Consider the following 144,179-nt stretch of genomic DNA (forward strand, 5'->3'; position numbering starts at 1 on the left):
CTTTAATTGGTGAAAAAAATGTTTGAAATTTTACATTCAGCCTTTGTATAGCACAAAGGAAAGACATGGCTGCGGGGGCGGGGCACACAATGCTTGCTTTACAAGAGTCAGAGTCTAGGAAAGACTATTTGTAAAGACCTGCAGCTTTTCACAAAGGTGGCTCTTGTTGAAGAAAAAACATGTTAGAGCAAAGTATTCAACAGAATTTGTATCGGTAATTTCACAGAATCATTCATGGAATTGCCCTTCAAGTGATGCCAAAATCACTTCTGGAAGGCTATGATAGAGAATATTAGACAATAAGGCTGAAAATCAAATTGAGGGTCCGTACTTGTCAAGACTCTTACAAGTCTGTAATTTGGTGAGTCTACACTGTATTTGTGGAACAGTAGATTCTTTTTTAAAAAACAAAACAAAACTCCTGTAAATAGCCAGTTTGGTGTGGTGGTTAAAGGCATTGAGTTAAAAGCCAGGAGATCATGAGTTCTGATCCTGCCTCAGGCATGAAGTCAGCTGGGTGACTTTGAGACAGTCCCTCCCTCTCAGCATTAGGAAGAAAGTAATGGCAACCCTCTTCTGAAAATGTGGCCAAAACTCTATGGACCTGTCCATGCAGTCATCAGGAGTCAAAACTGACTTAAAGACATTCTATTACATATCAGCCCTTCTGATTCCACTGCCGTTGTTCAGCAGAGAAACCAACAACACTCTTACTGTTCTGAAGCAGAAAAACTTATTAAAACTGCTGCATAATACATAGAAATGGGTTTAACTCAATGGAAATAAAAACAAAGGAGCCTCATTCTGCCAAAATCCAATCTTGTAAAACTGGGCTGCATATGAGCATATTATGGCCTGCCCACTTTTGTATAATACTTCCCACTCATTGCAACCTTCCCCACTGTCTCTTCCCCAGCACCTTAAAGTCAAACATATGTACCCAAATGAAATTGACTCTTGCCTATAAACTCATATTTCATTTTTTTTAATTTTATGTAAATGATCACTTGAAAAATGAAAATGCTTTTCAGATGTTTTAATAAAACCTTTTTAAAAAACTGAATATTCAAACTAGTCTTAGCAATAAATACTGAAAAATACAGAACAAAATATACTGTATAAAAGGATATTGATTAGGTGATGAAAACCTACTTGTAAATTTGGCATGGTCACCTTTATCAGCCAAAGGAAAACCATACTGTGCATTCAAAGCCCTAATACCTGGTTACTCAGAACCAGGTGTTGCCAACATCAATAAAAACATTATAAAAATATGCTTAAGGTTACCACTAGAGACCATTTAAAACTAGTTCTTTGTTGTTGCTTTGAGCCTTGGAAAGAAAATGGGAGGAGATGATTTTTCTTTAGTATCACATGGCACTACTTATTGTATACAGCCATTTTTAAACTTCATTGACAGAGACAAAGAAATCTTATAATTTCAATTTATCTATTCAAATCTTTGGGGGACAATAAAATGTTTCCAAAACTATTTCTTGGGATATATCTTTCCCTCTGGGTGAGTGAAAATATCCCCAAATAGGTGCAGCCATGGGGGGAGGGAGGGAGGGAGCTGTCAAAAAAAACCAAGATGGCAATATTCATCTTAAATGGAAGCCAAGTAGGGATGCCCAACAACTGTTTGAAAAGCTCCAATCTCAGTCCTCAAATTCAAGCATTTTGTGTTTTGAATTTCACTCTATGTCAGTGTTTCTCAACCTTGGCCGCTTTAAGCTGTGTGGACTTCAACTCCCAGAATTCTGGCTGGCTGGGGAATTCTGGGAGTTGAAGTCCACACAGCTTAAAGCAGCCAAGGTTAAGGAACACTGCTCTATGTACAATCAAAGCCCTGCTCACTTTTTCACATGTATTGTACATACGATACAAATAAAAAACAGGACAAGGCTTCAATAACCCAGTTGCAGCCACCATTCTGATTTTTTTTTTTTTTTTACTTCCCTTGCAGAAGTCCCTGTCCCCAAATCAAAGAACAAGAGTCAACTGGGGGCAGGGTCGATGTGTTTGCCCTAGGATATTTTATGTAAAAAGTGACTAAAATTTGAAATGATCCTCCTGGTGCTTTCTTCAGCTTTTGCCCTTTGTGTAGGCTAAGGCCTCTGCAAGGTTTGTTGCAAACTAGACGATGACCACAGGTTAATTTGCTGCAATGAGCTAATAATTTTAGAACTTTACATTTGAAAATCTTGGTCTACAAGAATTAAATGAATAAATATATAAAACAGTCTGCCTCCTCTTGTGTCCAGAGAAGATAAATATTTGTCTTGAATGGAAAGCGAAGGAGGATGCCCAACAGTTAAAAAAAAGAAGTTTCTCAATTCACATTCCTCAAATCCAAAAATGGTGTTTTGGGTTTCACTATACATCTTCAGCATCCAGATATAGTGCAAGCATAATATTAGTTATTATATTGAAGACTGTAGAATGGGGATGCTTAAAAGACTTTCTAGTTATGATTTGTTGTTACATTTGCCAATGGTGTTCAACTCTTCCTTCCTCTTGGAAGATTACTTTCTACTGCAGCATCTAACCTTTGGTACCTCCTTTGAAGCTATTGTTCAAAATACTGTAATTTCAATTTCAGCCTCCTGATACATAGCCTCTCTTAGTTCACAGCATATTTTGTCCATTTTTTCAAAAGCCAACCTTCCCTTTTCTCCTGCAAAGAAAAACAGAAAGCAACCATGAATAATATAGCTGTGTTGGGAATAGCAGTCCACATTCTCATGAGGTACAGATGGTCGTCCTCCTTCCAGACTGTCCATACTTGTCCCTGCAAAGGAGAGATGTGCTTGGTCATGTATAGAGGGAGATTGCTCCAGCCCTTCCCTCCACTGGGTACAAAAAAACTGTGTTTGTTTTAAATCTAGACAGAACTGTAGGAGGAGTAGACCAAGGCTTGGAAAGAAAGGAATTTAGCAGCAGCCTCAGATTAAAGTTTGGAACCCCAGGGAAATGGAAAATCCACAATAGTTGAAACAGAAGAACAAGACAAATACAGCACTGCTTTAAAGTTTGTGAAACCTTTTGAATTTTCAGTATTTCTGCATAAATATGACTTAAAATGTGATCCATTCTCCACACGAGTCCTAAAACTAGATAAAGAGAACCCAGTTAAACAAATGAGTCAAAACATCATATTTGTTCATTTATTCATTGAGGAAAATGATCCAAAGCTACATATTTCTGTGTGGCAGAAGTATGTCAACCTTTGCTTTTAGTAACTGGTGTGCCCCCCTCCCCTTGGGTAGCAATAACTGCAACTAAATATTTCCGATAATTGTCGATCAGTTGCATTATCTTTTTCAGTACTGCACAAGTTTACTCTTATTTCTCTGTACAAATTATGAAATGGAGTATATAACCTAATCCATCCATCTATCAGATTATATATGAAGATATCAAAATGTCTCTCAATATTCTTGCAAGCTGTATCATCATGATCCAAACATCTCTATAATTTATTTTACCAACACTATTTGCATTTAACTGTTTGAACTTCAAAGGAGGGGTTACCTTTTTTATATTTTCTTTTTAAATAAAGTTTCATTTTCTTTATCTCTAGGGAGATTGTTCTATGTCCTAAGGATGGAAGGAAGGGATGAATCATGCCTCTTTGCAGCTAGGAAGCTGCACTATAGCTAATCCCTGAGTTAAGAATGCCCGGTTTATGGACAACCCATAGTTAAGAACAGAGCCTATTGTAGCAAAATTCTAGTTAAATACACAATGCTTTGAGTTAAATGCACAATGGTTCAAGTTAATTACACAATACTACTTATGCAGTATTATACAATAATACTGTTCCAGCTTACATACAAATTGGACTTAAGGACAGACCTTGGGAATGGAATTTGTTCTTAAACTGGGGACTACCTGTACTACAATGATATAGCTCATGCATTTTTACTTTTAATTGACAAAAAAACACAGGTTGTGAGACTCCTATCTCTTTCACACATTGAGTTGAGGAGGGAGGATGCCAGATCAACTGCCCCTGAAAAATAGGTGGTGGTAGTAGGAACCACAAGCCAGGATGTTGTCAGAACTGGTTCTCACATTGACAAAGATGCTAGTAACCATTTTGCAAACAATTCATAAGTGTAGGCTGACTCGCCTTCTCAAAAGAGACAGGCTTCCTCTCTCTTATATCAAAAGAGTGCAAGAAAGAAAACAAGAATCTAACTGCTTTGATTTGCCAAATGCATAGGTTTCTCATTGCTGTATCTTAACGTCAGTATTTTTCCGAATAAATCTTCCTATTCTGAGGATTGTTTTCTGGACTGATCATTTCCAGTCCTGATTCCTGTGAAAAGTATCTGATGGATGTGAAGGGACAAAGGATTTCTAGGACAGAAGGTCTGATACCTCCAGCCTTCCACCCTATAGGTTCAACCATCTTCTACACTAGGTCTACACAACTTGTATAGGGGAAAGCGCCACATTAATAAATTAAAAATAATTGCAGGCCGCAAAGGAATGGCTGATGTGCCAGCTGGCTGTTCAGTGCTAGTGGAACAGGGGCAGAGATGGAGCTGTCAGCATCAGCGAGGCCTGGAAGCATTGGAGGCGTTGGCAGTGTGTCTTCTGGGGTGGCAGTGGCAACGTTTGGCAGCCGTAAATTTAAAAAACGCCAACAGGCCACACAAGGCTGCTTGTTTTGCAGGCCAGCTCTACACCATAAGCAAAGATTCCTTTCTGTATTACTCTTCCTTTATTGGGTATTTATTGTTTCCTGAATACTAATAATCAATTTATTCTGCATCATGGAAATAATTTATTAAGAAGAAAGGGCTCTGAAAATGTCTCATAGCTTCCTCAAACACTTTAAAATATATAGCATAGGCACAGACAATCTTTCCAGTTGGCAGGCACGTTTGGCATCTTGAGAAAAGATCTCCCATGTTCGTAATTCACAAGGTGGCTGCAATGAGCATTTTGGCAGTCAGAAAATGCACATTTCAAAAATTGCTTCCTGTCATTCATTTTAGCCATTCAGGATACTCCCCAGTTCCAGTGTAACTTTGTAGCTTTTATTTATTTGTTTGCTTGTTTTATTCGTATTTTTATTAAATTTATTATGGCTGCTGACTCCATAAGACTCTGGGTAGCTTGTATGTCAATTAAACAATTGAAAACATGACAGCAAAACATAACAGCCAAGACTAAAAACAACCATAACAATAAAAAACACAACAGGGGTTCTGCTAACACACTAACCCCAGGCCTGGGACCAAAGCCAGATTGTAAGAGCTTTCTGGAACCCCAGGAGAGTGGGCACCATAGGTATCTCTGGGGGGAGGCTGTTCCAGAGGGCGGGGGCAGGGGCAGTGACTGAGAAGGCACACTTCCTCAGTCCCACAAGGTGACATTTAATTGAGGAGACCTAAATTTATTCATGTATGAAACAAATTTATATGGCCATCCATCTAGCCAGTGGAACTCTGGGTGGTGAACAAAGATACAAACATAAAATGTAATCCAGATCGATCACCCTCATGTCACATACCCACATGTCACCCCAAACCACCCCAAGATGCCAGATTTCCATTAACCTACTGGGCCTGGGAGAAAACCCAGGTCTTCCTGGCCTTCCAGAAGGCCAACAGGGTTGGGGTCACCCATATCTCCTGAGAGAGGCTGTTCCAAACCAAGAGAAAGGCAGGTCCAGGCCAAGACTATCTGTCACCAAAATGTCATCCCCGAATTTGTAGAAGAGATTACAGTATGCCTGCTAGAATGGCAGAAACTAACCCCTGAATCAGGGCACAGAGGAAAGAAGGGAAATTTGTGGCACTCCATATGTTACTGGAATACAACTCCCATCATGGTTCACCACTAACCATATTGGCTAAAGATAGCATGAAGCAGTGGTGTCCAGCATTTGCGACGGGCCCTCTCTCCAGGTGACTGCCCTGTGGGGTAGGGACTAGCACCAAACACCTAAATTGGCATGGGGGCAAACTAACGAGGTTGGTCCCTGCTGTGTCCTCTAGCTTTGTTGGCTGGTCTCCACCATTACAGCTTCCTTCTGACTTTTTTTCTAGACAAATGAATACACTTCCATCAAAGCACTGGACTGAAACCTCCTATCATTTTGGTTTTCTCAATGTTTTCAGGGTATTTATGAGGCCCGGAACAATGCTTGGGATTAGAGAGATAACAACAACAACGTTGCTTCACAGCATGCTTGCTTCCCATTTACTTTTTAATTATATATTTTAAAAAGAATTTTAAAAATCAGCTGGAACCTGGAGCATGATGGACAGCAAGGGAAATGGCAGAGAGCGTTTTAAGTTTGCCGTAAGAAAAAATCTCATGATACCTAGAAGATGTGATCCAACAGTGGAAGGAAAGCCAGTTCTTTAGGACAAGCAGTATTTACATCTTGGTGCAACACCCATCCCCACTAAGAGGATCAACTCTACAAGCTCCAGAGGTTTTTTTTTACTTGCTACTTTACAGGTAGTCTTCATTTAGTGACTGTTCACAGTTGGAATGGTGATGAAAAAGTAACTTTATGACAAATCCTTGCATTTACAACCGTTGCAGGTTGGTAAAGCAAAGGAAAGCTGAAGTAAGATCATAAGCACAGTTGTGGTTTCATTTAGCAACCGCTTCACTTAACAACTGAGTTGCCAGTCCCAATTGTGGTCACTAAATGAGGACTACCTGTACTTGCTATTCACTCTCACTCAGAACCCCTAAGCAGAGGATCATGAAAGTATTTACCAAATGAAAGTGTTGTTTCTCTGGCAGCGTTCCGCACTTCCTCCGTTTCTGACTGGCACAGTCTGGCAATTTGCTCTAGACTTTCAATGCCCTGTTTGGTAAAAGAAACATTTCAATAACAGCACCTTATGGTTTCTTCCCCATTCTTAACCTCAATGCATCTCTCTAAGAACAGCTAACCTCTGCTTCAGTAAATTGAAATGTATGGCATTCCAGTAGAGAAAGGACAGACCAGCGTCTCATGATGGAGAATTTTACCTGCATCTTTGTTTCCTTAATGCTCTGCTTCTACCCATTCTCCAGCTCAGAAGGCTAGAGCAATACAATAATTGACCTGGAAGTTCATTTGTAACACACTATCCAGACAAGTGAGTCCCCACTGCATGAGTGCAAGCCAGTGACACCCAGAAGCATCATGTTCTTTGTCTATCATAATTTACCGAATACATTTTTTTATCCTGCCTTTTTTATATGCAACCCAAGATGGCAAACACACCCAGTACTCCTGCCTCCTATTTTCTCCACAACAACAGCCCTGTGTGGTGGGTTGGACTGAGAGAGAGGGACTGGCCCTAAGTCCCCCAGCTGGCTTTCATGCCTAAGGCAGGCCTAGAACTTACAGTCTCCTGGTTTCCCAGCCAGGACCTTAACCCCTATACCAAACTGGCTCTCAGTGCAATGTTATTACTTAAAGGGCTCTCCAACATTTTTTTGGGGGGGGGGAGGATGGGGGAAATGGGTACATTTGGAATTTTGAGAACATACTGTGAGCTCACGTGCAACACAGCTGCAGGAAGGGCGGATGGAAGCATTCTCATTCCCAAAATAGCACTACCTTTCCAGAAAGTTACTAACTTTACTCCCACTACTACCTCTAGTCCTCCTTTCTATTCTCCCTGCTTACTCGTTGTCCTTTTTCTGGGTTTGGCACACTTTGAAGCAAAACATTGGACTGCAACAGTTGGGTTTGTTTTCTAAGAAAGCCAACAGGGATCATTTGCCCATGTTGCAATGCTAAGTTCTGCTTGTTTATCAGGAGCTGTAATTTCAGCAAAGGGTAAACAGTCTGCAAAATGCTTTCACAAATATATGTAATGAACTGGTGCCTGAAAGGAAGTCACCAATTTCCACAGCTTAAGGCTGCCACAGAGTTCGAAGTCCTGAGGGCACAGCTAGGCACAGTAGTGAATGTTCTGGTGTCCAGACCAATGCACGACCTGATCGCAGAATCTCCTTAAGACCCCAGACTTTGTTCTCCAAACAGAAGAAATTTGGAGGGTACCTTCTTTGACAGATGCCCCCTGCGCTGTTCCAAGATAGTGGAGCCCTAGGAGAATTCCAAGGACAGATAACATGTCCTAAATTCTCTTGGGGAAGGACTTTTCCACCCTCTGCTGGCTGTTGATGAAACTTGTCCGGATGGTTCCTCTCCCCAAGAATGTTCTAAAGCAGTGCGTTTTCAAACTTGACAACTCTAAGATGTGTGGACTTCAACTCCCAGAATTCCCCTGCCACCATGCTGGCTGGGGAATTCTGGGAGTTGAAGTCCACACATCTTAAGGTTGCCAAGTTTGAAAAACACTGCTGTAAAGCAGCGGTTCTCAAACATTTTGATCTCAGGACCCTTTACGTTCTTAGAAATGATTGAGGACGCCAAAGAGTTTTGGTTTATGTGGGTTATATCTATCCGTATTTACTGTATTAGAAATTAAAACTGAGAAATTTTAAAATATTTATCTGACTTCACGGACACCACCTCACATAAAAACCCCGCACTTTGAGAACCATAGCTCTAAAAATTTCTTTAAAAGCACTCACTCTGAGGTTTTTGAGGGCTAGACATGCAGCTTGCTGTAGTTTAGCATCATCGTTGCTTAAGAGATCTGTGTAAAAAGGAAGAGCCTGTAGCAAAAAGAATGTAACAAGGCTGTTAATATTTCTTCTTTAAAAATACTTTAGCATAAAAGTATCAGCCATAACCCTGACCTAGCACCACCCTGATGGGTATGAGGCACCACTCCCAGAATTCCCTCCCAGTTGTAATCCCTACACATCTGGAAGGCACCCAGCTGGAAAAGGCTGTTGGAATTTAACAATCCTAAAGGGGACCCTAGCCCTGTATGTGATCCTGCTCTCTCTCTTCCTTTGCAAACAGATACATTTCAGACAATCACCATTATATTGACCCAGATAGCTAAAGCCATCTGGCTGACTTTTTTTTTTTTTTTTGGTATGCTGTTCACTCAAAAGGATTCTCTTGCAAATACATCTGTCAAGGCCCAGCGTCATTCTTCCCTTACGCAGCACTGCCATCCAGTTGCTATTTTAAGGGATAACTCACTATTCAATTACAAAAGGCCAATGAGGTTCACTTCCTGCCACTTCACCCCAACTTAAGCAAAGAAGGGCAATGTACTGGTTAGGGCCACTTTTCCTTCAATCTGGCTCCGCCCTGGAAGAGCTGGGCTACAAATTTCTCAATTCTCAGCTCGGCACATCCTTAGTGCAAGTGGGTAATTATGGGAATGTAATTCATTGCATCTGGGTTAAGGAAAGCTGTCTCGAAGGGTTGGACTTGGAGAAAGGAGATGCAAGATCAGATCTCTGCTTGCTCATGTAGTTCATGTCCTAATGCGAACAAAACACTCCCTTGCTTTAGTTTACCTGACCTAGATTACTATGAAAACTATACATGGAGGAGGGAAGTGATGCATGTCAGCAGGAGATCCGTGGAGGATCCAAAGTATAAATCAAGGATACTTATTCCAGGTACATAAAAATACCTATACTGGCTAGGATTTCCATGGCGCTGCATTTGAAGCCCCTGCCATGGACAGAAGGCAGACAAAGCAGACCTCTGGCTACTGAAATGCATGGAGATGCATATATTTCCAGGGTGCAGCTAGTAGGACATTCTGGGGAAAGAGGAAAGCTCATACCTTTTCCCTGAAATTCCTGTTGGCTGCTGCCCGAGAAAGGCATGATGTGGCCGCTTTGCCTATACGATGATTCTCATCAAGCTGCAGGACTGCAAGGAGCCGTAAGGTCTGAGGCAGAGGTTCCAGCTGATTCAGCTGCTTCCCTTTTAGCTTCTTTATTTTCTTCATTCTCCCAGGACGTTGCAGGTCTTCTGTCAATATTACTGGAAGAAAGGAATTCAGCCATAAATAGAGAGGCTCAGAAAAACTATTACTATTGTTGTCTCCCATCCTTTGGTGCTGTGGTGAAAAAGGCAAAGCCAAAGGCTAAAAGACTGTGTTTTTTTTTAAGGGGGGGGGGGTTATTCTCAAATCTGAAACCATATGTGGTCTTTGAGTTATCATTTCTGATCAAGCCATTGTGCTAACTACTGTGACTAGAAGTATCCTCTCCAAGGATACAGGCCCAAAGCAATGCTAAAACACTACTTCCAGACCTTTGAACTGGAATATTGGGGGCTGAATGAATGTTAAAACATCCCTATAGGATGAAAGCCCACCTGCTTCTGCTTCTTCTTTCCCCATCAGATGCCTCTGGGAACTCCAGAAGTAGATCCTTAAATTGTTCCTCCTCTCCTGGTTTTATTTTCCAGCAGCGAAGTTGTATAAAGCCAGTTTGGTTAAGGCATCAGGCTGGAAAGTGGGACCCTGTGAGTTCTAGTCCTGCCTCAGGCACAAAGCCAGCTGTGGGAGTGACTGACCTCCCTCTCAGCCCTAAGAAGGAGGGGACAATGACAAGCCATTTCTGAAGTCTTGCCAAAAAATCTGCAGGGACTTGTCCAGGCAGTTGCCAGGAGTCAATACTGACTCGAAGGCACACACACACACAAAAGCAAACTTGTGGTGATAAATTCCCTCTATAATTGGAACAGTGTGCACCCAACATGACAAGTAGCTGTCAATATCTCCTACTGAAATCAGTGGCCCACTGCAGTGCAACCTGAAGTTCTGACATTCCTCTGAGCCTCAAGATGGAAGTGAAAGAGTGGTAACATACTGAATGCTAAAACACAGGAGGTGTACTAGATACCACCAAATCAGCTTGTCAACAAATTAAACAGGGATGGTCCAATCAACTTTAAAATTATCTACGAAATCTATATATGACTCTTTGAGGTCCACAATGGGAGAAAGATGAGATGTAAATGTACTAAGCAATATTAACATGCCCTTCTCTAAGAAGCCTGTAGGTAATCTAGATACTGAGACAGATACATCCCAAAAGATGCTGATACACTGGCTTTACTTTATTTTGTTGAGTTTGCTGTTAAAATTTTCCATTCTTAGGAATTGTCCTCGTGGCTCTAAAGCAGTGCTTCCCAACTTTGGCAATGTACAGATTTGTGGACTTCAACTCCCAGAGTTCCCTAGCCAACATGGCCAACATTCTGGAAGTTGAAGCTCACACATCTGGAAATTGCTAAGATTGGGAAACACTTACCTAATACACTTACTTGCAAGAGCGGCATAGCTAGGAGGCAGCAGTGACGCTCAGGCCCAAGCACATATTCACAATGTTCCTAAATTATTCAGTCCTGGCCTTTGGGAGAAATCAAATGATGGGTCACTGAGGCTGATCAGAAAAAAGTCTGGATGGGAAAAAATTAAGGATAGCATTTCATGACAAATGGGAAGCTTTTCAACAACTGCTGTCCCAAAGATCAGACAATGATATTTGCTAATTACTAACGCATTTGACTGCATTTCTTTTCCATAGAAAAGCCCAAGCTACCAGCAACATTAGGAACAGACATGCCATTGTTATCCCCTGCAACCTAGATTGTTATCACCCTTAAAACTCATTATAGTTCTGGGCCTCATTATTTCTGAGACTGTCTACTCCATCTGGAATCTATCCATCCAGTGTGCGCTGGTGGGAGGGCATGCTGTGGATTCCTTCCTTCTTGAGATGTGAAGGAAGTAGGGTCTTGGGAGCAGGTCTTCTTGGTCATTACCTTTCTCTGTGGAGCAGTTTGCCTCTGAGGTCAAGACAATCCCTCTCCTATTGTCATTGCAGAAGCTCATTAAGATAAAGCTCTTCCCAAGAACTTTCAGGGCAAGGATTGCCACCCAATTGAAAGAAACTGCTAAATTGGAATTGGTCATCTAGGGTTGAGAGGATGTTTTAATTTGTACTTGACTGTGCTGTTGCCTGAAAGCTGCCTAGAATCTAAGATGAATTGGCAGCATGCAAATCTTTGAAATAAATTAATTGTACCAACAAAATTGCCACTGATTTTCTTATTTCAACATTTAGGGTTGGGAATCAACCAAATTTTATTTTGGTTCTCCATTTCTATCCACCCATTTACCTTCTTTAGCAAATCGGATCAAATATTTTTCCAAGTTGTTTACATGGTGTTTCTCCAGATAGCTGTAAAACTGGAATAACGTCACGGATTCAGCTGGGAGATCTGTCGAGTTACCTAATAAAATGCCTCCAACTATCTGTTCCAGGAATATCTGCAAAACTGAAGGGGAATGTAGAGAATTGAGAAGTGCGTATATCTCTTTGATGTGGACTGCACACTGTTTTAACCATAATATATTGATTTATTTCCTTATTTCTAAGGCTACAAGCCATCTGTCAAGTTGACTCACAAGGTGTCAAAACAATCTATAGCAACACACTATAATCTATAAATTCATGAGCTGAAACGCACTATACAACACATTGATATAAATGATAAATACCAACACCTATTTTCTCAATAGAAAACAATGTAATAACATTAAATTCTTTTGTTGCAAAATTAATAAATTGCTTACCAACTAGCATTAGCAGTTTTATCAAAAATCAAATGTCAAAAATGTCAAATAAAAGCCCTTCAAAAATAATCATTCTTCAAGACCAATCCTTGTGCTATAGAAACAGAACAGGAGGCTACAACACTCCATGGTTTATAATAAGACTCCACAGTTCAACCCTGAGCTACATATATTCTCTTCTATTGGAATAAGAAACTATTAACTATGAAGTGGGGTGGTCTGAAAGAGCTGGCTAGTCTGCCTTGACTCCCAGCCAGGAACTGGCATGCAGAGTGCCAGTGGAGGTGGGCAAGTGTGCCTCACCCCTCATGCAAAGGGATCCTGCAAGTCCAAATTTGCCTGTGGGAGTCGGGCTCAGCTACATCATTGTGCGTGGGGACCACAGGGCTGCCAGTGCTTGCTCTGAGCACCACTGCATGGCTGTGCAGCCCTTGCTTGCCCTTCTTGTGCTCACACCACTGCTCGTACCGCCACCCGCACTGCCCCTGCCCCTGTCAGAGCCTCCATTCTTCCCTAAAGGCAGCGCTACAACTGTGATGTAGCAGGCCTTGTTGGGTTCCTTTACATACATGGTGCTTAGCAGAGTGGATCTGTTCTACCCCTTGGCTGGTTATGGACCTTCTGCTGCAGTTCACCCCTCAGTGTTTGACCACTCCCTCCTATCTGCTTGACAGCAAAGCTGTTGCTCTCTGTCTGCCAGCTGCCACTTGCCTTGTTACCCAGGCCGAAATGCAGGCACAGGAGCCTCCCAGAAGCTCTTGCAGTGAGTGGCTTTCCGCTTTGTATGTTGGGCGCAGCAGGGATGGCTCCTCCATCCCACTAAATGCCTTTGGACAGATATATAGCACTTTAATTTTCATAGAATTCTCTTTGAACAATTTTTCTTACCCAATAAGGTGGCCACAGTGAAATGGCAAAAGCATAGCAATGAAGTTTTAAAAAAATATATTAACAGGTAGACCTAGCTTACCAACCGCCTTGTTTAGTTACCATTTGAAGTTATGAAGGTGCTGAAAAAGTAACTTGATGACCAGTCCTCACATTTACAACAATCGCAGTGTCCCTGCAGTCACATGATTGAGATTCGAGCATTTCACAACCGGCGGTCTTTTATGACCATCGCAGAATCCCACAGTCATGTGATCGCCATTTGCACACTTCACAAATGGCTTCTGACAAGCAAAGTCAATGGGGAAGCTGACAGTCAAATTGCAAGTTGCAGTCATGTGATGTCTTGTTTAATGACCCCGCTGCTTTGCTTAACAAACAAAGGGAAAGTGAAGTCATAAGCCTGTTGCAGTCACGTGATGTTTCACGCTTAGCAACCACATTGCTTAGCAACAGAGTTGCCAGTCCCAATTCTGGTCACTAGGTGAGGATACCTGTAATACATTTATATTGAATGTGATATTCTTCCTCTTCTTCCTTGTTAACTCACTAGGGACTTCTACAGTATATCAATGTATGAAAAGGCTTCAAGTAGCCCTTGGACTCATGCAAAACTCTTGACAGATTTGATTTTGAGACCCCTGGTCTAGAATAAACCTTATTAGCTCTGAACATAAACAAGAGACATTTTCAGTCCAAAACAATCAGATGACCCACATATTAAAAAGTACCTTTTTCTAGATGGTGTCGATATTTCTCTTTTGTTTTGAACATCAATATATATTTCAAAGGATTCCAAAATCTTTCCACTGGACAGAATAATATGCTTCCCTGTTCAGTGCACTTACTCCAGATCTTCAAGCAGTGTTTCTGCTTTTTGGCTTTTTGGATAACTGCAAAAGATAGCTTTGGAAGTTAGCCATGGAATCAGAACTTTCTTTCAGCTGGAAATAGAATACTAGATCATGCCAAGATGAACCACTACAATTTTGAATATATGCAAACACATAAAATAAGAATGTGTGGATCAAGAATAGGTAGCTTAATACACTCCAGATGTTTTGGACTTCAACTCTCATTAGCTGTAGCCAACGTAATCAACCATAAGTGACTGTGGGAGTTGTAGCCCAAAAGATCTGCAAGGCACCAGATTGGCTATCCCTGGTATGTTACCAAATTACGCTACTAGTCTTTTATTCACCTCACCTACCCAACCCATGGGTCAGAATTTCAAGTGATTATATGACAAGGAAAGAAGGGAGACATTTCTCAAATGTTTTGCCAGACAACTGAGAAACCAACTCACCCAGCAGCAACGAAACATAAATAAAAATCTGTTCATTACAAAAACATCTGTAATTGCAAAAACCACATAGCCCCTGAGCCTTGTTCTAGCTTTAGACATTGCAGATTTCAAATGCTTTTTTTCCAGATGCAGTCATACAAACTGCAAGCCATAATAAATGTTGAGAGGATCCATGCTGACATTTGATGTGATCCCAAAGAGCACAACCTGATTCCTAGTTAAATCTGCCGTCTTTAATACCCTCCCAGCTCTCACTTAGGTGCAGCAACAACAACAAAACCAGAGATGCTCTTCATCCATTCTGTTGCTCTACTATGAATACGATTGCTTAGCCCTGAATTCTGACTTACAAGAAAGCAGTGATTGATCCAGAGACTTTTTCTGGCACTCCACAGCTTGGATAAATAAACCAGACTGCATGATGAATAAATCAACCTGCAGGTGGTCCATATGCAGGCACCAGAATAAAATAAATTATTTATACATACATACATACATACATGCATGCATGCATGCATGCATACATACATACATACATACATACATATATATAAACATATATACGACTGCGTAAGGTTTTAGGTGAGAACACTAAGCTCTCGTGAAATTTGGAATGTTAAACTCTCAAAACATTTGAAATTTCACAAGATTTCAGCCTTTTAAAAGTATTTTTTTTTTAAGTATTGTTTAATTTTGGAATCTTTTAAATATTATCAGCCAGGGAGGGGGAAATCACACACAGCACAGCACCCACACAGGCCAAATTCTTGACAGGAATGGTGGACCACAAAGCATTTTGATGATGATTTAATGGGATGCATTAGGGAAACAGTTGGGAACACCAGGTTGAAGATTCTAGAGAGAAGTTCAGAAATTTTTTACAGCCTGTTTCAGCTCTCAAATCCTGGATGCACATAACTTACTTTCTTCAACAGAAGTAACATTCCGTGGCACGGGAGTAGCCAGAGCAGAAATTATTTCTAAGACATGCTTCTGTTGTGACACTTCTTTCAAAAGGTTCTCCTGGATAATTGGAGCTAAGTTTGGCTTTATGAGTTTCTGGAAACCAAAGGGGGGGAGAGAGAAAAATATGAATGCTCAATGATTTAGATTAAACACAGAACCAGCCAAAATCTGCTGAACCTGCTCCAAATGTTCTTCAAGGCCATCAAGGATAAAATCTGCCTACCATTACTGACTCTGGACAGAAATTAAAATCACTTCCTTCTTCCTGAAGTTGTTATGTTGTCACCAACATGTGGGACCAAAGAAAAATGCTCAGGGGTAACTTTACCATTATGCACCTCTACCAGCTCTAAAAGTCTTTTTGGGAGGTTAGGTGGCCACAAGTGTATGCAATATTCCAGGTATACTCACACTACATCTTTGTACAAAGGTATGAAGATATTTGCCACAGCAGATAGCAGCACTTAGCTGATCTTGTCTAACCTTGAAAAGACTAAGCAAGGTGGTAACTACTTACTACTAAGGATGAGAAATGACCAGAAAATCTGAGGAAAGTAGTTAGGCTGGGGAAGTTGGGAAAACACCCTGAAGGGCGGCCATGACAAACCACTCCATACAATCACCAGGCATCAAACTCTACTTGAAGGAGATTTTATCTTTTTATGATAACCACAGTTTTATTTTACATTTTTTTAGAACTTCAGTATTGAATTTTTTTTTTCTCCACAGTTATTATGGATGATATTTTCCTCAAGTTATCCAGCATACCCTCCAAATCCTTTTCCTGGTTATCCTCTGTGAGCTCAGATACACAAGGCAGATGTGAAGTTCTGACTTTTTATTCCAATGTGCATTACTTTACACTTGCTTCAAGTGAAAAACACACACCAGTTCAGCATGCATTTAATCAGTCCAGAGCAATACAGTGCCCTTTCAAGTAACGTTATACATTTTTCCTACTAATTTCGACTGAGATTTTTTTTCCTCCAAAGAATAGAATTTTGGTGAAATGTTCCTGGGAGAATGGGGTGTTCTTGTACATATATAATTACAAGGTGGGTAAGGGAGGTGAGTGAATGTTCTGTTTTTCATTGTACAGTGTTCTGCAGCTTCTATGGCTTCCCATACTTTCATTTAACTTCCTTCCAGGGGACTTTTTCTGGTTGGGAAGTGTCAGCAGCCTAGGAGGCTTCTGTACAGGAAAGTGATCACAATACTCTCTGTAATACACTCCACAACTTCCAAGAGAAATTCAGAAGGAATTCTCAAACATCCTGAGCATAAGGTAAAAAAGCAGAAGGTCCTTATGTAGGGAAGAAATAACTTTTGAGAAATTACAAGGTGGATTTTGGCACAGCATTAGAGAAATCCTTTTAGAATTCCCTTATATTTTCACAACCATAGTTTTAATCACTTTCGATAATCAGTTTCTACAGCAAAATGATGTTTATAGTTAACTCCAGATGCTTTATGAACCTTTACAGATCTCTGGAGGACTCAACTCTTTATAAATCCTTGGGAGACCCCACTGTTTATATTGAAAGAACTCAAAATTTATTCCTGCTCTTTGACTGTTAAATTTGCTTGGGAGACTTTGACTCCTATAATTGAAAATATGCTGACAGCAACAGGCTTTTAGCCAGAGGATCTGTTTGTGAATCAGCATGAATAGGACCTCCAGGCGTCAAAGCATCATGGCACTTCCAGAAATTGGTCTCTCTCCTCTGAGGATTGTGGTGATCCTGCGGGTAACTAGCATGCAGACTCAGCATTCTGGACACCCACTGGCTGGGCAAGGCTTGTACTCACTCCTACAGCACAAGCAAATATAGAGAAAGAAGTAGCACACTATCGTGTTCTTAGATACAGAATAGGTTATCATCAATTATACCCCTAAAGGACATAGCCTTTTGTCAATTGTGGAACGGAGTATAGGTCCATCATACAGGATTGGTTCTGAAGGTTCCCATTCTGATTCCAAGCATCTCCATTTGCCAAGTGGAACAGACTAGCTGGAGCTATGATGTGATGGCTCTCCTTCATTCATTCAGAGTTCCAAGCCTGAACTTTCAGATTATTTCATTAGTTGGAAAAATACTGGTCTAGCCAATTGGCATGTCTGACCCCATCATTAATACATGAGGAAGGTGATGCTTTGCAGTTCATTCTTTTTTTTTTTCCACAATCCTATCTATCTATCTATCTGTCTGTCTGTCTGTCTGTCTGTCTGTCTGTCTGTCTGTCTAACTATCTATCTATCTATCTATCTATCTATCTATCTATCTATCTATCATCCACCACCGACCCACCTACCTACCTGATTGATCTGCTGCCTCTGGAACATCATCCCTTGAGTTCAGATTAGCTCCAACCCTACTGACCTTTTGTAAGGCCTTAAAGATATGGCTTTCCCACCATACTGTACAGTAGTTATCATAAGTGTTGTTTCCTGTTTTATAGCTCAGCTGCAGATTATATGCTTTTTAAAAATATGGTTTTATGTGCTTTTGATATGTTTTTATATTGCAGTCTGTTTTTTGCATTGCTTTTAATTGTTCTAAGCTGCCCAGAGTCATGTATTTGAGATGGGTGGCTATATAGAATAAACAAACAAATAATAGAAAGTACAATATAGAATTATGACAATTCATTAACACTATTTTTAGCACTGACGACTTTGTAGTCAGCCCCCGGCAAAGGCTGTCTGGAAGAGTTGGGTTTTTATGAGCTTCTGGAAGGCCATGAGGTTATGCCTTGGGGCAGGTTGTTCCACAGGAGGGAATCCCCCACAAAGAATGTCTACTGCCAGACCCCCTTCCTACCATACCTCCTGGTAAGTGGGGAGCCTTATTATGTGTATTATCTGGCCATCCAGATTTGGTCAGCAGAATCTATCTGGGAAAGGCAGTCTTTTAGATACCCAGACCTTGAGGCATATGTGGCTTTAGAGGTAGCGTCTTGAACTAAATTGTGAACTATAGCTGTGAATCCAAATGGTCTCTGCTGAGGGAGCACAACCCCCCTGAGAGTTAGTGCAGTCCTGGAATGAGAGGGCTTCTGAACTAACAGCCACTCCGTCTTGCTTGGGTTGAGTCTTAGTATCTCCCCACCCACAGACTCAATTCCCAACCCTTGCAGGTGGTCGAGAATGATGATTGACAGTATCAAAGGCTGCTGAGGAGTCTAAAAGAACAAGGATAATCACTCTCCCTCCAAACAAGTCCCTCCAGGATTCATGAGAATGACCACTGCATATGTCTGGGCCTGATGCCAGACTGTCACAGGTCCAGATAATCTGTATCCTCCTGAGCCCTCTGTAATAGCAGGGCCACCACTTTCTCAACAACCTTCCCCATAAAAAAAAGTTGGAGATGAGACATTAGTTATCCATCCAGGTCTGGCTCCTTGAATTGTCTCTTTCAAGGCTCCTGAAAACTGTCCTTTCTTCAAAAACCACTGAGTACTGCCTGGATCCAGCTCCCGGACTTCTCCCTAGCCTTTTCATTAACCTGGCAGGGCAGAGGCCCAAACAACAAGTGGCAGAGCTAAGATCAGAGCTCTTCCTTGAGACCCATAGGCTCAAAAAAAAAAAAAAAGTAATATTTCAAGATGTCACTTCTGCCATCTTAACAGATTCTCTATCTCCCTTCAGCTCAGAGTGAACTCAAACAATTTTATCTTCAAAATGTGCCATGAAATGCTCAGTTAGTGAATACGTGGTGTATATACATATAGTGGAAGCAACACATGCATAAATTAAATATGCAGGAATGTTATTACTTCACATCCTGCTTGGGCCTTTCCCAGATGCGACTGTTTGGCTATTGCATGGGAAATAAATACTAGACTGGCCAGCTCTTTGATCTAATATCACAAAATATTTTTGTCACATTCATACATGTTTACATTTGGCAACAAATTCTGAATGGTTCAGCAGCTTGCAGATCATAAAATCTCCCCAACACAGATTATAAACTTCCTATATTATCCTATGCCTCTCATTCTGTGGAAATAAAAACAGCAATAAGGTTCTAGATGACGGAATCAAAACAGTATTCCCCACCTGCAGAAGAACTCGGCAGAGTTGCAGATGAATTTCCAGAAGTCTATCGAGGTCATCGCTTCCTGTGGTTAACTCCTTTTCCATGTGGGCATCACAGCACAGGGAAGAAAGAGTGGCATCATTGTAGGTGCTGGTACCAAGCACAAGAGGAGAGAAGAAGCATGTAATAAACAGTGCATGCAAATCAGGAGTGGAGAGAACTAAGCTCTCATCCTGTTCTTGTTTACAGTAGAGAAGATGCTGACTATTCCCTTTGTATTGTGATGGAGATCAGATTAAACGTTTCTGGGACACAAACATTAAAAGAACTTAGGAAGGCACAAAAAGACTAGAACATCAGAAGAGCCCAGCTAATTCAAAAGAGCTTTACTGGACAGGGAGGTCCATCTCAGCCTTCACCAACTTGGTATCCTCTAGATGTGGACTGCAACTCAGCCATTCTTAGCCACCATTGGGAACTTCAGTCCCAACACAGCAGGAGAACATCAAATCAGAGATGGTTGCTCTGATTGCCACAGTAGCCAACCAGATGCTTCTGATAAGTTTGCAAATGCACCATAAGGCCACTGGTCCTCCTCAGCAACTGGTATTTGGTAGCACACTGCCTTTGAACATTCAGCTATGAACATTCAACTATGTTCAGGGATTAATGGATACTGAAAACCTGATGAATTTGGCTAACCCCATCTTAAAGCCTTGACATGCGATATGTCCTATATGCCACTAAAACAGTCAGGCTCACTTATCTATAAAACCCTTATATCAGGAATGAGGAACCTTCAGCTCACAAGCCTAATCTGGCCTGTCAGAACAAGCTATCTGACTCACAAGATCTTGAATGAAACTCACTTCCCATGGATCTGCACCAAAACGTTTTCTTTCCTCCACCCCACCAAAGACTGGTCAGCTTAAACTGTTCTACTGCATCTTTCCCCATGGAGTGCTTGCTCCAGTTAGATAAAAATGACACACAGTACTAGACTGAACATAATTGCCAATCTTTTCAGTTTTTTCTCCAGCTTTCTATTTTCAGGGCTCAGTTTATAGTCAGTGTAGGGCTAGAAAATGCAATGTTTTTATGGCAGTTAGTAAACTTATACGGAAGCATCTACCTGGTGCTGCAAGTCCTTATACTTCCGAAGGATGAGAGTTCATCAGCACTACAGTCAGCATTCAGGAAGTCAAAGCTTTCCAACACAGTCTCCACCATCAAACTCTCCATGGAAGAGTGTTTTGGATGATACTTTCTGGGCTGTTTGTGACATAAAGTATGCATACAGGAACACATTTTATCCAGAGAGAGACTGTTTTCAAAAGCATCCATAACACAACATGAGAAAGTCATTATTTTAATCATAGATTTGTGGAATCCTTGGTGCTCTCTGAGCTTGGTTGTTTGATTGCAGATGTTGCATTATCCAACTAAGTAACATCATCAGTGCGAGTGAGTGTGGGGTTTGCTCCCTGTTTATATACAGTAGCTTGCCCTGCTAGTGTTGGTGGGGATGTGGTTTTCTCCTTGGTAGATCCTTGTTTAGTAGGGTATTGTTTTCTGCTTGATTGTTTGTCTGCTTGATTGTTTGTCTCCCTGGTAGTTCCTTGAACACTGGCAGGGCAAGCTACTGTATATAAACGGAGCAAACCCCACACTCACTCACCCTGATGATGCTACCTAGTTGGGTAATGAAATGTCTGCAAGCAAACAACCAAGCTCAGAGAGCACCATGAACTCCATAGTTCAACCCTGAGCTACATATGTTCTCTTCTATTGGAATCATATATTTGTTTTTTAAAAAATGTGGCCACAACAGTAGGGCAGATTTAATGCATATGCAGACCCTCAGAGACATTGGAATTTAACCTTTCATGGTACAACTGAGGTGAGCCTGAAAATCATCATCATTTATATATATCTTTGACAGCACAGTTTTTCATAGGAGGAATACAAGTAACTAATTCAATTCAGTTCAAAAGCAATAGTTCAAAAACACCTTAAAAATAAATATTTAATCAACAGAGAGACTGCCAATTAAAGAAGTCATTAAAATGTCAGTGGCAAAATAAACCCTTGGATGCAGCCACCAGAGCTCTTCCCAAAGTGTTGAATTAATTAAATTGAATGTTAATTACATTTACTTGTCAATTAAATCTATTTTAATTTTTTACCTATTTTGTATGTATGCATATAAGTAGGAGAAGGTATGCATATATTACACTTCCCTAATCTACTGGATACTAGGTTTGTTTTGGACTTCAGAGATTGTGATCTCTGACTTTTCAAAATCTAAGGCACTAAGAAGGTTAACTATACCTTTAATTTGTCCTGGATACAGAAGACCTGGTATTCCAATTCCTCCAGTGGGACAGGGCTTGGATTCTGGGACTTCAGCAAATGTAATACTTCCTGTAGGATCTTCTCAATTGACTTGGTCTTTCCACTAGGTTTCGTATCATCATCATCATCATCATCATCATCATCATCATCATCATCATCATCATCATCATCATCATCATCCCAATTCCTTTGTTCAGCAGAGAGAATCTTTGTTTGTTGCTCTGAAGAATGATTCCAGACACAACTGATGGACTTACTGCCATCTTTGTCTTGTTCCAGTGGACATGATGGAATAGTTAGAGAACTTTCAGCATAGGGTGTTTCTTGTAGGATATCTAAAGTTCTGCGGCCAGGAGACTGGCATATTGAAATATCCTGTTGTTCTCCTTCCATGCAATTATTCTGTACTATAGCCAATGGCAGCTTCCTTTGATTTGACAGTGGAGTCATGTTTCTGCTTTCTGCCCCTTTCTGATCTTCAGAACTAAATGAACTTCCTTCAGTTGTCTCCGTAAGGCTGTGACTTACACTCCTCAGGCGCATGTTAAAATCACAGTCAGCTAAGTAGCTCAGGATGCAGGAATCTTGGGTCTCTTCCCTAATATTTGCATGTCTCTTTCCTTGTTGCAAAACAGACTGTGGGAAATAGGTGGAAAGTACAATGTAATGACCTTCATAGTACTTAGGCACAACTCCTAAATTAATATGTCTCAGAAGGTGGCAGCACATGGCCAGTTTTGTAATGAGTTCAAAAGCTAAATAAGGTTGGACCTGATTAGTTCTTGGATAGAAGACTCCAGATAATACTGAGGCTGTAGACTAAACTAAGTCAAAACAACAACAACAAAATATCCCAGAAGAAGGCAGTAACAAATCATTTTATAATGCTGCCAAGAAAACTGCATGGGTCTTTCATGAAATCACAAGGAATCAAGCTCTTCTCAGAGATATTAATTTTACAGGCAGTACATGCCAATTCTTTCAGTTGTATACTTTGTTTGTTTTCCCCATTTATACAGGTTAGATATGCCTTCTCTTTCTCTCATTGCCCTTTCTCCATGATATCATGAATGATGAATTACCATGGTATTTGTCACTTCTAGTCTAAGTTTACTTTTAACCCAGCAGAGGGGAACAATTTTCCACTGTAACACTCAATGGCACCCTAGAATACTTTTTTCAGACTTTTTATCTTCAGACAAGCTTCTTGAGATGTTAAGAAGACTGGCTGATCAAACCGAAGGCCTATCTATGATAGAATTTAGTCCCCACAGTGGTCAGCCAAATTCCTAAGGGATGCTAACATAATGGAAAAACAACACTCTTAATACTCATATTTCAGGACAACTGTTTTTCAGACATTATGCTACAAGTACTGACAGTTACATATAGCTAATATATCTAGTAACCATGGATAGTTTTACACAACATAATTTTAACTAGCCTCTTTTGAAATCCATCCAAATTGGTGGCCAGCAATTAAAGCTAAACTGGTGCCTAATGCTGTAACTTTTTCTTCATGGAGCAGTTGCTCCAGCTTCCTGTTCTTTTGTTGGCTCTTTTCTGAATCTTTTCCAATAGAAGTAACAAGAAAATATTCCCTTTTCTTCACTTCCCCACCCTTTGTCCAGTTCTTTCTACTGCACCAACCAAGACCATTTTTGTTGAGAAACAAGCCTGAACAGAATCCAGATATCTCTTACATCAACATCATCATCACCATCAACATTATCATCATCATCATCATCATGAGGCAAATTTCCTTTTTTAAAAAGGAGGTTGTTTATTAACGATGCAGAAAGAATGGTATTTTTCTTAACAGGAATTACAAGAATGTTTGAAACAGGAAAGCCATCAGAGCTCAGGGAAATTCTACCCATCCCTAAGCCTGCCAAAAGTGGATCTTTTCTGTTAATAGATCAGCTGTTTAATATTCCCCATATTGCTTGGATTTCCTTTATTATAACATTCGGATCTAGCAATGAAGAATTATCAGGAACTGGCAGGATACTTTTAGTTTCAACAGCCTTAATTTCACAAGAGACCATAGAAGAGGCTATAGGTTAGGGTTTGGGCTTAGAAGAGAAATAGCTTCTATTTAATTTATACTTACAAGGTAATATCTTTCTCGGAAGCTGGGAGTATTTGGAGGAGTCCAGCTGTATATGGAGTTTTTTCTACTCCCCATAGAAAACTTGGTGGTGGACCCAGGGGACAAAATTAAATTCTCGGAATCAAAAGGACTATGGATTGAAACAAACAGACAAAAAAAAAAAACCCCATAAATATTAAAAAGCCAACACATGCTTATCTTTATACCAAAGCACAGAGGAAATCTCATGTATTTCTGCCAATTGGCCTTCTCAAATTCCCCATACAGACATACAGGTCCACTCTTGCAAGACATATCAAGAACTTTTTTCAAAGGAACAATGCTTTTGCAGGAATCCTTCTTCAAGGGGCGCATTTTTCACCACTGGAAAGATGCAAATATACTACCCAAATGAGACATCTGTTGCAGCTGTGAGTATGGATTATGGATGATGAGAGTATTCTGAGCAACATGCTAGATAGGACTACTAACTGCACCTACCAACACTTTGGGACTTTCAGATATGAATTGCTTTATTTGTCTGAACTTTTTTAACGCAGGATGTGCTCTTTTTAATTCTACCAGCTATTCCTCATGTTATTTATTTGCCTCCTGGTTTTAGTTCTGTTTTATTTGGTTCTTCATGTTTTATAATGTTGTTGCACTCATACAATATTTGAGGTGCAATCTAGAGCTTTTGACTTACAAATTATGTTGAAAATAATGCTATGACATGGGGAAATAAAATATATTACACAAATACAGATAAATTACTTTGGAACTGCCTTTACATGTATTTTGGGCTGATCTGTTTTACCTTTATAGTAATTTTTGCCAAATTTGATTTTAATAAAAGGAGGAGGATGAAAAAGAAAAAGAATAATGGTCAAGAGTCCCTCTTCTGCTACTACCATGTCAATGTATGGACTAGCAATTTATTTCAATTCTTCAGAGTCTTCTCACTCTTTGTAATAAGCACTGATTTAATGGAATGGCTTTTAAATGTTCCATCATGATGGACCCTTTTCTGTCTTGGTCTCTCTTGGAGCTGTGGAATCAGCATAACCAAGATGGGCAAGGCTGAAAGTTATAAGATAGAAGGCTGTAATGCCATTAGAGTGATAGAGAATCCACAATGTGAAGTGGCATATGATCAGGGCACAGCCCAGAGATATTAAAAATTAAAAATATAAATAAGATATGATGGCTGGAACAAGCTTCTTTTTTCTTAATACTGAGTTGTAAGAACACAGGAAGGTGACAAGAACTGTACTATTTTCAGTACTGTGAACCACCCCTGTTCTTGTCTGCAGTGATAAAACTGGAGAAAGGCCCTGCCTGAATAAGACTTTGCCAATCAAGCTCTGAAAAATGGCATCAGCCCATTTTGGTCACAGCAGTCTTTTCCAATTTGGTGCCTGTAAGATATGGGGTATGTCAACTACCCTGTTGGTTGCAATTATGGGAGTTGAAGTCCAACCCATCTGGGGAGCATAATGTTGAAGAAAATGGTTTTTAACAGCTTTTCTTCTGTCTACAAGGAGAACTGGAAGTACAACACATCTAGGGCTTCCCTGTAGCTCCAGGTGACCCTGGAAAATCAATATTGGATAATAAGCATATGTTCACAAATTAGATAACAGACTGTCAACATCCATAACTTCATTTCATCCAAAATAATTTTAATAATTTTCAATGTAATTTATACATTCATGCTAAAAATATATTGCTTTTCTTTATGCTCACTTTTCTAAACTGCCTACTGAGGTTTATCTCTTTTAATGGTTTCATTGTATTTTATGTTTTTTTCCTCTCCTAATTTCAAAAGCCATGGCTGAAAGTACCAGATAGCAAGAAAATCTATGACCTGAATCAGTCATATGAAGACCCTTTGTAAATATTTCCCTATTCTGTGCATTTACACGAGAGTATTTTCCTACCATCAAGCACAGAGATGGATTGGATGCTTGCTCTGAAGCTAAAACCCTCCCTATAGATCAGGAGCTGAAAGTCTATCTCTCATTGTCCCTATCCCTTCGGTAGGGGCTGAAAGAGTACAGCAGCATCTAGAAGGCCAAAGATCTTTTTCACCTTTAGATCCAAGTGTGACAAAAACTAATACCCTCAATTAACCAGCCATCTAAGCTAATGGATTTGGTAGTAGCTAGACTTTGTTCTCATCCATCACCTTCTCAGTTGTCCCAGCAGCCAGCAGCCAGGAATGCTTCAGAGTCAGAATGGGCCAGTCATTCTCTCTCAGCCCCAGGAAGGAGGCAATGGCAAACCACTTCTGAAATCTTGCCAAGAAAATTGCAAGGAGTAGTCCAGGCAATCACCAGGAGTCAACACTGATTCAAAGGTGCACGCCCCAAAAAATCATGTCCTTGTTGCTTAAGTAAGTTAAGTTAAGTTAAGTTAAGTTAAGTTAAGTTAAGTTAAGTTAAGTTAAGTTAAGTTAAGTTAAATCATGCTGTTTCAGGCCGTGGCTTTTAATGCAGAAATTCCTTGCCCCTGAATTCCTTGCTCCTGTGCTATTGGCCTTCTGCAAGGTGGCTAAAACAATCTTGTTCATATGAGCTTTTGAGCCTTAGTGATGTCACTGAGCTGCCATTTTTGTTTGGAAAATCTGACTGACCCAGCTTTGATAATACATATGCTTCTGTGCTCTACATTGCATGGAATTTTATTGCAGCTTATCTCTGTAAACCACCTGGAATCTTGGGAAAGGGGTGGCATATAAATAAATGGAATAAATAAATACTTCCTTCATGTAACCAATCTACTGCAAATGTGAAGTTCCCATTTTTCTGATCAAGTTGCAGGGATTTGATTGCAAGTGCCTTCTTTACCTTCTCTATTTAACACCTTGAAGAAACCCTCTGTTCACATACCTCTGAAAGCCAATGCTAAACAGTTTGCAAATTCTGATGTAAAGGAAATCATGCTAATACTACCAGTGGATGAGACTAACGCAGATCTTTCAGCTGTGGCTCAGGCTATCAGAGGAAATGTGGGAAGAATGTGTGTGTAAAAGGGAAGAAAGAAGACACAGTTAGGAGAGGGCCATCTGCACCAGGCTGCAGCCTTGTCAAAACTCAACCTTTGCAGTTCAAACAGTTGGATCACTCACTGCTGCTGTTTGCTTTTCTAGCCCAACTAATTTTTGCCCCATCATCAGCATTATCCAATAGATGTTGGTACTTATTACATTTTTATGCTACCTTCCTCCAACACACTCAGAACAGCATGCTTGGTTCTGTTCTGTTCTCACTTTAAGATAAGGAAGTGAAGCTGAAACACTGTGCCCTACTTCTTCACAATGGTAGTGTTTGAACAACCAGCTTGACCAGGTCACTTCAAAACTTGGTGGCTGCATTTCCATTTGTGAAGTTGTTTTGGTTTTAACCATCATAAGTTTTTTTATGGCCAGACATGTTGGACCAATCCCGTTTCATTAGTTTGATTAAATTAATTAAATCAATAGCAAAACCACATGTGTGGTGTGAATCCATCCACTCTTTCAGATATCAGTGATCCGCATATTGTACCAATATATGGTTTGTTTTAATAATGATTTATTGGCTAAGACACAATTAGCTGTGTTCATATGACATGTTAAGCAATAAATCAGGGTTTATAAAATACAGTGGCTGATTCATACAACACATTAAGTCAAAATCAAGCAAACATTATGGCGTAGTGCAGGTTGCAACCTGCTAGTATGCTAAGTCATCATGTGATTGCTTGTTTTGGTCATAATATGATGTGTGAATGTACCTGTTATCTTTTCCATTATATGGGACTGAAGACAATGCCTCTACATGTTAATTGGCTAAGCTGGATAGTTTACAGAGCTTGTCAAAGCACGTCAACACCAGTAGCAGCCTACAAACGCATGGGTTCAGACATCTATGCTTATAATTCAGTGCTAGAAATCCATCTTATTTTTCAGCAAGACACTGTTTCCTAATTTATCTTATGTAGCATATTGCCTGAGCAGATAACCAAAAAAAATGTGAATTCAATAAAAACCTGAAGAGGCCACTTAGAGTCATCTGAAATTCCTAATTCTCACTCAAAGTAGAAAATCCAAGACACTAGTAAAGTTAGCAATCTAGGGAATTTTGGAGGGGTAATTCTGATGGACCCAAATTCTGATAATGAGAGCTATTACAACCCTTCCCTCTCCCCTTCCCCAGCAATAGTTTTGTTCACTGTGCTAATCAAAAAGTTGTTTACTGGCTTTTGGTTTGTGATTATGTGTAAACCAGCCTCTGTGATTTGTAAACTATAGTTTATGGCTTAAAGAGTTGTGGTGTGATCCCAACCAATTATGAATTATTCAGCAAGCTATGGTTTTACTGCAAGGTTTTAAATAGTGTAGTAAGCAAATGCAGTCATTACAATGCATCTGTCTTCAGCTCTCAGTCTGTTACTGCAAATACCCACATGAGAACATGCTGCAAAACAAACAGATGAACCATGGCAAAAGCTTTTGTGACAAGAAATCTCATTCATGTAAAGATTCCTATTATAAATCTGTAAGCAGGGGACTGTATGTACATATGTCATCTTTGATGAATTCACTTTGAATGAATGAAAACACACATAAGCATTACTTGTTTTATAATTAAGTTATTTCAGCCTAAAAAGATATTTATCAAAATAGAAGACAAGATTGCTTATTACACTAAAAACATTTCCATTAGTATGAACAAGCAAGCAAACTGCCAAGAAAAGCCAACTTATTTGGAAATTGGTGGTGGTGGTGGTGGTGTTATTCAAGACCTCTTACGCGTCCACTTTGGAAAAGGCCAACATATTGAGCAAAGTTTGAATATTAGAGAAATGTCTTTAATTCTCTTATGAACTGAGGATTAGCTCACACAATAAAACTTCAGGAAAAAGATTTCTCAGAAAAGCTAATTCAGCCTTAAAATGTTTCTTTCCAGAAGACAAAAGATAAAATAAAAATCTTCATGTTATTTTTTCCACCATAAATCACATGGCAGAAATCCTACTGGTGCTCTTATTTATTATAGATCCAATATATCATCTAAATGTATTTTCACACACATAATTTACCCAATCTGACAGGTTGGTATTTTGTTGTAACCTTAGATCAGCCTTTCCCAGACCTGTTGAGAGTGCCTTTCCCTTGAATCCTGGTCATCATGACCAGGAATTCTGGACATGTGGTCAATACATTTAATAGATGCCAAACAGAAAATGCTATCTACAACCATTTCCTGATTAGCAACTTAGAGCATCTTCTAGAGTCATCCAATCATCACTGTGCCAAAATAAGAATAATGAGGACAGGGGTTATATCACTTTACCAATGGCTGAATGACACCATGAAGATGCTACAAGCCACTAAGTGGGGAAATGATTTAAGCAAACATGTACTTCCAAAGAGGTACAGTTCCCAAATCTCCATGCTTCTCAAATCACAAACAAACGTTTGGGGGGAAACCTAATTCTGTCCCTGAAGATAGATGAATGTGGTTCCTTTAAGGATGAAAAGGTAAAGTTGGGGTTTTTCTAGGGGTGGAAACAAGAGGTTTCAAGTTCCTACTCCCAACCTTAAAAAATAATTTTAAAAAATTCAGAAATGGCTGGAAAATATGGCCCTGCTTTTCTTGTGATGACAATATTCGTAGAGTGGCATCATCTCTGACCTTCCAGATGATCAGAGGAGGAAATGTCTGCCTTGACCCTCAGAAAGTGATCCACCACATCCTAGGATGAAAAGGCCTTTGAGAGGGGGGAATGTTCCACAAACCCTAAGGTATTCTCACTCCCAACTCACCTTTCTGATAATACCTTTCCCAGATGATCGAACAAAGTTTTACAAAGGCCAGCTTATATTTCCCCTTGAGACTTCCTAACTATGCACATTCTTCATGAGCAGCTTTAGAAAGTTGAGCCAGGGAATGTCCAAATCACCACAAAATTTCCTTGTTTAAGTTCAGAGTGGAAACTGTCCTTCTAAATAAGTAAAGCATCATTTGAACTTTAGGAGAGCTGGCAGAAACTCTTCTGAATCGAAATAGCTAATAGCATGGAACGATTGGCAAGTGCCAAATGAACCAGGATTTGCTGCAAAAGAACATTGTGGAAACTTCTGGCACCAAAAAGGGGAATCAGAAGCAATTAAACTTGTTCTGCTCTTGGCTACACACATCTCTCTCTCAGGATATTTCTCCTGCCAACAGACAAGAGGCTTGTCTGCACTAAAGCCTTCAACTACAGCCTCTGTCAATCTGAAGCTAATTCAGCCAGGAGCCAGGGGAGAGGTGCACTGCTGAAAACTTCTGATGACACTTGAATTATAAAGTGAGACAAACCTGAGCCCCCCTTTTAATGATACTTTCTAGGTCAGTGTTTCTCAATCTTGGCAACTTTAAGATGAGTGGACTTCAATTCCCAGAATTGCTGGGTGGGGAATTCTGGGAGTTGAAGTCCACACATCTTAAAGTTGCCAAGGCTGAGAAACATTGTTCTAGGTCCTGTTTTCAGAAGGCTGCATGGAGCGGAATATGACTTAGCTTAAATTAGAAGGTATCAGGACATACCACTGGTGAATTTTATTGTCTTTTTATTTACTCCATTTATATTCCATCTTTGTATTAAAAAAGAGTGCTCATAGTGACTGAGAATACGTGTAAAATGCAGAATTATTATAACATTAAAAAAAAACCTCCCTTTTTTCTATCAAATACTGATCCAAGCACTTGTCTAGATATTTCCTGGATTTTTATTTGACTTGAACTGTGGAGAGACAAAGATTTACTGTAAATATTCAGAATGATATAGGTACACCAAAAACCTTTGAAGATATAATATAGAGAGATTTCTTTAAAAAAATAAATTTTAATGCAGAAAAAAGGGAGGCCACAGAACAATCTAATAACTGTTTCCCTCCAAAATAAATTTTAAAAAGAGAGTGAGATTAATCCCATGTTTTTACTGAAGGACGTTTTAAAATGTGCCACTGTGGAAGAAATGTCACCTCATTTGCCTTATGACAACAATATTACTAGGCAATTTTAGCATTTCAAGTCCATCTTTTCATGACAAACCACTGACCACAAATGTTGAAAAAAAGATCATTTAAAAAAAGGTTAAAAGCATGGCAACCATTCATATTCTCCATCAGTGAATCTTTGAAGAGACAGACCTAGCTAAAAAGATGCCACAACTAAATGCATATTTAATGTTTTTGTGTTTTCAATATAGAAAAGCCAAAAATATATATATACAGTTCTTCCCTTCCCTTCATTTGGGGCACCAGCCAAACGTCTACTGTGTTGTTTTAAAAACTTTTCTTTACAGCTCTACCACATCTTCAGAGAACGTTTTTCATTATTTGTACAGAGAGCTAGAGAACTGAACATCAAACCACTCCCAAAAAGTACATTTTAAAATGGAGCCAGACAGAGCAGCTGGCTGAATTATCATCAACAGTGAAGACTGGAAGTTTTAAAAAGGAAATAATGAAAACTGCAACATGGCAGGGGCATCAGATTCTCCCTCCCAAACATCCATTTTTCCAGAGGAATATTTATAGGGCTGGGAAGATGCTGGAAGGACAACTGTGGCTGTTACTGCTAAGTAGGGTATAGTCTATAGATAAACAAAAAAGACTATGATACTGAGCATTGCCAATATAAATTAACCACAATCCAACATTTCTTTTTGAATACTAGATTCACTATGCAACAGAAATGGTCGATTTAAGGGCTACTCCATTCTCTATTCACTATGCTGCCAGTTGGAAGTGTGCTTTGTATTAAGGGCGTGCAAAATGTTCCATAATGGAATGTTCCGACTCCAGAACAGGCAATTCCAGAAGTGATTGGATCTCCAAATGAGCCACTCAAAGTATTCAGGAAAGGCTGTGGCCAGTGGTCCAGAAATGGTGAATATGGCATGTTCTGAAGTCACAATGCCCCATTTGGAGATCCTTTCAGAAGACTTGGACTTTCAAAGACTTGACCCTTCAGGTCAGAGAGGCCTGTTTTGGGAGCAAAACATTCCATAATGGAATATTTTACAGCCTTTACTTTGTAGACATGCATACACACATAGCTAGAATGTATTATCCAATAGGCAACTGTTAGGAATAAACATTTAACATGCACACTGTTGCGCATGAACCCTACACCCAAAACACCATATGGACTTCCGATGCTTTCTTACAGCTATTACTCCCTTTGAAAATACTTTCTCCTTAAAAAATATTTTCCTTAAGAAACTGAGATGATTTTTGTCATTTTTTGGACTCAATTTTAGTTGGGTTACCAAGGGCAAGCAGGTAAAATTATTTCTGTTGCTGCCCATTTCACTTGTTATGCAACACATTTTGTGATATAACAATCAGGATGCAAATCAGTGTTCTTACTTCCAGAGGACTTCCAGTTGTAGTTTGATGGTACCTAGTTCGGTTATATCCACAATGATGGTTTGAGGCCTAGTTGTAAAGAAGTCGATGCTGTCACACGATACAATGCCAACCAGGACTGTACTGAGTCCTCGCAGTTCTGTCACCTGCAAAGTATATGATAATATCAGCCAAACAGCTTTTCACATACCTTCCCCTTGCCAGATACTTGCCAGAGGAAAAAAGGTTCAGCAAAAATCCTGAGATGAAGAACTACAGGGAATATATTATAAACTAGGATTTCTAAACTACCTAAAGAAGAAGTGCTTCCTTATAAAATTAGGTGTTATTCTAATCTAAGCACTTCCTTTATACGGTCATCAATACAGTATTACTTCTGTAACTGGAGTTCTAAATGGGGCGGGGGGGTGGGGAGGAGGAAGGCAAGTTAAGAAAGGGTCCCTAATTAACTATCATGCTTCCCTCCCTTTGCAGAAATAGACCATAATCAAATAGACTCAGGGGTTGCTTCTAAAATATCAACTCTGTATCTGGAGGTGGTAGAGTGGGCAAGGTGATTTGATTAATGCTACATGCAATATCATACATAAAAACCATACAGGAAAAAAACCCCACTAAAATCAGATACATTAATTCACATTGACCCACAATCAACATTATGATGTGGAAAGCAGAACCCAACAAAACTCAATAGTTCTCTCGGATGGGGATCGTTATCTCACAGCACACTGAATATCGCCCGTGAGTCGTATTCCTATCATACCAGCTAGCATAAAAGTTGGCAAAGCAGCAAGTACTTGGCCAACTGGATTTGGAACTTGACTTTACACCTAACTTGGCTGATACATTGCATGAAGTTAATCATGACTTAATCATGATGCACTGAATTAGGTACAACTGGCTGGGTTCAAACAACACCAAACCATAACTCGTTATTTACAAACCACAATAAAGGCAAACCAAAGAAATCGTACTAAGGTTTTGCATAATGAGTGAAGCAGATTACTGTATCTGAATACTTCACTTGATACTTTTCTTTTTATTTCAGTTAGATTTGCTCTATAGATGTGTATACTGGAAGGAATCCTGTAGCCTTCCATATGTTTCTGCACTACAACTCTCATTCTTCACTGTTAGACACACTGTTGGGTCTGGGGCCGCCAAGTAAATAAACTGTGAGTTGTAGATCAGAAACATCTCAAGAACTATAGATTACTCCAGCATAGAAAATGTACCACCCAAACAATATGATGAGAAAAGTGTTTTAATTTTATTAACCCCCTCAATATATAAGCCAACATGTAAAATGAACCATAAACCATCTTCACACACACATTTACATTACTCAAGGACATTTTACTGCTTTGACATGCGGCCTGTTTCTAATGAAACTTGCATTCTGAAATGACAGGAAAACTCTTTGTGACAGTAATTTCACACATGCAAGTCATCAGCTGACGCTATGTGAATTCATCCAAAGATGGTTTAAAACAGTGTGTCTACATGTGGAATTCTGATTAGCCAACAGTACAAAAGCCAATTCTATTACTTCTCCCTTGAATCTGGAGGAGATGACTCATCTGCATTGGCACAATGAAGGATCTGCATGTTTTCTCACAACATTTGCACAGCGCATCTCAATTAACCTCTCATCATGTAGTGAAGAAAGGAACATTTTAAGCACATTTCCATAAGCTCGGCTGGAGAGGAATCAGGAATTCCTTCCAGCAGAGCTCTGCCTACCCCCAACACACACATTGCCAGCACAAGAAAAAAGTGTGGCCAGCAAACAAGCAATGTTGCAACAGTTGCTTACAGAATGTAAAAGCTTCCAAGCAGACCATTATTCCAGAGTATTTTGCAAAAGCCAATTCATACAACCTTTTCTTTGGGATATGGAAAGACCTGTTTACAAAGGATTTGGCTGGGCTGAATCATTTATTCAGTTTAAATGGTCCACACTTAAGTTCGTACAACATACTTAAGCAAGCCAATTAAAGACCTAGAAGCTATATTCACATAACATGGTAAGCCTGGTTGGTGTTAAGATTCATCTGAGTATTGGTTTGTTCCCAACCCAAGAAGGTTTCAAGAGACAGTTGAAAAAGGCACCTACAGATTTCTCAATTATCTGGAAACAGGCAGGCAGCCTGCCAGTTCCACAAAGAGGCTGTTAAAAGAAGGCGAAGAGGTCTCCACTCTAACAAGCAGAAAGACATGCTGGGTTCTAAAATGAAAGTAATCCATTGTTGAGATTTCTGTGACATTATCCCTTAGCCTTCAATAAATCTTGTTAAATAAGGATCAGTGGAAATCTTGCTCTCAGCTATCAACAGCCTGACAATTAATTTTTTGTGATTTAGCCTTTCTAACCAACACTTGATCAAAAAGCATCGCAATTAAGATTATTCCATCAATTACAGTGGGGCAATAAAACTGTCTCACATAAGGAAGAGCAAGAAATACAATGTTGAAAAAGATAAATGTCAATCAAGTACCAACTGCTGATCCAAGGTGTCAGATCTTCAACTTGTTTGAACAGAGATGTGAAATTTCTGTTGAGAGAGGAACATGCAGCAAATACCTAGCCCTGCTACCCAGGGTGTCCACAGAGCATAGTCATAAAAGTCAAGATGGCAGCCCCAATGGTACAATCAAAACTCTGTCTGTTTTTTCATGCTCATTGTATGTGCAATGCGCATTGAAAAATGGGTGGAGCTTTGATCACACGATCATGGCTACTATCTTGCTTTTTTTGGCCATACCCTGCAGATAACCCTGCTTGCTGCCAAATGAAGCCTCCCACTCCTGCACATTCTTACCTTGATTTCAAAGTTCTCATGAAGGCTGGGTATAAAAGCTTTTTCTTCCTCCTCCCAAGTTTGACTGTCATCTGTCAGAATCTTGCCTTTTATTTTCCACTTCTGGCGCCCCAGCCGTATAAACACCTAAAGTAATATACAAACAAGAGACAGGAAGATCCATCATAAATATATTTGGGGGTTTATTTAGCAACGGAGATGGCAGCCTCATTTCTATTGGGTTAGCAAAACACACTAAAAACCTCAGCCAATCCACAGGCATAGTATACTCCATATTGTGTGCTATGGTAGTTTCCTTGTGGAGTCCTTCGGGCTCTCTGAGCCTGGTTGTTTGATTGCAGATGTTTCATTACCTGACTAGGTAACATCAGGTAGTACACAAATTACAGACTTTTCATTCACTGAACTTATTTATAATGCCCCAAAATACACAAGCCCAATATACCCCTTCATCCAATTGTATCATTACCAGGGACCCCAACCTACAACATAGCCAAAGAACTCCCCCCAGAACTTGGACACCTCATAGAGGAGTTGATATTCTATCAATCCTCCACTACAGGGCCTCCAGAAAATCAAAGACCTAAGAATAGAAGAAGATAAGATTATAGTCCCATTCGATGTCACAGCACTCTTCACATCCATAGATCCAGAACTAGCGAAAGAATCCATGGTGGCAGTACTATACAATGCATCCAACCTAGCCAAATACACTAAGATTGAAATGCTCAGACCCATGGAACTCATCAACCCTTGACTCGCTACCTATTTTCACTTCAATGGACAAATATACCAACAAATCAGAGGAACACCCATGGGATCACCACTCTCAGGATTCATACCAAAGACCATGATGCAGCATCTAGAAGCTACAGCATCTCCTCCCCCGCCACACACACACAGAGTTTCTTTTTTCAACAGTTTGCTAAATACTATACCTCATATTGGTCACCTGGACAGAGACGTGCATAACCCACCAACCCTAGGAAAAGAAACACAAGAAAAACAAGTAAGAGCTGAAATTCATAGACTCTGAGAAAAGAAATCAGTAACATAAATTGTTGACGATCCCCAAATACATAACCGTCCCTTCAACTAAATGCCCCAAAAATTATTCTGGGGCCAGCAAATCACATGAAATAGTGATACCAAAACTTGTGTTTAAATACCTCCTCCAGTAAATGAATCCTCCCGATCATAGCCCATGCCAACTTCATTCTCATGCGAAACACATTTGCATGATCAAGTGCATCATTATGGTAGATCTGCCTTAGTTCACCACATGAAGGCCTGGTGAGCATCATTTTGTGTAGTTAACATTTTGATGTGGAAAGATGCCTTAATACTTTCAGTGACCCTAGCCATGGTGCCAATAAGAGCACAGGCTCTAGGTAGGATCACCATAGTTGGTAAGACTGAAAGAGGAGAGATGAATTTAAGGGTAATCTATAATGGAAGTAAGGGGAGCTAAGGCTCTGCTGTTATGAGGGAAGCCAATCCATCTAGGAGAAGGAACTCTATATTCAAACCCAGATGGCAATAGCAAACCAGTTCTACACTGTTGCCAAGAAAATTGTATCAACATGACTCAAACATATACTTCCTAGTGACCAAATTTGAGAGAGAGACAGACAGACAGACAGACAGACAGACCGACCGACCTAAATACCAGGTGACAATATCTCAAGGTCAGAAGTCATTCCTTTAGTTACTGACGTAGATCTGGCCAAAGCAAAGCTAGAAGGAACACTGATTGTTGTTGATGCCAATATTGAATAAGAACTCCTCTTTTTACAACGAGACATATAACTGGAACATGAAACAGGAGGGTATTAATCAAGGAAAACTTGAACTGTGAAGCATACTAAATTGGATGTTTAAAACATTAAGGTGGACAGGCACAGGCCACTTTAAAGAATATTCTTAAATATGTGCTTGGGCATAAACCAATAAATGAGACAATATTAGAATTAATGGATATCAAGTGAATGTTGCTCTCATGCAAGTATATGTGCATACTACATATGGAGTGGTGGAAGGCAGGGAAGAACTCCACGGCAAATTGCAAGAGGTGCTGACCCAAGATTTTAAAAAGTGTTTGCATTCCACTAACGGGCGAGTGGAATGCAAAAGTTGAAGAACTGGGGAAATCTGGCATTACAAGAAGGTCTCAGTTGTGTAAACCCTGGAAATACGTTAATGCAGGAGATAAGTTAAAAGAGTTTTATAAAGAGAAATCTTGGTTTATTGACAATATCTGCTTCAAGCAGACACCCAGAACTGAAATGAAATCAGCTATATAAAAGGAGGCAAAATATGTACAAAGAATTCAACAGGACACTTCCACGTGCAAACTGTGGAACATACGTGAATTACTGGTGTCAAATACACAGGTTAAGCTTTCAAAATTAAAGCTTGTAGGTACGTCAGCAAGATTGAACCTGGAGGAAATATACTCAGAATAGATGATACACATCCAGTACAGTGAACATATGTGTGTGTGGTGGGGGGACGGACCTGAGGAAATATGAGAAGAGATCAAAGACCTTTTGAAAACCAAAGCAGAAAAAATATATACTAGAAAGAAAGAAAGAAAGAAAGAAAAGATCTAAATGGCTTTCCAAAAAAAAGCTATCACAATAATCAGGGAAAGACAGAGGATGAACATCTTGGGCAACAAGGACATATGACAACTGAATGCTGATTTTCTACACAAAACAAAAAGAGAGAGAGAAGGAAATATATTTTATTTATTTATTTAAATGTATTATAGTCACCCAACTCCAATGGACTGGGTAGTGTACAAAACCGAAACAATCCATAAAAACAGATAAAACCTAAAACCATATTGAGTTTAACCATAGGCTAAAACGATCTAAAAATTAAAAAAAAAAAAACAAAACAAAACAAAACAGCCCCCCCCCCCAAACGTAACTATACATTAACCTCAGGCCTGGGACCAAAGCCAGGTTTAAGAACTTTCTGGAACCCCAGGAGAGTGGGTGCCATATGTATCTCTGGGAGGACGCTGTTCCAGAGGGTGGGGTCCACAGCAGAGAAGACCTGTTTCCTCAGACCCACAAAATGACAACATTTAATAGAGGGGACCTGGACCGCACCCATTCTGCCAGAACATACCAGGTGGGCAGAAATGATTAGAGATAAGTGGTCCGTCAGATATCTCATGTTATTTCACCTTCAACTATCAAAAATAGTTGAAAATAACACAGGAGATCAGAGAAACCATAGGAAAATTAACAGCTAAGACAGGACTAATCAAATGGGATCAAACAGAGGCAATGGAGATTAAAGAAATATGAAAAGACTATACTAAAATTCTTTATCAATGGAATAATGGAATGACAGAAATATCGGAAGACAGAGACTATATCAAGAAGTAACTTACTAAAAAGTGAAGTATGGAAGGCAATAGAAAAGCACCACACACAAATGAATTATTTAAACTCCAGAAGAAGAGGCAGTTAAAGTGCTATGGAGTAAGACTATATTGCGTAGGGACTGGAGAAAAATGTGCAAATTACCCAGCCATTATACAAATTCCTCACACAAGGAAAGTCTTGCTTACAGTCTTATGAAAAACAAGAGGCATATAAATGCCAGATGAACAGGCAGGTTTCAGAAAAGGCAGAGAGATACAAGGCAACTTAAAATATATAGTAGAAAGAGTGAGGTGTTTTTTTTTAAGTTGCCTTTGCTTTATTGGCTATGGAAAAGCCTTGGATTATGCTGATCACATTCCAATGTGAAAGGCTAACAGGGGTGCAGAACACCTAATTATTTCTCTGTGAAAGTTCTACAATGAACAAGAAGCTACTGTAAGAACTGAGTCGGGAGAAACAGTAGTTCAGAACAGAGAAGTTACAACAATGGTGAACAAGGAGATTTACAACTTGTCCTTGTAGTTGCAGCCGTCATGGCATCCCTGTGGTCACGATTACCATTTGTGACCTTCACAGCTGGCTTCCAACAAGCAAAGTCAGTGGGAAAGTCAGCAGGAGGTGGCAAATGGCCATCACATGATGTTGTGCCTAACAACCACACAGGATTTACTTAACAACGGCAACTGGAACTACCTTTCTAAGTTGGGGTGGTCATATGACATTGCGCTTTAGGACCACGTTGCTTAGCAATGGAGTTGCAGTCTCAATTACCGTTGTTAAGTGAGGACTACCTTTATAGCCCCTTTATGTGTTTAACTTGTATTGTTAAATGGCAGGATTGAAAGATTTAACAATGGGAATAAACGGGACAAGATTATGAAAATTAAGGGTCTTTCTATGACAACCAAGATGAGAATAGTCTTTCCAGTGGAAATCTGAAAGTTTTTGAATTTGGGAATGGTTATTAAGAGTAACAAGGACTGCAAGAAGAACCAATCAATCAGTCCTGGAAAAAATATGGACTGACTACTCCTTTGAGGTGGCATTCAGACAGTAGAAACTATTGTAAGAATGTTGTAAGAGTGGATGATGGACTAGAAAAAAAATGCTTGGCAAGGCATTGGAAGGACGAGAAGACAACAATTAAGATGGATGGGCAGGATCAAGATCATCACTGGAATGTTCCTGAAAGAGCTATGGATTGTTGATTGGAGAATTTGAGATGTGAGCATGTGTCCATAGTCATCCGCTTGGACAAATTGGGCCCAACAGTATAGTAACTACCTACTCAATATTTTTACTGAAAAGAAGTCACTGCATGTTGCCGTCAGAAGCAGAAAAGGGCTGATGAGAAGATTATGTTCAGCCTTTTCTCCTCCCAATTTTTCCAGCTTCCTAATAAAGAGAAAATAAAAATGGGGGCAATATTCATTGTCACTCCCTTCTGACTCAGCCCATCTCTCCTCTCTCTCCTCTCCTCTCCATTCCCCCCCCCACACACACACACACACACATGCAGACACAAGGGGGGCAAGAGAAAGTTAAATAGATCCTTCTATAATGTGTAGCTTGATCTTCACCTACTGGTTTTAGCAACCCACTTTTCATTTTTGTGCCACTCTGCTCCCATCTGCACTAGGAAAATAACAAGTTTATTTTAACACTTGAAGAAAGGCCTATACACGTATGAAGCACTAATATGAACAAATAGTTTGAAGCTGGAATGATCGAACTGAGGTTTGCATCCGGACTAGTTTGATGCTAGGAAATTACTCACAAAAGGTCCAGCAGAAGTAGTTAGGAAAGATAATGATAGCTCTAAAGACAATCTGAGCACCGATTGCTTGCCAATCAATGTGCTATTTTCCACAGAGAAGTTGCACTCACATAACTGAAAGACCACAAAGATTACTGTGGCAGCTTAAACAATAATAAAATGATATAAGCTCCATAATGTCTGTTAATTACTTGTGCTAGAAACTGTTCATCTGGAAGCATCCACAGTCTTCAGCTTTCATTATGGCTGTGACTGAAGAATGCAATCTTTGGACTCATTCTCCTTCCACCCTCTACTAAGAGAGCCAGTTTGGTGTAGTGGCTAAGATGCTGGGCTAGAAACCAGGAGACTGTGAGATCTTCCATTTACACATGAAAGCTGACTGGGTGACTTTGGGCCAATCATTCTCTCTCAGCCCAACCTACCTCACAGAGTTGTTGTTGTGGGGAAATTATGAGGCAGGAGCATTAGGTATGCCTTGAACTGACCAAAAAATAAAGATGGGATAAAAATCCAATCAATCAATCAGTCAGTCTGTCAATCAATCAATAACCTTTAGTGCACCAGAGTCCATTTTCATTAGACACACAGAATCTCACATGGCCAAAGAAGGAAGGTGGGAAAAACAACTAGGCTGAAGAAATACAGATTTTAATAATTATGTTTTTTTTTTAAAAAGATGAACAATATGGAGATGCAAGTGTCGATCAACCACAAACGATGTACCCCACAGAGCTGCAGAGAGTCCCACCCATTTTTCTCACAAGTTAGTTGACAGACACAAGCAGTCGGCTAGGTAATAATAGATTTCTGGTTTCCTGCTGCCATTAAATTCATTAGAAAATCAGTTGTCTGCAGTGGGTTATTGGGAGGGAAAAAGAAGCATCATTGCTCTCCCCTTTCTCTCAGTGAGCCTTTTCAAGGTTGCTGCAATGAAGGAGATGCCATATGTGACTGTGTGAGTTACTCCCATATATTGTGTGAACCTACATATGCTCAGGTTGTGTGAATGGGTGTGTACATCTTCATGATTCTAACCCAGCAACCTGAGCAACCATTAGGGCTGTAAAGGTTACTTAGCCACAAGGCAAACTTAGATTATGACAATTAAGCAACTATTCATATTATTGCATTATGGTCTGAGACCAAACCAACATACATTAAAACAGACAGAATAATGAAAAAGCATGCATAAAAATGACATAAAGTTAAGTCAATCAAAACTGTGAGGGAGGCACCAGTTGCTTTCTAATGCTACAGATAGAAATTTCACCACCACCCTTGGACACATCCAAAAATTGGACATTTTTTTAAAAGTGATCTCATCATGAGGGAAATTAAAATTCCTAATAATTAGGCTTATGAATTCTGATCATTAATATGAATATACTGGACGTGTTAATAAGACATGATTCAACGTCTATGCTTAAACATACACAGGTACAATCTTCAGATGGGAGAGTATAATATCTTCTGGTTGTTGCCCTGATAGGTAATGCTTCAACACAGTGCAGAGAAAAAAATCTTCCTATACAGAGTATGCACGATTCTGAAAAAATGGTTAGGAAGAATCAGAGACAGGGTTAATAATAATAATAAGCATGGAAAAATTTAGCTCTGTTGAACTGAATATCTAAGTCCCAGATCCTCTGCTTAAATTGGAGCCTAGAATAAGTAAGGCTAGTTTTGACAAACCACAATGTATCAGATCTTTACAATTTGTCTTTGCATAGTGGATTCAAACCTGAACTAAAGAAGTCCCTCACAGATTTGGTTTGCCCAACACATTAGGCAACATAATCTTGCATGGGTCTCTCAATTCAAGACACAGGTGATAGTTCAACACTTTCATATTTGGAGAAAGATAACTGAGGTCTTAAAAAAGGCTAAAAAATTAAAATCAGGAGAATACGTGGCAGGCAGAGGAAGGAGAATGGGTCTGAAGATTGCATTCTTCAGTCACAGCCATAAAGAAAACTGAAGCCTGTGGATGTTTCCAGATGAACAGCTTCTAGCACTAGTTATTATCAGACATTGTGAAGATATTCCCATTTTTCCTCCTTAACAGGTTTTTTTTGGTAAGACAAAATTTGGAAGAAGTTCTCAGAAAACAAAATGAAGACAGCACAAACTGGAATCCATAAAGAAGCCAAGGAAGTTCCATAATAAAAGTCTAATTGGGAAACACCGCAGTTTGAGTACCACCTTTCGTTATGTTTGGGCAGAGATGTGTGTAGCGACTCTTTCTGAATCCATGATTTATTCTTCATAACTAATAATGTCATATATCAGCTCCTCCCAAGTGTTTCAACAATTCAGCTCACCTTTCATCTTCAAGTGAAACTCCCCCAAATGTACTTCAAGGGTCCCCTCAATCAAACACATATCCTGAAAGATAAATACAGAGCAGGGACACTTAGTGTACTCTAGCATTAAAAGGACCTGAGATTTACAATCTCTCAACATGATTATTGGTCACTTGATTTCACTCACTCTAGGTATGAGGGCACAAAAGAGAACAGTTGGTTGATCCACAACCAAAAACAGAGATATGGCTTTTCATGGAAGTACAGTACTGTAAACCATTTCATTATCATTTAACACATCATATTGGCAGTTAAGTAAAACACTTGTTAAAAAAATATCCTGGAAAGTTTTTTTAAGCTATTCAAATAGTTTTGCTTTCTTTTTGCTGGCATGCCCCTTAAACAGCTTCAGAAATGCTTCCTCTGTTTTACCTTTCCCAGGCAATATCGAGTACTGTACATCTACAACACAGATTCAGACTTAATTAAATCTATTTGTAGAGGCTATGATTCTCTAAGAAGAAAAGTACTTTATCTCTAACATTTCTCAAAAATGTTATCAAAATACAGTGCCCAAGGGTGAAGGTAACTATAATAGTTAGATTGATATAAACATGCAGGTTACTTCCAAAGAAAGCTTTTTTAGACAATTGCTCCTGTCTCATTCACAGAAGTTTAAGGAATCTAGTATATTTCACCTTTCATTAATAACCTGTTTCCCCTACAAACTGTCCTTCCACTTCTCCCATTCTCTTTTCTTACAGAAAAAAGAAAAATCTGTTAAGAAAGAAAGGAAAAAAAGGAATAGTTGCACCATGGTTTCTGACTGGTAGCACTGAGAGCTGTCCATCTGGAAGAACCCCAACTCAGTATTGAACTCACTGCAAACTCTCTGGGATCGAACCAACATGAATGGTATGAAGTTCAAAGCAATCTCATTCGGGATGTGGAATATAAATGTAATATTATTCTCAAACCAGATTCCATGACTTTTAACATCTAACCTAAAGTAGAAGCAACAAATGCAAAAAGAGCTGTACCTCTGTACATTCTTGGAGATTTTTGTAGAGTTCTACCAGGCTCTCTCTTGATGCTTTAGTGGAAGGAGACAAGGAAAAAGCATGTCTCATATTTGAAGCACCATCTCGTAGTCTACACTGGATGCTGTAAGCTTCATATAATTCTTCTACCTTTTAAGAAAAGAACAGGAAAATGTGTATATGTGTGTATCTGTAACAGATGTATAATATACCGTATGTAACTACAATTGTGGAAAGCAGTCATGTTATTTCAAAAATTATTCCATATGCAAATTGTGGAAATATTTTAAGACTACAACTATCTGGGAAACCACATTCAATCAGATCATAATGGAAGTAAGACTCAGCCTCGTAGACCCATGAATGGACTTCTATCAGCCAACTAGCTGCCTCAGGTAGGTTCCTCCTTCTTGCTCCCTGGAGGACCATTATCACCATCTTGTGAAGAGGATCCTAGAAATTGGTTTGCTTTTCAGTAATAATTATGGTATTTTTATTTACAATTGTTTATACAGCTTAAAGGTGCCTTCCAAGGACCGTTACAATTACAGGATTTAAATAATAGAAATGCATAAATCCAGGATTCTACAAAAACTATTTCTGATTCAAATGAATTGTGAAAGATGATGCAGATATTTATTCTGAATTAAGCATGATGGGAAAGGTGCCTTGAATGAGATTATTTCTCATGAACACAGACCCAACCTTATATTATTGTTGAACCCGTCAAGCATGAAGGAGATGGGTATGTGGTCTGCACCTTTTACAGTCATAAAACACAATGAGTTGTGGTTCCTTCTTTCTCTTTTTTCTTACTCAAGAAATTTTAGTAGGCATGACAGAAAACTAGTTCTACAGGTTAAACATGGGCTGTGTTCAATAACCCCTTCATGGATCACTGCCTTGTCGTGGCGAAGGGGCTTGCATAACTCAGTGAAGCCATGAGCTATACCGTGCAGGGCCACCCAAGACGGACAGGTCATGACAGAGAGTTCTGACAAAATGTGGTCCACTGGAGAAGGAAATGGCAACCCACTCCAGTATCCTTGCCAAGAAAACCCCATGGACAATGTTAGAGGCAGTGAAGGACCGGAAGGCCTGGCGCAATATGGTTCATGGGGTCATGAAGAGTCGGACACGACTTAACGACTAAACAACAACAAAGTGTTCAATAATCAGTCTGAATGCAGACATTGGAAAAAAAGGCCTCTCCTTATACAAAAAAACTTATTAAAGTTTTCAGAAAACACCTAATACCATTTCCCCACAAACAACCTATGGTGAAAAAAATACTCCCTGTTGAGATTTGTTTATACTACAGCATAAAACTTGCAGGCAAAGAATCCAACCCCTTACCTTGCTTATTTGAAATTCCAGTTTCCTAACGTATCTTTCAACAGAGCGGATTTGCTTTGAAAGAACAGAAAAAGATGAACCAGAAGTTATTTATACAATTCCAAGTACCGCATTGATTTTGAATATAGAATGTAGTTCCGTGATGCAGAAACCCTTTGTTAAGGCAATGCAGGATATTCCTGATCAGCTAGCATCAACATACCTGCTTACATTTATTATCACTATTACTGGCATATGCCAACTGAAATTAAAAAAAAAAAAAAAAAACCTATGGCTTTCCATCACATTGCACTTCCCAGAAGTTGTTATTATTAAGTGTTACATTTTAATGCTTTATTATTTTCTAGATATTCTCTAGATTCTGAAGGGCCCAGTTAGAGACAGATCATCATGAAGAAAATCTATCTATGTGGTTGCTAGGAGTCAACACCAACTTGATGGCACATAATCAATCAATCAATTCTCTAGATGTCTTTACAGAATTTAAGTATATTGGAAGACCCCATGAGTCATGAAGACTTGGTAGCATGCACATTTGGAAAATAAATAAATAAATGTTCTTATTTACAGGACCATTATTTCAATGGATATAAGCAATAGAGGAAAAAAAACCCTATATTGACCCAGGAGACAGTGACAAAAAAGGACTCAAGTGAAAAAATGTGCCCCTGGGATACTCAGAGCCATAAAAATGTCCTAGAGATAACCAATAGCCACAAATGCTTCAAATGTTTGTGAATCAATAGCAATAGGAGTCAATAATATTGGAACTTTGGTGGGGTAAAACAGTCCTTAAAATCACACTAGAATCCTGGGGTCTGCACGGACACGTGCAGTTTTCTTGGTAATAGTACAGAAGTGGTTTGTCACTACCTTCATCTGGGATATATTATTTTTACTTCCCAATCTAGCTCTCAGCCCTAGGTGGTTCTGGTGGTCTCTCATCTAAGCACTAAACAAGGTCCAACCCTGGCTGAGGGGAGTGGGATGGCGCAAAACACAGTTGGAAGAAGAGTTTGGAGGAGGGAAGGAACCATTGGATTTCACAATCAGATCTGAAACCTAACACTCAAGTTTCAGATCTGATTGTGCTTAGATTTATTATTAATATTATTGTTATGGGCTCCTGTTGTGTAGCATAGAATCCTGAAAGTCTCAATTTTCTTGATCACAGAGAAAGGCTAGTGAAAAAGAAAATCATTGCCACACAGGTAGGTTTGCACCAATATTGCAGTATTTATAAGGTGAGGCTCCTTCTCTTGACTTCACTGTATTCAACCCCTAGCTGCTACTTCCATGTTTTAACAACACTATTTCCCTTTTTCGCATGCAAAATTTCCATTTGTAACAGATGTTTTCTCACATTGTATGAATCAAGCATATTAATCTAATATATGCAAACTTGAATAATGTATTCCAGATACATAGGGTGTAATTTTTCAGCAATTACACCCAGATACATAGGGTATAACTGCTGAAAAAAACATACCATATCTCCAGAGATCAACCATCTGACAAGTAGAATTCTCCAATGTACAGCAGAGTATTCAAGAAATACAAGTAACAGGAAAGAGTCCAGGGGAGAGAGAAAGATCAGTGTCTTTAAGTATGTTAAAGTTACTTTGCTGTGTATCGCTTTGCAGTCATTGCCAAGACAATTTCTTACCTTGCCCAAATCATAGTAGAAAGCCTGAAATAGAAATGCGGCAAATTAATGCATAGATCAAATGCAGAAGAACTGTTCAAGCTGTTTCCATGAAAGAGAGAATCAGGTACTCCTGTTCTTATAAGAAACAGTAATGACCCAAATATTGTTCTTTGACTATATGCCAATTTTTTGTATTACTTGCTTTTACATATTCAATATTCTCTTCAGATACCAAGTTTAAGGCTAGGGGCAGGATAAGAAGCAGGAATAGGAAAAACCCAGAAACAGATACTCAATGCACTTGCAAACCACACTTATTTAACATTGTTTCAGAGCTCTTGTACTTTTATAAGCGGTGATACTGTTCGTTTCATGAGAACAATCACCATTCACTGCTGGATGAATCATCTATGCAAGAAGGAACCCAGGTTCCACAAGTTTCAACCAAGAGAGTGCTAGCTGGTCACAGCCTATCTGCCTGAGCTCAGTCTCTTTGCAGGGACCAGAGAACACATTCATAAAAAATGCATTGTAATTCAACAAGCTATTTGGATATGTGACTGAGCTACATAACTATTTGAACAGCAACAATGAAACAGCTCTCTTCCAGCCCTAAATTGTCCTACTGAAATGAAGAAAGCTTTGGATAAGCAGAAGTAGGCTTTTTGTGCCAAAGGACGGAAAGTCCCATTTATTTCCTCTATGTGTATGCATGAACTCGGAAGCCTTCAATGCCAAATGTATACATTTCACACCAGATTACAATTGCTATGTCTCAGGGTTTCATAAAAGAAAACCACACTCAGGAGAAACTAAAAGTCTAACTACCTCTTTGCTATGAAAATATTTTGGGGGAACTGTTTCCCCCCACCCCAGAGGTGGACATGGGAAGGAATTACCCCCATGCTCCAAATATTCCTGTTTTTAGGGCCATTGATTTCAATGGACAAAAGAGAGATGATTATAACACTAAATGCAGTGAGAAGAGAGTCAAATGGACGTTCTACCCAGGCCCTTCCCTACTCTTCAAAAGAGCCCGCTGGGAAATCAATAGCCCAATTGTGCATACTGAAGTCCAAAAGGCCAAAACAGCATAAAGTGCATTTAATTAAAATGGAATACTGATGCCATAATGATTTCACCATAACAAACTTTTCCACTGAGCTCAATAAACTTTTTAAATGATCAGTTCTGGATTATGCCCATAATATCTAGTGATTTAGCATATTGTGAAAACTCAGATGACTGGTTTAGACAATAAGCCATGATTAAGGCAACCATGGCTTCTCAACATCTGTGACCCTATTCAGTTTTATCCTCAGATTAAATTCAAGAAAGGGAAGCTTCTTACCAGCCTGGAATTCCTTCTGGTGTCTTGGTGGCACTCAGACAGATAGTCGAGCTCTGTTTGATGCATTTCCAGATATTCGCTAAAAGGAAAAGATAGATATAGGGCAGATCCATTTTCAGAGGTCAGTTTAAAAAAAAAAAAGATATTTTCTAGTCTCTCACCACACTTCCATTAAACACAATAGGATCTTAGCTCAAGAGAAGTTTAGTTTTCAAAAGGGTAGAGGGGACATTTGTTTATTTGCTGATTTGCAGTAGAGCCTTGTCCTGCTTGATTCTGGCCCCTTAGCTCCGTGTTGGTCCGGAGGAATTCCAACTACCACCAGAAATACATAGACACATATGTACATAAGTGCAATAGCTGCAGACTCAAACTTCAAGCAGCCCACGAGGATAAACCTCACAGGCTTACATTCCTGTAATTTTGTAAGTTAATTTAGACCAGACACAAGTAACTTAATTTTCTCCTCTTGCATTTAAAAAGGATGCAGTCAGCACTATACAAGATGCAAAACCTGAGTAGTTCATTGTGTTTATATTAAGCAGCGTATGCTTCTTCCAACTTATTCAGGGGATTTTTCCCCTAACGACAGCAAAGACGGTCCCACCCATCCACCTGAGGCCCATTGTTCCTCTAAAATTCAGCCATTTGATCTTTTGCCAAGACTGTACAGTGATCTCTGAGGCTAATTTAAATATTTCTGTATACAGATGTCTAAAATGCAGAGTCTAAAACTTTATTGAGCAAAAAATTTCCTTGCCATAAATCCCCCAGCTAATATAAAAGCAGCAGCTACCTGCATCCAAAGAATTACTTGTCTAAAATGTGTTAACATTGTATAGTGATTTATTTAGGCCTGAAGGATAGTTTGACATTTATTTGATATACAGTAGGAAAAGAAGACATGGAGGCCTCTACACTAATACTCATTTCCTCGATTGAATGTTACAAAATTGGTGGCTACAAAGAGTACAAGCACATCTACTGATGCGCTTGTACTCTATGTAGAATTAAATGCAATATTCCAAGTCTTGTTGTACCCTGATCTGATATAAAGAGATTATGATACTGACAGGTATTTGTTAAAATTCCATTCCTAATGCTCATTTATTGGACTCTGAAAAAGCAGGATAGGAAGAGACACTGTTGAACTCTGGTGTTGGAGAAGACTCCTGAGAATACCATGAACAGCCAGGAAAACAAACCAATGGATTATTGAACAAATCAACCCAGAGTTCTCACCCGAGACACAAATGATCAGGCTCAAATTATCCTATTTTGGACACATTATGTGAAGACCCAGTTCTCTGGAAAAGACTCTAATGCTGGGAAAAGTGGAAGGAAAAAGAAGAAGAGGACAACCAGCAGTAAGGTGGATAGACTCAGTGGTGCAATGAGTGCACCATTGGAAGATCTGAAAGTTCAGGTTAGAGACAGATCATCATGGAGAAAATCTATGTGATCACTAAGAGTTGACAACAACTTGATGGCACATAATCAATCAATGATCATCTATATGAAATGGGACTTCTCACAACAGCTGCACACTAGCTTTACTGATCTTATAGGTTATACTATGATAATCTTATAGGTTATACTATGATATGGCAGATTTATTTGTAAATTATTATTTGATATATATATATATTTTTTTGTCTGCGCTCAGTCGTTACCGACTCTGCAGTGACTGCTTTGGACGAGTCCTTTGCAGTTTTCAAGGCAATTGTTTTTGGAAGTGGTTTGCCAGAGCCTCCTTCCTAGAGCAGAGCCCAGCTGGCGAGCGCAGGAGGCGGGGTTTCCGTTGCTTAGCACCCTTTTTTTTTTTCCGGGCGAGCGCGGTTTCGCGCTTACCGGCAGCTGCTCCCAACTCCCGTGCAAGGCGCCACCAGCATTTTTCCTCCCACCAGAGTGAGAGTACCCATTTATCTACTCACGTGAGTTTTCGACCTGTTGGGATGACAGGAGCTGGGGAGGAAACAGGAGCTCACCCTGTTTAGCGCGAAGGCTGGACTCGAACCGCCAAAGCGTCAGCCATTTCTGGCCGGCAACTTTCAGCGTCATTAAGCCGCTGCGCCACCGTGTCCCCCATTTGATTATTATTAGTACCCATTGTTTGTTTTTAATTTACTTAGCTTAACCATGGTGCAGCACATTCCCCAAAGGCTAGAAAAGGCTAATCATTGGTTAACTTTCCTTCCAGTCTCTGGACACAGAGCTGAAATACAGAACTGCCTACAAGATCGAGGTACTGCAACCACAGTGTCTCTACTGATTTCAACATTCTGGTAGATGCAAACCAGAATAGCAAATGAAGATACCACAAAGATGAGAAGAAGCTCAGCCTTCCATCACACTAAGATCAGAGTCTCAGATTTGCATGAGACCCTTGCATTTCCTTCTCCCCACCGATGATTTGCACAAGAGTGTGTCTTCTTTGAACCCGAAGGACTACCATATAATGCCATTTAATGTAGCACCCATGGATGAGCATGCTGAGCCAAACCTGGCACATTGTTAGATGCACATGCACGCACACACACTGAGTGTGTTGGATTAAAAACTGTTGCCTGGACAATCTCATCAGGGTGTCCATATCAAACAGGACCTTATAAAGTATGGTAAGCCCTGCCCCTCAGTGATATCACTGGTCAAGCCCCACCATTACATCTCTGCATTGTAATGCTGATGTGAGGCAAAGCTTCCAGCATGACCCTACTGCACATGGCCAGATGCCACAAAAGTGCATCTTGTTCCCAGCTTGCTGGCAAAGAAAGAGGCCAATCAGTGCAGCTAAACATGGAACAACTAAAGCATCCTCTTTCTGGGGTGGTCCCCCTCTTTTTGGATGTTTTAATTTTCTGGGAATCAAGTTATGTCAATTGACTTCACTCACTACAGGTGACCCCACTGTTGAAATGAATTTATTCATTCTAACCTCGTTCTGGTGGAATTAAATAAACACTAAACTATAACAAAATACTGCAAATTTCCCCAAATGCACATAATTGAGTTTGGGAATGGTTCTTACTTAAGCCCTTTCTTCAAAGCTTCAAAAACCTTCTTCACTTGTTGTGGTTTGGGATCGCAGAGGACAGTCCCTTTTTGCAGGGAAGAATACATCTTGGCAGATTTTACTGACATTTTGGATCTTGTAGAACCTTTGCTGAGAGACTTTCTGTAAAAACAGCAGTGAAAGGATCACATTAGAGATAACCCACCAATGTTTGTTTCCTTTACAAGAGGTTGCAAAATAAGCCAAATTCCAGTTCATAAATGTTCATGAGAAATACAGTGGCCACAACCGTGAGCAAAGCCCTGCCCCTCTTTAATGTTTTGTGCATGTGATGCATGTAAAATAGGGGTGGTGCTTTGATCGCAGGGTCACAGCCATCATCTTGACTTTGTTGACCTCTCCGCAGACCCAGAAACTGAGTCTCCCCATATTCAGTAGAGCTTACTCATACATTTATTGGTCTATATTCCAAACAGAGACCTAGCTGTTTCCATTCAAACACTTCTCATACCTATCCTATGCTCAGAGATGAGAAGTTAGTAGACACTTACTAGCATTGATGTCTAAGTAGACAAGCTAAAATCATAGCAGGTGCACAACTAGCTGGTCTTTACTAATCTCTGAACAGTTAAGCAAGATCAAAGCTGGTGAATCCTTGGACCGAAGATTGCCAGGAAATAACATGGCTGTGGACTAAAAACTAAAAAAGTCAAAAAAGAGAACATGCTGGAGGAAAGCAGTGGCAAGCCACATCAGTTCTGTTGCCAAGACCACAACTCCTTCTCCTGTATGTACCTATTTAGACTTTAAGATCATTCAGAGAGATCCTCCTCCAGGTTTCCTCACCAACGGAGGTGAGATGAGTCTCTACAAGAGGGAGAGCTTTTTTGTGGTGAAACCCCGTTTATGGAATTCCCTCCCCAGAGAGGCTCAAGTGGCTCCCACATTAGCATCACTTTGATGCCAGGTGACCACCTTTCTATTTTCCCAGGCTTAACTGACTTTTAATTGCATATTAATGCACATTGTTTTAGATTTTGAATCTCGCCTTACCATTGCCTAGTCTATACGGTGTTTTCATTTTGCATTTTATTTGATTTTATTGTCAATGTTTTTATTCTAAATCTTTTTTGTGTGTGTGTGTGTGTGTTTCATGGTAAACTACCCAGACCCCTTTAGCTATTGGGCAGGTTAAAAGTTTTCATTCATTCATTCTTTTATTCTTAAATCAATCAATCATAGATGCATTCAAGAGCTGAGCTTAACCTGAGGGAACCTTTATTTTACATTGACTAAGCATAGCTGCTGAGGACATAGCTTACACATAGCAGATTCCAGCCAAGATAAAGTCAGTCAGTCAGTCAGTCAGTCAGTCAGTCAGTCAGTCAGTCAGTCTTTCTTTCTTTCTCTTTCTTTCTTTCTTTCTTTCTTTCTTTCTTTCTTTCTTTCTTTCTTTCTTTCTTTCTCTTTCTTTCTTTCTTTCTCTCTCTCTCTCTCTCTCTCTCGTCCTCCCTCCCTCCCTCCCTCCCTTCCTTCCTAGTATTTATATAGCCGCCCATCTCATATAAACTGACTCAGATATCACAATCTGCATCACTCTCATTTACAGTCCAAAATTAATTCAATAGGATTTCTGAATGGATACATTTAGGATTCTCTTGTTATTCTCAAATCAGCTCCCAGAGGATGGAAGGGGAATCAGACTCCTGCTACCCTACTGTTCCAGAATGACTGTGAATAAATCAAAACAATGGGCTTTCAATGCTGGCCAAGGACCACCAAGAAACCCCCAACGGGGGGGGGGTGCAAGCTCAAACAGCTCTAATCAACATTCTGGAGAACCCATTTCACTAGCAGTTTTTTGGTATGCCAGACTCTGAAGTCAGGCCTGCTCTTGCCCTCTGCACAACAGAAAGCTTCCATTTTTTCATCTATTTGATTTACATCCTGCTTTTTCTTCAGTAGCTCAAGGCACACAGCTTCTTCCTCCAATTTCCCCCCACAACAACAATAACACTGGTGGGTAGGTTGGGCTAAGAGTGACTGGCTCAGAATCACCCAGTGAGCTTCCATGGCTGATGGTGGACTTGAACCTGGGTGTCTCTAGTAACCATCCAATGTCTCCACCACTTCACATACTAGCTTATTCTTATACAAGCCAGGCCATTGATCCATTTCGTTCAATACTGCCTAAAGAAAGAGACAGTAGGACTGGATTCACACATTGCACTACTTGGTCATGTGGCCTGATGGTTATCATGTGTAAACCCAGCCAATTCAACTATATTCAGTACACCAAGATTAAGCAAACCATGGTTTTGCATGCGGTATGAAAAACAGCCTCTCTCTTCAAGATTTCAGGAAAGAATTTTCCCCCAGCCCTACCTAGGAGCTTCTATCAGTAAACAAATGCTCTACTGCTGAGATATAACTTGTTTTTGTATAGTAAAGCAAGGCAGGTTGATGTCCAATGAACATCATCAATACAGAAACCAGGTTAATGTTTTACATCCCACCTTTCTACTCATCCTAGAACTTCAAAGGAAAAACTAAGGAGAATTAACTAGTTTTCCTTTTGAGCAGAGTGAGGAAGAAAATAAATGCAAAGTCATTCATATTATGGCTAATGTTTTAAATCAAGCAATTTTAAAATCAAGCTTGATTTTTAAAAAAATGAAGTTGCTCTATTCCTTTAAATGTATGTCAAATGTTGTTTTCTCAGAAATTTAAGGAAGATGAATGAAGCACGTATATTAATAGAATGGTAAGAAAGAGCAAAAGTTTGTGAATCCAGATAGGCCTCAAAAGTAGTAAACAACAGTCTTATGCCAAATTACTTAGGAGTAAGTCCCAGTGAAACCAGTAGGATTACAAGTGAATTAAAAAAGGTTCATATTTAAAATGTCACCAAATCCTTCCAGGCCAATAGAATACGACAACAGCCTTATTCTATTTCATAGTTTTGTCACAGCAAATACTAAATGTTTCTGCACCCAAGGCAAATTTCCAGAAGTGTGAAGGCTTGAAAGTTTATATTACCCACTAGAGAACAGTAAAAAAACACATTGCCCAAAATTGCAGCAATAAATTGGTATCTGAGGAAATAATAGGCCAATTTATTGCAAAGTCACTAGTTTTTTTTTTTCAGATTATAGTGAACAGATGTATGCTTAAACTTTAAACTAACATTTTACTTGGCAAGTGGAAATATTTCTCTGTAATGACACCATTTTTAACCATCTTAAATACAGTATTTCACTTCTATCAGAGAGCTCTTATAAACAGGTAAGAACTGGGAAAGATAAAAGCAGTTACATACAGACTGTGAATATTCCACTATTCAACCTCATTCTTCTGCTGCTACAGGCAATGTGATATCCATAACATTAATCTGTGCCTATTGCTTATTTCCAACGATACTTCTAATAATCTTCCAGTTAGTTATCCCAGGAGCCATTAAATGTTGTTGGATTATCCTGAATGTTTTAGATATATAATTTTACCCTTCATGTTTTCTGAAACATTATTTTTAGAAAATAATTTCTGAAACTATTAACAATAGTTTCAGTTTTATCTATGGAACATCGTTGTCAATATATTTATTTCGATACAAATCCCACTGAGTTCACTGTTCCTTATGCTCTTTTAAGGGAATGTTCAGTATTGTTCCTTAAAAGCAAAAAGTATTTATTGATATTCTTAAAATACTTTTTAATCTACCTCATACCAGAGCACTGCCTTAATCTGGGGCTTCTAACCTTTCAGGGGGAGTGGTCACATCTGGAATTTTGAGATCATATTATGGGCACTCTTGCAAAACAGGTGTGGCCAACCATAAAATTCTTACCCTCCAAACAGCAGAGCACAAGGCTTTACGCCTTTTTGAATTACATTTTCATTCATATTCATTCACTGTCAGTGATACAATGCTTGAAAAACTTACCTCTCCCTTTATTTGAACAGGCAATCTATCACCAAGAGTTCCAACTGGAGGACTATTTAGAATTTGGTCTGCTGATACTTCTTGATACACTTAATTTCCTGTTTTATCATTCTTCTGAAGTTTGGCAAACTGACTTAAATGTAAATAAATCAATTGTACAGTATGATATGAACATAGATGTAACTGAACTGTACACAAGTAATAAATATTCATGTATTTTTTGGAAATATTAAGATATAATTAAAAACTAACATAGTTTTATGGAAACTTGGAATCTAGACTCTCTACAAAGCCATGAACTTAATGGATGATGTGGAGTAATTTATTCTCTTTTGTTTCCATTTCAATTTTCTGTAAAATTATATTAGTTCTCTCACCCTAAAAAGATTAGGACCAAAGCATTAAGAGATCATTTCAATATATATTTGCTTAGGCATATAGATATTTACTTAAGTTTCCTGACAAATGCATGCATTCCTGTAGTTTTTTTCACTAAGGCACAAATTTAGCACAGTGATTAAGAGACTGGGATGAAATTGTAGACCAAAATCTGCTATTTGTCATGAGCAAACGTAATGCTCCTCAAGGAATTGCTATTGGCCATCAACAGTATGTGACTAATAACAATCTATTTCATGGTGTTGGTGCAAGGCCTATATTGATAAGTATGTAAAACACTACTATACATATTTTTTTGAGAATAATCCCTAATGTGCAGCTTACTTGAGAGCCAGCATGGTGTAGTATTTAAGACATTGACTGGGAGGACCTAAATTTCTTCAGCCACAGATAGCTCACTGAGTAACTTTGGCCCAACCTATCTCACAGGGTTTTTGTTGTGGAGAAATATGGGAGGAGGAGCCCTTAAGCTCCTGATTTAAAGATGGGAGATAACTCTAACAAATAAATCACAATAAATACCTCCAATGAAGCATAGTCATATCTGGTTATATTAAATCCACGTAGGCAAATCACTTTTTTAAACTTCTTGCTTAAAGGAGCAGCTCTTTCACTCTTTTTTCAATTTTTTTTTTTTTAAAGGAATGTCAGCTCAAATTTATTTAAATGCCTAGTCATCTTCCTTCTGATTTATAACCTTTACAGAGTATCTGGCTCTTTAAGCTTTTGCCCTTTCTGATAAACCAATTACTTTTTTATCCTTTAAAACACAGCACAGAACAAGCTGCACTGATTTAAAAGCCATGCTAAAATCCAAGTTGGGAAAACAAACAAACCAAGTTAAATCCCAATTATCTGCCTCCATAGTCCAGTTTTTTCCGGAATAAAAGAGAAAAAAAATGCACAGCTGAATATTCTTCACTCACCTGAATAAAAATAATACACTGACGGTCTAAAATTTATTAGAAAAGTTGGCCCTTAGTTGGTTAACTTCTGTCTTTAACCCTATATTTACTTGTCCAAAAGCTGATCATTCTTCTCTCTTTGAAGTCAATTGGTTCTCTTAATATAATCAACTCCACATTGTCCTTATTCATTAATCAAAGCACAACTGCTAGAAGAGACACACCTAGAAAACACCTATGAGGCTACAGAAAAGAAGAGTTTGGTAGCCCAGTCCTAGCCATGCTTATTCAAAATAAGTTTCACTTCCAAAAAAACAGGTTTCCTTTTGCAACCTCATTTGGACAGGACAAGCAACTGAAATATACATAATGGCTAAGTTCACACATTGAGTTTAATCAAGATTGATTGAAAAACAACAAATGACTGGTATACATAACATCCTCAACTCTTAGCTCACTCATGTTAATAAACCAAGTGAACTGCTAAACCAAAGCAAACCAAATGACAGAAAAGTTTAGAGCAGTGTTTCTCAACCTTGGCAACTTGTAGATGTGTGGACTTCAACTCCCAGAATTCCCCAGCCAGCTGTGCTGGCTGGGGAATTCTGGGAGTTGAAGTCCACACATCTTCAAGTTGCCAAGGTTGAGAAACACTGGTTTAGAGTGTTGGGTGAACACTAATCTAGTGTTTGTGAAGATGAATAAAAATGAAGAGATGGGTAACATCTTTCTTACAGAGATTTTCCTTGTACAGAAAAAAAAATGTCATCTGCTACCTGAGCTTCTTTTAACTTTGTAAATCACACTGTTTACCTTTTTTTTTTCTTTAACTGAGAGTATCATAAACATCTAATGAATAGCAACAATAGCTGGAAATAATGGGGACTGATCCTAAAACATCTCCAAAGAAGGCATATATTCTACCATTCAGCTATGAGTGTCCTAATTCAAAATATAAAAACAAATCAAATCCATTTTTATTTTGGTTGTTGGTCATATATAAAAAGATTACAGTATATATGTATCCCAAACAGACATCTGTATCAATAGAACATATGAACAAACTTCAAATAATGTTGTTAGTGACCTACTGACCAAATCCTGATAAGAAACGTAGCAATTTTTAATGTGATTTCATTATGTTGGTTGGTTGGATAAAGGGTTAATAACCTAAAATGTTAAAGAAGGTGGTATATCTTCTAAAAGAATATCCTTAAAAGAGTGTAGAATATGGACTATTGTTTCAATTGGCTCAGAAAAAAATTGAAGACTGGAATGATTTGTCAGTGGTTAAACTGTCTTGATGGCAATATAACTTTGACATAACTTTTAAGAAATCCAAGCACTGAAATTACCCTTTTTCAGGATGATGCTCTTCCTATGTGCTATATTACAACTCACACAACCCTTTTTATCAGCCACATTGTCTGGGAAGGAAAAGATGTGTAGTTCAACTCAGCTTGAGCATGTAGTGCTCTAGTGTGGTTTGGGTTTAGCAACACATGTGCATTCTGCCATTGTAATTTGTGAACCACTTAGTGGGATATGTGAATCCAGATTTTTATTTATTTTATTTTATTTATTTATTTATTAAATTTCTCACCTGCCCATCTCCCCCCAATGGGGGAACTCTGGGCGACTCACACTGAACATTAAAAACATAAATATAAATAAATACATAAAACATTAGTTTACAAGCACTTCTAAAAAAGGGGAAGGAGAGTCCAAGAAAATGAAAAATCTGAGGCTAAAGACAGAAGGCCTCTATGGGGCTAGCCATCCCCATGCTTGAGGTATTCCCTCCCCACCCCAGGCCAAGTGGCAGAACCAGGTCTTCAAAGCCCTACAGAAGCCCAGGAGTGAGGGGGCCAATCGCACCTCCAGGGGCAGAATGTTTTTATGGCTTAATCAACAATGGTGTGTGTGTATATGCCTTTGAACCAGTGTCGACTCCTTGCAACTGCCTAGACTAGTCCCTGCAGTTTTCTTGCCAAGATTTCAGAAGTGGTTTCCCATTGCCCCCTTTCTAGGGCTGAGAGGAAGTGATGGGCCCAAGGTCACCCAGCTGGCTTTGTGCCTAAGATGGGACTAGAATTCACAGTCTCCTGGTTTCTAGCCTGGTCCCTTAACCACCACACCAAATTGGCTCTCCAGTCAACAATGATGACTTCAAAAACTGGCTTAATTTAGGGCTATGAAAATCTGGACAACCACTACAGAAGGGCAAAAAGCTAGGTTCTGGTAAACCTCCAGTTATTGTTGGGATTATCTCATGCAAGAAGTGCAAGCTCAAAACCCATTCTTACCATGGATGGTGAAATGATAAATAATAATCACATCTGTTTTCTGGAAATATTAACACGTAATTGTAGTACAAACCAAACTGCTTTCCTAGTTAACTGGTATTTGGATATTTGTTTTCTGTCCACCCCTCTAAAAAATGCATAAAGGCTTGATTGTTGTTTTTGTTAATGCTGTACAGCTGAAAGTAACTAAATAACCTTCAGGGGAAAGTAAACTCTTTTTTTTCCCCTGCAAGCATTCTTACCCGGTTGGAGGTGATTTAGTCCGAAGAACATCTGTTTGACTCCTTTCCCATCCAGTCGTTCATTCTCAGAACTCCCACCATGTATGTCGGCCTCTAGCCTGTTTATTCAATTGCCTGCTTGGTTTTTTTTCCCCCTTACAGAGTAAAATCAGCCAGACTTCACTTAAATGTTTTTCAGGCAGCTAATTTCTTTGATGTTGCCTAGGTTTTATAATAAAAGTGGAAATCCATGTACAATTATGGATGCATTTGAAATAAGTCCCACACTGGGGATCTGGGTGTGCAGGGGAACCTATGCAGTGGCTATGATGAATATTGCTTGATTGCTTTTGTACCTCGGCTCTTGATTATGTTATATGAGTTTTATATGGTTTTCATATTGTATTTTTTGTTTTGTTTTGTTTTTAACTGTTGTAAGCCACCCAGGGTCATGTATTTGAGATGGGTGGCTATATGATTTAAAGGAAGGAAGGAGCAAGAGAGCACGTAGAGGCCTCCACAAGGGGGCGTCAAAATGGCACCCATGACCACACAATCAACCCCCCATCCCTTTTTTATGTATGTTGCATGAGGGTGGCCATCATTTTGACCTTTTTGAGTCCCCCTTACAGATGCCCCTGTGTACGTGCTTAAAAGATAGCTTTAGAGACCTTCCTAATCCATCTGAAGTAAATTACAGATGATACACGTCTTTTCTATTGTATTCCCCACCCCATTATGTAGCTGTTTCTTCCAGATTATATGGTGGCTTCTTTATCTTATTTTAGGTGCCAAGTGAAAACACTATAATTTGCCCAGGACTTTGAGTTCTATATCAATTATGCTAAACCAAGTATGGTTTGCTTGACTTTGGCTTAGTATGTTAAGTAAGCACAGCCATTATGATTAATCAATCATGATTTACAGCTCAGTGTGTTATATAAACATCGCTATTTATTTAATAAACTCTGTCTAAACAATCCATGACTTAGGAACTGAGTCTATATCTAGAACTGGGTTGTTGGTATTGCAAATGCCTCAGGTTATTTTTGAAATGGATTTCACTTCTACTTACGTAGCTTGTAAACCAGGGCAGCAATTCCATAAACAACCATTCCATCCATCCATCCATCCATCCATCCATCCATCCATCCATCCGTCAAGCCTGCTCTGCAGGTAGATTTACTCCTGCTCGTGTGCACCCACCAAAGCTACTTCCACATAATGCTCATTTCAGCGTACTAGTCCCACGCATCATGACATACTAATCTGGTAAAATAACACGCTTACTGCAATCAGCCCTGCTCACACAACACAAAATATCTACAGAAGAGAAACAGAGGTTAGAAAGAGGCTTGTTGCTTGCAAAGCTTACGCCAGCTTCCGGCTCTGTGTGCTGCTAAATCCAGCGAAGGAGCAGCTCCTGCTGATCCTTCCCCCGTCAGCGGGGGAGGCAAAGGTTAGTTTCACTGACATGATTCGTGGTTCATGGACTGCTGGCTCTAGAAGTTAAACAAACAAACAAACAAAAATAGATGCATCAAAAGATTAGGCAGGAAATGGAGAAAACATTGAACTTTGTTTGCAGAATCAGGGTATCTGAATACGTCAAGCCACCTGACATTCAGCTGGATTCTTGGTTCATCGGATCAGCTATTGCTTTGGGTCTCTTCAAGATTTCAGGAAGGACCCTTCCCAGCATTCATATATATAAATTGAAATAATACATCAATAAGCTAGGGAAAATTCTTTGGAAGGGAAATGCAAAGGACCAAAAAGCATTTACTCCACTACAGGGTTATGATGCAGAATCATTGTACGATCACATTCTTGTGTTTTTTGTCATAGACATTTTTCCAGTTTGCCATCACATTACTGCATTCCCCGCCCCCTCCAAAAAAAGGATGTTTCTAATTCTGACTGCTATGGAATATTTGAATAAATATTTCAGGCTCCTAATGGATATTTTGTATTAAGCTACAGACTCTGTAATACCCTGTGGCCCCATTCTGCAGACTTGTAAAGGAGCTCTTTAAAAAAATTCAACACATCCGACTGAATACACTGCAGTACATGGCCATTATTCTCTTAACTGTAGCTGGCTAAATAAGTCACAGCAGACTGGATCTTCACCTTATGCAACACTGTAAATCGGAGTGTACTTTTCCTGGACCAAAGGCTACATATCATCCTTGAGTGATGTACCAAAGACTACATGCCAGAAAATAGTGGTTGATACCAAGCAAAATTAAATTCCATTTCATTTCCATGTTATATTTAATTATAATTAAATATAGTTAATGCAGCTATTCCCCATCATGTACTTTGGGGGTGCATATTAAACATTACAATTTGGAAACCTATTTTTAACGTTTCTGAGCATAGACACCTGGTCAATGACACCATGACATCACACACTGATATGACCAATACAAAGTCCATCATTCAAGTCATCTGCATGATGTCATGATGCACACAATGCTCTCTGCCCTCCCTTACCCCCAGTGCAGACACCATATCTTTGGGGGGTGCTCCCAATGCTTCCACAGGGCAGACCCTCAGGCTGTGTACTTCTGCCAAAAAACATTGTTCGGAAACTGCAGATGCACCCCACACACGACACTAAGCAACAACCAACCAAGCAACATTGCACCTCAGTGGAATGCACAGACTCGGATTTTCAGCACTGCTCCAAAGTGTGATCGCTCCCAGATTCACCGAGCCACGTGTGTCAGTGGCAGACATCAACATTACCTTCTCACAATCCCATCAATATTTTCCCCTTCATGACCATTTTTGGAAAGGAGCATTCAGTTTTTTAGATGCTTTGAACCCTGCCTTTTCTGTGCTACCATATGTAGATTGAGACGCAGGGAGATTTAAAAAAGAAAAAAGAAACGGGAAGTATCAAGACTAGCACACCCCATTCAAAATAGCCATCCCCTTCCTCTGTGATATTTGTGGGCATGATATGGTCATTAAAAAGAGATCTGCAGGAACACTCTGCAAAAATTGGAGTGTGCTTTGACTCATGCATCAATTGCACTTTCAGGACTTTGTTGCCTTTATCGGGGTGTGTGTGTGTGTGTGTGGAAGCTGTCTGCTAAATACACCTTCTGTAACAATGACTTCCTCCAGAACAAATGACACATTTAAATAGCCTCTATTTTATCAGTGGGGTATATTAGTTACAGTATTTTGCAAGCTGTAATTGAATTTTTCTTACCCTGCTTAGAGGAAAACTCAGGTTCTATAAACAGAAATGTAATGAATCCAACAATCATAGACCAAGGGATGCATTTATTTATTACATTTTTACATACACACCATCTGCCTGTTTATTATTATAACTCATTGTGGGAGAAAAGAAACACATCATGCTAACCTATGCCTTCTTAAATTCTGATTTATTGAATAAATGAAAACAGGCTGGAATCACACAATGCACTACTTGATAAACAGCAGTAGTAAGTAATACTACTAAAATAGTTGTACTGAAATTTATTACTATTACTAAACCATAGTTTACGGACCACATTGCTTGTATGCACACAATACTGCAAGCCAAAACAAAGAAAACCACATTATGGCTTAGTGCCCTGCAATTTGTAAATCATGGCCAGTCAAATTAGAAAATACTAGACAATAGCTGATGCTCTCTGGCTGAATGTATATACCGCATAGTATGTATGTAGTTCTGCACATGGTGGGCAGCCCACCGCAATTCTTCTAGAATTCAAACCTAGCTGGACCAGCTAGACTTTGAGTCAGGTAAGTATGACAGGTATGTGCGTATATATGTGAATGAAGCTTTAATTCAAAAAGTAAACAATAAAAGCTGTAAACTTGCATTTATTTCTCTGTGACCTAAGTCTCTGGATAAATCGGAACAGGTATGGAGAACCTCTTTATAATCCTCTGTATGACCATCCAGTTCACTGAATGAGACTTTGTGTCTTGTCCAGTCTATTTTTAGTTTGGCCCACAAAAGTTTTCAGACCCCAGGCAGAGGTCTTTCCTATTCATTCATTCATTCATTCATTCATTCATTCATTCATTCATTCATTCATTCATGCCTTCTAGTCAGCATTGATTCCTGGTAACTGCCTGGACAAGTCTCTGCAGTTTTCTTGGCAAGGTTTTTTGGAAGTGGTTTGCCATTCCCTCCTTCCTAGGGCTGAGAGAGAGGGACTGGCCCAAGGTCACCCAGCTGGCTTTGTTCCTAAGGTGGGACTTCAATTCAATTCAATTTATTATGGTCATAGACCAGTAGAGTGCTCTGTGAATATACTGTATATAAATATATCTTAATAGATAATAAAAATAAAATTTAAGGCAAAGTTAAAATACATTTATAAAACAACGTAACTAGCATCTATGAGTGAGGTCCAGAATGCAGTCTATATTTAAATTATTAAGCAGATACTAAAATTAAATAAAGTATAATAAAGTAAAATTTTAGATATCTAAAATTTAAATGAATTACAGTTACATAGAATGCATTTGGCTAGCAGAAAATTGGCCCATCAAGGTCCAGCGGATCTTCTGTGTTGCTGCACAAAACCTAGCCTACATGCGTTGTAACAAAAGGCAGTTCATCTTTGAGCAGCATCTGGGCATAGGCTAAGTCTGAGCAACGAGGATATCTAATAATCAGAAGTAGGATGAATCTGGTTCAAATGTCTCCATAAAAGGAGCAACAAAGAAGAACATGTTCTGTAGTTTCCACCTCTCCAGAATCACAGGGGCAGAGCCTTTCAGCCAATGGTACTTTTTTATATTTACCATCCAATACTGCAGAGGGGAGTGCATGACATCGGGCAAGAGAGGAAGCTGTCCAATGTCTAGGTGTTTCTAGCTGTGTAAGGTAGCTGGCAGCAATGGCAATATATCTGTTATGTATTGGTGACAGGAAGGTTGGGGCCCTCCCTAGATCTGCTTGCCCTCCATATCCTTTCTCCTTTGCTTCAGGGTTTGTTTCACCTGATCATATTTCACCTTAGGAATCAAGGAGGGAGAGTAGCCTAGATTTAAAAATTTAGATTCAACAGCCTTGATCCATGTGGATTGAAAATCGTCCTGGAGAATTAATGGTGCTAGGCCCCGAGGATAAAAAGTAAGCTTTAACCAAAGGTTTATAGAAGCTAGACACACTCTCGACTCAACTTTTATTATACCTGTCTCCAGTCATAAATGTGTGCTGGAGACACAACGAGGTACCTGGAGAGCTTTTCTGATGAATTTAGAGTGTACCCTCTCCAAGGAGGTGAAACAAGGAGTGGTGGCCAACCAGAGTCCCATAAAGGAACTGGGCTCTAAGGTGGGACTAGAACTCATGATCTCCCACTTTCTTCATATCTTTCCCACTCTATTCATATCTGATCCTTTAAACAGGAGAGGCTGAAGATTGTACTAGCACTCTCTGCCTCCAAAGCGCATGCTTCATCCTCAGGTTGCAGCTCTCCCCTCCAAACTAAGCCACGTTGTGTGAGCAATGGAGCCATTATACAGAGATAAGTCTAAATTGCAACAGTTGCCACGACATTCAATTGTCCTTCTTGTAACAGTAGATGACACTCAGCTGCTACTATTAGAATACAAACACCCATATCTGTCCTGGGCTAAGACTCAGTTCTGGGCAAAGGTTCAGCCATTACATGCTAGTATCTCTTGCATAACAGATGTGCCTGCCCTCTTATACTTCACAATCAATGGTCCAGTTTTCAAGGGAAGAAAAAGATGAAGTCAGCCTATTCATTTCTCTCCACAGCCACCTACCCAGCCTGGCAGTTCTTTGTATAATTCAGTGCCAGAATCCACTCAAACTAGCTTGCACTGACTGCCACTAAAGTGATACAGGACTCTCGTTTATTTTTCCCAAAGACTGCTCAATTTAGCTTTATCATGCCAGGTCCAAGGGCTTGAGTACTGAGAGCATTTGCTTTCAAGTGCAAGACTGGCTCTGCCTTCCATGGCTGTGGCCACCCCCAGAGGGCTAGATTCACCTTGGCTTCCTCTCCTGCTTCCCATTTTCACTCAACCCCTTGTGTTCCTCGGGGGAATTCAAGTCCCCAGGGCTGCATGTGCATAGAATGGAGGTCACAGGCCAACCACCTCACAAGATGCAGCAAGCCAATAAATCTGAACCGTGGACAGAAAGCAGTTGAAAATCCTCCCACACATACAAGAACAGGCAAGCTGATGAAATGCAAACCCCAGATTTTAAATATTTGCCTTTTTAAGATAAAAATAATAGCCCTGATGATAACATAGACTAATCCTGCCAGTCTAAATTATCTAATTGGGAATAAACTCTCAATTGTACCCATAAAACCATTTTACATTTTACATAAATTCCATGTAAAAGGCAACATACAGCTACTTTTCTTACAGCGGTTCATAGCAAGCAGACTAATTTGCTATAATGTAAGAAGGATAGATGGATGGACAGACAGACAGATAGACAGTAAACAGCAGGTGCAAGAAATCCAATTCAGACCCATTCCCACTTTAATTAAATCTTCTATTTGAAATTAGAATAACACTTCTTTTGGCGTTCATTTTTACATTACTGGCTTGGAGAAAAGGTGACAGGAATGCTTATCAAATTTGTAGAAGACACAACATTAGGATAGCAAATACCCCAGAAGACAGAAATGAAATTCAAAACAATCTTGACAAGTTAGAAAAATAGGCTGAAAGTAACACAATGAAATATAACAGAAATATGTATGAAGTTCTTCTCTTATATAACAAAAATCAAACACATAGGTACAGTATGAGGGATATCTGGTGTAGAAGTTGGTTCTTAGATGGACAGAGACTCATTTCCTTATTTCCAAGAAAGAGATCTACCTTCTCACTGGTTTTTGAAGAAGCTGGTAAAGAATCCCAACGTCTCTATGCAAGGGGACATATTGGTTTTAAAATGAAAAGAGTTGCTGGAATTCTTCTGACCCCATCCCATCTCTGCTAATAGATCTTCCTAAAGACAGCTCTGTGAAAATCATGCTTGGAAAAGATTCATTTACAGTTTAGGCAGCTGCCCAAGAGTGGCCCAGCTTGACACCTGGCTGGGTAAAGGTTCACATGAAAAAGAATTTGGACAGTAGTTGATTGCAAAATGAGTTTGAGCCAGCAGTGATTTGGTTGCAAAAAAAGACGATGGAAATGTAGGACACATCAACAAAATTAAATGTCCAGAACATGAGAAGTAACAGTTCCGCTTTATTCTGCTTTGGTCAGACCCCACTCATGTATTGTGTCCAGTTCTGGATACCACTCTTGAAAAAGAGAAACTGGAACAGGTTCAAGGGTAATTGGGGGGGTTAGAAAATCAGTCTTAGGAAGAGAGATTTATGGTATGGTATGTTTAGCCTTCAGAAAAGACAAGGGGGGAGGGGAAAAATATATTAGCAGTCTTCAAATACCGGAAAAGAGGTCATGTAGAAGGTCAAGACCTCTTCCTTCTCATTCCACAATGCAGGACCCAAAATAATGCACTTAAGTTACAGGAAAGCAGATCCTGACTTTTGGGTGGGGGGGGGGTACCCTTTGTAACAGTAAAAATAGTTTGACACTATCCAGAGAGGTGGTGGTCCAAAAGTTAAATTACTTTCTGAAAGTTAAATTAATTCCTGAAAGTTAAACTGCATCTTTATTTTAGATTCCTGCGCTGAACAGGGAGTTGGATTTGATGAACTTCAATGTCCCCTTCCAATACTATGATTCTCTTCCTTCTGCATCTCTACCAGAACTTTTTTGGGAAAACAAAAAAGTTCTGGTAGTCTATGGATGGGCAACTTTTTCTGCAGTTGGGCAATGTTCTTAAAAACAAACAAACAGTAGCCCCAGCAATTTTTGGTAGCATGACATGGGGATATAATTTTGTCACCAGAACTGAGAGGACCACATTTTTGAAATGGGTGCCTTCAGCTCCTACTCCATCCCTTACATGCCCCCCCAACTAAAACTAATGTGCTGAAAATGTTGGTCTCACTCCAGGCATATCTGAGGAGTCTTTAAAGCTGCAAAAGAGTATTTGAAAGGCACACGAAGTCCAACAGATTTGTCTGTCTCTGATGCAGACAATGGGCATAGGGAACAATTCACCCATTATATGCTCTTTGTTCTATCATGAAAAGCAACCTTGGATGGTTGTAGATGTAAATAAAAGATGGACAGCAGGAAGGATTATTCAACACTGTCCCAGGGGACATGCTTGCAATCAAAATTGTCTCCCTTAGCTGGTTTGGGGGGCAGAAATGATGGAGGCAGCTTATTTAGCCTTTGGACCTATTGTTCAAGGGGAGGGGAAAGACTCTTCTTTCACTTCTTTCCAAATGTACTTCCACAGTCTTGCTGCATGCATGACCCTTCTACTCATCTGACCCAGTGGGGCTTGGACGTTAACCACAATGTTCTGTTTTTTTGGTGCCCCAGTGGGGTGGGGGAGGGAGCAGAAAGGGGAAGGCAATTTTTAAAGAGTAGGGAAAGAGCTAATGATTTCTTCCCATCTGCTGCTTTTTCAAATCACAGTCTCCAGAGGCTGATTTTCATTTTATTTTAAATTAAAAAGAAATTGATGTTTTGACATACAGTTTGCATATAAGGTAGATCTGCCCCCAAAGCGACTTTGTTTGACAAAAGATAATGAAAACATTACAAGGATGTCCATAGTTCAGCATCATCAACAGACTGTGGAACTGACAGCCCAACTATCTGAACAGCACGCAAGACATTCCTCAAGGCCCTGCAAATCCTCTTGGTGCAACATGGTTGGGGAAAAAAAAAACATTCCACTATTGTAATCATTACAGCTGAAGTAAACAAACCACTTAATGGGGGGTGGGGGGACGACTGCTTGCGTAACAAGCAATTAAAATAAGACATGGGACAAGGTTTGGCCTTGCGGTTTTTGCCCCCACGACTGCAGATGTGAGGAACTGGCAATCTTTGCATTAGTAACATTAGAAAATGGTCATGGTGTGAGTTCTGCTTCTATAAACATGCAGAGGAAGAGGAGGGCACTGTCCTCTTGCAAATGCCCAAACATTCTCAGAAGTGCTGGATGTGAAGGACCCTTTGAAATCTTCTATCTGATTTGTGGGATAGGCCATTTCTCTGCACTTCTTCAGGGATGGAGAAATTCTCCAGTGACTTTTCAAGAGGATATCTCTCCAAAGGGCAACCGCAGCATCACTATTGAAAAAGCCCCTGGAAAGAATCCTGTCCCGTGGGAACACGCTGTGGCACAGGATGCCAAGACGGCTGTAGTCTGCTGCAGAGATTGTGAAAGCAGTGGGGGAACAGGACACATTCCTTGGCTGTTTTGTAACTGAACAAAGAAATACAACGCTCTACCCATGAGAATCTCTAGCATTCTCTTCTCCACTGAATGAATTGCTAAATCAATGTCTGTTTTTACCACTCCTCCTGATACACCCAAACGATTAGCTCAGATCCACACGGGATCACTGGGCTCTGCTAACCCATACTTCCAAACAAAAGCAGCCGAGAGAAGGAGGTCTTACAGATACATGCTTGTGAACTTCTGTTTGTTCTATTTCTTCGCCATCTTTAAAGCGGTTCCCAATAAGCACCATTGCTTGCAACTGTACACTCACCCAAGTGTCACCCTTGCTAGATTGGTTTCATGGGGTTTGCATTGTTTCCAAAACTTGCAAAACCTGTTTGACCAGAGCAAGGGTGGGAAAAAATATCTCACATCACTCTTGATGCTTTTAGAGAGGTTGCCTATTTGCAACCTAGTAGTGGCTGATTCACACATTGCACTAAGCCATGGTTTTGCTCAGTCATGGTTTATTGAACAAACCATAATATCCTGTCTGGCTCATCATACCCAACCACACATTATACTTTACAACTCATAATGGCTGGGTTCATATATCACACTACACCAATATTAAACAACCTACAGTAGGGCTTGTGACAGTGACTCCCAAATGGTGGTCCACACCCCACTGGTAGCCCATGCCCAACCCATGGGTGGAAGGGAGATCACTGAATAAAAATACAATCCTGTATACCTGTTAAATATTATGTACCACATTGCATTATTATTTGCAATGTAATTTGTTTCAGAAACATCCTTGTGTAATACTGTATACAGTTCCCAGAACTGGAGCTTTTGCTTGACCACCTCATGAGCTGATACTCTGTGCAAACTCAGCAGTTTGGACATGAGAATTTAAAGATGGCTTGATCGATTTTACTTGGCACACTCAAAAAAAAAAAACAGTCTTCACATACTGTGCTTGTGTGAGGGCCTGCAGAATTGTTCAATCACAGTGTAATGGTCTGTATACAGGAAAAGATTCAGAACCACTGGTAGGTTAGTGTATGGTAGAAAACTGGGAGCCTAATTTTCCATTGCCTAACATGAGTGCCTTCTAGCAGTAAGGCCACCAAGAGGAAGAGGAAAGATAAGACGTACCTGCTGCCAAAGGGTGATAATCACACCTTGACTGGTCCACTATGCCCAAAGTTCCCATTTTTAAATATAAAAAGATCCCATGCATTGTTGACTCATCTACCACTTCTTCTTTCCCTTGCCCTGTTCTTTTAGTGCTGGCACATAAAAAAAAAAAAAATTAGCTAATGCAGAGAGAAGAAAATCAGAGCTGCACATACAGTATAGTCTTTGAAGTCCTAACTGGGGTGTTAACTACTTTTGGTGTTATATACACCCACTGTTGAAGAAATGGAGCATTTACCATGATGTTTTAATTCAGGCTTACACAGTGAATGGTAAGAGGGTGGGATCTAACTGCCCTTCTTCAAACTGATGCAGAAACTTATGACACCTGCTCCCAATTAAATCAGAATCTGGCTTCTATTCAGATGCATTTCTCTCTCAGGGAGTTCCAAAGACCTCCAAGGATGTATGGCTGAAATCTATCTGCAGAGTTAGGCTGGGTATGCTGAGTTCAAGTCTCAAAATATTTATCATCTCTGGCTTAATTATGGCCTCCGCTGGGGATCAAGCAGTAGCCATAGAGTTACTTTGGGCAAGTATGCCCCCACTTCTGCATCATTTCAAGGTGTCATTTGGAAACAGTGCCAGATGTTGCTCTTCACCAACTTTTGCCCATGATACCCCAGAACAATGTTACAACTGGGGCACTGTCGATAAGTAACATAGTGGCCACTACAGGTGTGCTCCAAAAATAGCTCTCCTGGTGGTATCCCCCCTGCAGGCAGTGAGCAAATAACAAGTAAAGGGAGAAACCCACAACTTTGCAGGTTTTGCCAGGAAATGAATATGACCTTCAGACAAATGATTTAATGATTTATATGCGTAATGTTTAAACTCCCTCTGTCTTAAAGAGATCCTGCACAGTGTACAAAGAGTGACAGCTAAGAGCTAATGCAACAATAAATGCATAAAATATAATATGGCACTGATGGTTCCCACCATTTGGGACCCTAAGGCCTTCCACATCAACCATGTTTTTACCAGCTTCTGGAAGATCTTAACAGTGGGTACCACCCCTCCTTTGAGGGGCAAGCTGTTTCATAGGAGGGGAGCCCATTCATAGAATGCCTACTTTCAGGACCCCTCTCCTTACTTCTCAAGGATTCTCTGTTCAGTTGGATTGGGTGGGCAAATTAGTCTGGAATAGGTCATCTTGTAGATATCCAGGCCCTGAGCCACAGAATGCTTTATTTATTTATACAAACACTACCTTGCACTGCACTTGAGAAGAAACCAGTAGTGACTACAGGTAGTACTTGTGTTATGACAGCAATTGGAACTGGAATTTCCATCGCTAAGTGATGCGGTCATCAAGTGCAACATCACATGACCACATCGCTTAGCAACAGCAATTCTGTCAGTCCCAGTTGTCGTCGAAACCCAGGACTGTGCAGGTCGTTAAGCGGGGATCTCATGTGATCATGACTTATGACTTCCTGTTGGCTTCTCCATTGACTTTCCTTGTGGGAAGCTGGCAGGGAACATCCGAAATCATGAGCACATGAGCACAGCTTGCTGCGATGTCATAATTGTTAGCAGGGTGCCAAGCACCTGGATCACAATCACATGGCTGTGGAGACACTGCGATGGCTGGAACTATGAGAACCTGTCGTACATACCATCCATTCAGTGCTGTCATAACTTTGAACAGTCACTAAATGAATGGTCATAACTCAAGAACTATCTGTAGTGTGGCTCCTCCTTTTTTGGTCTTACATGGCAGTAAGGAGACTGTCGCATAAGCATACAGACACTACATTTTGCACCAGCTGAAGTTTTTGAGTGGTCTTCAAGGGCAGCCCCATGTAAAACAAAATACAGTAATCCATAATGATAAATAAAATGATTTTATCGAAAAATATCAGGGAAAAATGAAGCCTTTAACAAAAAATTGTTGTTGTTTTTTTTTAGAAAAACGTGTATAGTAGAAGCATGAGAGAGATAAAAATAGTATTTTGCAAATACAGAATGCAAAATGTATCAGTGGAGCAAACTTCCTGGAACTTATTTAAATCCCCTAAGAGAATGGATAAACAGAGCTTTCAAACCATCTGTCTGCACGTGGCCATGGACAATGTCCACTTTTAGCTGTTTTGGCACGTGGCTCTTCACTGAACTGGAAGAGATAATTTTTTAGAAGTTCAGATCCCGTATCTTTCCATGCTAATCATATACAATTCAGCATTAGAAGACAAGCCACACTGATTGCAATGGACTTAAAATCAGAGACTGGAGGATGCAAAATACTTTTTTCTCCTCTAGGGATAGCAACGGTACCCAGTGAAAACACATGTGTCTAACTTTATAGCCTGTCCTACAAAGAAAATCTGGGCACAGGGACAGAATCTCTGGCAGTGCTCTTCAGAACACCTTCTGGGATCAATTTAATGTGCTACACAAACTTTGAAACAGAAGAGCCAGTGTGGCCGAGTATCTAGAAGTAGTTTTGGAACAGGACTGGAAAGCCACAGGTTCAAAACCACCATGAACCTGAAGCACATGGGTTCAACTTACAGCACAGCCAGATATTATATTATTTAACCTACCTTGCAGCTTGATGTCAGGATATAACAAGGGTGGGAGAGAATCATATGACTCACTTTGAGAGAAGAAAGATGCGTATAAATAAGATACATAAACAACAATTATTTAAAAAAAGATTACCTGAGAATGCAAGGGTACTATTATTCACTCTGTCCATTGCTTTGGAACCACTCTTGGTGACAGCTAGCATAGGAATGTTTTAAAATAATTAATATTAGTTTGGTGCAATTATCACCATATCTGCTGTACAAGTGTCCCATGTTTAATAACAATGAAGATTGACTTCTCTGGCTTACAGCGTCCACCATCCATTCATTCCGTCAATCAGTACAAATGCCATCCTGCAAACTTATAGATCAGTGATCCAAAACCTTTGGGGACCAGTGAGTATATCAGGAATTTTGAGAGCATGTTATAGGTACTCTCAGAAAATAACTGCGTGGTCAGTTATGCCTAATCGTAAATCCCCATGTGTTAAAAGTCAAAGTGCTGGGCAGCAGTCACCCACCATTTCATTTTCTAAGAATGCTTTTGGCTGGAATTTTGCTTTGTAGCATACTAGCTTCCCAAGCACATTTTAAATAAAATAATATTAAAAAATAAATAAAATTAGAGCATCTTGCAATGAACCAAAGAACATGTCAGCATACCTACAGTCACTCTTGGTACGTTGTTGAACACCCAGGTTGTATTACATGCCCCACCTTCATTATACATTACAGCAGTGTTTTTCAAACTTGGCAACTTTAAGATGTGTGGACTTCAACTCCCAGAATTCCCCAGCCAACCATGCAGGTAATCTAGGCCAGAAGACAGCAAACATCGCATTGCTACATCCTTGGCTTGCCCCACTTATTTCAATTCTTGCTTTGTCCTTGAAGAGTAGAAAAGAGCAGCTTGAACCTCCATTATCTTTTCTATTTTCTGAAGTACATTTTGATTTGCCACAAACAAGTACATAACACTGTGTATCTCAAAGAGCTGCTTCACCTGCTGATTCTATGATCTCATTCAGATGAGAGGAACCAACTCAGTCTGGGGTTGTTCTTTTTTCTGCCTGGTTGGCATTTCTTTTTTTTGGGGGGGGGGGGTGACAGGAGTTTCATGCTATGGTAGCTGCCTGTACTTTGCCTCTCCCCACTTATTCCAAACAGCTAATAAAGATACCACAGACATTCCTTTACTGTAGACTGGAGAGTGAATGTATGAATGGGGCTTGCAATGAATTTTCCCTTTGCTTCCAGCACCAGAAACAAACCTTCCAGTGTCCCATATTTAGCAAAGGCAAGCTGGATGATAAAGTAAGTATTCTGCTGAGCCCCCAACAAACACTTCTTTCAGAAATAACATGGCCCACAGCTATCCTCAGGTCACATGATCCAGCCTGTGGATTTCAATGCACTCCACAGCAACCTTAATACATCTAGACGTAGGAGCCTTAACCAGAGTGTTGACTTCCTGAAATATGTTCTCTGGATCTCTGCTGAAGAAGTGGTTTCTTCTACTAACTTCTCTGAGTGTATGGCTCTCTTCCAACCTGTAAAACAGCCTTCTCCAACCCAGTGCCCTCTTTTATTTTTATTGCTTTAAGAATTAAAAAAAAAAAAAAAAAGGACTACAAATTATCCACCGAATCATCTAACCTTCTCTCTAGTAACAGGTGATTATTCTTCCCTTGCATTTTTTTTTAACTGTTTATTTTCTGGGTTCAACATGTTAAACTTTATGAGGAAAAGTTGATGTATAGCCTGCCTCTCAACCACTGCAACTCTTTTGAGATCATTTTTTCCCTTTAAATTATGAGTTAAGTGAATTATTAAATTCACTTAACTACCTCTATACATAAAAAAAAATGAACTTATTCCCCAAAGGCACTAGGATTGTCAGGTGTCCGAGTTTGTCCAGAGAGGAGGATAGTCCTATTCTGGAGCTGAAAATAGTCCTTGATTATAGCTGGTTTCATTAGGATTTAAGTCATTGTGAGATCTCCATAGATTGCCAACAGCAAATGGAGCCTTAGGAATTGTCACATGGCAGAAGTGGGCAGACTTCAGACTTCTATTGCTAGAACATTAATATCCATCACATTAGGTGTTAACCCTGATAGCCTGGCTCCACAGTCACAAACTAATATGGTTTGATTTTGGCTTTGCATATTGTGTGAATCCAACTGTTGGCTTATGGGGTTACTCGTATGAACTTAGACAGCTATGATTTATTCAATAATCAATTATTAAACTATGGTTCCATGTGATGTGTGAATCTGTTGTTACACTTAGAATAAATTCCGAGCACAGGTCAGGAGGTTAGAGTGAAAGTTAGAATCCTTCTCCTGGGAGGAATAACCCAACCCATAACCAGAAGATGGGGGGTTACAAATAACAATGATTGCTACTAATGATAAATGACTAAGCATCAGAAGATTCTTGCTGATTCACTGCAAAGTATCCAAAGCTCTACTACAATCAAATTCTACCTTCAACTCACCCTCTCCCTGAGGGAATGGATAGCCTTTCCTCTTCTCTCCATCCCTTTAATAAACACATATTTATTTGTAGACATTCCCACCAATTTGAATGTAGGTTGTGTGGGAGAGTTTCCCGATTCTCCTCACAGATTTTCCACAGCAATGTGGAATGGAATAAAAATGACAACCATGTCACTGTTGTATAAAAAAATTCAGAACTGAGTCACTGTGGTGATCAAAATACCTAATACCAGGGCTAATTAAGTTCCAGTCCTTAACTTTCACTGCAGGGTTTAATCTACTGGGAAAATAAACTCTGCATTTAACCTTTGCCCTTAGGCATTCCTTAGAAAGGCTGTCAACTTCCATGGCAATGTCACCCTAACAAGAGATTTTGTTACATAAACATTCCAAAACTATGATATTTGGAATCAACATTCTTTGTTTACTGCTGGCATTCTTGTGATGCTACTTGCACTAACATTAAACAGGAATTACCTAGTTACTCAAATGCTTGAAATTTCTTGATTCCTTTTTTCTTCAACTGTATATTGAAACCACCATGTGTCCCACACTGAATGAAGAGCCCCGTTCACAAGTAAATATGATTGATTTGCAGATGTGTTGGGTTTTGATTTTGATCCTGTTTTTCATATTGATAAAGTTGCTATCATGTTTTTTTCTTTATTTTGATGTTGTGCACCACCCAGAATCCTTCAGACTTGAGACAGGTTATACGTACTGTAAAATAAACAAAACAACTGCCTATAGTGTCCACTTTGTCTACAAAATCACATAAAGTTTGTGAAGGCTAAGCAGGGTCTCTCAATTTCTAGTTTAGCATCTTAACCAATACACCAAACTAGCTCTCTTTGTATGGTATGAATGCACTGAGTTTTATAAAAACTAAGCCAGGATTGTTAGCATTCCCAAACAAATGTAAGTAGTCAACAGATTTCTACCAATCACTGTAAGATTATTTTAAAATAAACTTTAGTCTAATTTTAAATATCATTCATCTAAGTATCTTTGGATAAAAGGAACATAGAAATGAGGAAAATGGAACTTACTTCTACCTCTTGACTTATCTCCATCTGTTTCAAGCATTTTTTTCTCCAAATAATGTTCAACAATTAAACTAGGCCAGGAACAATACGTGAAGCTGCATTTAGTCCATGAGTTTTCCTGCTGATCCCACTGATCTCTGTTCTGACTGGGAGAGGTCCTTCAAAATCTCCACCAAAAATATTTGCCTGCTACCTGATCCTTTTAACTGTAGGTAGCAGAAAGAGAAGTGGAGATCTTCTGCACACCAAGTTGGTTCTAAGCCACTGAGCTCTGGAGATGAACTCAAAGACAAAGAGGCAAGGAAGATTCAGCTGACCTTTCCCTTTTTCCTTTGGGCGAGAAAAAATTAGTCTCTTGTCACTTTCTACTTGTAGGCAGGTATATAAATAATCTGTGATTGAGTTTAGCCTAGAGGTGGGTGTAAATGGTCTTTCAAAATGCTATACCAAATTCATGGGGGAAAAAACTGGGTGGCCAACTCCAAATTCCTCCTATTTGTCAGTTTTGGGCAGGATTCTCTCTTTGGGGTAACAATAACACCATTAGTGACCAAGGGCCTTCCCTTGGGATTCATTTGAAACATGGGATGTCAGGAAGGCTGTAGATCTCTGAAGAACTGATTGCACAATGGAAGAAAAACATTCACACAACCCCTTTGGTTGCTTCATAATGAAACAAATGCTAGAACACCACCCTGGAGAATTTCATCAACAATCTCTTCTCCCTTGATAGATATTTTAAAAGTAAATTCTTTTGCATCAGATTTGAAAGAGAACAAGTAGAAAAATGCAAAAGAATTCCTCTACCATTTTTAGCTCTCATACTTTACTAAGATATATGGTTTGCTTACGGCTTAATGCATTGCACGAATCCAGCTATTGTAGTTTGTCAAACCATGTTTTATGGCTTAGTTTTGTAGTAGTATTAGAGGGTATCCCCAATAAACATTGTGAACTGCACAGAACTTAGAAGGCTGTAGTAGTTTGCAACCCTATTTAAAACTGCTTGTTTTGCAATGTACTATTCTTGCCTCATACGTAAGCAAGGTCAGTCTCTCACGCAAGTAGCAAATCTTCATGACACTAGCAAGACCCACATTTTTTACTATGTAACATCCTTTCTCTGTCTATAGGAAGCTTTGATATGTAGGTCAGCTATCCTCCAGTTATGCTGATTTACTCAAGGATAAAGCTAATAAACTCATTCAGGATCTCCTATGTTTAGAAAATAAAAGGAACATTATTACAATAATCTGGAATAGTAATTTGCTTGGTATCTGTACCTTTGATAAACTATTGCCAATGTGTTGCAATTTCTCTGAATAAACAGGCACCTTCTGCTTCCTTATTAGATGATTGTCAAACAATTATTCAATTAGCCTGTATCACTTAGAATGTAAGGTAACCTATCTAAGATCTACATAGACCCAATATTAGGACTCTTGGCTTTGCTTGCTGGGATCCTGGTGACCATTGTATTTGTTTGCTAATTTAATAAAGGAAATCAGTTTTTGGATGTCTCCAATCATTTAGGACAGTGTTTCTACCATAGTGAATCCAGTCAGTTATGGCTCATTCAGCAAACTGTGGGTAAGCAAACTATGAATGAATACAGTGTGTGAACCAGGTTAATGTGGTTCTCACAACTTCTAAGCAACAAGGTGTGGTTGACAGAGTAATGGATGTAGATAACAGAACACATATTGTTTTAATTTCCAGATAGAGTTCCCTGAGTAAAGTTTTCAGTGTAGGTTGCCTGACTAATAACTCTTAAGAGCTGATAAAGGAGTGCTAAAAGTTTGATATTCAGGTTAGAGCTGATATTCAGATGATGTATCTCAACAAATTGCTAAAATGATTCAAGAAACCAGAGATTACAGGGAGATACAGAAGAACTTTTTATGAATGTTGCCTTATAGGGATAAAGGAGCTTGCACATCCTAATAATACTATGAGCTTTACTGTTGGAAGTGCACACTGACCATGATCATAAACCAGAGATGAGAGAAAATACAATCCACTGGAGAATAAAATAGCAACCCACTCCAGTATTCTGCCAAAAAAACCCACTGGATATTCACAACCAGGATAACATTAATATACTGGAAGATGAGCCTCCCAAATAAGAACATATCCAATGAGCTATTCGTAACAATTTCCTGGGAAACGGCATTTAGCTGCTATTGTGGCTAGAGGCAAGAGGAAACTTCGATGCTGAAAAAGTATGTAAACACTGATATATGGAATGTCAGAATTATGGTTCAAGGCAAATTTGAGGTGGTCAGAGCAGAAATGTCAATGAATGAACACTGACATTCTGGGAATCAGCAAAATGAAAACGGACTGGAATGAGTCATTTCACATCAAGAGACCATCAGTTGCTATCATTATAAACAAAAAGGTATAAAAATTGGTACATGGATACAATTCAAAATGACTGAAATATCTTAATTGGAGTTCAAGGCAAGCCAGTCAGTATATTATAGTGATCTAAGTTAGTGCTCCAGTTTCTACTATTTGAAGAACTGCATATCTCTTTTGTAAAATTATTGAAAGCATCACTACTCAAAGTTTGCAACAGATTTTAATTTATTTACTTTTATTTGGCTGATTTAAGAACTGATATATGCCAGGATAGGATTTTTCCAGAGCACTCTGTGCCAAGGTCAAGTGCTGAGAACTCTGAAAAATCCTATCCATAATCCTTACTTTAAATCTTAAAGGCTGCCAACATTACTAGCCTTTTTCCTTTAAATCCCCAGGACTGAAAATTGTGAACATCTGTGAGTTTGTGCATATAAAAGAGGTACAATAATCATCAGAAATAGGGTTTTTAAAAAAAAAAAAAAAAACTAGTAATCCTCCTAAGAATATGTGGGTCCTTTTTTTACATCATACTGATGCAATACTAATGGAATATTAAGAGCCATTTTGGGATTCAAAAGACAGGATAGAAAAGATTGCATAATTAAAGCAATAGCCACAGGAGGAGGGCAATGGGATCCAAAACCACAATTAGAATCCCAGAAGGGAAGTGACTTATGGGTGGGGGGAATCTGCAGTTAAGAATCCCTCCCCCATTGCTTCTGTATTTTATATCACTCCTGTCTCAAATTTTCATCTTCTGGTGGGAAAAGAGCCATTGCAGATGATTCAGAAATGTCTGCAAATAATATGTAGGTTGGCCCTGAAGTCATATAGAATTCAGGGAACTCTATTCAACAATTTAGCATCTTGGAAACTACTACACTTCCATTAAGATGTGCCTCTCTTTCTATTACAAATAACCAGGCTTCAGCAACAGACAACTTAAGTATGATCAGTTACTATTTGCCAGCACTGAAAATGTGAGTGTATGACCGCACATTTCATTTTAAAAATTAAACATTGTCACTTTTTCTCTGCATCAACCTGCTCTGTGGTATCAGAGTTTGTTCTACTGAAGGTTCACAGCCTTCTTCATGGAATATTATCATCCCTACATGATGAGTGTCTGTGCAATTTAATCAAGCACATTTCTGTGAAATAAATGACACGACTTGGACTCAAAGATAGGGGAATTCATAAAAAAAAGAACTTCTATAACTTTTACAGCGCATAAAGATCTAGTCACAAACTGCGAGACTAGTCAAACATATGTAGGGTAGATTCACACATGACATTAAGTCAAATGGATCATAGTATGGTTTAGCACAGTGTAAAAACCAAGTCACCATGGTTGCAAATGATGGCTTAAAGCTAACATACTGAAAGTACTCTGCTAACTATAGTACATTCAACTAATTCTGGTTAAACAAGTCATGGCTTGGCCTTAATTCATTATACAATCTAGTTTGCCAACATAAAGCTATATACCAGTTCTAAGCACTGGGTATCTGTTGTCCATTTTTAAAGTTTTATCTTATAATCCTAAAGACCAGAACTTGGGTCTCCAATATGGCAATACATTCCTAGGCTTCTGCCAAGCTTCCTTCTCTACCTAATTTTATTAATGTAGATTCTTTAAATCAGCAGTACCCACAGGAAGGCAGCCAGAGGTTCAGACTGATGTTAGTAATATCATAGCTTTATGGAGCAAGTCCCGTAACTTTTCACAACGTCACCCACCAAGAGGACAGAATTTGCAGCTCACATTGTAACATCACTTTCATCATTATGACAAAATCTGCAAATTTGTTTGGTCACCATTAATTTGTTTAATTAAAAAAAAAACTCAGTTGGGAATTATCATGTGCAAAGCTAAGCACCAAATTCAAGCATAACATGCATTTTGACTGGCCCGCTCCAGAATCATTCTTAAATAATAAAATAGTTGGTGGCTGCCCTGTAGCCCAGGGCTTTAGGTGCTTACTGTCATTTGGATGGTTTATGATCTTTACCTGATGTGACAGACTGTTTTCGTTGTGAAGCAGTCCCATTCTTCCCCTGCACTGAAAGTGCAATATGCAATGGTCACTAGAGGAATGCAATTGATTATTCCCCATTTAGCTCATTCATAGCTCATTCATTCATTCATTCATTCATTCATTCATTCATTCATTCATTCATTCATTCAGATCTGAGGTACTCTGAAGCACACCTAATTTTTTAAGTGTCACCAGTATTTGCTTGGGCAGTCCATAAAGCATCACAAGAAACATACTACTGTATCACCAAAAAAAAAAAAAAAAAAGACTATTTACAAAAACTTCCTTATTTTTTACTCCATCACTTTTGGGTGATGAAGTAGAAGCGTGAAGCTTTAGAAACATGAATCTTCATCACTGCGGAATCAAGCATGAGAGGATCCAAATGGAGACTTCTTCAAAATTAAGAAAAAAACAACAGCTTGACAAACACCGGAAAACCATCCCCAGATTGCCTGTGGTAATGCTTGCCATTTTAGGAGCCTTTCTTTAGTTCTAGCTTCAGGTTGTATGTTTGGTCTCCAGCACTCGGGCACACATCTGTCCCAGTGATAGAGTTTCAAGTGTATTGGCATCTGCAGGATGCATGAATGCAAGAGGTGGGGCTTGGAACATGAAACCATGTCCACCATCTTGCCTGATTTGACTCCTCACCTAGACAACCATCTTTATGCAAGCTGTAACCTAGCGGAAAACTTATCTGAGCCCTCTCTGGCTATGCTGGCTTATAGCTGTCTTCATCTGTAACAGACTGGGGATTAGGGGAAATATAATCCAACACATTTGGATGATATGTTTATATTCTCCAGCTCTGGAGCTAAATGATGCAATGATGTTAGAATATACATCACCTTAATTCTTCTTCAGTAGGGTCTGCCTGCCCCCAACCAGATATGTTCAGTCTACAGCTACCAATATTTTCAGCCATCATGGCCAAATTCCACTGTTGAAGTCTCAACATGGAGGAAATAGAGATAACAGCTTATTTTGTCTTGAAAACAGAAAGACGTTTGATTATATACAGTATGCAAACTGTTGAATAAATACGCATCACATACATTCACTGTAGTAGAGTGGTACTAAGTAATCCTATTTATTCACATTAAAGAAAATGATAAACTGTGGGACTGAGTTATGGCAGCTGCTACGTAGCCCAAAAGGGGCTATGGCAAATTATCAAAACTTGCAAAAGTTAAAAAATAGAAAAAAGTTTTTAAAAACCAAGGAGGTAACAACCCCCAAAAGCTGCCCAATTATGGCTATTCTGCGTATCATCACTCTTTCCCTCTCTCCCACTCCCTCCATCCACCCACTCACCCATATTGCTTGTCAGCAGAAAACTCTTTTGGCATGGATCTAACTGCTAGCCCACCCACTGGACAAGCTAAACAACTTATCCAGGTTTTCTGCCAGGGAATTATAGTGCCATCACTGCTACAGGAAAAAAAAAGGAGACAGATAATAGAAAATGCACAGCAAAAACTAATTAGCAAAATCAAAAGCATACTTTCAAAAAAGACCGCCCCCCCAAAATCCAGCCCCAAAGTCCATGCTTCACCACAAAATGTAGCAATGACCTCATACACCTAGCACACGCCAATGTAGAGTACAACATAGCAACCAAGTTTTATATACTCAAGAGTTGTATGCCTACACAATGTACAGGTTTGAGTTCTAATTAGGTACTTACTTGGAGTAAATTTTGTTTCTCTTGTCTGAAATAGTTCCTGCAGTGTCTAAGAACAAAGCCAAGTTTTGTGCAATTGCTTTTTCTATCAGGAGATTAATTTAACAGAGCCTGTAGAACCTTTGTTATAATGCACCTAATGCTGTAACGTTTATCCTTTGTACACTATATATAGCCATATTCTTTTACCTTCTATTTATGGATCTTGATAATTTGTTACTGTGTTATGTTTTACCAAAATTAGATATTCTTATTTGCACTGATATTCTTATTTGGTCTCAGACCATGAATAGAGTTTTATCAATCACTCAATCTTTTTTAATGTGCATTCTTTGTCAAGAAAACCTGAATCCATACATTGCAAAGAAATTTGTACTAGAATACTGCTATTATAAAATTTGGGAGGATTTGCCATAGGCTCATATTTATGAAGATTGGACATAAACTTTTAGTTTCAATTTTTTAAAATATAATTTTATTGAAAGTTTTGAAAACAAGAGTAAAAATTAATACAGACTAAAATAGAAAAAGGAAGAAAAAGGAAAAAAGAGAAAGCTAAAGTGCAAAAAGAAATAAAGGAAAGAAAAAAGTAGAAGAAAAATAGAAAAGAAAGAAAAAAGATATAAAGTAGTTGGCTTCCAATCTTCTTTACCGCAGTTATAAGTACAATTGTAAATTTGTAACTCTCTCTTTAAAGTTACATCATGACTTTCTTTTTTCTATAATCTATCCTACTTGTCAAAACCATAGATCATAAGTTCATTTTTTTCTGTTTTATGCAAAAAGTTCATAAAGGGTTTCCAGTCAGCAATAAATGTAGATATTGTCTTTTCTCTAATCAAACAGGTCAATTTGGCCATCTCAGCAAGTTCTATCAATTTCACCAATCATTCCTCCATTGTAGGTATTGCCAAATCTTTCCATCTTTGTGCATACAATAACCTTGCTGTGGTTATCGTATATAAAAATAAAGTCACATGACTTTTTTCCAACTGTTTATCCATCAGTCCCAAGAGGATTCTGATTTCAGTTGTATAATTTTATAGAAGTGTCCTCCAGCACAGGGTCACAGTCTCTGCTCAAATGGGATGTTTCCACTATTCCACGTAACAGCTATTGCAAGGGTGATAAATCTGGGCAAAGATAAAGCCCTTCCAAATTTGGGGACTATTATGACACTAAGGTACCTAGCTGGGTGTAGTAGATGAGTAGAACAACTCAAAAATACATTTCTGGGCAAAACTGACAGATCCATTTTATCTCCCTGTCCATGCCACATTGGTTAACAGTGGCTAAAGCATGTTCATAGTCCATCTGGGAGATTGTAGCCCATGAAAAGCACACACACACACTGCCCAAAAAAATTCTCATGAAGTACCTGGCTATAGGAAGAATTAACATTGTCAATCACGTTTAGAGGAGCTAGACCAGTCAAGAGCAAAAATGGTTTAAGACAGTAAGAAAAGATGTGAATCCTGGCAGATGTTTCTATTTTAAGTAAACCAGTTTCATGGCTCAGCATCATATTAGGAACACAGCAGGAAGACGGACCTTAAAAATTGGGATCATACGTATCCTTTCAAGGGGAAGGAATGATGTGTAAGGACCCAACTAAACTGCAGAGTCATGTAGTTAAAAATATCCCCCTTTTATCAAGTAAATACTACAATTTGGTAAGAATTTTTTGAGATTTCTGGGATGTTTTCAGGGGTCACACACAGCCCCAGAGCCCCAAATTACATGCCTCTAATCTAGAAGTCCCTTCTCTATGATAAAATGTATATAATTCCCAGAAGACAGATAAATGTGGTTGTATGCACATGCATTCTTTTCAAATTGGGTCAACTTCACCTGGGCCAGTATCTCTTGCCAGTTTCAGGATATGCTTTATGTTCATCCAGGAGCACAGTTCATGCATTAAAATGACTGCTTTGAACTTTGACTCATTTGGGGGCAAAACAGCTGCTGCCAGCATTCCTGTTTCTAATTTGATCTTCATCCTAGAAAATTTACCAGTTTTGCCACAATTTTAGAAAAAAGAGAAGAGGAGCCTCCTCCTCCTCCTCCTCCTCCTCTTCTTCTTGTGAAAAAATATTTATTATCTTCTCTATGCCAGAATTTGTCTTGCTTCCAAGGTTTCAGCTTCACTTACCTTTCTTTTGTCTGAAATATTGTTTGTTTCTGTCTAGCAGAAGAAAAAGAGACCAATGCTGTTTAACTTCCTCAAGAACAAGCCATGGAGATGGAAAAGAAATCATATTAGAAAACAGCCATCAGGTTTCATTTCTCAACCACAGTCTCAAGACTGACCGCATTTTCCTTGATTTATTGGTGAACCTAACAGCAAAGATTTGGACTTTGTGAGGGACTCCTTCAAGCCATGGAAAGATATTGAAGGGCCTTGTATTTGTCTTCGAAAGACATTTGGCTCCAGTCATCTACCTTACTATGATATATCCTGCATACCTAAATATTAATATAAAACGAAACATTATCTGCCCTTCAGTAAGATTTTGCAGTTTGCCCATATAATCAGTCATTTGAGTTCCAGATAATCCACTAAAATGCTTAATGTGCAGAGTTCCTAGGAGATTTAAAGCATAAATCCAGAAGGAAGATGGTAGATTCCTCAGCTGGCTGGCTTGGTTGCTAGTAGATGATTTATCTAATACGTCACAAATGAACATTATTTAATCTCATGCTAATAAATTAAGAACAAGATACTGTATTACGTTCCACAGGGGTTTTCTTACTTCAAATGGAAAGTCTATTAAGAGAATGTAATTATGCTCTTTGTTATATAATTCTACCAATGTAGGACTTAGCAATACTTTTTTTAAAAGTCCTGGCAGGATTATGTCACAGGAAAAGGTAACTGAGACAGCCAAGCTAGGCCAGCACCATCCTGCTTCACTGTTGTTGAATGCTGGCACTCAACACGTCCTGCCTGAAACAGCTACCTTCTACACAACTGTTCCTAATAAATGCTTTGTTCTGTGGGACTTCTACTACCGATGGCTATATTTCAATACAATTTAGCCCTAGCATTAAAAAAAAAAGAAAAGACTTTCTGAAATATTCTCAGATTTTCATACAATTTTCTCATACACATTTTATATATTTTTCTAGCAAAAATAGAATGGATCATTTAGGGGATCATGATATTTTGTGGTAAAAGAAATCTTCAGCAGATTTCTTTAATGCCCCCAACTGCATGTGTTACTAATAGTATGCAGTAATTTGTTGGGGAAGGGATTGCTTCTTGACCAGAATCACCATGTCTGCACAAAATAAACACAAAAAACAGCCTCAAGCTGGTACTGAATTGGAAAGTTTATTCTTATGGAAGGAGACCAAGTTGATTCCCATGGAAGTGGGGTCTCAAGTGAATTCTCTTTGAAGACAATGAACGTCACATGCGAGGAAGATTTTAAATGAAAACATGTGATGCTTCTCATGACTTTTCATTCCATAGGAAAACACATTTATCCTTTAGGACCAACTGGAAATATGGCATTGTTCCTTGGTTTTAAAATTTCTTCTCCCACAGTGTTTACCTCTCTTCCTCCCTCCCCACCCCAAGGAACTCATTTGTATCTAAACACCTGAAATGATGATACCAGAATAAGCCCCATTCATTTTAAATCAGGAGATGCAATGCAGGAGTGAGAAAGTTCTCCTCATGTGGCAGCTGCACAATGTTTTATATGGCATGTTAGGAGCACACTCCAGAAGTAGGGGGAACCAGGCCCAAGGAATTAGGGGGGAGCTGTTGTAGGGGAAGAGGCTGAGGGTTTTTTAAGGGGTGAAGTCCCCACAAGGCTCAAGAACCCCATCTCGTCTGTTAATGTTCCCCATGCTCCCTCACATATCATTCTGGGGGTTGCATTCCTGGTGTAGCAAATAAACAGTCTTAATATGTACAAAGAGAGGACGTAGAGCTGAAAGTTGCTCAGTCTGGGAGTCCTATTAAGTTTAAAGGTTTCATGTTGCGTTTAAATATATTCACAAAAGAGTAATCCGCTTGGTATTTTGTTTGTTTCAGATCTTTAAAAGGTATGTTATTATTAAGGGTGTGATCCAAACTAGTGGGAAGAGTGAAATGAGGTGTGTTGCATCTGTCAAATTAATCCTGAAAACCATCCTCCGTGTGCATCTCCAAAAACAAAAGAAAACAAAAAATGAATTACCGCTCTATTAATCATGCAGCTTGGTCAAGTCTGGCTTGTTATTTGATCTCTGCCACAATCAGGTTAACTAGAGTGGCTATTTTGAAACTGTATTTGAAACCCATTGGAAGCTTTGCAGAACAAACTTGACTAAAGAGTCATGTTGATCCATGCAGCATGGACTTTTGGCTTGAAGGAAAGGCTACAAGCTAGATCTTGCCACGTGCTTAAGGACAGCAGCTTGGAGGACTATCACTCATTGACTGCCTTGCGGCTTCTAATCTGGAAATCTCACTCTATTTTTGTGGAAGGCATGCAACTGTTAATGATGTTGCCTGTTTGGATTCCAAAACTCAAAACTGAATCTTAGATATATTGGTTGGAACCCCAACAACCTTTAAAACTCACTGGTTGTGTTTGCATAATATAGCACATAACCCTGGAGCTGTTTTAAGCTAAAACCAACCCCTTCTAACTTAAATGCTGACTGGCTTCTGGTATTAGCCAATCGGCATTTAGGTTAGAGGGGGTTGGCTTTAACTCAGAACAACCCCAGGGTTATTTAGGGCTAAATTTGCCTCCCCCACTCACCCATGTTTTGCAAAGATCAAGAGGGCTAACAGCATGAAGTCCTAAGTCAGCCTTGTAAAAAAATGGAGCTGCTCTACCACTGTTTAGATTACTTTTTACCCCTACTCTAGCAACTCCAGGGGGTGCGGGGTGGAATGGGGGAAGGAGTGGAGATGATGAGCTTCCCTTGTCTCTGTTCATCATGGCACTGACTCTGATTAAAGCAACCCTTTTCCCATCATGTTAAAAAAGGAATAGTGGCATTCCCAGCCACTTCAGTAATGGCTGCCTGTTTCAGCAGACACCTCTAATCATGTACTGCTTGTAAAAGTGTTAGTATTTTCCCAGGGAAGCATCTGACTGGGTCAGGTGAACCTATCAAACAGCCATTTTAAGCAATTTTGCAGCCTGTCAAGTTGTTTTTACAAAGGGAAGAACTGATATGCTAAGTCAGAAGGCCAACCTAAACTAAACCTGTTTCTTACCCAGCCTTCTTCAGCCTGCGGTCTCTAACCTGAGATCTTCAATTTCCATTATTCCTAGCCAGTCCTACACATTTGGATGTCACCCAGCTGAGAGAGACTCTTCATTGTCCAACGATGAACTTCCAAATACTTGTGGAAATGCACAAGGAAGGATGAAAATAGTCCTGGCTGTTATTAGTCTCCATCATCTGATAATGTGGAATAAACTAGAAATGATCTATAATGCACCTTTATATTAAACTTGTTCTAAAAATGCAGATCACATCCTGTTCCATAGGGAAGAGTGGCTCAAGTATCTAAGGCAACAGGAGACCATAGGCTTCTCTCTCTCTCTTACCTTACACACATCACACTGAACAAGTCCTTTGACAACACACTGGCTGTGTCCACACAATGTACTTAACCAGTTAAAAATCCAGGAGCTGCATTTGTGCAATATACTGAATTTGGTTTCACTTAGTATATTTTTCTCTAGCTTACAGTATTGTGGATTTCCAGGTAGTTTGGTTAGTTTATGATTCAATGTATTATGCAAACCTCAAAACAGGGTTAGTTCAGTAACCAAGTTAAATATATTGTGTAAATGCAGTCACTATGAAATGACTCTACACAGGAAAACACTGTGACTCTGTGTATTTATTTCTCCGCCATGACTGCGTCTGCAGATAGCCATCCAGTGACTCTGGGATGACCAGGCCCCTCCTAGGAGGAGCTGGAGGAGGTCTTGCAGGTTCTCTGTGAGGAAGACTCTTAGCAAGTGACTCTTTTTCTCACTCTGAGCTGGACTCTGGCTAGGCAGATCCTTTGGAAGTGATTGAGACACGTCTGAGCTGTGTTATCTGGGAGTTCGAGCTGGTTAGTTTGGCCACCTGTGTTCTGAACTGATGCCCTTCCTGGTTGCTCACAGCCTCCCAGGATGTGGCAGGTGGTTGGGTCCAAGCAGTGGTTAATGCCTCTTTGTGGGAGAAGGTGGTACCGCTGCCTTGAAAAAGGCAGTAGTGTGCCCCCTTCTCAAGAGGCCATCCTTGGACCCACCTATGCTAAACAACTTTCATCCAATCTCCAACCTTCCTTTTTTGGGGAAGGTTGTTGAGAGGGGGGTTGGTTTTCAGCTGCAGCGGGCCCTGAATGAAGCCGATTATTTGAACCTTTTTCAGTCTGGATTCAGGCCAGGGTACAGTACCTAAATGGCATTGGTCGCACTTGCAGATTATCTCTGGAGGGCTTGGAATGGAGGTTGTACAACTGTCCTGGCACTCCTGGATCTCTCAGCAGCTTTCAATACCATCAATCATGGTATCTTTCTGAGCCAGCTTCAGGGACTGGGAATGGGAGGCACTGTTTTGCAGTGGTTCTCCTCCTTTCTCCACAGCTGGTTTCAGTTAGCATTGAGGGGGGAGACAGGTCAAGCCTTGGGTGCTTGCAATGTGTGATCCCTCTCCTCTGCAATGTCTCTCCTCTCTCCTGTTTAACATTTACATGAAACTGCGGGGTGAGGTCATTCGCCAGCATGGGGTGCAATATCATCAGTACGCTGATGATACCCAGTTATACATCTCCACCCCTGGCTGGGCAGATGATGCTGTCTGACCTAGTGCCTGGAGGTTGTGAGGGTCTGATGAGGAGGAACTGACTTCAACTCAACCCTAGCAAGATGGAGTGGCTTTGGGGTTTTGGCCTCCCAGGGTACAGTGATATGTCATCTTTGACTCTGGATTAGTTCCAGGTTAATAATTAAAAGTCCTCTGGAAGAACCCTGTTTTGATCAATATCTTAAAGACTGGGAGAGTTGGGACAAGCTGAACTTCCTGTGGAAGATTATTCCATGAAACACTACAGAGAAATATCTCCTCCTAATAGATCTCACAATATAAATTAAATACATCATCAGGGAAATGACTTGCATTTAGCTAAGGAAAGTTTCTGACATATTCATACCAATGTAACATTTGAACTGGGGACACTTAATTTGTAACTCAGCCCCTTAACATATCTAACATTTGCACTTGGGCTGTATCTGTGTGTAAAACATCAGAACCACACAAAGCTTTCAAGGGGTGATTCACTGTGATGGGTTCATGCAAAATGCTTCCCCCCTTCCCTTCTAACAGTGAAGCAACCTTGTTGCTCCGTGTCACTCCAAGCCCTTGTCTTGCCCCAGTCTTCTGGTTCTTCCAACCACTGGGAGAGGCTTTTGCAAAGATAGAGCAGATGCCCAGAAGCCTCTTCCAATTATTAGATCTGGAGCAGTGTGATGCATCTCAGCCAGGTGGAACACATCACCTCCCTGCCCTAACATGGCCCATCAGTTCACCTCCACTGTGCAAAGCACCTCATTGAGGAAAACCCCTAGGCACTTCACAGAGGCCCAAAATAGATCACAGGAGGGGCCTTGACAATGGTGGATGCTATCTTCAAAAAGACAGAAATGTCTACAGAGAATGCTGCTGCAGGAGCCTGTTATACAACCAGCTAAAGATGATTTATATGGTGTTTCACCTGCAGGGCTGAAAATGCAGACCACATCTTGTGAACACCAAAGTTATAAGCATAAATCGTTTAGCGCAACAGGGCTTCCCTGCTCCACACTTCTTGGTTCCATCTGTCCAGGCTGGAAGGAGTCTGCATGAGACTGTGAAGTGTAGGATGATTCCAACAATAAATCAAAGAGGTTATGTGAGTACAATGAAAAATATGTTTTGGGGGGGGGAATTGTACATGGAAATCATCCATCCTAATGCATTCGAATAATCCCAAAATAGTACGGCAGGCTATTTAAACTTTCCAAAAATATTTAACTTCTCAGCTGACACCAAGCCCAAGACATTTTTAGCAATAAAATGATGGGGACATGGAGTTTGCACAGGGCAATTTAAGAATGAAAACATTTCCTCATCCTGAAGGAACATCTGGGTGATTCAGTGAGGGGAAGGCTACAATCAGCTGCTATTCCAGCAACTCTGCCACAAAATGCCAGTCTGTGTGTACATCCCAGGCAGATAGCAGGTTTGGAAAATATAAATAGCACCTTCAGATAGGTTCCATTTTTAGTTTGCCAAGTGTTTCATGTCCTATTTTCTGTGCTCAGACAAAAGCAGCAATAGTAGCATATTGAAGCCCATTTTGCAGTTCCCAGAACATTCACCCAAGAATGCATTTCAAGAATTTGGTGGAAATTGCCAAATTTCAACATCACCATTTAGTGGGTTTGAGCTGAAGGTGTCAAATAGGTGGGGTAAATTAAGAGTGGTAAGCTTTCTAAGCCTTTATATGCTTATTCTGCAAAAAAGAATTATCCCAAAGGGAATTCCAATTATATCACTACTTTACTGGCTGCACCCTCAACTTCCAGATGACAAAAGTGGCATGGAGGGATGTCTGCAAGGAGGTCAAAAAGATCAAGATAATAGTCACTTGCGACTGCACAACTGAAGCTCAACCATTTTTTAATGCAAAGCCTTCTTGACTTTTTTGACATCCTCCTGTGCACACATCCTTGGTGGCATACCCTGGTCTACCCAATATCAGGAGCAAAGACCAAGGTACCGCCAGGATCGGCATTTCTGGGCACCTATCAAACCCATAATCCTTCAGAGAGCCCATGAATGACTTTCTCAAGATCTCCTAACCTGGTTGCTCCACCTCCATTGTCAAGTTCATTAGTTGGGAGAATGAAAATAAACTAGGATTAGAACCACAGAATCATAGAATCTACAGATAGTTCTCAGGTTACAACCACTCATTCAGGTTACAACCATTCAAAATTATGATGGCACTGAACAAGGGGGACTTACGACTGGTCCATAAAGTTGCAGCCATTGCAGCATCCCCACAGTCAGATGATCACAATCCAGGCGCTCAGGTGTCCACCATGCAATTATGACAAGCAAAGTCAATGGGGAAACTGGCAATGGAGGACACAAGTTGCTCCCATAAGTCGCTCCCACCAGTTTTTCTCCCAAGGATCTCATACTCCATAGCACTACCACCCCCGCACTCCATAGTGGCCTCCACTGGCTCTACCATGCTCCGTAGCGCCTGTCTGCAATCTCCACCAGCCTACCCACGGCCCACACCAGCCCGCCCACACTCAGTAGCACCCACTTGCAGCCCCCACCTGCAGCACTCACTCATCTACCTGCAGTTCTCGCCAGCTGGCCTGCTTGCCTAAGACTCCAATCACATGTGGTCTTCTCTTAATGACTCACATAGCTTCCAGGTTATGATGTCAACCAGGACTGCCATGATTGCTGTTGCTAAGCAATGTAGTACAACCACATCACTTAGCAATGGGAATTCTGGTCTCACTTGCCATTGTAACCCAAGGACTACCTGTATTAGCTCAACCCCTTGCTCAGCAAGCTACACCATTCGTCCAAAATTGTCATCCATGCTGATGTTCTAGCCCTGTGATGGAATGGTTTAGTGAAGGCCGCGCTCGGGGAGATAAGCGTTTCCTTAGCCCCCATCAGGAGCGTGGGAAGGTTAAGAGGATGAGACTGGCACCACCCTAAGGAATTCGCGGTGTTTGTTTGCTGGCTTAGGAAGTTTAGATTCAGTCTGGCGAGATTCTGTCTTGTGGTTGAAAGCTAATAAAAGCTACCGAACTAGACCTGTACTGTCTTGTGGAGTTCTTTGGGCTGAACCTGACAAGCCCCTATTGAAAACCTCCTTTAAGGGGAAGTCCACCACCCATCTACACATACACTTGACTATTTAAGTCAGAAATCATGTTGGTGAAAAATAAAGGCAGCCAAAATGATAATCAAAGAGTCCATTTCCATCAACATCTTTCAGTGAATGGAGCAACCTCTGAAGCTGTTAGGTAAGGATCCAAGGGTTGGGGTGATGGTGCAAAACAGATGGGGCCACATGTGGACAGAGGCAGAGTTTTCTATGTTTTTAATTTTTTTATGAAGCTGGATGATGATTATGTCATTGCATTTCTATGCAATTTATATTCTACCTATTGCCTGAGAGCTCAAGCTTTTACATGGAGGTCCTTCCATTTATCCCTGCAACAACAGTCTTGTGAAGTAGGTTTTGCTAAGACACAGCAACTAGTCCATAGTCATCTTGTGAGCTTCACAGCCAAGGGGAAACCTAGGCTACCCAGTCCAATTCCAGCACCTTAACCACTACACTGATTAATTATTATCCACCACTAAGTCAGTGACCACACAGACAGATTTTCTCAGGACACTCTGTCCCCAACCTAACCACTACACTACTCTGAGCTTTTTCTTCATGCCTATTTGGAGATAACCTACAGTTTTCAAATATTTTCAACCTCAACCTGATATTCAGTAGTGCAATATGAGGGACCCAAAGAAAAGGATTTGGGAGGCAACAAGATGTCTATGCTGTTATCAGGAATAGCTAATTGTATTTCATTTTTGTTGAGGAATTTATCTTGCCTAGGGGAAACTACTGTGGCTAGGAATGGAAGCAAGAGGCATCTTGGAGGCACATTACTAACCTTCCCACATTTAACCTCCCAATACCCCCCCTCCCATGGGCCAAAATCACATTGCAGCAATCTGTCTACTTTGATCTGAGATCTACACTGGGGTGCTGGGGACTGGCAAAGGGGTCCTTGGGCCATAGAACACATGTGATATTTGCTACAGCTAAGCAAGTCTGGGGCTCCTCAGGACTTGTGTGAGACTATTTGACACACCTCTTTTAGTTCTTTGACAGAAGAAAAGTGTAACACATACTTAATAAATGTAACAAATATGCCCTAGAAAGGATTTTCAGAATGTAGCATATTTATATTTACTTCTTTTCCCACAGCAAGGATGTCCAAGAATGGGAATGCCTCCATTAAAAAAAAAAAAAAAAAGTAGTTGCCTTCTCCTCAATATCCAATAACTTTTAAAAATTAATATGTTAAGATTTCATCATCATCAATTTCACAAGTTTGTTTGTTTGTTTTTTTGCTTTATGTCCCTTTGCCCCTCAGCCTGTGGTGTGTGTGTGTGTCCAAAATAAAGCTGCTCCTACAAAATGCACAGCTCAACAAAGTGTTTCAAAAATCATTCCAGGAGTGAATAGAACTGTCTCATGGAGACATAAATCACGTACCCAGTGCAGCATATTTTAATTGCTGCATGAGAAGCTTAAAATGTTAACAGATGTAGGACGGTACAGTCCACCTATTCTCTCACACATTACTTATTCACTTTCACACACACATACATAGAGAAAATTCTGAAACACAAATGCAATCTTTCTAATTACCATTATTGTGGGGAGCAGAGAATTGGAAAACGTGTTTTTCTATTTAGATTGTTTCTGTAGTAACACATCTGGTCATGTAATTCCCAGCCAAGATGCCAAACATTATGGAAGAGTGCAAATCATATTGTTGTCTGCGAAAAGAGAAAGTGAACTACAGAAAGGAGGTTCAGTCACAGATGTATCTGATCACAGAGAGGTTTATCCACCATCACTATCTTCACAACAGCATGAATGTTTCTTTTGAGTCTCTTATTTTTAAAAAGTAAGCTTTGGGGATGTTTAAATTTCAAAAATGTTTCAGATATTTAGACTTACATTTTAATGCTGCTGCATTTACAAACTTAGCAACTCAGTTGTGATTGTTACCATTTGAGTGTAAAACAATGACAGAAGGGCTTAGATTGTGAAATGAGCAAGAGCAGCCTGGATATTTTCCTGACCACATGACATGCTTAGCCAAAAGACCAAACCAAACTAAAGCCGCACTCAGATAGCAAGCAGTGACCCCCAACTTTCCGAAAGGTCTGCGTAAATATTTATACTGCACCTATACAGTGAGATAGGTTGGTTGGTTGGTCGGTCGGTCAGTTGGCTTGCTAAATGCAAAATGTACTGGTTGCCAATATACTCTCCTTGGCCTGTTTCCTCTTGCAAGGAGCCAATTTAAAAATCCTTCTCTTTATGTGCAGCGTACATGAAAAATGGGCAGAGCCTCTTGTACAGCAATCAGAACTGCTCACGCTGCTGCATACTCAACCAGCTGTAGCTTCCAGATGGTCTTCAAGGGTAGCCCCATTGCAAAAGTGCAATCGTGAGATGAGTTGGGTGTCAGTGACCATCTGAAGGGCCTCCCGGTCAAGGAAAGGGCACAACTGGTACACAAGATGCACCTGGGCAAAGGCCCTCCTGACCACACCTGCTACCTGTACATCAAGCAGTAACAGTAGCTGTGAGTCCAGGAGGACCCCCTCCCCGAGTTGTGGACCAGTCTCGAATGGGGAAGTGCAACCTCATGTGAGATCAATGCTGAAAACATCCCTGGCAAACAGGGGGGCCACAACCACTCCGTCTTGTCAGGATTGAGTTGAAATCTGTTCCTTCCCATCCGCACCCAAATAGCCTCCAGATATTGGGTCAGTACATTGACATTGTCACTTGCGCAACCCAGGATAGAAATGTATTATTGGGTATCATCCACATACTGATATTACTGAACCCCGAACTGATGGATGATCTCACCTAGCAGTTTCATACTGATGTTAAACAGGAGAAGTTAGAGGCACCCACAAGGACATTCTCTCCCTGTCTCTCGGTGTAAAACAATCTTGTAATGCATGAATGCCTTTCAGGGACAACAACTTGTTCTGCAGTGTTTCCTGACATGGGCTATCTCCAGTTTTACAAGAATCAGGACAAGCACAGGATTCTTACACTGTGTGTGTAAAATGCTTCCAATTTTCCCACTGGAACCAGCTGTGGTTCAGATTCAAACCAATGTACATACCTCTGATTCTTACCCTCTGCCTTGTTTCAGACAGATAGAAACACTAATTTGTACAAGAGGTCACACCTCCTTGGCTCAATCATTTCCAGGTAGGCTTTGCTAGGATACTGTGCTAGACCCCGGGGACCTGCCATCCAATCTATTGAGGCACCTTGTGAAGAGGACATGACAGGTCTCTCTCTCTCTCCAAAACTTAATATTTTTTTAAAAAAGGAAAAACTAGAGAGCATGTGTCCTGAGTTCTAAGGCCACCGGGCTTTTTTTGGTAATATTTCCATTGATTGATTCATTATGTGCCTTCAAGTCATTTTCAGCTCCTAGTGCCCACAGAGATAGATTTTTCTCCATGACGATCTATTCCTAACCTGTTCTTTCATGTCTCCCAACAGTGCATTCATTTCCACTATAACTGAGTTCATCTACCTTGCTGCTGGTCGTCCTCTTCTTCTCTTTCCTTCTACCTTTCCCAGCATTAGAGCCTTTTCCAGAGAGCTGGGTCTTTGCATAATGTGTCCAAAGTAGGATAATTTGAGCCTGGTCATCTGTGCCTCGAGTGAGAACTCTGGGTTGATTTGTTCAATGATCCATCTGTTTGTTTTCTTGGCTGTCCATGTATTCTCAGGAGTCTTCTCCAACACCAATATTCAAAGCCATCAATACTCTTCCAATCCTTCTTCTTCAATATTTCCATTAGAAAAGCAAAAATCTAAATTACCTCTGGTTTATAACCCTTGCCAAACTCATGTCTCAATGGCTGATGGAAATGAATTTGTTACTACCTTTTCATTATTATCATAGAAAGTATGACTGTAGGCCTTCTGTCTTTAAAGCCACACTGAGAATTTCCAAAATAGAAAACCTGTTTGTGGAAAGCTAGTTGACAAGGGAAATGTATTTGGAGTAAACAGCATGCCAGAAAATGGATCTTCCTAACTTTGATACTAAGGTCTCAGGTATAACCCTGTCTTCTTGAAAAAATCAGCAAATTGCCATCTTGCGTGTTATCTCAGTGTTTAGATATTCCAATAGGGTAAGGCAGCAGACATATCCAATCAACAATGTCTGCTATCCCTAGGCACAGAATAAAAGAAAGAACTTTGTACCTCATATTGATCCTTATTTCAAGGTTTATTCTCAGCGAAATATTTGGCTATTATCATCTACTTTTCATTCCAAAGTTCAGGCTAGGCCAAATTGCAGCCTGACATTCTGCCAGTCTACTTCCTCTCAAATTTTTGCTAAAGTCACGTTTGTAATACATTAAGCAGACACTGCAGACATGCATGACATTGTATGCAGATCTTTTTCCAGCCTTCCCTATATGCAATTTACCCAGCAAACACCTAATTACATTCAAAGATGTCATTTTCCTGCCCTGACTCCTGGCTCAATACAAGCCTTTGGAGAACTGGCTAAACAAATGTCAAACATTCTGGGAAGGGATTGTGAGAAGCAGAGTTTACTGTGCCCAAAGCTCACCTCTCACACTCTACTCCAAGCACATCCATCCATCAAAATCCTACAAAAAGAAAAAGGAATGCCAGTCCTATTCCTCAGGTACATTAAAAATATCCTAAAGATGCACAGCAAGTGCCTGTTGCAACTGGAGGAAAATTCCTCCTACTGTGACCTGTTACTGGGTTCACACATTGAGCTGTTCACATATTGCACTGAATGATGGTCTGTTTAACTATATATTATTATCATCATGGCCACAAGTAATTGTACTCACTGCCTCCTTAGAAACAGACTTTTCTATTGGTAAGATTGAGGAATGGAAGTTTTCCAAAAGAGTCATACAATAAGCAAATGAAGCAGTCCTCCTCTGCTATTCTGCAGCATATATCAAACAGCCGCAGGATCATAAATAAAACTATAAGAGAAATGGGAAGCAAACGTAGGGGGTGTTATTTCTCTTGTGAATAAAACCGAGGGCAAGATTCAGACAGTGGCTTAATTAAAATTGGCCAGATAACAAAATTGGATGTTAGTTGCCAACTGGCAAATAAATCTTGTTTTCCACCAGAAATGTTGCCAATCCTTTCAGGGAGACTTCCCAGACAGAGCATTGCAGAGGAGTTTGTCTGAATATTTCTCATGGATCCTGGAGAACATCTAGTCCAACCCACTGCCTGATTCAGGACTCCATTGCTACAGAATCCTCAACAGATGCTGGTAGTTTAAACTATTGTTTTGTGTTACATCATTGAAAGGAATGAACAAAGGACTGATTGGGCTATTGAAATGATATTATATTGCCATCTGTCTCATTTTGGAACTGTTCCAGCAAACTACGTTTTTCACTCTTCATGATTCCTGTCACTGAAATGGAAGTGAACATCTACGGGTGGGGTCAAAAAAGTCAAGATGGTGGCCATAATTGAAGCCCAAACCATCTTCCCCCCACATATGCCCCTGAGTAGAAGTGTTTTATCTTATTCAGTTGCTCTTTGGTATATATTTGGTTTCTAATATGTTGAACGCTGTTTATAGGTGTACATTTTTTACTGTCCGTCCCAATACTTAATCAAGATTTGCAGTTTTAAAGTTTTAATACATTTCCTTTGGGTGGTTTGTTATCATTATTTGCTCCCCTCTGTTCTTCTTTAGAAAGATGAATTTTCTAAATGTTATTTAACATCCCTCCAGGTCCAATTCATAGATATAAAAACATTATAGGAAAGCAACAAGACCCATGGTTAACTTCTTAACAATGCAGGAATAACCTGTTTGCAACACACTGAAGCTAAGTTCACACATCTCACTAAAGCATTCAGTTATGCTTTATTTTTCCTAGAATGGTAGGGTTTTTATATGGCTAATTCAACATTTACATATACAAGCTTATCAAAAGTGCTATTTTAAGACAGACTTTAAGGGGGGGAAACCCTCCCCAATAAAATGTAGCTGAACTCTGATCCAAGACTTCATAAATATTTTAAAGTAAATAATTAGATAATACTAAAAAGTAGCTATAATGTAAACAGTACGTAATTAATGAACATGAGGGTACCCCCATACTGCGAAAGTTTTTGTTCGAGAGAAATACTACGTTGGCAGAAACAGATCAGGATTTACTAGTACATTCCTGAATTATTTGGGCAAGCCTCCTAATTACTTAACATAGAAACAAAAGTGTTTCTTTTCTCTAATTTAAGCTGTTCTGTCATTCCAGTATAGATGTGACTTGTCTATGCAAGTCATCCGATCAGTATAGCTCACACAACACAACAGGCTATGGGCTAAAAAAACATTCAGAGGTTCACAAAGATAAAGAAAAAACATGCTTTGAAGACCACCTTCCTCAGGGGTTTGTAGATCCCAGCACAATTTTTTAACCATATTCTGTACTGATCCTCTCCTACTTCTTTACATATGACCTCCCGAACCACTCTCTTAAAGCTTTCTTTAGATTAGGGATCACCTACATAGCAACACCTTTAGATTGGAGAGGAGGGTGTCAATCAACCAATCAAATAAATAAATCTCTTGAAATGACAATATTCCCGCATGAGCTCACCTCAGACCTCAGAGATGATTTTGGTTCTTAAAAAACACATTTTTAAACTATCTGTGGGATGATTTGATATGATAGTATTTCGTGCTTTAGAAGACTGCCGACTTCTTCTCTAGGTAATGGAGCTTGTGGTTCTAATAATAATTTTAAACAGATAAATAAAACCTCTGTTTAATAGGTTTAAACAGAAAAATAAATAGCTCTAGAACTGTATGTGACCAGTTTCACCTGGAATATTTGTATCAAAGGTTCAGGAATGAAGGCAGGACACAGGTCAATTCCCTTTGGGAATTTCTTCTATTACCACAGTCTTCCTGTTCTTGACTCCCTATCCTTAAGTGCTGGCTGTTATATTTCTCCTTTATCCCTCTATGCCTGCTTTATGTCTGGCTGGTGCAATCAGCGTAGAGAAAAAACTACACTGATGGCCAGGGAAAGGGGTTAGGTACAAAAAAGACTCCTATCAGATTCATCTCCTAGTGGGCATCTTTGCTGTCTCAGCACCACTATTAGGAACCCATGTGTTTCTATATGGGGTAGTCTTAATAACAAGCTTCTGGGTTGTTAATCCCATTTTGATACAAGATGGCCACTATATGGACCGACCTTCCTTCCTTCCTTCCTTCCTTCCTTCCTTCCTTCCTTCCTTCCTTCCTTCCTTCCTTCCTTCCTTCCTTCCTTCCTTTTCAGTTACATTTAGTTTATCTCCATTGTTATAATGTATGTAAGGTTTTTTCATTCTACAACCACAACTGTATTGTGTCTGCATGTGGTGGTGGTGGTATATTCAATTATTTTAAAAAATAAACATATTAAAAAAAAAAACCAGAAGAATCTGGTATTCACATTAGACAGCAAATGCTAGAAGGGCAAAAAGCAGCAAGACAGTTGTATACACCACGACAGTGCTGTTCGGCTCTTGCTGTCCTCTGTGCTTGGTTGTTTTCTTGCAGATCTTTCATTACCAGGCTGGTAATGAACTTTGCCACCTGAGAAAACACCAAGATCCCAACAATTCAGCCCTCAGCAGCTACACAGATATTCTCTAGTAGAACTGTGTCAGCCAAGCTCCTTGCCCTTGGGAGCTCTGTTCTTTCACCAATCCAAGATTCAGCCATCAGTCTAGTTAGTTGCTCTTTATGAATGGTGGGTCAAGCCCAAGCAGGTTCACCTAGCTATGAAGAAAAGGCTCCAAGTAATAACGGGTGGCTAAATCTAGCTATCCTTTGAATTTCCAATTTTTCCCCAGAACAACATGAGGTCACATGGCATTTCCTCAAGTGCTGTGTCAATAATAAAATTAAGAAACTTTCTAGCAACAGGCCAATGATGGCAGGCATTAACAGCTTCTTGGGTCTCCCTGCTTGAATTCAAGCTCCATTCTGAATTCATTCTGCCATCCAAACTTCACCACAACTCACTGGCAGCCATCCTTTCATTAATCATTGGGTTGTATGCAACCCTCTGTATGTTAAGGTGCTCCCTAATCTGGCAATGTAAGAGAATGAAAACAGAGAAGCTCAGGGTATCTGAAGAAGCATCAGGATCCACACCAGAACCTCTATCACCATGTTTTTCTATGATGAGTTCCAGTGAAATTTTGATCCAAGATGATGCAGGAGGTTCTGTTTTTCTCCCATGCCAAGGAATGGCTGATCTAAACCCACTGCCCTAACAAGCTGTTCTCCATCTCAGAAGAGCAAACTTACAAGAGCCTGTATTGCTATATTTTTCCTCTACGATTTCCTCTCTGCAACAAATAGGAGCTGGTAAGAGAGAGAAAATCACAGAGCCACAGAATCCTAGTCTGTCATTCTACCTGTGGTTCTTGGGGCTAATTTTTTTTGTTTTCTCTGTTTACTGCTATGTCACTAAAACAGAAACAGATGGCACAGAGTCACGGAGTTGGAAAGGGCTATTCACGCCCCCAAGTCTAACGCTCTGCTCAGTGAAGAAATCCAAATTAAAGATGCAGTTGGGTAATTTAGCCTTTGGACCACTACCTCTCTGGATAATTGGTTCCATTGTCAAACTGTTCTTACTGTTAGGAAGTTTTTTCTAACATTAAATTGGAAGCTGACTTGCTGCAACTTGAATCCATTATTTTGTATTCTGTTCTCTGTAATGCTGGAGAACATCGCTTGCTCTTCTTCTACATGGCATCCTTTCAGGTACCTGAAGGAGTTCTGTTATATCCCTTCTCAGTCATCTTTTCCCAAGGCTAAATATATCCAGCTGCTTCCGTCTCCCTTGATAGGACTTACCTTCTGGCCCCTCAATCATTCTCATTCCCCTCCCCGGGCCTGTTCCAAGTTCTCTGAATCCTTCTTAAAGTGTGGTGCCCAAAACTGGACATAGAAAAGATCTGGATCAGGAATAGAGGTAAAGTATGAGGTATTAGTTCTAATTGTTACATGAAGGTTCCCCAACCTTTCTGGAGCAGTGGATGCTTTAGGACTTTTGAAAGTTATAAGTACTCTCACGAAGTAGTTACCATGCTAGGTGTGGCCAACCACAAAACAGTCCTGTACAAGAAGGCAAGCAAAGTACTGGCCTTCAGCCACTCTCCCTTTTATTTTCAAACAATGCCTTTTGGATTTTAGGTGGCAGCTAGCCACAATGATGGAAAAATTACTACCCAAATGCAGCGAGGTTACAATGCAAACCCTGCCTTTACCTACCTGCTTGTCAACCTCAGAGGCACATACAAAAATATCTTGGTTTGCATCATGACATAATGATGCATGTTACCTTACTGCTTCCCTACCCGCCACCCCAGCAACCCTGCAGATGCCTATAAGTGTGAGGGCCCATTCTTGGAAATGTATCTTAAAGTTGGAACCCACAGACAGTAATGAACCACTAACTCAAACTTGCAAGAATTCCAAAAACTGCTGCTAAGTAATACTGAATGAAGAAAACACAAAGCCATAACCAAAAGAATTTCAGCAAGTGCTGTGATTCAAGGAAAGTCCTATAGAAAGAGACAGTCTAAACTCACTTGCAATTCATTTTCCTTCCTGCTGTATGTCACAGATTACCTGGCCCCATCCTTTGGACACCTGTCTCCATGTGCCCTTGTTTTCATAACCATGAGATTTGCTGTGCCACTGTTTTTCACTGACAGTGTAAGAACTAACTCTCACAGGTGCTTTGCTTTGCAACATGTTAGCTTCTAAGAATTAAACAAAAATAAAATTAAGCAGGGCAGGGAACTGGCAGAGGACAAGGAACATGTTAGCAGTGCCATGTTGGAGACCTAGGTGCTAGACTCTTTCTGTATTGCAGCTAGAAGAAAATTAGGCTAAAAGACTGAAGCTGGCTGCAGTCATCACCTGAAGAACTCCATGCTAAATGTAAGATGAGGCAAGAAAATAATAGATGAGTTGTGTCAGTTTTTTAACAACAAACAGTCATATGACACCCTAAAGACTAACACATTTAGGATGGATAAACATTTGGGGATTACCTCCCACTTCATTTATCTGAATAAACTGTCCTTGCCATTCAGAGAAAAAAGGAACACTACAGTTGATACTAAATAAGGGACTCTCTCCTTGAATAAGAAACAGGCCACAAGGCTAGGGCCTGGATCTCCCAAGCAATGGCAGCTTAACTTATACAATGACCTGTTCCTATTATAACATACGGAACCAGCCAGGTACTATTGCTGTGCTGAGAAAATCCCTTTCTTTTTCACCTTTCTACAGCTTCCCTGAAGAGGGGAGTGGATTCAGGGCTAAATCTCTTCTGCCTCCACCCCAGGATAAGCATCTGCCTCTGCAAGATGTCCTTCTCCCCTGAAAGCTCACTTCTCCTCCTCTAGGAGATGTCTCTCCCTCAGAAAACCATTCTGAAACATACAGCTATGGAGGTATCTCCACATTAACTTATGCTATTCTCTATGCTGGTTTCCATCTTGCTGCAGTCCATGGCCTACAGTACAATGTTCAGAAACCCTCTGTGTGGCCTACCAGGGCTGCCCATTGCCTCTCCCAAGCATTTCCACCAACCACACCGCCATTATTGCAATCATTCTGGGGGGAAGAGTGTGAAAAGATATGGACTATATATTTCAACTTCATCCAGTCTGTTACTCTCCAAGTGAGTAGGTTCACACACTTTGTTTGTATATTGTATACAGTACAATATACAAACCTCTAACCCCAGATGAAAAAAAACACAGTAAGATGCTATGCCCAAGTGAAAAAAATCATATTAAGGCTTAAAGTCATGGCTTGGTTCATTCAACAGGCTAAGACAATGATTTAGTTTCCATAACATGCTGAAAAACAGATTTCCTCCTCTTTTAGCTATAATGCTCTGTGCAAACCCAGCCATTGTGCTGGATTTCAATTGTCAAAATCCCCCCCCCCCCGCCGCCAGCTGGTGGGGAAAATTTGGCAATTAGCCTTACACATCTGGACAGCACTAAGTTGAGGAAATATATACACACACACACACACACACATTCAGTCTATAATTTCTTTATTAGAATGTGATGCATTTTGTTTCTTCCACAGATGTTCCATTACATTACACAGTTCTACATTCTAGGAGGAAACTGAATTAGATTTCTATGGGAGTTGAGAACTAGAATTTTTCAGGGCAGAGATGTCAGTTATGTCAACAACCAACAGTCATACCAGGCAAAGAAGGAAAGGGGAGCATTCCATTAAACTAAGGGAATGGTGGAAAAAAGTGTTGGGATTAAACTACAATAAGTATGAAGAGGGAATTACAGTTTCATGTTGACAGAGGCCAATCAAATGTTTTTGTGACTTCTTCCTGATGCACAATCAATACTTTTATCTAGCCAAACCATGTTGTATGACAAAGAGTCTTAAGCTGAATTTTGGGCCTAGAGTCTAGTCAAGCCATGCTGAGCTGAGCTGGCTGCCTGGGAAATTCTGGCACATTTTGCCAGTGAGCCTGACAATTTTCATTGGGTATATTAGCTGAAAATAACAGAATGGGGTATCCCTGGTCTGCCTATGTTGGACTGGTTCCTTAACTGAAGTCTCTGCACATTTCTATAGTCACATTAGCTAAGTCTATTCAGCCTTATGCCTTTGAACTGTGGTGCTGGAGAAGACTCTTAAGAGTCCCCTGGACTGCTAGGAGGTCAAACCAGTCAATCTTAAAGGAAATCAACCCTGATTGCTCATTGGAAGGATCGATAATGAAGCTCAAGCTCAGATACTTTGGTCACCTAATGCGAAGAGAGGACTCTTTGGAAAAGACCCTGATGCTGGGAAAGATTGAAGGCAAAAGGAGAAGAGGACGGCAGAGGATGAGATGGTTAGATAGCATCACTGAAGCAATGAGCATGAAACTGAGCAAACTCAGGGAGGCAGTGAAGGACAGGAAGGCCTGGCGCGATATGGTTCATGGGGTCACGAAGAGTCGGACACGACTTAACAACTGAACAACAACAATTCAGCCTTATGAAGCCATAACAACAACACCCCCTCCTCCAAACCCAGACCACAACTGCTGTGTTAACATACAGTGGTGGCTGCAGGGGGGAATCAAAACAGGCAAGATGGCAGACAAAATGTTGCAGTCCAAGCCCTGCCCACAAAGGGGTGGAGCTTTGATAACAATGACACATCTGCCATCTGGTCTTTTATGATTCGCCCCGCAGATGCTGATGTTTATATAAAATGCAATACCCAAACAAATAGCCTATTTCACACAACATATGCCAAACCACAAACCTTTCAACCACAATTTAGCCTAGTTTGGGTTGGTAGAAACCCAGTGAGCCTGATGCTCTTTTGGCTTAGCATGTTGTGTAAAGCTAAGAAACTGTAGTTTTTTCAACAAATCATAGTTAATAAAATCATGACTAAACATGATGTGGGAACCAGCCACAACATGTCCTTATTCTGCATTTCTGCTGCAATCCTATACCCATTTACCTAACAGCAAATGCTACTGAACTCAGTGGAATATACTTTTGCATAGAAATACACTGGATTGCCACTGGATTGCATGTGTTTTTTCAAATGCAAATGATTGCATTTGGTTTTTCACCTTTTAAAGGGGTAAATAATAAAGATTCCTGACATGAAGCAAAATAAATATGACCCAACAGTCTATTTTAACCATACTAATAAAATTATTTTTGTGTGATTTCCAGGATATTCCTCTGCACTCCCTCTGGTCAGTACACCTTCAGGTTAGTATAAAGTGGAAGGACATGTTGTCTCAGGCATATTTACTTGGAAATTAGTTTATGGAAGAGTTTAGCTCAGTTTACTTGTTTAAGTAAAGTATGTGTTTAAGACCTGAGCAGCAAAAGCAGACAAACAGAGTTTTTGTTGATCCAAGTGCATATGTTCAAGTGACCCAAACAACAGAATGTAAGAATATAAGAAAGTCCAATGTTTGACATTGTTTAATTTCCAACTAAGTGCAGTCCAGAAAGATGATGGGCCAGTGGCCTCCTTCCACTCTTGCTCCCTCCCTAGCAGCTGGTATTAGACACGGTTCTCATCATTCTGTAGGAAGTAAATAGCCATCAAGTCTACTAGCCATTCTTAGCCTGATTCTCCATGAATGTTTTGAGTTCCCTTTTAAAACCACCTAAATTAGTGGCCATCACCACATCTTTCACACAGATTTCACAGTTTAATTTAGGTTGCACAAAGAATTCCTTCTTTTTGCTTTCAGTCCTGAGTTTCCAGTGATGCTCCAAGTTCTCACACTGTGAGGAAGAAGAACTTGGCTCTGGCTACATTTTCCATATCATGCATCCTTTTATATGCTGCTAAATAGCTCCCCTTCGTTGTCTTCCATCTAAGCTAAGCTAAAAAGTCAGTCCCTGTAATCTTTTTGAAGGGGAGCCACTCCAATCGCCCACCATCCTCCTAACTGGCCTTGTTGGCATCCTTCCATGTCTATAGAATCATGTCTGACATGTGGTGACCAGAACTGTATACAGTTTCCCAGTGTGGCCTCCCTATAGATTTATATAACGGCATTTCTATGTTGGCAGTTTTTCATTTCCAATGAAACACTGAATTTCCCACCCTCCTTTCAATCAGTCTCACACTGATTGTTCATTCAGCAAGCAACCCTGAGATACAGAATCTCTTTCCTGGTTAGTCACCACCAGCTGCTCAGATGATCCCATTAAGGTGCTGAAATTTGAGTTTTTACAGCCAGCCTCCATCACTTTTCCAGGGGAGAAAACAGTCTCGCAGCACAGTTGGGATTTCCCCAAAAGCCAGCATGACTCCTTCCCGTTCTCCTCAAAGCCCGTTCCTAAATCTAAAGGTCTAGGATCCAAAGCCACTTTCTCCCGACCTGGGTCAATTCGACCCCTCCCACACAACTTCCAGGTAAGGCACCGGCTCCGGCAGGCTTTAGCTCCGCCCTCCCGCCCCCTCCCCAGATGCCCGCTTCACCTTTCCCCCCTCGGCTCCCCTCCCCTCCCCTCCCCGCCACCTCCTACCTCTGCTACATCTCCAGAAGCGGCAACTGGGGGGCGAGCAGCTTTTCCGTCCTCCTGGACAGCGACGCCACCGAGCGCATAGGCGGCTTCCAGCACGGCTGGACGGGAGCCCAGGTCTCCACGCCCTCTGGTCGTCTCCGTCCCTCCTTCCCTGCTAGGTTTGGAGATGTGCCCGCGGCTCGCTCGCTTCCCCCGCAGCTCCTCCTTGCTGGGCTCTGCTGCCTGCGACGACCCGATAGGACCAGCTTATCAAGCCCTCGCAGCTTCTCGCCCGAACGAGGCGCCTCTTCCTGGAAGACGCGTGCGGCGGCGATGGCCCGGGAGATCTGCCCGCCGCCGCAGCCGGCCCCTCTCCGCCTTCTGCTCCTTGCCTGTTGCTCCTTCTCCTCCTTCCCTCCCTCCTCGACCCCCTCCCAGGCTCGCAGGGGGGGCTGGGAAAACATGGAGGATCCCTCACATATGACCTGCTTTGGGCAGCCAGGGGCCTCGGGGAGCATTGCCAGCCTCCCTCCTCTGCCCTTTTAGCAACGCTATCCCCTCCCCAACGCTGCCAGCCAGCCAGCCACCCCCAAGGGCAAGCACACCCTTGCAGGGCTGTGGCGGGGAGAGGCAAGACCAGACTGACAAGGGAGAGAAGCTCGTGAAACGGGCAGTTGGCACGCTGGGTGGGTTCCCACATAGATGCACGTGGCATCGGGAGGGTGAACATCAGAATTCCGTTCCCCGTGGAACGATCTTGGTTCCAGTTAGTGCGGGAGAGAAGGGTTGGAAAAGTTCTCTCTCATCCACCCTGAGAGTTTTGTCTAGCCAGCAGCAGTGTCTCTTTGAGGATACAGGTGTGATCTCAGCCTTCTGCTGCTCCAGCGTCAACTTGGAGGACAGGGCAAAAGAGCAAACTACCCTCTGTTGCACTGTCTTCTCCCCATTCTTGCTTCTTGGCCATTCACTTGTCTGTTCTCTGGGCCTAAGGCAAACCCTACCAAACTCCTTCCAATTATCGGAGCTCAGGTCCTTGAAGTACAAATGCCAGCATCCACAGGATGCCTGCCTGCCAAAGGTAAGGGTGCTGTACTTCAGCCACTTCTGAAACCCAAGCCTTCTGCATCACAGACCTAGAGGGAAAAGACACAGTTGGGGCCCAGATGTCCACCGGGTATGGACAAAAAAGTCAAGATGGTAAATGTGATGGTGCAATCAAAGTTCTGTCTGTTTTTTATATCACACCCTGCAGACACCTCTATTGGAGGATGCTGGTTTTCCCTTGGTTATGACATTGATCACTGCTTGGAAAGGTTAGATCAGTGTTTTTCAACCTTGGCAACTTTAAGCTGTGTGGGCTTCATCTCCTAGAATTTCCCAGCCAGCATGCTGTCTGGAGAATTCTAGGAGTGGAAGTCCACACAGCTTAAAGTTGCCAAGGTTGAGAAACACTGGGTTAGATGAACATCTACCAGAAGGGCTTCTTGTTAGAACAGGAGCCTTGACAGATTTCTTGGCAGTAATCCTTTTGCTCCAGTTTGATTTACTCTACCATTTTCAAAGCATATGGGCTGCCCTGTTCATAAATCAAGGGGATCACTTGGTTCAACTAACCATATCATTTTATTAGGCCACTTGGAGGTATACAGAACAGTATGCAAACTTTGGCATCTTTAAAGCTTCATCCAGAAGAACCGCATCAGAGTAACAGTCTTGATCTGAGTGGAGTTTTGGAGAGAACATGAAAAGTGGATTCCACTGAGCTAAGATGTGGCCTTTGTTGCATTCTATCACAATTTGGTGGGCCAAAAGAGTTCACAAATACCTATTGTTCCCCTCTCCCACATTTTATCAATGAAGTCAGCTCCAGTCATCTCACACAACATTTAAATAGTTACCTGTCCCTCCTGTAATCTTCACTATCACTCATTGGATGTAGGAGTCCATAAATTTTCACCAGAATTATTGCGGGTTGACAATATCCCTTTGTGATTGCCATTCTATAACTGCAGCATTTTAAGTGCTCAATGCAACAGGAATCACAGCAGCCATCTCCAGCTGCTCTTGCATTAGAATACAACTCATGTGACCTGGAACTATCATGGCCCATTGCACCATTGTAGAGTTTATGATGATTATAGTCTAAACATTGGAAGGATATAGGATATGAAAGACTTCCTTTGATCAATCATCATCACCATCATCTGGGATTTTAGAATTCAAACAGACAAGTACCTGCCATATAACACCCCAGACTTAAGAACTGTTGATAAGAAAGACAAAAAAGTCTGGATGGTGGACATTGCAATACCTGGAGACAGCAGAATAGAAGAGAAAGAACTGGAGAAAATCATAAAATACAAAGACCTGCAAATAGAAGTAGAACGACTGTGGCAAAAGAAAGCAAAGATAGTACCAATAGTAATAGGTGCCTTGGGTGCAATCCTAAAACATCTGGAGCACCACTTGAAGACCATCAGCATTGACAAAATTACCACCAGTCGATTGCAAAAGGCAGCTTTACTTGGAACAGCTTACATCCTTCAACCATACCTTTAACACCATCAAACAAAAACATCTGTCTATCCCAGGTCCTTGGGAAGGACTCGATAGGTGGACAAAAATGCCAAATCCAGTCTAAACATCTGGCTGACTGTGTGACCAACAATAATAATGTTTGAGCTTTCTGGTTCATCTTAACCATAAACCAACTGACTGCTCCTCCAGTTTTCCTTCCCTTTTTTCCCTTTCTGCAAAAATCCTATTCTTTATGCATTGTTCCCCATTCATAATTCATCTCCCCTCAGGTCTCTTTCTAGGCTCTTTTTATATCACTACTGCTTAAGCTTCTTAAATTGGGGGGGAATAGCTTGAGTGAGCCATAGCAACAATTTTTTAAATTCAACAGAACCTATTGCTGCCACCCATTGGCAGCAACTTATCATTACATTTTCTTAGTGGGAATATTGCTCATGCAATATTTAGGCTCATTCATTTCTGTTTTCGTGTTACACCAAACTCTTCCATGGGGTGCATATGAATATAAGATTAAAAATTTAAAAAGTGGAAATACAAATATGTTTTTAAGAATAGGTGCTAAACCTCACTGCAATTAGCTTCAGTCTTAAGATTATTCAGTAATGGAGGAAGCCGCAGAGAGATTAATTAGGTTTCACTTATGTGAATGCGTGAATTCATTATCATCATCTCAGTGAATACTCAGTGAATGAATCATCTCAATGAGTGAAATGAGTGAGATTATGATTATTTATTTATTTATTTATTATTAAATTTATATGCCACCCATCTCTCCCAGAGGGTGACTCTGGGAGGCTTACACTAGAATGTTCATTATTATCATTTCAGATACAGAGGAATGGGCCAGCCCTATTTTTAGGCAGAATAGAGCAGTGCAATAATAATTTTTGCATAATCTCATGCAAAAAAAGTGTTGAAAAGACTGTTGATAAATATAAGTAAGTGAGCCCAACTGTGATGATTGCAGCATGCAGGGAACACAGAATGCAGTTCCAATCTCTTCCTAAATGCTCATTTCCCTCAAAAATCCACTTTTTTTCTGGGCTTTTATGTCAACTCTTTGAAGCAACTCTGGCTTCCATGTGCTGCCAAGTAGTGTGTGTTTCACAGTTGTGGTGCTATCAGTTTCTCTTGTGGGATGCTGCTCTGGGAAGGTGCACATGACTTATATAACAGGAAATCGAGCTGGGAACTTTTCTACAGGCACTGTGAAACTGATCAGAAAGTATTATCACATTCTGTAGATGGTGATAAAAGAAGATTGTAAAATCTGCTGGAGAACAGACAAAGCATCAAGGGAACAATGGGAGGGAAGAGAGCTTCTGATTTCTGTTTCCCCAAGAAATGGATGGAAATAATTTATTTAAAACAAGAAAAATCACCTGATTTAAATGTACAGGAATTGAACAGCCATTACTTGAATCTGCAAGCCTTCACAAGCAGGAAATAGTAGCTAAAAAACTCCATCCATCCATCCATCCATCCATCCATCTACCTACCTACCTACCTACCTACCTACCTTCCTCAGCAACAGGAGCCTTAGTTACTAAGGATAGGGAGTCTTTCTAGCATCTCCTTCATAGCCACCAATTTCAACACCTTCATTCACACAACCTGATTACTGAATTAAGACATTTTCTGGCTTTGCATAATCCAAAGACTACAAACAAATCAGATAGAGTTAAGTTCATACCAGGCAGGAAGCCACAAAAAATAACTATGGTTAAGACTAACCAAGCCTGGCATGTTGTGTGAATGCTGCCACCAGGTCTTTAATTGACCTGGTTAATTGTACTGAGTGAATGCAACCAGTGTGTTCTAAACATAGTGGATATTAAACAGCATCGTTTACCATGTTCCTCTTAAGCAGCAACTGCATTATGAAAACCTATCATCACCACTGTGTCTGACCTACAGACTTCTGACACTGATTAAGACTAAGATAATTTGTTTACAGAGGGCAGTTATTGATTTGTATCATCAAGTCAGTGTTGACCTGTAGATAGATTTTCTCCATGGCGATCTGTTTCTAACCTGGCCCTTTAGGTCTTCCAATGGTGCACCCATCACCAGTATAATTGAGGCCATCCACCTTGCTGCTAGTCATCCTGTTCTTCTCTTTCCTTCCACCTTTCCCTCCATTTCCTCCTCTATCAAAAGATGGAGCTCTTTCTTATGTAAAGTTATTTACCAGCTATGCAGAAGCTATGCATACTTTCTCTACATAGTGAACAGCAGGGAAGCAATGTACACGTTATGGCTTATAATCTATAACAAACTTCTGTTATAATACATTGACTTGTCTTTAAGGAGAACAGATGCCCTTAAATCACTTTTCCCAGAATGTCTCACCAGCAGAGCCATCCTTACTTGGATCATTAGAAGTTCTAGTCCTAAAGCACAGGTTGGGTTTGTGCAAACTACCCAGCCAGATTTTAACCCACAGAACTGTGTTTAATGATTCAGGCGCTGTGTCTCACTAAGCCTTAAACTTGAACTAAATGGGCTGATTATTTTCTGAGTTCACACAATACATTTAACCATAAAATATCCACGCAAAAATCCTAATTCTAACAGTAACCAAGCTTAATGCAAATGAGTGTACCAGGTCTCCACCTGACCTGGCTAAGTATATCATGTGAACATAATCAGGCTGCCATACAAACACAACAGTGTGGTTAATTTAGGGCCACCAGATCTGAGCTCCAAAAATCCAAATAACCAAAATGAGACACTGGGAAAAAAACCTTGCAATCCAGATCTTTAGTTAATTCTATAAGCCATAGCTCAGCAAACTTGTGTTTGCATGTTGTGCAACACAACCATCTTGGGGGGTTTGAGGTGGCAAAGGCTGGTTTAAACTACCATCTCTTCATCTAGCTCTTTTCTATTTTATTCAGCCAAGATGGTGAACGCTGTTACCATACCAGAGCTTGCTGGGGTTAGATGAGAGGTCTCTATTTATTTTTCTCCATGCGCCCTTCTTGTGTCAGGTGGATAGTCTTGCCATTTTTCCACAATACATGCCTGGATTCTCAGCACCTGCCTGGACTGGATTTCCTCTTCTTTCTGGTGAGAATCTAGCCCTTTTGGTGTTCTTGCACTTATCACAACGTATCTCTTTATGATCTATAACTTGGAACTGTTTCTTCATTTGGCATAGTTCTGAACGACTGTTTTATGGTATTCATTATTTTAATGGCTCCCTTGGCTAGGTATTAGCTTTTGTAAAAGCGCAATTAAATGACTAACACAGTGGGCTAGCCTTCATCAATCTGTGTTCTTAGTTGTCCTGGACTTCAGTTTTCATGTTCCCTCAGACAACAGTGGGCTTGACCATGCTGTCAGTTCAATCACAAGGTGAACTCCAATTCATGAGGATTGAAGTCCAACATTCCTATGGATGTCACATCTGGACTGCAAAAATATTTTCAGCACAACTACTAGATAGCAGCAAAGAGAGCGTGCTCATGTATTTCTTTGCTGCATCCTAGTAGATTCAAGTTTTTTTCAGCCCAGTTATAGTAAATATTCCAAAATATTTGGCATCAGATTGTAGTCCACTCAGAGATGCCACTGTGGCCTGACACACACAGAATTCCAAATTCCCAGGCAGCCAACTAATTATCAGATCAGAAGGTCTGCAGATCAATCCCCTTTTCTCCCATGATAAAGCACTGAAAAAACTCATCACATTTCTGAAGCTGACGACAGCAGGAACCTCCTTCATGACCCAGGGGTGGGAGAAACCAGTGCTTACATCTTTTCCACAGCAAAGTTCAGCTCTTTTGCTGAGAGGATAAATAAAAAATGCCTCCTTGCTTTTCCTTTCCTTCCAACAAAGGTTTGTGTGAAAGTGGGATTTAAGGAGGAGGAAGGGTACAGGAGGTCTGATCCAGAATCTCAAGTGGCCTTTGGGTCACAAAAATTGTGTACGCCTGTTGTAGAGAATCAAGTAAATTAGGATTAGACAAATTTTGGATGTTTGGGTCTTGCATATATAGAGAGGGAAGCAGTCTGATGATGCAAAGCGGGTGGGGCTATGCCATTCACATGGATAACTCCCATGTCTGTCCCATTTCTGTTATCTTTCCCTCAACTACTTTAATGCTGATGCTACAGATTTTGTGGGTTCCGTGCCTCAACATGGCAGAAAGCAATTTTACTGATTTCCAGAAATTATATTTGGAGTCTGGGAGGCATGAAAGCAAGGGTTCAAGGGTCATATGGACTCTATAGACTTATAGAGCCTTAGACTGCCCATCTCTGAAATAAACCAAGGATTGATGGACAACCTACTCCTCAGTCACCAGATGAGGGCACCATTGTATCTCAAAGATGTGAAACAATAATGATAGTCAAGTTTGTATTGTAATAAACGTAATTTGGTGAGTTTTTCCCACCAAAATGTGGGGTGTTTCTCCTCCCCACATAACTGATTACATACAAAGAACAAGGCATTGTTCATCTGCTTCCACTCAAGAACTCTGGTGCCACTCAAGTGATCTTCTTGAAAAAAAGCCATTTCCAAAACTCTGTGGCGTCCAAACAAAGACTGTGTGGTTAAATTCATAACAAATGCTGCTCATGGATCTTGGAATTTAAATCCCAGCCAAGATTAGTGAACCAAGCAAAACATCCTCATTATTCTCATGACAGTAGAATATTAAAATAATAAATAGTAATAATATATATATATATATATATAGGTGGAATGGAATGACTTATTCTAGACAATGGCTAACATTTAACTTCATGCCTTAGTTTGGCATCCCTTGTGAGAGTACCCATTGCCGACTCTTTATAAAAAGCAATGAAAAGTAAATGGAAACAAAAGCTGTACACTTGTGCTGTTAAAGAATTAACTTGCATGATTGTTTTACCTTACCTGCTGCTTCAGACAGCAGCCAGCGTTATAGAATAATTAGTGAATAAGATACACAGCTGTTCCTTCGTTGTAGAGAAACACCATTATTGCAGAGAAAATGGGTGACATTCCCCATGTGTCACAATTATATCACCCACATCATTCCAATTTTTAAGTAGTGCCCTCTTTAAATAAAGATTTCATCCAGGTAAATCATTTGAACAACCCATCATCCTGTGTAAAAAATCCATAGAACCCTCTGCTGTGTTTTTGTTCTCCTTTCCTACAATGATTAAATAAATGCCTACCATTTATTTTACCTGTTGTGCAGGCTTCCAACCTTTGCATTGGCTTTCAAGATGTTGAAAGTTTTTGAAGGAGAGTTCTTCTTTCCATGCAATTTTGGCTTTGCAGCATTGGGAGGTGATTAAAGCGGCAAGCCAAAATACAGAACAAAATACATTCCATCTTTAATCGCCTGCCGAAGCTCTTATCAGGTGTATTTCAACTCAGGCGCAAAAGGGCTCAGTTAAGAGAAGCAGCCTCTTTTCATCTGCACTACCCCCTACAGAATCAGAGCATGAGTTTCATAACATGCAGGCAGGAATTACCACGATTCAGGCATCCCTGTGAACTGGATGCAGAGCTGGAATCAATCACTGCGTCTCCACACCTCAGCAGAACCTTCCAATATTCATTTAGTTTTGACAAATAAACAGTTTTAAAAACCATGTGTTCCCCACCCCACATGCATAGGACATTATATGCCTGAATAAAACCATTTAGATTTCCTACAATGCCCCAAGGTTGAGTTGTTTCAGTGCAATGTAGAAAATTAAAATGGTCGCTCTATCACACTGCTAGTTGCTACCTAAATCTGCAACTGTCACTAGATGCATCCATCAGGAATTCACTGAGGTAAGGGGATCTAACAGCAATCGCCTCCTTGAAGGTGGAAAAGCAGTTTTCCTCCTATCTCGATGCATGTTGAAGCAAAGAAATTCATTGCTACATATGGAGTCCTTGGGGTTCTCTGAGCTTGGCTGTTTTCTTGCAAACTTTTCGCTGCCCGGCTAGGTAACATCTTCAGTGCTAGAATGGAATGAGGTTTGGAATGGAGAGCGAACCCCATTCCATTCTAGCACTGAAGATGTTACCTAGCCGGGTAATGAAACATTTGCAAGAAAACAGCCAAGCTCAGAGAATCCCAAGGACTCCACAGTTCAACCCTGAGCTACACATATTCACTTCTATTGCTACATATGTAAACACCACACAGGGTTTAGCACAGCCCCACACAACTTGGTGCTCTCCAGGTGTGCACCAATATGTTGCAATATGTTGGATTACAATTCCAGCATTTTCCTATGTAACCTATAAGTACTCAACAATAAGTAATGTATCACAGAGCAACAATAGCAGCATAATATTAATAATCAATGAAAAACATAGATAGCATCACTTCAGTCTCCATATGTTCCCTGGAAGAGCTCCATCTTCAGTAACTTCCAAAAGGATAACATGTTTGATCTCCAGAGGGAGGCTGATCCACAGAGCAAATACACCTATTAAACAACAACATCTACGGGCCTTAGCCCCACTCACCTCACAGAAGTGAGGGACCAATAGCATTTTATCCCTAGACCTATGCATCAGTTGAGTAGATTCCAGCTGGAGAATATCAGGCCCATAAACCCATTGCTAGCCCTCTCCTCAGCATCTGGTCTCAGCTCTGGCAGAAACCAATGGATGCCTGTCCATGCTATTCCTGGGACTACCCAGTGAGGAGAATGCTAGTGACCTCTACCCCAATTCCTCCCTTCACCTCTGTTAGACCCATGGATGAGTTAGCACAGGTAACTGGGCTGTGTGAACATAGGTGCTGAACTGCATGTTGCTAGCATGCGATTCTTCATATGTTGCTAAACTAGAATTCCCAGATTGCTCACCAAGGGCAATCCTGGCAGAAACTGGAGTTTGAGCTTCAGTAATATCTGAGGGCCACACGTTGTACGTTCCTGAGTCAATATTTGGCACTAGCTATCCAACTGGAGCTTCTTGGGTAGGAAGTAATGTAACAGGACTTTCTGTTCCAGAGAAGCTTGGTCCTTCGGAGTTCTACAGAGTTCTTCAGTTTTCTGCTGGCTCTGATTCCTGGGTTGTCCCATCACTGGAATGTACATTTTAATCCTGACTTTTGGCTTGCTCCTTAATTCTGCCTCTTGGCTCGCTGTTTTGTCCTGATTAACAGTATCATCCTGTGTCTCCTGGCTTCTGGCTCATCTTTGGGTCTTTCCACACTGCGGAGTTGAAATGCTATCCATTCATCTGTCCATCTATCCATAAGGAATATTTCCTAAATTGGGCCCCAACCAGTTCTGTCAATAATTACTCAAGTTAGCACTTCAAAATGAGAAATATCAAAGTAGTTAATAATCAGAACATACCAACCCATCTTTAAAAAGGCTGTATTATTTCAACAAAGATACCAAAGCAGGGTGAGTCACACCACCACCAGTAAGATGAGGTTCTCAAACTTGGCAGTGCCACAAACCACTATTTCAAAATTTGAAATAGGTCTGACCTTTCTCATCACCTTGATATCACAAATCCAGGAATTTGCTTGAAATAATACCCCTGAGAAATGCAGTGGATTTGGAATGTAAGACAGGCAGAAAGAATCTTTCGTGTAAAGAATTCTTTTTGAGCTAGGTGGCATTTCTTGACATTAGAAGGTTAGAAAGTTTAGTCCTGGTTGCTTTACTGAGAGAAGTAGCTTAATATCCATCTTGAGTGTAGGTGCTGAGAGTAGGAATACTTAAAGAGATTTTTTTCCATAACCCTTTTAATATTGTTGATATAGTGTACAGTTAGATAATTAAAACAATTTTAAAGGCTTTACTAATTAAGAGACACCATCTGCAATCCTAAACACACTGCCCACACTTCTTTTTAGAATCGGGTTAATGTAATATATAATTTTGTGCCCAAAGTGCTACAGAACTACATCCGTGTGCGCAAGTGCACACACATACACACACACTTATTTAGGAGAAAATTTCATCCATAAGCCACAATTATGCATGTCAACAATGCATAATTAATTCCTATTAAAAAGGAATCAAGAGAAGCTAAATTCTTCATTAGGTACTTAAGTCTCTAAAAAAAAGTAGCTAAGATAAACATTTACATCCTCCCCCCATCTCCAGCTCTGTCTGGATGAGCTGACTATTTGCAAAGTCTGGAGTTTGATCCTGTTGAGGCTGTGAATTTGCCTGTTCATGCAAAGTCCAGTCCCTGTTAGGCACACGCCAAATGTTCCTTCCTGCTCTGCTTGGATTCTCCATGCAGAACAGAAAAAAAATGTGAGTTTTTGGCTAAGACAGTTTAACAACCAGTCCTCATGAATCAGACTGAACCAACTGAATAACACTCTTAGCATTTATTCTTGACATTTGCTGTCCCTGTTGTCCATCTCTATCTAGCCTCTGTTGCAGCTGTTTCAAGACACTACAGTTGTTTAACTTCCTTCCAAGACGATTAAGCCTAATAGATTTTAGAGACCTTGAGACTGTCCTTGGCTAGTGTTGGAAGGAGATAAATACTACTTCATCACCAGTACATCTAAGGATGATATAAGCCTGCCTTGCTCATACACTAGGATGGAGAAGAGGACATCACTATGGGAATTTGGCAGGGGAAAAGAAAGAGATGTTGCCAGGGTGTTTCTAGCATTTTTAGTTTCAAGTGAGGAAAGGCCCGTAAACTGCTGTCAGGTCTTAGCTATGACAGTTACACCAACAGAACTGAAAACTTTATTTTCAGCCTCTCCTGCCTTGCACTAAAAAGACACATGCTCCATTACACATTTCAAGAGTAAAACTGAGCAAAGGTTTTCCTACTCTAGATGGGAACAAATACAAAATACTCCATTCTTATTTTGTGCAGCAAAATAGCCAGCATCCAATTAGGTGTAGGGCAGTGTTTCTCAACCTTGGCAACTTGAAGACGTGTGGACTTCAACTCCCAGAATTCCCCAGCCAGCTTTGCTGGCTGGGGAATTCTGGGAGTTGAAGTCCACACGTCTTCAAGTTGCCAAGGTTGAGAAACACTGGTGTAGGGGTTAAGATACTGGCCTAGAAACCAGGAGATTGTAAGTTCTAGGCCTGCCTTAGGCATGAAAGCTGGCTGGGTGACTTTGGACCAGTTACTTTTTCTCAGTCCAGCCCACCTCACAGAGTTCTTATTGTGGAGAAATAGGAGGCAGGAATATTAGGTATGACCAGAAATATACCCAGAAATACTATATTTGCATTTCCCCCCCATGGATTTCTTTTAGTATACCAGCAATTGATTTTGTACTATGTAACTATTCCAACCATTCATAAGATAAAGACAGTCATACTGGCTGTAAAAAAAAAAAAATTAGTAGGGAAATAGTTTGCCATATCCTGCAAATGGTGTATATGTCAGTATCTACATAGTTTTCAACTTATAATGATGATTTATCTCATTGAAGCATGAAGTTTAATCATACTTCATTCCTATTTAATGAGTAACTCTATATTTCTGAAAGGTTCAAGAGTGAAGTCCATGGTCCCTAAACCTATAATTATACCCACAGATTATTGTCCTGGCTCTTGAAGAAGCCAAATTATATTCATATTAAATGACATTCATATTGCTATCATATGCCACGAATGCTATCTGAAATGCTTGAAATTCCCCAACAGTGATTCAGAATTATCGTAGTAAAACTAGATATTAAAACTGCTGAAAAGACCATGCACCAAAGGTTGAAAGAAGATTCTGATAGCCTACTGTGCTAGAAAAGCTGCTGGAGAAGGAAGGGAGGGAAGGGGAAGGGAAGGGAAGGGGAAGGGGAAGGGAAGGGGAAGGGGAAGGGGAAGGGGAAGGGGAAGGGAAGAGTAATATCTCTTATTTTCAATTTGGCACTTTGTCTTGAAAATAACCTCAGGAGATATCCTTAGAAAGAAACAATTTGGGGATTGTTCAAAAAGCATGGGTCGCAGACTAAGTTCAGGAGCAAATGAAAACTAATACTGGGGGGGGGGGGCTTCTTCATGAAATTTGATGCAACAATACAGAGAGTGGAAGCATACAAAAATAAGCATCTGTTGCACCAGACCAAAGGTTGATCAGGTCCAGGATTATATTCCTTCACTAGCCTTCCTACTAGCCATATTAGGAGGGCACAGTAAATAAAACTCTCCAATTAGGGTGTCCTAAGAACTGAAAACTCTAAACCTAGAGGTAATATGACTCATTGTTATTGATTTTCCTTGTGCTCCATGACTTTGTCTAATAGCCTTTTGTTGCTAACAAATCCTATAGTTTAAAAGTATGCCTTGAATCATGACATGGATAAAACAAAAAGGTTGTCAGCACTTCTAAGCCTGTTCAAGCAAATGGAACAAAAGCTAAGCCCATTTTCCATCACGTTTTTTTCTTCAAGCATCATGAACTTTTCGTAAGGAAGTTGGATAATAATTCACTTCTTCCTACCTTTTTAGTAGCTGGCTCAGATGAGGAGGAAAAACACAGGATCTGATCATTCTTGTGATCTAAGATGGGAACCAAAAACAATTTAGATCAAAGCTGGGGAGAGGATAATATGAGAAAAAAATGTGCATGCCTGTTTCTTTCCTGCACCCATGCACACATTTTCAGTACTGCAAGGGACCTCTCCTTCTGACAATTTATCTGTGCATGCCAATATCGGCTGGCAAAAGGCTGAAAGCCAATTTGGATAGGATTATCAGGAGAATTGGCCTGGGGTGTTCTACTACCTGAAGCAGATGTATCCAGTAAGGAGATTTCTGATCATGTGAATTTGTCACTTGAAGAAGGCATTTCTGGATTTTCTATCTCCCTCATGAGAGGTAAAACTACAGCAATATGTCAAAATCCTAGTGTGTGCCAGTTTCTCATGACATCTAAAATTAACTTACAAAAAAATTTAAATCCAAAGATAGTTTGAGACTGTTTTATAACATCAAGACCTATATGTATTGCTATAATAAAAGACTAAAGATGTCCAGAATCAAGGCTTCAGTTTATTATTTTAGCAATGGAAATTTTAATTTTATAAAACAGATGGTTCAACTGCTGCTTATGGGCAGATGGGCAAGATAATACTTCAGGAGTGGAGAACTGAAGTTCAGGGTATCGCAGGCTGTCCATCCATCTGTGAAGGGATGTCACATAGAAGACCTGTTCTCTAGACATGGAATAATTGTTTTAAATTATAGGAAGGTAGATTCTGGTTGAATAACTCACAGAATGTATAGTTTGACAGTAGGACAATTTACCAAGAAGGTAGTGGGTTCTCCTTCACTGGATGTCTTCAGATTGGAAAGCCATGCAAGGATGCACCAAGCAGGAAGTTAGTCTTGATAGCCAGTGGCCTCTTTCAATTCAGTGATTCTGTATATAAATAATAATTGCCTGGGTTCACATAAATTACCTGGGATGGGCAATCTGTAGTCTCAGGAATATATACTGTCTCCAATTTTTTTTTTAATGTCCCCAGGGGACATGGGATGTATGTGGGAATGACCTTGGGAGACAACAGGAAGAGCCGTAGCCTAGACAATGGTCTGATAAATGACATCTGAGTCCAAAGGAGGGTGGGGGTGGAGAAAGCATCTCAGAAGGAACCCTTCCTAATTTTCAGGAGTGTAAAAAGGGAGGGGAGGGGAGAGTACTTTCAGACTTGCAAGATTCTGTTACTGTAACTTTATAACAAAGGTAATGTTGTTATAATGGCTGGTGCTTCTTGTCTGGACTACCTTGAAGGGCTGACAGTTTCTTCCATCCATTATAGCCAAAACATATAGCAGTTTCCCACTCATTTGGTAGCGCAAGAAAATGTGGTGTATACCCGACAATAAACTTCACCCAATTTTGAAAAATAAGCTGGAGAGAGCCATCTCATCCTCCAAATCCAGCTTCAGCCATGTATGTTATATCCAGTTTGCATCATGGCATACTCCACTAACACTCCTCCCTCTCTCAAATGATAACTGCAACCCCTGGTCACCAAAATGTTGCCCATCATTGCCAAAAAATATGGTTGACAAACCATAGCAGTTGGATTCATGCAACATATTAAGTTAAAACCCAACTAACTCTATTATGGCTTTGTGCAATATATAAAGCCAATTATTGGCCTGCTGCTCATAACACATTAAATCAGGAGTCTGCTAACACATCTTCTGGCTAACAAATTTTATTAAAAGGCATGAGCTTTTGTGAGCTTAACACAATCTATGAGCTCAGCCAGCGTGTGAATCGGCTCCTGGAACTGTTGCTGCTAAATGCTGTACAGAGAATGTTAGAATGGATTCTATGTAGAGTTTAACATATGCTCACTGTAACTGCTCTTAAATGCATGTCCATAATTCAGTTACTATTAGCCAAAAGTGGGTAGAAGACAATTGTAATACATATGGGAACTTTGACATGAAGGTGAAGATGAAGATGCTGCCATCAAAACTGACTGTCTCTTTACAGCGGTTCAGGCTTTACATTTGATCCCTCAGCTTAGTCATAATATACTATGGGCTTTTCCATAGTCCCAGATTATAGCATTGTCCATGAATCCTTCACTCAGTGGAAAACTGCCTGCATGCAATTGCCTATTCCTATTAGGCTGGTCTGCTAACCTACCTCTGATGCCTCTGATCCCAGCTACTGCTAGTCAACCTGACTCCTTCCAAAATAATAGCTGACAAAGCCTAACCAATTTTCTACACCTTGAAACTGCCTTCAAAATGAGGGGTGAATATTATTTTAACACCAAGATAAGTAGGGATGACTTTAGCCTATCTCACTCATGGGCTGGGGCCAGGATGAAAACAGCATCACAGAGGCATAGCAGAAAAATGCTGTGGCCAGTACATACTTTGCTATGGTTAGGTGTAAATGGGGACAAAGTCTTAACTGAGACAAGAATAAGAGCCGACAAACTGCAGCTGATCTACACCCTGTAAATGGAGCTGCCTGTACCAGGAAGAAAACAGCTTAGTGACAAATTGCTTCATAAACTTCCTGTTTCTCTAACATTTTGGACATTAAGGCTAAGAAGTTTAATTCAACAGCGGCTCAGAAACATCTAGAGAATGGCAACTGTTAAATGCACTCTCTGTTGACTATAATCCCGCTATGTTATTTCTTCAAACTAATACAGCAGTGAAATAGTGCCTGAAAAAGATAAGGTTGGTTGAAACATAAACAGGAGTATGAGAGACAGGGGAATGATAAGTAAAACTTGGAGAATTTGATTGCTTCCATTTTGAAGTTGATTTGGAGTTGTCTTAATGTAAACAAGGGTGGGCCCGCACTAAAGAGGGCTATTTTAAAAGGCTCAACCTGAAATATTCAGAGGCAACACCCAGTCATTTTGAAATAAATATGATGGAAAATCCCCTCCACCCCACCCAGTGGCATCTATATGGTGGGCTGGAACTCATCTGGGAGAATTTTGAATGAATCCTGGGTAATATCAGTATTTGCTCTTCCATGACCAAAGGAAATATAAACATTAGGGAATTAAGGAAATTGCTGTTGGAACTGGAACAGCTGTTAGGGCACATATTCATAGGGCACAAAGGAAAGTTTAGAAGAGTTCAGTCAGCAAAGAATATCATTTAATTGCCATTCAAGGGAGATAAAGGCTGGTTTCACACAACGCACTGTCCAAAGCACCATTTTTCTTCAAACAAATTTAATACATGGCCAACTACTGATGCCAAATACAATTTGCTTTTATTATATTTGCCTTTGCTCTTCCAGAAATTGTTAGGCATCATTGTTAGTGATATTTGTACATATCCTTCCTGAGGAATTCACAGCAGCAATTTTAGTCCCATAGCAATGCTGTGAAGAAGGTTAGTTCAAAAGAACATAGCTGAGTTTCTAAAGTACATTAAATTGTAATTTGCTTATGGTTTGTTGAATGAATGCAATCTAGTGGATTAGCACATTAAACTAAAAGGATAAAATTATGGTTTAGCGTAATGTTTCTCAAACTTCTTGCTGTAATGGACCACTAAATAAATATTTATAAAATGTGAGGACCACCCAATTTAATAAGCACATACAACTTTCCCAAATTTTCATCTTTAAGAGCATGGGAGTTCATCTTTTTTGTTGAATAGGATAATGATTATAGTTGCATTTGTGAATGCCTTCTCATCACCTTGATTTTGAAAGACCTTTTTAATGAAAACTTTTGCCCCCCAGAATATTCAAAATTATGTATTTATCACTTGAATTATTTTACATACCCTTTGCCATAATATCTCTCAGCACAACCTCACTGGTCAAGAATATTCTTTAATAGAAGCTTCTTGGATGCCAAGAGATGAGGGTGAGTGAATCTCCAGTTTAATGAAACCCCATGATTGTCTATTCATCATCCCATTTCCTATTTGCATTTTTCTTCTGGATTACTTATGTGAGATCACAGATCCACTTAGTATGGACTTGCAATCAGTATTTGCACCTGAGACCTGATCACCCTTGTCAGCTTTCTGAATTTTAGTACTCACATTGCTATTTGTTTTATCCCTTGTACACATCAATGGACCAATTTTCAGCCACCAATCCATTGTTGTGAACCAGCTGATTGTTGGGGCCCCAGGAAGGTGGCAGTGGAAGCCTTACCAGCTAAGTATCAGTGCATACAGGAAGGCAGGGCTGAGACAATCAATATGGAGAGGCTGTAGTGGATTATTTGTTGAGCTTTGTGGACCACTGCACTTCAAGTGTCTAAATCAGTGTTTCTCAACCTTGGCAACTTTAAAATGAGTGGACTTCAACTCTCAGAATTCCCGAGCAAGCATGCTGGCTGAGGAATTCTGGGAGTTGAAGTCCATACAGCTTAAAGTTGCCAAGGTTGAGAAACACTGGCCTAAATCAATTTTAAAAAAAATGAAGTAGGCAGGCAAGAGGCAGATTTATACAAGTGTTCTATCTCACAATTGTGACAGCTATCTCTTTTACATGGCATAGAACACATGCTCCCACTCATTCTTCTCATGCTATTTTTCCTCAAGAATTCTTGATTTTTTCCCCCTCTTTATGCATTTAAGATAGCTTTTTTGGAAACAACTTCTATGTGCTGCAAAATCACATTAAAAACAGGGAAAATCAAGCTGGGAAGCTTTCTATTTGCATTGTGAAACTGACTACAGGATTGTGAAACTGCGTAAATAGGATTATCTGACAAAATTAGGTAATGACATTGATTACTGTATAGTGTAAGCCAAGGGATGGATGGAGGATTTCCAATCTCTGTTTTCCCCAAGGGATTAGTGAGTAATATAGGTATTTAAAAAAAAACTCTTTGACAAATGCATGGGAGTGATAATTCAGACTTGTGCATATTTGCAGACATAAAAAAAAAACAAACCCAACCAACAAACCCAATTTTCTGGGCTTACATAAGACACTGAACCCTAAGCTAACTACAAGGTCTGGGTTCTCACAGTTTGACACGCTAAAAAGTGGTTGGCTGGTTATGATCCATTGTATCATGCAAACACAGATAGTGTTTCTCAAACAGGTGCATCAGAGAACATAAACTAAAACCTATTTCCTCAATTTATAAGCTCATGTTATAAGAGCATTTACAAATATCAGCTTTGGTTTGATAGAACTTCAGATCATAATATAGACAGGTTGTGGGGGGGAGAGGGTTTCAAGATGTTAATGGCAATCCTAATGACACCCACCCCATCTGGAAGAATTTGACACACACACACACACACACCATGCCCCTATACCCTGAATATACATTGAACTATAACTGGGAATATTATTTTGATTGGGGCAATACTGTTTAATAAATTAATTAATCCAGTGCTTCATCTGCACCATTATATATTTATTTTACATCATAACGTATTATATGTTATATTTAAATGCACATTATTTTAGGACTTAGAAGTCCCACTTTTAAAGATGTTCATTTATAAAATAATTTATACTCTGCCATCCAAGCTTCAAAAAGGCCTCCAAGGCATTTTACAAAATTCAAACAGACAATCCAAATAAATAAACTATAAAAACCAAGGAGTATTAAAACAAGTCAATAAAACTGATCCACAAACAAGTAGAAAGAAAAAGCAAAAAGCAAATTCTCTTAGTTTCAACAATGCTAAAGCCCTCAGATATTCTAGCATATCATGCACTGGTTCTGGAGCCCGCACTAACATTATTTCTTTTAAATAAAATGAAATGGAAATTAAAGTTAAATTTAAGTCACAATTGCAAAAGTCCCCTAGTGGCATAATTAGAATTGGAATGTTTCCTTTCTTAATGAAAATCTGATTCTGTTCTCCATTTGAAGAGCTATCCAGGGATGATAGTTGTTTTATTAAAATATATATTCAATAATCACTACATGTACCAGCTAAATTTTATAGTCAAGGTTCACTTCAACAGACAGTACACAATGTCTAAACATCTGTGACTTTGAAATGGAACAGTGTAAAAAATATGCCTCTGATTTTAAAATGGGAAATACTACATAGGACTGGACTGGGTGGAAGGAACTGGGCTGTTAAAAAATATGATCTGAAGAGAATCAGATTTTCTGGCAGAACTAGAAAAAAACATCAGAATCCAAAAGTCTAGCCATGTTTTAAGTTTACAGTAATCCAAGGCAGAACTATTTTCAGAGCATTGGTCTTTAGCAGAAATAAGCAAGAAAAATGTATCAAAGAACCAAGTTTAAAAGACAATGTAGGGAGTAAGTTGTTGTTTTAAGTATAACAAAGAAGCCAACTCTCAAATAATTTATCCACGGCACATCCTGTAAGACCATCAAAATCTAGAATTGGTGCATTAGTTTCATTCACTGCAAAAGAATGAACAGTATTCCTATAGTTATGCGAGAGACTCTTTGTATTTATGAACATGGTAATAAAATGGATTATCCTCTGTCTCACAGATGTCTCACAGAATAATATTCATAAGAGATTACTAAAAATATGATTAACTAAACATTCTTAATTGCCTTTTCATGCTAGTCTTTCAAATAAAAAGGAAAAGGTAGAAAAACAATAATGAAGACTGTAATTGTAAAAATGCTGTAATTTCAGCAATGTAATTATTTTAATTGTATTTTTATGTTTTTAAAAATTTTGCATTGTTTACTTTTTCTGTTTTAAAAGTTTTGCATTGTTTACTTTTTCTGCTTTTTCTTTTTAGTTTATATTGTTTCATTTTTCAAGTATATCGTTTTCATTTTAATATTTTACAGTGAAAGTTACAAGATTTTTTCTCAACTGTTATTATTTGTATTGTTAAACATGCAATAACATTAATTAGTATTATTGCCAATTTAAAAAAATTGTGAGATTAGAAGCCACTTGAACAATTTTAAGCAGATTCAGCCCAGACAAATATATTTAGTAGTCTTGTTGGAATCAAAAGGACTTAAATTAATCATAACTCGTTACTTTAATTGGCTGACTTTAAGGCTGAATTCTGAATAAAGCTGAATTATTCCAAAGACCTGTTCTGCACATCAAATTAAGCTATGGTTTGCTTAATCATAGTCTATTAATAAGTCATGGATCTAGATTGGATTAGCCTTACCAAGCAAAACTCTCAGGCCTAATCTGTTTGTTTTGGTTACCAACTTGTCTGATGCCAATTCATACATCACATTAAGCCTGTTACATTCTAAACTAGCTGCTAATATTGGCCCAAGTGGACATCCAAAGTCATCTGCTTCAAATCAGGAAATTACACAAGGAGCTTCTCTCTTTTGAACAAGACTTCTCTGAGAATACTAAAGGTACAGTACAGTCTAGATTCACACAGTGTTAAGTTACACTAGAGCTTGTTTGTTTTATGCATAGTATGTTTGTGAACCCAGTAACTATGACTTCGAAACAATAGTTAGTGGTCTAGCATTTCATGAAAACCCAGCCATTTGTAGTTTATTTAATAATCCATAATTAAACTAGGAGCCAGTTTGGTATAGTGGGTAAGGCACCAGGCTACAAACTGGGAGACTGTGAGTTCTAGTCCCACCTTAGGCACAAAGTCAGCTGGATGACCTTGGGCCAGTCACTTTCTCTCAGCCCTAGGAAGGAGGCAATGGCAAATCATTTCTGAAAAACTTGCCAAGAAAACTGCAGGGACTTGTCCAGACAATCTCTGAGAATTGGACATGATTGAATAGATTAAAAAAAATTAATTAACTAGGGCTTAAACAATGTGTGAATTAGTCTACTGTGGACACTGAGCTAGACGATTCACTGTTCAAACCTGTAACTCAGATCCAAACCATCAAATTGGTTCACACATCGCACTAAGCCATATTTTGATTAACCATGGTTTAATAAAAGCTACATTTGGCTGGTTCTACACATGCAAAGTCACAACCAAACCATTTTATGATATAGCATTATATGTGACAGAATCGAACTTCAATTGCAATTCAGCTTTTCATGTTGAAGCTCTCCTCTGGAATTCTGTCAGAAAATAGCAATGGGCAGATCTTCTAAAGTAGCCCATAGGTTATGGAAACATATGTAATAGTTTATCTACAATTTGCCTGCACATTCTTTGCAACCTGAATAAGTTCTTGCTCATCACCAGAATCCTCCAAAAATGACATTTGCAGCAATAGGAAATAGTAACTGAAATTACCACCATGTATTAGATTCTGTCAGCTGGGAAATCACATTGTGAGGTGCCATGTCTTAGCACTTCAAGGCTTCACCCAAATGATTTTCTATGGGCAACAAGCTATACCCTGTACTAAAGTTTTTCTCACCATTGAAAAAGATAATTTCTAAGTTCTTATTCAGATTTATATGGGAGTATTTCAATCACCCTTAATAGGGATGATGTTTGGGTAAACATATCTAGGAGTTGTGCTGTAAAAAACAGTTATTGCATGTATTTAATATTTAGTATTTAGTCCTATGTATGTCTAATCAAAAGCAAGTCTCACTTAATTCAACAAGACTTTCTCTAAGCAATTGGCACAGAACTGCAATCTTGTTTCATAAAAGCTCATGTATGAAAAAACAAAAAATACAGCTTTCTTCTTTAAAAAAAAATCTGGGCATCTTTTAATACTTCAAACTGATTTAAAGGCTGACCATGGTAAATTTTGGCATTAGGATTTAAAAAAAACAAACCTCCCCATCTGGGTCTGAACAGTTTCGTGGAAACAGAACATTCCTTTCTTTGGGGGCAGTGAAAAATATCTGCCTGGAGTCTGACTCATGGATTTTTCAGAGCTTGTAACTGTAATCACTATCTAAGCCTGTGCTCTCTCCAGGATTTCTGTTCTATATGAAACTAAATACTTCGTCTTTTTTCCTTGCCTTTCTCTCATTTGTGTGATGTAAGCAAATGGTGTGATAAATACTTTTTCATTAGTTTGGTTCCACCCATTCCACATAATGACTGTACCTTGCTGACTTCAAGAAACCTTTTGGACACACCTTCCTTATCTGAAACTCCAACAATTCAAGGAATGCAAGGGGAAAATTCAAATTCCTTCATAGAAACCTAATAAGCCTGTAGTAAAAAAAAACTACACACATAGGGTTGGTTTAACCACTCAGAGCTCAACAGTGTAGGATCAACCATTGTGCAAAACCTCCCCACAAACGTGTAACATTCTTCATATTTCATTCTTCCTTTGTACCATCCAGCGTAATTCAATAGTACGAACAGAAGAAAAGCAGAAACTCTGTCTCTTCTCTTATAGATTCTGGAAATCTGAAAACGAATGGAATTAAAACTTTAGTCCCTTGTTTCTTAAGTGGCCAACATTTGAAGACAGTAGATGATTTCCACAAAGCAAGAATCCAGAAATGGGTAATCACAAAGCAGTTGAGCCAAAATATTTTGAATTGTATATATACTGTACAGTTAAGTGAATCCTAAATGCAGGTTTAGTCATAAATAGTTCCCTTTGAATTCTATAAAGCAGCTTACTCTGAAGTCTGGATGCAAATAATTGCAGCCCTTTACTTTTTTAAAGCATAATTTCCAATGGTTGTTCAACAATGTATGTTAGTAAATTTGATATTTTTATTCCATCTTTCAAAAAGACCACCAGAAGTTCAATTGTTTTGCTTTACATGAGAGACGGTGACAATGGTATACATGTTTGGCCATGTGAACAAGAAGAATTTTAACTACACAATTCTTGGTACCCAACTCAAGCATTTATGACTCTCACATGTTAAGTTACAATCTTCCATAAGCCATGATCCATCAACTGATGGGTCCATGAACATTGACCTCAACTGATCATCATGGTTTTGGTCAATTGAGGTTTTCATATAATGTTCTTTAGTAAGACAGAGAAAGTGTAGATGGGGTGCCAACTTTACCCATAGCCATGTCACCTGCAGCATCCTCTGCTGGTGGGAAGGACAATATGAGTGAATTTGGGCACATTTAGCTGTACAAAAGGACAACCAAAGCTCAGTTTTACCCCAAGCACATTCATACTATTCTATGCAAACCAGTATCTCTAATCTAGAGACTACTTTGCAAGCCAGCATATTGTTTCCCACATTCCTTTGTTTTCTTCCTGCATTTAAGAAAGTGGGCTTCAGTCCCCAAAATTATGTTGCAGTAAATCTGTTAGCCATTAGACCTACATTCTCTTTTAGAGGGTTAATGCTTGTCTCTGTAGATGTGCTCACTCAACATGTGAAACCATGTATCAGGGTTGATGAATCATAATGATTAAACTAAAAGGAAGCAAAACACTGCATGACTTAGTTCATGTACACAAGGCCACCATAATCTGATTCGTTTGCTTTGGCTTAGGATGCTGTGTGTTATGACACCTTAAAAACTAGTACATTTTTAATAGCATAAATCATGGAACATTATCCTTAATTATTATTATTATTTTTTAAATTTGGCAAAAACAGTGTTGGGTCCAGACTTAATTATACCTTCAGCTGATCTATTGAAATAAATAAAGTTTAGATATGACCAATTTAAATCCCAGATTTCAAAGGAAACTCAGATTTAAATCCTAGATTTCAATTATTCTATACACACATACACAGGTGTGTATGTGTGTGAATCTATGTATTTCAAAATGGCACCAAATGTTTGCTGGGGACAGGACATTAGAGTTTTATAGAAATAAAGATGATGTGAATGGTCTGGGGAGTGAAGAAGTTTTTGAATGAGGTACTGAGCAGAGAGGCTTGGTGGCCACAGCAGCAATGAAGGTTGATAGCAAGAGAGTTCACTCAGGCATTGTGATAAGAAGCTCTACTGGCGGCTCTTCTCTGATTCTGGATGAGACCGTCAGAACCATCACCAATCAAGTGGCGGAGCTGTGGCAACAAAAAGACAATCAGCTGTTTGGCAACTCAAACCATTGGGCAGAAGTTACCATTGCTCAGCTGATAAGGATTCGACAGCTCTGTGCTGGTGATGACAGGAGCACTATCTTCATTGCTTTCTCAGTGGCATGTCTGTCTGGAGTGGCTTCTTCTCTCCTTCTTGAGTGTCTGCAGTGACAGTGGTCCTGGGTTGCCCGCCCTTAATATTTTGAAAGGGGTGGGCATTTGGGTGGTGGTGGGCCAGTTGGCATCCTATGGCTGTCTTACAGCCTACCATGCTGGGAGTGGCATTCTTGCCTCATGCATTCTTCGGCTGGACCTAGAAGCGCTGCAATGTATGCCAGTTATTCCAACTTCCCACAGCTCCAGGCATCTGGTTGTTCTGAAGAACGGGTTGTGGCTGTGTGCAAGACTGGTGATCGCTACTGACTGTGAATTTTGGTGGACTGTAATAAGGGGGTGGTGTGGGCTAGAATGTATATCTTTGCTCTCTCCCTGGGAAGAGGCAGGAGGATGATAGTGACTTCCCAGTTTTCCAAACTAGTTTAACTTATAAATGTGATTTTAGGCTTTTAGCTACCCCAAAGAGTGAAAAAGGGGGGAAAGTAGAGAGTGGTATGGCTATGATGTATAAATGGCATGAATGGAAAGGAAGGAGGCAGCCGAAGCCTTCATGTCTAAGGACACTGAGTTGCAGAAGCGTCCCACAAAACCAGTCAGATAGCTGGTGCAATGGTTATAGTATTGAGATATGAATGGAGGCCCTTTTTCTGGGGGAGGCAGGACAGAGGCTGGGGAAGCTAATAGGCCAGGGGAGTAAGGGCAGACAGTAACATCACTGTGGTGATAGGCAGGGGAAATATGGTGGGAGGCAGGGGGCAGGCTGATCTCGGGGAAGGCATTCTTGGCGTAGAATACCAATTCAGCATTCCTATCTGTTGTGATCTCGGATCAGGGCTCTCAGTTTACATCCAGGTTCTAGAAAGCCCTCTTCTACTTGCTGAATACAGTACTCGTATTCGTCATCATCTCATCACCTGCAATCAAATGGACAGAGAAAATTAATAATATGCTGGAATGATTTCTGGGTTGTTACATTTCCTGTCAATAGGACAATTGGTCCGATTTGTTGACCTTTGCAGAATTTGCATATTCTTATCAGGGTGTCACCCTTTCAAGCAGTTTATGAATAAAATCATTGTCATTTGCCCTCTAAAACCCCTGACTTTATAGTTCCACAAGCCTCTGATTTTCTCCGAGAGAGAGAGGTGGTGCAGCTTTTCTTAAAAGAAGAGTTAGATTTGGTTAAGACTGCATACAAACATACAGCAAATGCACATAGGCAACAAGGCACCAAGATTGATCTGGGGGATTTGGTATGGCTGTCCACTATTTTTTTACCTTCCTCCTGTCAATCCACGAAACTAGACTCCAAGTTTATTGGCCCCTTCCCTGAAATAGATGAGATCAACTCAGTGGCCTTCTGTCTGCAACTGGCCACTCAAGTACACCTGGCATTTCACCATTCTTTCCTTGTTGGGAAGGGCCTCCCTCTCCTTTACAATCAGTACCTTCCCCTCCCTTACCAGTTCTTGGAAGGAAGACATAGCCCTTTTATTCTAATTCTGGATCTAGCCCAGTGGATAGAGAAGGGGAAAAAACTGCAACCACTGAAGATAAAATGGAAAATAAATCCCCTGAGATAACTGTATTGTAGCTTAAATATATGCAAAGTAAGGGACAATTACCATTCACAACAGAACAAGCTTGTGATAATTATTCTAGATTTGTATGTTTATTAGTCTCTATAATGCAACAGGAAACCATTATCTCTGTCTACACCCAGATAAGAGTCAAACTTCAAGATATATATTAATTCAGCTATTCAACATTGAGCTGTTTCTCTTTTAATATGCTGTTATAGTTGCTGAAGTATGGTACCCTTCTAGTCATTGTTCGGCTGTTCTGAAGAACTGAAATGTCTTATTTGTTTTTGAAATCAGTTTTGTGCACAATAAGATGTTTCTTGCAGGTGAACTTGGATAAGCAGGTAAACGAGCTGCTGATATAGCTTATATAACACTACCTGGATAGAAATGGGAGCAAATCTTTTGTTTTAAATAATAAATATCCTCAAAAAGCAGGGGACAGTCCTCTTAGAAAGCATCCAAATTCTGTCTTATAATAGAAATAGTTAATACCCCCACATACAAACAAACAAAAAACAGACTTATTGATCATGGCATTATTTAGATGCCCTTTTTAATCAAACCAGAATGAAGGCTTGGTTTTAGACATTTTTTTTAATCGAATCAAGTATCTAGATGATCTTGATTGATCTCAGAAGATAAACATGATCAGACCTGGTTAGTATTTGAGCGCAGAATGTTCTGAGAAATCCAGGATTGTTGACTAGATTGGGAAACTGAGAAAACATCTAAGATTATGGCAATTTATTGCCTTCCATAGCAATGATAATTTTCATAACACTGCTAAGAAAAGTACAAGAATGCAATCTCCAAGAGTTGAGCTCAAATTGATGGTGTCTTTGTTTTACTTTATTTATTACTGGAAAATCTTCTTCCTCATTAGTGCTGTTAGAGATACCAATCTTTTTCTAATATAATGCTCATTTTTTAAAATATTCCTTATACATTCTAAGACCATTGTTAACAATATTAACTTCCCAGGATCTTGGCTTGTTAAAATAATTAGAATTTGAAGGTTTCACCATTCTAGTTAAATTGCTTGTATTTGGTTGTTTTAAAAATGTCAGGATATGTTTTAGCATGTCCTTCTAAATCATGCAGAAACATGGGAACTGCAATTCTCAGAGTTTGATTTTGTACCATCAAGACAGTGTCAACACTGAGCGATCACACAGATAGATTTTCTCTGGGATGATCTGTCCCCAAGCTGTTCCTTCAGGTCTTCCAACCATGCACCTATCACTGCTGTAACTGAGTTCCTCCATCCCATCTTGATGCTGTTGTCCTCTTCTTCACTTTCCATCCACTTTTCCCAGCATTATAGACTGCTCCAGAGAACTAGATGTTCACATAATATGCCCAAAGTATGATAATTTGAGTCTGGTCATTTGTGCCTTGAATGAGAACTCTGATTTGTTCAATGATCCACTTGTATGTTTTCTTCGCTGTCTGTGGTATTCTCAGGAGTCTTCTCCAATACCAAAAGCTTCAATGCTCTATTTTGCTTTGTCAGACTCCAAATATGGTCCTTACTGGCTGGGAATTCTGGGAGTTGATCCCTACAGAACTGAAAGGCATCAGATTGGAGAAGGCTGTTTAGTCTATATTCATTCTACTGCAATGAATTATACTGGATTAAAGTTTAAAAAATGAAAAAGGGCTTCTTTTCAGGGACCCTTGTGAAGTTGCTGTAACATGAATAAATTCGTACCTGTTACTTTGAGTGTATAGAGGTTAATATTATTATTCATGGACCTTTTAGTTTAGTGGCTTGTTTTATATATCTATATCTATTTAAAAATACGTAACAAAGAAACCTTTTGTAGTTTTTAATTTGTGTATTTTTTCTAAGATTTTATAGTCTTTTACTTGTAATGCCGCCTTGAGTCACTTGTACAGTGAGATGGGTGGCGTATATAAATTTGAAAATAAATAAATAATAAACTGAGATTGTAAATACCAAGATAAGGCTATACTTTCTGGAATGTTGGTTTAAAATTTTTCAGTTGTACCTAAAACCATCACAGGACCAGGAAAAATGTAAGTACTTATTAATCTAGAGATATCTTCTTTTATATCTTAATTTTTGGCTAATTTAATTTCTTAATAATAAACGTATTTTATCTTCCTGCATGAATATTCCTTTTGATTTGGACCCCTGTGCTTGACTATTCTACAATGATACATTTTATTCAAAAAAGGCATTTTTGTTGACTGTATAAAAATACAAACGTTTAACGAAGTGAGTCAGTTAGTATTAGGGTATGAGCCAATTACAGGGTTCAGACTGAACTCCATTCAGTAACTGAAGAAAATTAAGTCTGATTCCCCTCTGTACATTTTATACACACCAACGTGGTTGAAATGATTAATCTACAGATGTTATAACTGATTGTCATGTATATCCGTTGTTGCTTTAGACCAGTGTTGTCCAAACTTGGCCACTTTAAGATGAATGGACTTCAACTCCCAGAATTCCCCAGCCAGCCATTCTGGGAGTTGAAGTCCACTCATCTTAAAGTGGCCAAGTTTGGACAACACTGCTTTAGACTATGTTCTGTGCTTAGTTATAAGTGCATAATAAATATTACTACAGCCATAGCTCAAGAGTCTTTACCTTTACACAGGATACATGGAGGCTGCACAAATATACATGCACGATATATACACAGGCCTTCTTACAACAGCCTCAGGTTGCAAGAAAATGTTTTACTATTAGCAAATACCAACAGTTTGTCGCCATAATTCGTCATTTATCCAGCGATGACTTTCCACAGCCCTCTTGTTCTTCCATAAATCTTCCATATGGTCTCCCAGCATTTCTGGTCCTTTTTAATTAAACAGTGCTCTGCTGTGGCTCATCTTCGTTCCACAGCACGATGGTGGTCGCAAGGACGGGGAGCCCTTTCCAGGCAACAGCCACGTTAAGTTTGGATGAATCTTTCGGCTGGATTCTCACATCACCCTTGGCTGAAATGTGGTCACGTGTGTTGATAAACTGGGCCAATTGTGGTTTATTCAACCCACCCCATCCATACAACTCTGGTTGAACGCAACGGGGTTCCAGGTCCTGGGGTCTGCATCCTAAGGCCCACCCTGGTCAGGGCTGGCCTATGGGGCTCCTTAGGGTCAACGTTTCTGCACTGACACCCCTTTAGCCAAGAAGCTCCTTGGGAGCTGTTGCAGGATAAAACGAGAGAGAAAAACCACGCATTCCTTGTTGGCCTCTTGGAGAAAAGACGGGGTGCGAAAGGAGGAATTAAACAGAGAAGGGTCCTTCTTCTGAAAGTTGTCTTTCCAACTGCATCCCATCTGCAAGCAGAATTTCCCCCCAATTAATAGTCTATGGCGTAACCAAACGCGCATGCGCCTTCCTCTACCCATCTTTGGAATCCAGGCCAGCAGGTATTTCACCTTTCCTCCAGGCGCAAGCGCATTGGCGAGCGTCCAATGTCCCTGCCATGGCAGGTGCCTCGCCTCTTCCCTTTCTCCCGCAGAAACAAGTGCGCAGGCGCGTTGAGGCTCGCAGGTGCGGCGGGGGTTCCCCCCCGCGCGTTCCCCGAGCGCGCATGCGTGCCCTGCTCACCGTCTCACCCCATCCCGATTCCCCTCCCTGGAGGTGCAGGTGCCAGCGCCAGGCAGCCCGGCCGGCAGACGCAGGCACGCACGCACGCACGCACGCCCCCTCTCCCTTCGCTCCCGGGCGGGCGAGTTCGCGACCGCGGTTCCGCAGACTCAGGCGGGAGGCGGCGGGTTCAGTCGGAGGCGGCCGAGGTGCGAGCCGCTGCCGCTCTTTGCCCTCGCGTCGCCCCGCCGAGCCGACCTACGGGTTCCCGCGCGGCATGAACCGGGTCCAGCGCGGTGGAGGAGGTGGCGGTAGCGGGGGAAGCCGCGGCCTCAGCACTATGGAAGTGAAGAGCAAGGTGGGTGGCGTCCGCAAAGCGGAGTGGGAACGGGATAAGCTTCCTCGTGTGTGTGTGGTGGTGGCGGTGGGGGGGGCTTTAGTGGCTGGGGGAGAGGAGGAGGGGGAGAGTGGCCCCCCAGAAGTCTGATTATTTTTTTACTGTAGTCAAGGGAGGAGAACATTGCCAAAGAAGCCGGCTGTCTCCTTTCGGGGCCAGGAAGGGTTTCGTTTAATTAAGGGTTGGCTTTTATTACCTCTTTGCGGCAGGGGAGGAAAGGCAGAAGAGTGTTCCTGAGCATGTAGAGAGGGCATTTCTATTGAGGACTAAAGAACCCCACCCACTTTCGCTCCCATTGTACCTGCCATAGGGCGTAGGGAAGTACTTTCAAGCAGAGGTGGTGAGTACAATTCACAGCCAACCTTGAATCCTGACCCCTTCCTTTTCAAAAAATAAAATAGGATTAGGCTGTGATTATATGCTAAGAAGAAACAACATTCGGTGTGTGTCATCTGTGTAGACTGATGATGAATTGTCCACCCCAAAAAACAAACTTATCTTGGTTTTTTGTCACTACAACCCCCCACCCCCCCTTTCTAATGACATGTTAGGTGACATTCATTTGGGATTAAGTGTCAGCAGGAAGGTGAGTAGAGACTAGGTAGTAATTCTGTCTGCATAATCCTACTTTATAAAAAGGGTACTTTAAATGAGTAGTTGCAAAAATTGCACTACTGTATAGGAATCCACTAGACGATGACTTAGTTCTTGTGAGTTTAGTATTAACCATTTTGTTATGTACTTAAAATTGATCATTAAAAATCAGGAAAATGCTGGGTTTCCCTGTCCTCTTTGTAACGTGTCTGTAGACAGATACATTAAGCAGCTTTAAAATGAGTGTGGTTGATTATAGAATTAGGAAATGGTAGGCCAGTATTCATGATTGGTATAAACTAATAGGGTGTGATTATGTGTAGGCGTTACCTGTTTGCCACAATTTGTGTGTTCCCCTCCACACACAGCATATTTGCTCCCTGCTGTAATAGCTAGTTTTGCCCAGACACAAGAATCTCGTAAAGTGTATTAGAATGTTGTGCTTTTGCTATCTTTTTTTGAGGAAGTATTCTGTTTTTTATCAAGTATCTGTCTTACCTGGGGAAGCAGTGACTAGTCACCACATCCATTTCCAGGCATAGCTTGGAGTGCTCTTTTTCTATCCATTAATTCACAGTGTGCCATGCAACCTTAGATGACATTTAACAGATGTAATATACTACTGTACATTATTCAGAAGTTGTCCTCAGTATCTTCCAATACTTTTGTTTTTTGAGTTTAAATATTTCTAATCTGGTTGCAGATCAGGTCACATTCTAAGTATTTGTAAAATCTCATATAAAGAAGGGGATGCCATTTTGAGCCTTCTGTTCCCTTTAGCCATGTTAATTTAGGTGTAGCCCTGACCTTCCTCATGAGGTACTGTAAAGATTTCTGAAATTGTGCCCACTTAGATACTTGAATTCTGATATTAAAGGTGAACAAAATTGATGTAATAATACAATTTAAAATGGATTCTTTTTAAAAAAAAGCATGGACTGATTTCCATCTTAGGTGATTTTGGAATATTTAGAGGGCCTGTCATTTGCTGTAACTATAAGTGAATTGTATCCGTACAAAATAGTTACCCTGGGGTGATTTCTAAACTTCTGTTAGTGTACACACCCAAGTATACTTTTCTGTAGATTAAACTGCCCTTTTATTATTTGTATAGTCATGCCACAAATTAAAGAGGTACGCTGTGCTACACATGACATTTTGAGTAACAGGATGTGTCATACTATAGCCTGACTGGGAGAGAACATTTTATCATTCATTTACTTTCGTGTTAGCTATTAGTGGATACAGTGAAGTGCTTTGGCATTTCTCTTAAATGTTAGATGAAAAACTATGGTTTGGTAGTAATTGCTATGGATTATAGTTTAAAACCTTTTATTGAAGTTAGCTAAATTTTTACATATGCAACAAATGTGATCCTCAAAGCATGTTTTACCTGGCATCCAGTGTTTTAGATTTAATATGAAGTGCAGTCCACATATCCTTGTTCTTTTCCATATTTCTGTATCTAGTGAGATTTACCACTCCTAAAATATTAATCCATTCCTAGTCTAGCTTCCCTGTAGCTCCTATATTCTACAGGTCAGCCTTCTTTTTACTAAGATGATTAGTCCACTTGCGTACCGGCTGCATTTCTATATTGCTAGTTCAAAGCTTTCTGAAAATGAAGGAATAACTGCAATTCCAAGTTTTATCTGAACAACAATTGATATTTCATGTGTGCCTGTATTGCCACTTTTCTTGTGTGAGTATGTATTGCTGCAAATAGAAAACTTGGCATAAAATCCAAATTTCATGAAGCTCTAATGTTTGTTTTTTTCTAATTATAAATAACAATATGAGTATTAAAAGCTTATTCCTCTCTGTTTTCATCTTTAAGTATACATCTGTTAATGATTTGTAGTGAAGCTTGATGAAAATAGATGGGAAATATTTGTAGAATAAAGTAAAAAAAATTTTTTAAACAGAACTGTCTGTTTTGCATATGTATACATTGCGTGTTGTGCTAAAATTTACAGTCTGAGAATTCTCAATTACGGTCAGCAGCTTCAGCAGGTGATGATTTTGAGGAAGAAGATTTCATTTTAAATTCCATCCATTCACTATAATGAAGAATTAAATTCACTATACGTGAAGAATCCAAATCAGAAAGAATTGACTGGCACCAGTTTCCAGTCAGGGAGAATATATTCCATCCATGTTCTGTGCCTGTGTAGCAAGTGCAGTTATTTCATGATTGCATCTTCAACACTACTTGCACTTTGAGAGGATGTCTAGCACTGCAAATATGTTTTATACTTACAATCTTGAAGGTGTGGAACAGACTGAAGACAACCTTTTATCATGGACAAGCATGGCACCTGAAGATAATCACCTTGCTCCATTTCATCTTTCACCTTGCCCTTGATCCTTTAACTATGGCATGTTGATGTGGCCAGGAGAAGAAAAGTACTGTATGTGTGTAATTATTTTATAAATACAAGAAACACAAAGAGAGATAAGACAATATAATGTAATAATTCAAGTAGAAAATGAAGAAGCTAAGGGAGCAAACTTCCAAAGCAATCTAACAAAACATGTCTTTTGAAAAGATGGAAGAGTCATAATAAATGCAGGTACAATTTTCTCTATTAAAAAAATCAAGACTTCCAGGTATCTGGAAAAATGTGTCAATTCTCAAAAAACAAATACATTAACAAACAACTAAAAACCAATGTGGTCATTGGTTATGGTGCTGAAGGTTTTAGTTCTCCCTCAGCCATGGAAGCTCCCCAGGTGACTTTGGGCCAGTCACTTTCTCTTAGTCCAACCTACCTCACAAGGTTATTGTTGTTACGGGATGAAAATAGGTCTTGCATTGGACTTAGATATAAGCACACACCTAATACAAATATTAATTCTAAACAAGATTGGATTGGATCATGTGGATGCCTAGAAAATTGAGGGAACAAAGCATAAATGCTTGTTTTTATCCACTTGTTATTTTATTTAATTGTTGTATGCTGCCCAGAATCACTTTGCGTGAGATGGGTGGCTATATAAATGTGACGTATAAATAAAAATAAATAAAAATGTTGCAGAGTAAATACTTGGAAGCAGCCTACAATTCTACCAATTTGAAGGATGTTACTCATGCAGTGTTTTTAAATTTACTTTGTGATGCCCCAGTGTGACAACACAACATGACTTATCTGTTCTGCTTGATTATTGTATAATATAAGCTTAATAGGCTATATAGAAATGAAGATGGTTTGAAATTAACTCCATGTATTTAAATGTCTTACAAGCCAAGGTGGAGGAGTATTGAGGCTGACCTCTTTCAGCCTGGTCAAGCTCAAAATGTTGTTGTGAAAATAGGCAATAGTATTATGCATGCCATCCTGGTTATACAAAATAAAGCTGAGATATAAATCTAATAATAAAAAATGACTTCACAGGGATTATTTTTTATTTCTTTGATCAGTTCATCCATATGTGGTAAGTGTTTTCCCAACTAGTTCTAAGTTCAGAATTCATCATAGTATTGTTGACTACCAATACTGTGAGCAGAGACCTTTCCAGAGATTGGGAGGAGCTATTCACAGTCACTCATGCCTTGGTCATCTCCTGAATGGATTATGTATTGTAACGTGGTCTGTATGGAGCTGCCTTTAAAGACCACTCAGAAGCTGCAGTTGGTCCAGCATGTGGTGATGCAGACAGTTATGGGTGTCCCTCAGAATACCTATGTTGCACCATTGCTCTGCAAGCTGCACTGGCTCCCAAAATAGGCTTCTGGGTAATATTCAAGGTGATAGTTACCACCTATAAAGACCTTCATGAGGCCAGATTATTTGTGGGACCTCCTTCTCCGATTATCTCTGCCCATCCCACTAGATCTGGCAAGGTAGGCATGCTCCAGGTCCCATTTTTAAATAGTGCCATCTGGTGGGACCAGGAAGCTTGCCTTCCCTGTGCCTGCCCTTTGGAACACCATGTCCCCTGAGATTCAATTGACCCTAACCCTGCTGACATTCTGTAAATCTTTGAAGACCTGGATGTTCTCTTGCGCATGGGGGTCTGGAAATTGGTTGAGCCCAACTGTGTGATCTGTTTTTGTTTTTAGTATAACTGTTATATGGATTTGGTTAGATTCTCCTTAGGTGCCATTATGTTGTTGTTGTAGTGTTTTGTTATTTTTTTGTTTTCTTCTGTTGCCTTTGAATCTTATGTTCACCACCTAAAATCGCAACTTGTAAGATGGGTAGCTATGTAAATAAATATAATAAAGAATAAAGAAATACCAATCAATTTAAAAGAAAGACATACTGATTCCACTGTCTTTATCAACTAAGTTTTAATCTGAGTCACTTTTAAAGTCTACCAAGTTTTTAGTCATTACAGTAAAGAAGCTAAATTTTCCATGTACATCCAAATTCTAATATGTAATACCTTTTGTACCAAGTTCACTGTCAGGCTGCACAGTGTTTCAAATAATGAACTGGAAAGGGTTACCTGAATTTGGAAACACAATTATGGGAGCTTCAAAATCTGTTCATTTTAATAAGGCAGTGACGTTTGAAAAATAATTTTGTTTATATGACTTATAGATTTGTTAGCATTTAAATTCAATTCAGAATCTTTTTTTACAGATGCATACTATTGTTAAAAAGTACACCAACATAGAATCTGCACAGTAGGTTAAAAGAGATAATGTAGTAAACAATAGTATTAAACTAGTGATAGGAATAATAATTGAGTAAAATTTTGCGACCCTTCTGGAAATCACCATTGACCTGTTAGCTACAAAGAAGAAGAATCTCTTCTGAGCTCCATCATTGTTGATTAGCAGAGTCCTTATTAAAACCTCACACCTGGTCATACAGAAAGGACAAAAAAAAAGCAGATGTGAGACTGATTCTACTTCCTCCATCAGGCAGGAGCAAAGACACTTGAAATGGAGTGTGTTTGAACTCCCTTTCAGCAGCAGCATTGGCAAATCATGAAATCTAACAAGAGTAAAGGCTTTCTGTGAGTTGGACATAAAATAGCAACAAGATAATAGCTACAGAAAACAAGCCCATTCTAAACAGAGAAGGACTAGAGCTTAGATCTCTCTACAGATCAGCATTAAAAATCTGCTGTTTCAGCTGAAACAAAGCTCTCTTGAAGCGAATTGAAGTACTGGGCAGATAGACTGCAAAATTGTAGGTCCAAATTAATGCTTGTTGTCTGTGACTGTATAAAATGGTTTTGTAAAATCAAGGTGGTCAGGAAGCTGTCAAAGATTAAGCCAAAATCTCAAGCAGCAAGTCTGCATGTAAGCCTCTATATAAATTAAGCCAAATTCTGGCCTCCGCAAAGTTGGAAATGCATCAAGTTTCTTAAAAATTTAGGCTGAGCAGGTTGAAACGTTATTTGAAATTCATGTACCCTTGAACTTCAATTAAAAAAAGATCAAACATGCATATACTCCTTTTATTTTCTACTGCTGTAAATGCTAATTTCTGTTAATTTCTGCTCATTAGTAACTTCTGACTTCTGCAGGTTGGGGGGGGTGTTGGTTTGTATTTTCTTTCTGCATTTTGAGTACTTTGGTTTTAAAGGCTTAGCATATTATCTTGACATGCTTTTAAACATTGGTAGACTAGACAGAGAAGAAGTTGAAAAAAATCCTGGAAGAAGGCAGCGGCAAAGTGCTTTTACTGCTGAGAAAAACTGCATTGATGCAGTCAGCGGGGCTGAGAGTATGTCTTTATCTTTAGGCTTTCTCTACTGATTGATTGAACTCAAATGTAGAAAATATTATTGGAATCTTCCTTCAGCTGCTATTTCTGACCTAGGCATTACGAAGTGTGGAGAAAAGTGAGTGCAGTTTATGGAATATCCACAGCTGAAACCATTGAGTAAGGAGACTTACAATTCCCTCTTTCACTTGCGTGCCTAATATATACGCTTGCATAATTGTGTAGGTGAGATGCCTGAAATACAAAATCTAGCATCCTGTCCATTCAGGTGTAAACAACAGCCGAGGGCGCTGCCGCCACATTCCTTATTAGATAATAGTTTCCAAAGCTAGGAAGGTACTGATTTAGAAGGATGCAGGGGAAGTACTTTAGTATTTCCTTTCAAAATGAATTTCAGATTACGTACTGACTGAGTGAGAATACGGAGGAGCATTTTGTAACAGAAAAGGGTGGAGAATTCAATTGCAGCAGAACCTGCGAGAGGGAAATGGCTTAGGAGATTTACTGTGCAGTGCTGTGCATGCTTACTGAATAGTTAGATTGTGTGGGATAGAGAAACCATTCGTGGGTTCATACTGTTGGAAAGAGACATTTACATAGGATAATGTACGGATGCATTTGTTTGCTATGCTGTAATTACTGTTTTTCAAGTTACTGACTATTGTATGTAAATCTTATATGAATGACAGGAATTTTGGGGCTGGTGAGAATGGGGAAGACAGGTAGCTTGACATTTTGTATAGAAGTGGTTTTTCTAGAAAAAATTGGATTACGTTATTTGAAGTGAAAACATTCATTTTAGCCTATCATGTGGGATTTGAACATTACATTTAAAGAAATCAAAAGCTTTGCTAATTTTAAAAAAATGGAATATTGGAAACCATGTTGGGAAATCAAGTTTTTGGGCTTTTTAAAGATATCTGCCCAGGTAGATAGTTTTTAGCCAGCGTGATTTCTGTTTGAGTCAGTGTGATTTCAGTGTGAGACAAGGAACCTGAAGAAGGCATTAGGAAGATTAGTGAAGGTGAAAGTGCTAGATGTAGATGGATTGGAAGAAGTGAGGGGACTGTCAGGAGTGGATAGCAAGGTAATAGTGAAAACGTTCCAGAGAAGAGAAGTGGCAAACCATTCCTGAACTTGGGCCTAACTGGAAGGCTCTACACAGTTTCCAGTGTCTTCAGGCTGTGAGAAAGTTGATGATAGATGAATTGTGTTTGCAGCACAATCCACACAGAGGATTGCAGTGAAATGGAAGAAGAATACAGTGGCCACCATGATAAAGGAAGCAGCGTCAAGGAAGATGTGAATCCAGGCCTGGTTCTGAGCCTGGAAGCAGCTGGTCCATGGCTTGGGGATACTCCTAGACTCATGGGTCCTGCTGGAACAAGACATGGAAACCATGGCTTAGGAATCTTCACCCAGCTTTGGCTTGTGTACTGGTTATGGCCCAACTTGCCTTTGAGACTCTGACTCATGCCCTGATCACTACATGATTGGATTACTGTAACTTATTCTATGTGGGGCCACCTTTGAAGACAGCTTGAAATCTGCAGGTGGTACTGAATGCAGTAAGAAGGCTGTTAGCTGGGGAAACTTGCTACTGCAGAATTACAACTATCTTGAGGTCACTGCACTGTTCACCAGTAGGCTTCTGGGCCCATTTCAGGGGACTGGTCATTCATTTCCTGTAAAGCAGGGCACTGGGTTATAGAAGGGACTGCCTTGCCAAGTGTAAGTCTGCCTGCCCAGTCAAGAGAGGGCCTGCTGAGAATCCTGATGTTGCCTGAGGTGCAGGGATTGTAAGCTAGGCATCATACCTTCTTGCTAATAGTTCCCACACTCCAGGATACATTGCCCTCTGAAAGACAGTTGGCACTGGTTCTCATTCTGAAAGGCTTTGAAGATTACCATGAACCTCTTCTCTGTTGTGGGTGTCCTTATCATTTTATTCTTCAAAAATAAAGTGAACTCTGGGTAATCTCTAAAGGATCTGTCTTTTCCCCCTTTTCTTTATATTGATGAGGTAACGTGATTAGGTGAAACGTGAGGAAGATATAAGACAGCACAATCACTTTGTTAACATTTAATTAAAAAAAACAAATTAGCTTTCATTAAATAACTTATAAACATGTTCATTTAATATTACAATATATATTGTCTTCTCTGGCAATAAATATATTCCTAACCTTGACTCTCTGACCAGTGGTTTTCCTAGATTGGGACTTCCTCAGACTTCCTGTTCCTTCGCCCCTCCCTCCTCAGTATCCCCCTCCTTCTGGAATAAAACACTTGCCCCATTTTGCCATGTTTTGACTGGCAGTTCCACCAATCAGTCATTACAAAGACCATCTTATTTCAGTGGATGACCTTTCCTTTAATGTGTGCTTTTGTTTCGATGGGGGATGGAAAAGTATGTTTTTGTTTTGTGCTTTATTTTCCTTGTGATTAGGATAGACAAAAAAGTTAAGATGTATGCAATTGCAGTGTAGTTTTAGCTTCTCAGATTTTAGATCAATCACTTGAAAAGCAAATAACTTATAACTGAAACTCACAAACTTGCCTGAAATGGAAAATAATTCATCCCATATTTTTGATCGTGTAGGATTGCATAGCGTTTTTAAGTGGGAATTCATTATATACCGCATGTGCAGTGTTTTGGCATGTATAGGCCACTGACGGATATAAGAAGGAACATCAGTGAATAAGAACGAGGATACTGGAATGAAAAGCTATATAGACATTTCAGAAATGATTGGGGACATGAGCTTTCATTTTCTTATCTTGGGTGCAATCCTTACAGTATATTTGA

General features: G+C 39.8%; 2 protein-coding genes across 3 annotated transcripts in view; one reads left to right on the forward strand and one right to left on the reverse strand.

Moving 5' to 3' along the window:
* Positions 1-1,809: 1,809 nt before the first annotated feature.
* On the reverse strand, positions 1,810-105,924 carry RIPOR3 (RIPOR family member 3). Of its 2 annotated transcripts, none has more exons than XM_088153956.1 (22): positions 105,662-105,924; positions 60,418-60,544; positions 51,284-51,430; positions 48,256-48,334; positions 46,923-46,946; positions 45,257-45,310; positions 43,901-44,050; positions 42,879-42,942; positions 36,315-36,358; positions 35,377-35,502; positions 32,555-32,700; positions 24,169-24,298; positions 22,032-22,691; positions 20,833-20,972; positions 19,721-19,850; positions 15,615-15,750; positions 14,117-14,278; positions 12,041-12,199; positions 9,690-9,892; positions 8,569-8,652; positions 6,751-6,841; positions 1,810-2,677 (listed from the first exon to the last, which is right to left on the reverse strand). In XM_088153956.1, the coding sequence occupies exons 2-22, from the start codon at positions 60,516-60,518 to the stop codon at positions 2,577-2,579; spliced, it is 2,931 nt and encodes a 976-aa protein (XP_088010082.1). In that variant the 5' UTR covers positions 60,519-60,544; positions 105,662-105,924; the 3' UTR covers positions 1,810-2,576. The 2 variants fall into 2 exon arrangements, with proteins under 2 accessions (XP_088010082.1, XP_088010081.1); XM_088153955.1 differs by lacking the exon at positions 105,662-105,924 and adding an exon at positions 100,464-100,532.
* Positions 105,925-134,821: 28,897 nt separating this feature from the next.
* The window catches only part of PARD6B (par-6 family cell polarity regulator beta), a 30,502-nt gene continuing 21,144 nt past the window's right edge, over positions 134,822-144,179 (forward strand). Inside the window, exon 1 of the mRNA XM_007432852.4 lies at positions 134,822-135,053. Within this exon, the coding sequence (XP_007432914.1) occupies positions 134,973-135,053 (81 nt within the window). The 5' untranslated portion in view covers positions 134,822-134,972. The remainder of the gene's footprint in view (positions 135,054-144,179) is intronic.

The sequence above is a fragment of the Python bivittatus genome, unplaced genomic scaffold (assembly GCF_059951505.1).
Source record: "Python bivittatus isolate LINGU-HERP-01145 unplaced genomic scaffold, Pbiv_v1 ctg000700_np1212, whole genome shotgun sequence".
NCBI lineage: Eukaryota > Metazoa > Chordata > Lepidosauria > Squamata > Pythonidae > Python > Python bivittatus.

Bases quoted from the DNA above. Each gene is read 5' to 3' on its own strand.
- RIPOR3 (XM_088153955.1), bottom strand. From the start codon at position 100,488: ATGAGAATGATTGAGGGGCCAGAAG. The intron at 24,299-32,554 runs GTAAGAACACTG...TTCAATCCATAG, and splicing joins CAACTGGAAGTCCTCTGGAA to TCCTTTTGATTCCGAGAATT. The intron at 9,893-12,040 runs GTAAATGGGTGG...CCTTTCTTCCAG, and splicing joins GATCCGATTTGCTAAAGAAG to TAATATTGACAGAAGACCTG.